Source organism: Rhineura floridana, chromosome 5 (assembly GCF_030035675.1).
Source record: "Rhineura floridana isolate rRhiFlo1 chromosome 5, rRhiFlo1.hap2, whole genome shotgun sequence".
Classification (NCBI taxonomy): Eukaryota; Metazoa; Chordata; class Lepidosauria; order Squamata; family Rhineuridae; genus Rhineura; species Rhineura floridana.
The window spans coordinates 81,399,032-81,543,210 of record NC_084484.1 but is presented as its reverse complement, the minus strand read 5'-3'; the positions used below and the strand labels follow the sequence as shown (position 1 = coordinate 81,543,210).

The following is a 144,179-nucleotide window of genomic DNA, read 5'->3' as shown; positions in this document are numbered from 1 at the left end:
CTATGGAATGTTCACTAAGTCACCGGTATTGTCTTTATTTTCCTTAAGCCAAGCAAATTCTACAAAAGCTAAATAAGCATTATTTCTTGTTCATTTTCTACAATAGCACTATGGCCACTATTCTCCATCAGTTAAACAATACTATGCCTCAGTACCTGATTCACATAGTATGCAACTACACAGAGATCAGATACCACATGTGATAGGTATCCAATTAATATATATAAAGCACCCTCCACGTGACAGCTGTAATGTGAAAATTGGATCTTGAAACAAGTATGCAAAGTATGTCCATCATTAGAAATAGCTTCTTTGGTTCTCTGGCATAATTTCTCCCTGCATCTCTAGTTGTGCCTCAATGTCCTAGAGGAGATGACTTATTTCTTCGGCAAGATCTCAAGGGGAAAGAAAGCTTCCCATTACTTCCAGGGCTTTAAACTAATGAGCTCCTGGGTTCCTAGGCCACTTTGATGCTCTTTGTTGGCACAGTATTTTAGGACTAGATTGCCCAGGAAGTCATAGGCTGCTTGTCTCTGTCTTGCCTCCTTTGTTCTAAGAAATTGTTCATGTATTGCATTTTTAGAAAGTGGGAATACAGGACTATCTCTACAACCCAGAACCACATATATGGCCAGCTCCATAAGCATCATAGGTTAAGTGCTTGAGAAGTATGCTTTATTTCTCTTAACTTGTTCTTCCTTTCTACCTTTTAACTATTATAATGCTATGTAAAATCTAAATGCTTTTTTTATTTATATCCCTCCCTTCCTCCCAGCAGGAGCCCAAATTTAAATTATTATAAATGTATTACTGTTGTTGCTTAGTCCTACTGAGAGGTTTGAACTGTCCCTAAACAAGGGATTCTTTTATATGGAGTACTGGGCTGCCCATAAGTATCAAGGCTCTTTTATAAGAGATTTTGATATAATTGTCATCAAAGACCTAGTTAATAGCTGATGTCATGGCAGCCAATGCAAATTTTACCATTTTTTAGGGTCACTGGACCTCTACTTTGTACCCAGTCCTCTACACCACAGCATCCTGGACTCAGCTGGTCCTCCCCATCCTGCCAGATGTTATTAGCCAGGAATAGTATTTATTTAGTTATTTCAGTTATTGATATCCTGCATTTCAGAATATAACCCTTCCAAGGTGGTTTATAAGAAACAATAAAATGTATTCCTAAAAGTCACAACAAACATTAAAAAGCCATCAAGGTCCTTCCTGCAGGACATTTGATAGTAGATCACCCTGTTGTGGCAGTGGGGGAAAGGGAAAGTCCAGCTGGAGCCCGCCCTGAGGTGGCCTGTGCCTGCCACCTTCTCATTCCTGGAATTGCAAGGGTTAAGTACACAGACAGTAGGCTGTACCGCTCCAGTCACCTAGTCAACATCCCCAGAATAAAACATCCAAATGAAAATAAAAACTAGATTGTTCCCTAGACACATCCTTTGACTAACCTATTATTTATTCATTATACAAATGTACATACTGCTTCTGTTGGGAAATACCAAAGCAGTGTACAACCTAAAAACACAATAAGCCATAAAACAATATAAAATTCAGTATAAAAGATTCAAGTCACACTGATCAATGGTATACCTAACTGAATCACACTTCTTCAAAAGGCCGATGTGAAGAAATAGATCTTAAGCTAGCATCTAAAGATTAGTACAGTTGATGCTTGCCTGATATTAACAGAAAAGGAATTCCACAAGGCAGGTGATGCAACAGTGAATGTCCTATTCTTGGTGGTGATCATGTAATGGGCATTGGGAACTCCAAGTACCACTAAGTGTGCCTTCCCTGATGACCGCAGTGACCAGGCTGGAACATGAAGGATACAGTGGACCTAAGGTACCCTGGTCCCAAACTGTTTAGGGCTTTGTATACTAACAACAAAACTTAAATTTTGCCCAGTAGGTAGTTAGCTAGGTTGCTGGCTTGCTTGCTTATTTATTTATTTGTTTGTTTATTATTTGATTTATATCCCGTCTTTCCTCCCAGAAGGAGCCCAAGGCGGCAAACAAAAGCACTAAAAACATTCTAAAACATAATAAAAACAGACTTTAAAATATATTACAACAAAAATCCTTAAAAACATATTAAAACAAAACATCTTTAAAAATGCCTTTTTTAAAAAAAAGCTTTAAACACATCTTTTTAAAAAAGCTTTAAAAACATTACAAAACAATTCTTACACAGACACATATTGGTACCATTATAATAGTGGTGTCTAAATGGCAGTTGATATGAAACGTTTTACCCTCAAATTGCTTTGGAAATCAGTCACAGCTAGTATTCAAGAGTCCCCTGAAACCACTACTTGAACCCTAGCTCTGCTGGAAGACACCAAGCAGATGCAAGGGTGGTGAGAAAGAAAGTATGGTTTCTCTGCCACCATTACCACTACAGAATATGCACTGAGATGGTTTGGCAGAAAGTTGGGTTTTGAAATGTAAAATAAATACAAATTGGTATCATTAGGAGGAGAAGAACTTACACGAAAATGAAAGATCCTGCCACCTGACAAGGTAATGTATTAGATTACCTTTGGGTCCTTTCTTGCCCCAGAGCTCTATGATTCTACATCTAATAACAATAAAAAGGATTGACATTTCTGTGTGTACAGAAAGCTTGACTGTTCCCGATGAGAAGACCCATTTGCAGAAATGCAAGATAAACCTGCAATTAAAATGATGTTTAAGCAGGTATGTAGGAGTAACAGCAAAAAGACTATAAATTGAAAAATGGAAGTAACTGAAAAATAAATATGAGACGTTAACACCTAATTGTTTTCCTCTCATCACAATAGCAAATCTTTCTAAGTGTATGTCACTGGTGCAGTTAGCTATATTCCTATTTGTCTATCATTTACCTGTCTTCCACCTGTCTGAAAGTGTCTACCTATTTGGAAAGCAAGTTAGGCTGTTGCTTATTTCTTCAAAGGGGAAAAAAACAGAAGAGGAAAATGATGGGGAAAACTTGGTGTATCATGAACAGCAATCAAGTGGAAGCTACTGCTTGATGTGTGTATGAATCCTGTAAATGAAGTGGCCCTTGAATTAAATTAATTTAAAATCTGGCAAATATTACTTGGCATGTTTGTCAATGTGATGTATAATTATTAATTTATTCACTGAAGCAACCATATAAATAAATAGAAAGCAAAATGCCACAATTAAACTAACATTAAAAATCCAGGGTCAAGGAGCTCCACTCTACACAGATCTAAATAGCATTCCTGGGTCCTATTTTTACATCGCCATATGGATCTGCAGGTCTGTAACTGTGAATTAATTGGCACACATTTAGATGCCAACAGGGCTTTTGTATTCTCAGTGCGCATTTTGTCTTCTCAGAGTGAGATGTTAGTAATGGAGGTTTTAATATTACCCCTAGGGGAGCACCAGAAAATCTTAACAATTTCCTTCACTAGAGTATTTTCATTAGAGCTAAATGCTCTGCAATTTACATTTGAAATCAGGTGTAGGGGTAAGTATAATGTGACAAGACATGTTGCAGTGTTAGGTCTTTTTTTGTACAAATGTTCTCTATTTGCTGCTACATACCTGCAGAAGATAAGCATGGGATGTTGATAATGATGATTGTCTTTTATATGCTTCTAATTGGGCCAATATGATGGTAATAGAAATCTGTGACAGTGTTTGTTTGAAGAATATGTGAACATGAACTCACTATTAATAAATCAAGCAGTAAGCCTCATTGTAAACAATAATTCAAGAACTTAGCTACCTCACATCTAGATTACTGTAATGTGCTCTGCATGGGGCTGCCTTTGAAGAGCAGCCTGAAACTTCAAGTGGTCCAGAATGTGATGGCCAGATTATTAGTTGGAGCTGTTTAGGAGCATATGACTTCTTGTTGAAATTGCTGCTCTGGTTGGTTGTTTCTTGGCTCAATTCAAAGAGCTGGGGTTGATCTTTAAAACTATTTCTGGTTTGATACCCAAAGTATCATTTTCATGTGTATGAGCCCAGCCACTCATTATGATCATCAACGGAGGTGCTCCTATCCATCAACCGCTACAATATTCCTGGTTGGGTTAGGACCGGGTAGGGGATCTTCTTGGCAGCTGTGCCTAGCCCTTAACGGTCCCACTCACCACCACCCCAAAGTAAAGCTCACCTGGCCTATTTTTAATGGCTTTTTGCCATATGGCCAAACCTTTCCTTTTGGGAGATCTTTGGGACTATATGTCAAGTTTGCTCAGAATGTTTTATTCTGCCATGGGGTTTTTAATTATTTTTTAATCCTGAGGTTGTTTTTACCGAAACACAAGATATTATTGTTAGAAATAAATCAATAACTTTAATGTGAAGTATAACGCAAATGCCTCCATCTTCCAGTTAAAAAAGCAAGGTCATATCTGCACACAGTTAAAGCCATTCTGATTTGTCCTCCATCATGTCATGAAACACTGAGTCATTTAAAAAATCCCAAGAACAAAAAAGGCCACTCATAGCAAACTTGGTGAATAACCAGCTAAGGAGCTAAACTAAAGCACAAAGGTATGAGGGTATGGTTTGAACACAGCTGCACACTTGGGAAATTCAAGGTTAGACAAATTGATTTTAGTTTTAGTTTCTATAACAAAATGTGTATACTGTAAGTAAAACTTGTAAATGGTTTACAAAGAATATAAATATGAATTGAAACTGTCAATAAAAATCAACATTAAAACAAGTTTATAAAAAAGCAGAATGAATAAATATGCATTCTAAACTAAAATTACAGATTAAGATATATATTGCCTTATATGTTTGGATAGGCTTGGCTAAACAGGTGCTGAAAATAATACAACAAATTAGCTCCATAATAATATTTATACCTAACTACAGCAGCCCAAAGAACAGCAAAGCTTTGTCAAAGATGTCCAATGTGTATATCTCACTTACATCAAGCTATGTTGTTCATTGTCAAAGGAATCTGCAGAGCTACTCCTTTCATGTACCTCATGTCAAGCATGCACATGTGGAATATTCCGTTTTAGACAAGCCAAAATTATAATCCATTGCTTTGAATAAAACTGAGAAACATTAAAGGTATGAAACTATAAGGGACAGGTGAGTTATGGCCCAGCCCAGAATAAAAAAGACTGCTATCCCCACCCATCCGAGGGGGAGAAAAAATACAGCTAGTTTCCTTTCCATGTTGGGTTTCTTTTCCTTCTGGACCCGCAATTGTGTCCTGCTGCATGCAGTAAATTGTTGAGTTAATGAGACATGCACACAAAGATACACATTAATTGGCTAAGCAGCATCGGAATCTGAGCTCCTTAATCCATCTAGGTCCAAAATCCTGAAGTATACTGGGTTGAAAACTATGGTTTATTTTGTGACCTCTGGCACAGACTGGCTTGTTGTCATTGTTACTTTGGTTGTTTCTCAGGAAGGACAGCAGCAAGTTTTAAAGGCAACATTGTGCACCGCTCGTGTTGCCTTACAGCAGCTGCTTCATCCCTTTGCACTCCTTTCATGTACATCCCTCATAATATCATGCAGAAGCTGTAGAAGAATGGACGCTGGCATATAGCTATTGTTAAGCTGTCACTCCAGACTTTGCTATGCCATTGATCTGACACGAGAAGGTTACAATACTATTGATCTCATGTCAAACCAGTGGTGAAGCAACACGTTTGATTGAGAGGGCATTGCTCAAACATGCCCTTTTGGGAGACAGAAAGTGTTTAATGGTGAAATTTACATAATTTGGGTATCATTTTCTTGCCTTCCATTTTTTGAAGAAAGCCTCCAAACTCTGGGTCCATATTGCTTGCTTCTCACAACAGCCATTCAAGCAGGATTGGTCTCATGGCCAGTTTCTAATAACCACTACACCCAACAAGCTGTTGTCAACCATGCTCTGACGACTATACAAAAACCTTTACATAAGAGGTTTGTTTGCCTGTTTTCTCCTGTGACGATAAGCAAACTACAAGGTTTGCTCATTTCTGCTAATCCCTCTTTTTTAAGAAGAGCCTTATCTTGTTTCTTCCTCTGCTTTCCACTCCTGCTCATGTTCTTGTCCCTCAGCTCTTGTATGCTGCGTTTTTTATGCCAATATACCTCCAGTCACCTGTATCCTGTATCTTTTCTTCAGTGGAGGCTGGTCCATTAGGGCAACTGAAACACTGCCCCACTAATCTCAGGCACCCAGCCCCCACCTGCCTGTCTTCTTACTTACAACCAGTTCAGCAGGTGGCCACGCCGTTCACCTTCCTCCTTCTCCTTAGTCTCAGTGTTGCCCTTGTAGATCTCAACAAGATGGAGGATGGTGACAAAACCAAAATTAGTTAGCTCTGTCTTCATTGGCTCACTTCCACCACAGTCTCCAGAACTGTATGTCATGTTTGGCCACTGAAGAGACAAAATGAGGTTCAAATTCTACAAATTGCCTCCCCCCCCAACGTTAATAACAATAGCAGCAGACATAATTTAAGTAATTGTCATACCTTGTATAACAACAACAATCTCTGTAATTGCAGACCAAACTACACATTACATGCAAATGCATTATTAAACCCACTCCTGACCTAACCCCTTCTGGAGTGAGATTTCCTTAAAAGAAACAGCTGTAACGGTGTAATATGTACTGTGTTTTTATGTTATCTGAAGTCTGGCCTTTGGCAAGGCTTGCTGATAAATGGATCCAGGTTGGGCCTCAGTATAACCAAGCATCTCTTGCTGCTTTTGTTCCTTCTTTATCAGCTCACAGTTACTTTAGATAAGTAAAAATTACAACAGCTAAACTTCACCTGAGTTTCTCCTTGGGTTCAAGATAAATGCAGAACTATTATCTGCAGAATCTCACTCTTCCTTCTCTTCTTCAATTCTTCTCTAGGCTTTGATCAGAGAGAGGATTTTCTTTACTGCCTCCCAAGTAGGGTTGCCATATTGCCCGGTTAGCCGGGTTTTATCCAGATTCTTTGCATGCCACCTGGTGCCCGTTTAGCCCATTAGGTGGCCTGGATTCTCAGCTTTAATTTTTTTAAAAATTAAGTTTCTAGGTGGTCCGGTTCTCGAGATATACATAAAAACATCAGCCGCCCCCCGACTGTTAAATCTTTCTTTAAACAGTACAGGCATACCCCGCTTAATATCGCTTCACTTAACGTCGCCTCGCTATAACGTACATGCTCCATGCTCCAAAATACCCCACTTTAACGTACGTGCTTCGCAATAACGGACACTGATGGAACTTGAGTTCCACGTGCCACGTGCGTTGCAAGGCATTGTCTTCTTAGCGATCTGAGCGATCTGAGCAGAGTGATTGAGCAATCTAGCAATCTGAGCGGCTGCTGCCTTGGAGACAGAACCTTTTACAGTACTGTAATCATTTAAAGATATTTTATTTTACATTTAAGTACAGTACTTTACTTTACAGTACTGTAAAGAGTGATCGGAGCTCTGCCTGCCCCGGCCTAGGTCGGTGGCGGAAGTGTATGTGTGTGTGGGGGCACCTTGTGCTCTTTAGATCCCCCTGATTTCATTTTACTGTCCCATTTTATACCTCTCCCTCTCCATTGTCCCATCTGCTTTACTGTAATTGTTTGTGATAAAAAATAAAGAAATTAAAAAAAATTCTTTAGATCCCCCTGATTTCATTTTAGATCCCCCTGATTTCATTTTACTGTCCAATTTTATACCTCTCCTTCTCCATTGTCCCATCTGCTTTACTGTAATTGTGATGAAAAAGTAAAAAATTAATAAAAAAAATTCTTTAGATCACCCTGATTTCATTTTATACCTATCCATTGTCCCATTTTATACCTCTCCATTGTCCCATCTTCCTTTCCTGCTTTTTCTCTCTGTCTCTGCCCATAACTAGTTCTGGCTTTTGCTTGTGACTCTCAATAGTGTGTGTGTGTGGGGGGGGGTGTATTGGTATTGTTTTCCCTTGCCTTCAGTACTGTACACAACAAAAATTAGAAAAAGGGATAGTGTTGTTGCAGATATGGAGAGACTCTTAATAGTTTGGATAGAAAATCAGACTGCACGCCAGGTTCCTGTAAGCCAGGCAATGATTCAAAGTAAGGCCTTAAGCCTATTCAATGACCTGAAGGCTAAGAAAGGTGAGGCAGTGAAGGATGCCGAATTTGTTGCAAGCCGTGGATGGTTTGACAGGTTCAAGAAGAGGTCTAACCTACATAACATCAGAGTGCAAGGAGAGGCAGCTGCTGCAGATACTGAGGCTGCAGAAAGCTATCCACGCAACCTTGCCAAAATTATTGAAGAGGGAGGCTACTCCAAGGAACAAATTTTTAATGTGGATGAGACTGGGCTGTTCTGGAAAAAGATGCCTGCAAGAACCTTCATCGCAAGAGAGGAGAAAACAATGCCAGGCTACAAGGCAGCTAAAGATAGAATAACCCTTCTGTTAGGTGGCAATGCCTCTGGTACCTTGAAACTGAAGCCTATGCTAATTTATCATTGGGAAAACCCTAGAGCTTTAAAGAACTACATTAAAACTAGACTTCCAGTGCATTGGAGGTCTAATAGAAAAGCATGGGTGACTGCAGCCGTTTTCAAAGATTGGTTTGACACCTGCTTTGTACCAGAGGTGAAAGCCTATTGCAGGGACAACAATATCCCTTTTAAAATTTTGCACCTTGTAGACAATGCTCCTGGCCACCCTCGAACGTTAGATGAACTGAACCCTAACATTCGAGTGGAATTCCTACCACCGAATACCACCTCACTCCTGCAGCCCATGGATCAATGCGTCATAGCCACCTTCAACTTGAACTACTTGAAAAGAACCTTCAGCAAGTGTATTGCAGCAATAGAAAATGAAGAGAGGACGGGGCAAGAAGTCCTAAAGAAATTCTGGAAAAACTACAACATCTTGGATTACATCAAAACTATAAGAGATGCTTGGAATGACATCAAGGAAACAACAATGAAAGGGGCCTGGAAAAAATTATGCCCACAGTTATTTGATGATGTCGAAGCCTTTGAAGATCCTGTAGCTGATGTTACTGAAAATACTGTAGAGATGGCAAGGCAGTTAGAGCTGGAAGTGGAGGCAGAAGATGTTGCTGAACTTATGGCATCCCATACTGAACCCCTCAGCAATGAAGATCTTCTTGAACTTGAAGAGGAGAGAGAGGAAGAAAATGTGCCGGATGAGGATGAGACCATGGAACAGCTTGAAGGCCTAACTTCAAAAGTTCTCTTGGAAGCTTTCCATCATCTTCATAGCGCCATGGCTCTTTTTGAAAAGCATGATAGGAACTTTGAAAGAAGTTCCAAAGACAGTGCAAACATTTTGGGGGCTTATGCCTGTTACAAAGAAATCTGGGGGGAAAAGAAAAGAGCTACAGTTCAAACTTCCGTAGACACCTACTTTCTCAAAAGGCCAGCAGCAGCACCCAGTCAATCTCCCAGACCATCAATATCCACTGATCCATCTCTAGCATCGACATCAGCCCCAAGCCCTACTCCTACTTCAGGTAGTCCATCCAAGTCGCCAGCAAGAAAGCGTCTAGCCCTTGATGAATCGACTTAAGAAGTAGAAGATATGCCCTCTCCTTCAACCTTCCTGCAATACATGTAAATTTTCATTCATCCATTTCGCATCTGCCAGCTGACATTAAAGGTAAGCTTACTTTATTTTATGTTTATTTTAGTTATAAATGTGTTATTTACATCAGTTATGCCCATATATGACGATTGCAGTGCAGTACACGCATTGATAAGTGAAAAAAAAGTAGTGCTTCACTTTTAAGTACATTTTCACTTTACATACACACTCCGGTCCCATTGCATATGTTAAAGCAGGGTATGCCTGTACTGTACAGTAGGGCCCCGCTTACTGGCACTTCACTTTCCGGCGTTCCACTAATGTGGCGGTGGGAAATTCCCCGTTTTAAAGCCAGTTTTTTGTTTTTGCGGCATTTTCATGGCATTTCGCGGCATTTTTGCGCAACATGCCCCATTATACTCAATGGGTTCCGCTTTACGGCAATTTCCACTTTACGGTGGCAGGCCGGAACAGAACCTGCCGTATAAGTGGGGCCCACCTGTATAGCACTTCGTAGCTTTAACCCTGCCCGTTCAGGATTGCAGCCAATCAGTGAAGCCAGGGTTGTGTTTCAGTTTGATTGACCTGACGCAGTGTCTAGAAAACTTCATTGCAATGCCAGAAAATGGTGGTCCCCCCCCCCGTTTATCTGAAAATCTCATAAATTGGGTAAGTATATACATTTCAGTTTCTTTTCCTCTTGTGTGCAGGAGTCAGATCCTGGGCAGTGTTTTGAAAACCTTCCCAATACTTGCATTTGTAAAAGCAATGCTAATCCCATATGCCCAGAGTAAATCCCATTGAATTCAATAGGACTTACTTTGGAGTAGACATGGTTATGAATGTGCTGAAAATCAATGGGACTTTGGAGTAAATGTAAAAAAGAATTGTGTTTGTGTTCTAACTCTTTCTGTTCCTCCTCCAGTCCTATTTTAAAGCAAGTAGGCAGGGCTTACTTAGGTATTACAGTTTTTATTCTGTAGGAAACTAATACTGATTTTTTAAAAACTAATACTGATTTTTCTGCAATGACCAACTGGTTTGACAATAAACTATTATATGGGCTGTATGTATTTATACATCTGCAGTGTGTGCGTGTGCATGTATGGAGTCTTTCCAACAACCCTGTGAGGTAGGGTAGGAAACCAAGGCAGTTTACAACAAGAAATAAAGCCATTTAAAATCCAATAACCATAAAAACAAGTATAAACAGTTGCAAAACAGTGTAAAGTGGCATGATTCAGAATTTTGGGTTGTGTGAATGAAGTTGCTTATCACTTGAGCTTGCATTTCTGTCCCTGTTTGAGTAAGCCCCACTGAATACACTGGGACTTGCTTCTGAATAAATAAACCTAGGATTGCACTATAAATATCTTTACAGTTTGTGTCATGGAACGCCCTCCCTGATGAGATACTCCTGGCGCCTTCTTTGTTATCTTTTCAGTGCCAGCTAAAGACCTACCTCTTTGCCCAGGCATTTTAACATTTTAAAAATTAAATTTTAATTTTAATCTATTTTTGTCTTAATCTTGTTTTATATATCTTTTATAGTCTATTGTACCCATGCTCATTTGTATGTTAAGTTGTTTTTATATTGTTGTACACCACCCTGAGAGCTTGATGCTATAGGGCGGTTTAAAAATGTAATAAAATAAATAAATAAATAAATAAATAAATAAATAAATAAATAAATAAATAATATACTTGATAGTCATGCTTATATAAATATTTCTTCATTTATCATATTTTTGGTTTTTGGTTAGGAATCCTGACTGGTTGTGAGATGCTTAGTTTTCTGCCTTACTCATAGGAATCTTGTTGTGGTTAGTATGGTATTGCATTTAAGAAATGATGGTACGAAATGGCCTGAATCAGTATAAGGCAGATTCCTTGGTTCCTAAAAGTGGGAAGAGACTCAAGGGCCACAGTGACTCCAACATTTATTTATGTATTTTTATTTACAACATTTATATACCGCTTTATTGTAAAAAAATCTCAAAACGGTTTACAGAAAGAATTAAAACAATAAAATTATTGGCAAAAGTGTTAAGGACAGATACTTAAAAACATTCAAAATAATAAAACCAACAATGAGTTAAAAACAGATTTAAAAACACTATAGCTTCCACATGCCTGGAGAGGCTTGCCTCAAAGAAAACTAATTTTAGCAGGTGCTGAAAAGAGGTGTCTGCCTAATGTCAATAGGCAAGGAGTTCCAAAGCGTAGGTACTCCCACTTTACAGGACTGATTTCTTACAAGAGTAGAACAAGTACTATGTGGCACCCATAACATGGAAAGCACACCTTGAACTTGGCCTGGTAGCAAATCAGCAACCAATGCAGATTTCAGAGCAGAGGTGTAATGTGCTGATAGGATCTCACTCATGTCAGCAATTGTGCTGCAGCATTCTGCATTAACTGCAGTCCCCAGGTCAGGTTGTGCTGCATGGGGATTTCTGTGACCTTGGCTGACTGGCTGCTAGGATTTTTTTAGTTGGGGTTTTTGGTTATGAATCCTGACTGGTTGTGGGATGCTGAGTTTTCTGCCTTACTCATAGGAATCTTGTTGTGGTTGGTATGGTATTGCATTTAGGAAAGTGTTACTGCCTTTTGTGTTGTTGTTTTCCTATTTGCATTTCACTTATCTTTAACCTCACTCTGTTACAGCCATAGAAGCAACAGCAGCATATGCAAGATAATTAACTCCCATTAGTGATAAGAGCAAGAACTTATAATTATTATTTTAATTAAAACAAGAGGCTTATCCGTACTTTGAAGAGGACCAGATGTTTATTTTCTTTCTGAGCCCAGGACTGGGTCTTTCATGGTGCCCGGTGGGGGGTGGGGGAGCAGGAGAGTAGTCGATAAGACAGACATCCTGGCATTGGTAATCTAATTAGCAAGGTATGTGTGGGATTGTTGCACACTTCCAGGCCCAGTTTCATTTTAAGTATGGAGGTGGAACCTGTGTAGATGTGGTTGATCAAAGGGAGAAGAAATTTTGAGTTAAGCAAAGCTCTGCTTTTATAAAACCTAAGAAACATACAGATACTTTGAATGTCTGAGTGCCTGCACCAGTGGAATACTGGAGGAACTTGTAAAACTTGCTGCAACAGTATTTAGAACTGAGCATGTGGTGTGAAAGACTCCTTTTCCTAACATTTTGGCTTCTTGTTTTTCTCCACCCACCACATCTCTGAAATATATCGTATATGTAATGGTTAACCGTACTGCTGCCCTGACTTACTTTATGTTTGTTGCTATTTTGTGTTTTTATTATGTTTTTATATTGATTGTGTATTTTTATTGTTTTTATTATATTTGTAAGCTGTGCTGAGCTGTTTTTAACAGCAGAAGGGCAAGATATAAATCCTCTTAATCAATCAATAAATATTCCATAGTGTTGGAAACTAGAGTCTAGGCATTTAAGGCTGAAAATGTTGCTTTTAAAAAAAAAGATTTCTCACATCTTTCCCCAGTTTTTGGTGGTAATTCCTAGGCACAAAAACTAAACAACTGGACAATCCAAATATTAATATGCAAATTAGCCTGCCCAGATTTGTGGGACTGGAATATGGCAACCCTACTCCCAAGTGCCACCTGAGAACTTTTTTTATTGGACAACTTATTTTGAACTCATCATTTGTATGTGGTTTTCTTTCGTAGGTTGATTTCCAGTTTCGGTGCAAGGGAAGTGACAGATTTTAGGTTGAGGATCTGTTTCAAGTTTCACTGAGGGTGGGGAATGTTTTATGTGCAGATTCCATTTCTATTCCTCACAGGAAAAGTATATTGGTAAAGCTGAAACTGGTATTGTTTTCCAGATGTTGAAATACAATGGATTTTTTAATTATTATTTTATTCAAACCTGAAGTTCCAGTGAGGTAACCTGCAATGGTACTTGATACATTTGCAATGACATTTGTTTATAAATGATTCTTATTTCATAGTTTTAAAAAGTCAAAGTCTTAGGCCCCTGGAATCTGGGACAGTTTTTCACTAACTGCATATAATAGTTTGAGCACAGAAAATTAAAATACTGATTCCAACAGTTCAGTGCCAATACCCAAAATGGTATTTAATTTCACAGAAGACATTCAAATATTTGACCTCAGTCTGACTCAGCATCCAAATTTTAAATGTTATATTCGTTTCAGCTGTCAGGATATACAAGCTGCTTACTGGATTATCAAGCTGCAATGAATTAAGAGCAAATGGTGTCTGTGAAGGTCAGATAAGAGCTAGGCCTTTTAACACACAATTAAGGACATTTTATTCATCTAAATGAGAAATTGCTAACAAAACTGAATGAGCTCTTATTCCCCACGTTTTCCCCATGCATGTAATTCTTCCATAACTATACAACATAGTTCTCTCTCCAAATTGTGTAAACACAGGGTACATTTAATAAACCTCTAATTAATTAATTAATTAACCAATAATAATAATAATAATAATGGCTAAATAAATAAATAACTTGTAGGATCATCATAGGAACTGGTCACTGGAAATACAGGTTAACTTTTTTATACTGGGAACACTTACAGGATTAGTCCACATCATCAGCCACATAGACTGCACAGTCTTCATTGGTACTTGCCAGAGCTACAAAAAGCAGGCTAACTAAATGATCTCACCCATCTGATGTGCTCATAATTTATCAAATTAATCCATTTATTTTGATTGCTTTTCTTCAGAATTATTAAGCAAGTTCATGATGGCTACTAATAATGACTGCTAAACAAAACCTCTGACTGTTTTTAAATTGTTTTTTTTAAGTGTTTTTAAATTTGTATATTTGTTTTTAATGTTTTTAATTGTTGTAAACCACCCAGAGAGCTTCAGCTATGGGGCAGTATACAAATGGAATGAATGAATGAATGAATGAATGAATGAATGAATAAATAAATAAATAAATAAATAAATAAATAATATGCCTAAGTCATACTCAGGCAGACCCACTGACATCAGTGAAGTTAACGTAGTCATGACTGAGTTCATAGACTTCAGTGGCCTATAACTTAGTCAGAGACCACCTTCTGTGATATACCTCTAGGTAACAGATGTTGTAGACAAACAAAAAGGTTGTCCATCCTTATGACTCTGCTTGTGATGTTCCAGAGGCATCTAGAAGGCTGCTGTCAGAAGTAGAATGTTGTACTAGGTGGGTTTTTATTTAATACAGTAACTTCTGATGATCTGGGCAGCATAGCTAGGAAGGGCAATGTAAGCCCTATTTGAGCATTATTCTCTCACACAATTAATGTGTGTAAACAGTTTGTGAAGGGAAGAGTGGGGTTGCACCCACTGGCTCCCTGCAGTTGCTGTCACATTACTGTGGGCTCTCTTCACATTGTCCACATGTTGGGAGACATGTGTCTAGAAAGCAGGCTGCCCTATGTGTGTGGGCTCCATTGCCACTGTGATTTAGGACCTTTTGTGGCCACAGTTCTACATCTCATGGGGAGCCTACATGCATAGAGGTGGCTGCCCTCTTCAGACCTCCCACCACCCCGACACATGGCTGGTACTGGGTGTCTTTGGCTAGGACATACCGCTAAGGGCAGCAGGGGAAAACCTCCTTTCCCCCTCATACAATCTTAATTGTGCATGGGGATAATATCTGAATAGAGCTAGTATCTTCAAGACATACTACCATCACACGATCACTGGGCTGCTTCAAAAGAACTGAAACTCTCTCACTCCATGGTCTATCCATACTGCCTTCTAATCTGCGATCTAACCCCCTTGTGTGTCCATTAATTTGCCGGCATCCATATGATGTTCCCCACCATTTCAGACTTTCTCGTAGTTAAATTCGCACTCCCCCTACCCTGCTATAAACCAATTATTTTTTCTGTCCCAAATATTGACCGCTGTAACCTCTGTAGTGAGGATATCTTTCCCCATTTTTTTGTATTTTGGGCAGATGACGTTAGACCCCACCCTCTGTCCATGCCTCCTCCTTTCTTACAGTTCATTCCTGTTTCTGGTACTGAACCAAGGTACTTCCTCTTCTGGCATCTGTAGCTGTATAGCATTGCTTTTTTTTTTTAACTACTCTTTTGCAATCAAATGTAAAATCAAATGTTTAATGAATCACGTTTCCACTTAAAAGCTATTTTGCGATATTATGCAAACAAAGGCCAATAGACTTCATGGAAAGCACGGCAAACCTGAGCATGCCTGTTAATTCAAAAAGTCAGATATACATTTTTGTGCTCCTCTGGGAAACATCTGGAAAAGCAAAGTACCATTCTGGACCAATCACCATAATGGGGTGGACTTAAGGGTGTGACTAATGCAGAAGCAAATTAGGCAAAAAAATATTAATGCCTGCGAGGATGGATGTGAAAATTCAGATTTTAAAAAATAAATCCAAGCACAAACAGAACATGTATGGATCTGCAAGGCCACCAACCAAATATGGAACATGTGAATTTTGAGGTTAGGTATGGACGAGCCCTAAGTGCCATTCAGGAACTGTCCAAACCTTGCATCTGAGTGCATATACAATTTCCTTCCTAAATGCAAAGCTCAACTTGTTCACAAGCAGATTTCTCTGCTTGCATTTAAAACTACCTCTGTTTAGTCTTGCCCCCTACAAAGGAAATATAATGAATGCAAGTCAAAGAGCAGCATCTTACATGCCACATGCTTAGTGCAGTCTGTGGTATAGGGGGAGGGACCATTGAAAATAGATCCAATGGCAGATAGAATGGCAATAATTCTCCTGCAAAGGTTGCCAGGTACCTCTTTGGAAAAGACGGCATCAGTATAAAGTATAAGCAGAACAAGAATGAGAAGTTTTTCAACTGACAAGAAAAAACAAGCAATCTAAAGTGTTTGTTATAATGCCCATACTTGTGCAATGTAGGTTCTAATGAAGCAGTCTGCATTAGCAATCAGAGAGAAATTCAATTCAGTTTGCATTTAAAGCCATATCTATCAAATTTGCGCTTTCCAAAGCAATATGAGAACCAAAGCATAGCCATCCTTCAAACATTTGCGCTGATCCAACTTTTGCAATTCAGTTCTCCAACCAATGTTTATAAAAATGCATATATAAGGAGAATGTGTGCATAAAAATAAATATATTCATGAAAATAACACACAAATATGCATTATATTAGAAGAAATTGCTTGAAACTGTGTACATTTCTCAAAACTGCATAGAAAAATGTGTTTATTAGGAGAAATTCACTCTAAAATGCTGAATTTTTTTTAAAAAAAATTGCAAATTCCTGCAGAAATGTGGAGAACTGAATTTAAGGTTGAAAAGTGACAAACCCTTCCATCCCTAGTCGGCATATATTCTTCTTTGCAGTATAGTAGTGCCTTCATTCTCCCGCTCTCCAAGAAGAGACCTGCTTTGAAAGTAGTAAATTGAGCAATTAGTCAAACGACATTCAAGCCACAGCCTGCCTCAGCAACAGCAACAGCCCCTGCCACCATTGCAAAACCTCAACAACAACAATGTGGAAAGCGCCAACTGACAGTCCTTCCACCCCACCCTGCGAGAGAGGAACGCGCTCACCGTCATGCTGGCGTGTGGGGTAGAGAAAGAGCTCTCCTCGCCGCTGCTTCCTGCCACGGGGTCTCCTGCTCAACAACAGCCGCCGTGTTATCCTCTTCCTCCTGCTCCAGGCAAGGCCCAGGTCCTCGCCGCCGCTTCTCAGCATGGAGCCTCCTGCCCAACAACAACCCGGTGCCTCCTGCCCAACAGCCTGGCATGGGGTCTCTTGCGCTGGGCCTCCTGGCGCTGGGCCTCCTCCTCAACAGCCACCACCACCGCGGCCTTCTCCTCCTCCTGCTCCAGGCAAGGCCCAGGTCCTCGAGCCCGAGCTCCTGCAGCCACCACCACCCCGATATAAACCATCACCAGCAGCAGAAGCCCAGGGAGCAGCACCTGAGTGAGCCTGAGGACATGGAGAGGAAGACAACACTGAAACAGCAAACAGCTTTGCTGTAACAAATGCCTGTCGCCCTTCTGCCTCTCGGGAGCTGCGGCCCCTGTTAACACCACCTTCTCTTTCCTGGTGATGCTGATAATGATCATGTTATTTGTTATTTAATTTAATTTTTATAAATTGTATTGCTTTTATTGTATTTTTATTGTATTTTTATATTGTATTTTTATACAGTAGGGCTCCGCTTACTGGCACTTCGCTTCCCGGCATTAAGAACATAAGAAGAGCCTGCTGGATCAGGCCAGTGGCCCATCTAGTCCAGCATCCTGTTCTCACAGTGGCCAACCAGGTGCCTGGGGGAAGCCCGCAAGCAGGACCCGAGTGCAAGAACACTCTCCCCTCCTGAGGCTTCCGGCAACTGGTTTTCAGAAGCATGCTGCCTCTGACTAGGGTGGCACAGCACAGCCATCATGGCTAGTAGCCATTGATAGCCCTGTCCTCCATGAATTTGTCTAATCTTCTTTTAAAGCCGTCCAAGCTGGTGGCCATTACTGCATCTTGTGGGAGCAAATTCCATAGTTTAACTATGCGCTGAGTAAAGAAGTACTTCCTTTTGTCTGTCCTGAATCTTCCGACATTCAGCTTCTTTGAATGTCCACGAGTTCTAGTATTATGAGAGAGGGAGAAAAACTTTTCTCTATCCACTTTCTCAATGCCATGCATAATTTTATACACTTCTATCATGTCTCCTCTGACCCGCCTTTTCTCTAAACTAAAAAGCCCCAAATGCTGCAACCTTTCCTCGTAAGGGAGTCGCTCCATCCCCTTGATCATTCTGGTTGCCCTCTTCTGAACCTTTTCCAATTCTATCATATCCTTTTTGAGATGAGGTGACCAGAACTGTACACAGTATTCCAAATGCAGCCGCACCATAGATTTATACAACGGCATTATGATATCGGCTGTTTTATTTTCAATACCTTTCCTAATTATCGCTAGCATGGAATTTGCCTTTTTCACAGCTGCCGCACACTGGGTCGACATTTTCATCGTGCAGTCCACTACAACCCCGAGGTCTCTCTCTTGGTCAGTCACCACCAGTTCAGACCCCATGAGCGTATATGTGAAATTAAGATTTTTTGCTCCAATATGCATAATTTTACACTTGTTTATATTGATTTGCATTTGCAATTTTTCTGCCCATTCACTCAGTTTGGAGAGGTCTTTTTGGAGCTCTTCGCAATCCCTTTTTGTTTTAACAACCCTGAACAATTTAGTGTCGTCAGCAAACATGGCCACTTCACTGCTCACTCCTAATTCTAGGTCAATCATGAACAAGTTGAAAAGTACAGGTCCCAATACCGATCCTTGAGGGACTCCACTTTCTACAGCTCTCCATTGGGAGAACTGTCCATTTATTCCTACTCTCTGCTTTCTGCTTCTTAACCAATTCCTTATCCACAAGAGGACCTCTCCTCTTATTCCATGACTGCTAAGCTTCCTCAGAAGTCTTTGGTGAGGTACCTTGTCAAACGCTTTTTGAAAGTCTAAGTACACTATGTCCACTGGATCACCTCTATCTATATGTTTGTTGACACTCTCAAAGAATTCTAATAGGTTACTGAGACAGGACTTTCCCTTGCAGAAGCCATGCTGGCTCTGCTTCAGCAAGGCTTGTTCTTCTATGTGCTTAGTTAATCTAGCTTTAATAATACTTTCTACCAGTTTCCCAGGGACAGAAGTTAAGCTAACTGGCCTGTAATTTCCAGGATCCCCTCTGGATCCCTTTTTGAAGATTGGCGTTACATTTGCCACTTTCCAGTCCTCAGGCACGGGGGAGGACCCGAGGGACAAGTTACATATTTTAGTTATCAGATCAGCAATTTCACATTTGAGTTCTTTGAGAACTCTCGGGTGGATGCCATCCGGGCCCGGTGATTTGTCAGTTTTTATATTGTCCATTAAGCCTAGAACTTCCTCTCTCGTTACCACTATTTGTCTCAGTTCCTCAGAATCCCTTCCTGCAAATGTTAGTTCAGGTTCAAGGATCTGCCCTATATCTTCCACTGTGAAGACAGATGCAAAGAATTCATTTAGCTTCTCTGCAATCTCCTTATCGTTCTTTAGTACACCTTTGACTCCCTTATCATCCAAGGGTCCAATCGCCTCCCTAGATGGTCTCCTGCTTTGAATGTATTTATAGAATTTTTTGTTGTTGGTTTTTATGTTCTTAGCAATGTGCTCCTCAAATTCTTTTTTAGCATCCCTTATTGTCTTCTTGCATTTCTTTTGCCAGAGTTTGTGTTCTTTTTTATTTTCTTCATTTGGACAAGACTTCCATTTTCTGAAGGAAGACTTTTTGCCTCTAAGAGCTTCCTTGATTTTGCTCGTTAACCATGCTGGCATCTTCTTGGCCCTGGCGGCACCTTTTCTGATTTGCGGTATGCACTCTAGTTGAGCTTCTAATATAGTGTTTTTAAACAACTTCCAAGCATTTTTGAGTGATGTGACCCTCTGGACTTTGTTTTCCAGCTTTCTTTTTACCAATCCCCTCATTGGGCATTCTGCTAATGCGGCGGCTTTCATTCGCCGTTTTAAAGCAGATTTTGCCGATTTTGCAGCATTTTGCGGCATTTTCGCGCGACACACCCCATTATACTCAATGGGGTTCCGCTTTATGGCAGGGGTCCTTTGGCTGAAAGGCAGGGTATAAATACAATTTAATAATAATAATAACAACAACAACGTTATTTGGTTAGGGAACAAATAGAATAAATAAATAAAGTTAAATTAAATTAATACTAAAAGAAAAAGTGAATGGAAAAGTATCTCGTGGAGCAGCCCAGAGGGTTGGCACTACTATAGCTGTTTTTGCACCCCAGTTGCTATGCCATCTGGATCACCAGACAATTACTGTGGATTGCAAGTGTCACTTACAGAAGGTTCCTGAGCTTTCCAAAGAGCTGCTGTTGGAGCTCTTGAAATTCTGGCAGTAAAGGCCATAAACATGCCATTTCACAGCCCACAGTATAAGACACTGTGGCATCCAAGTCTGGCTTCTGGATCTTGTCCAATACATCCAATCGTCCATTTTAATTATGGGTGTTATAAACTGAGTGCACTATAGCAATGGTACAGACAAGCAATAAAAAAAACTGAAGGCACAAAGAGCACGAGCAAATGCTAGGAGTTTTCACTTAATGAAAGAAATTGATAATTTACCACATTAGTAACCACAGTGTCTGATATTTAACCATCCAGGTTGTTTAGAAACAACAGATTATGTTGCAGTCACAGTATGTCATAATTAGTGTTTGTGTATGTTTTTTTCTGTTTTGAAATGTGAAGACAGGTTCTATAGTCATGGTTTTGACCAAAAAATATCAAGTGCCAGCTAATGAAAACATACTGTACTGTCAAAGGCAAAGCAAGCATCTTGCTACAGCCATGCTTCCATTCCCAAAGTCTCAGTCCTTTAAAGCAGGGCTGGGAAAATGGATCTGGCCAGAGCGATGGACCCAGAACTAGCCCAGCCACCATGGGCCACTTTGAGAAGTGAGCAGGGCTGCCCTCCTGTCAATCAGCTGATTTCACATGACATCAGGCGATTCTAATTAAGAACTGTGGCTGCAAAGAAAGAGTCAGGAGCACACTCGGAAGGGCACTCTCAGTTCTTCCTTTCTGCCTCTGCAGCCATGGCTGGAATGCAACACACACACACCATGGGCAAAGGAAGGATATATTCCAAGTGCATTCCTGATTCTAGTGCCTTTTTGAATTTGGTGCCTTTTTTTTTCTGTCGCCATGCAAGGAAACAGAAAAAGCCACTAAATATTTTTTTTTAAGCACCAAATTTCAGCAGCATCTGGAAAATCTGTTTCCAATTCTTTCTTTTGAATTTGGTGCTGTGGCTCTACCTGTCCCATCCCTGACATCATATGACGGGTGATGTGAGGGTGGGCCAAATGAGAAGGGCTGGCAAGCCTCATTAGGCCATGGGCTGGAGGTTCCCCACCACTGCTTTAAAGTGCAGGGGGCATTTTGTGAAGACCAACATGGCCCACTTGTGTAAATCTGTATCTTGTGCTGCATAGAATTGTCCTATGCTGTCCATGGAAATTCCTGGATCTTCAGTGTACTTAACACCAGGGATGAACAGAGAAGTCTATTTCTGGTGCCCATCAGTGTTACACATACTCATTCACCAGTCTATTCCATCCTATTTCCAGCTGTGATTTTGTTTTTAAAAAACCTGCACAAACAGTAGCAAAATACACATTTTAATGTTTTTTATCCTAAAACACACATTTTTGTATACATTTTATCCTAAACGCATATTCTGGTACATTTTTTGAGCTGAAAACTCTTATCGCAAAATTTTGAGAAACATTGGATAACTGTATTCCAGTTCATGATGCCATGAATCCTTGGAGTCCTTGGAGCTCCTCAAGGCGAACATAACAGAGGAGCAGGCCATTGTCAAAGAGGCAGAACAGGGAGATCTGGGGCCTTCAGGCATCCTGGCATCCCAACCTCCTCCTCAGGACACTGAGGGTCCTTACACAGAATCAGCACTGGGGCAGTGCAGGTGCCTAAAGGTGCAGGCTCAGGTGGCTGCCAGGTGCTGGAGTGCTCACTTGAGGAACAAAGAGTAAGGGGCTACTCGTGATGATTCAGATACTCCTCAGAAGTAGTCCAACTCCTCAGGCAGTCCAGATGGCCTGCAGCTGTGCTCTTGGTGGAACTCTGAAGACTTAGGGTGAAAAGCTTTCAGTTCCTGCCACCAAGTGCGGGAACATCTTTATACCAGCTTCCTGATTTTCTTGTGATCTAGCTATTCACTAGACTTTGTGTTTTGACTTTGGACTGCTACCAGCCCTTGCTTTTTGTATTGGACCTGTCAGTAGATTTGGGACTGCTGGATTTGGTTTAACCTGAAGCAGGACACATGAATTAGTCCAGGAAGTGTGAACTGGCTCAGTGCGCTTAAAAATGCATGTTCTAATGTTTTTAACAGAAAAGTGACTGATCCAGGAGAAAGCAAGTTTCCAAAAATAAATATTGTCTGCAGGAACTTCTAATCCAACTTTCTAGTTGCAGTAATTGTGAGCTGGCCACTTGCTAAGACAAATGTCACCTATGCCACCTTCATATTCTGACTTAATATATGGTCATTTCCTCTGTAAGATTATTTTAGACAATAGCAAAGTGCCTATAATGTCAACTGTAAGTGCTCGTCCCTCTTCAATTCTGAATTATCTTTCATGGAGCCTGCTGTGTTGCTATCATGTTATTAACATTCCACGGAAGTCACTGGAATGTTAGGAGGTACCTGACACATTCTGCAGCACAGCAGGTGCCTTCCACTTGGACGTTCCATCCTTGCAATGTCAGGCTGCAGTCACAAGGTTAACACCATACTAAACTATGTAATTTTTAGATACAGCCTTTTATGCAGACAGAAATTGCTGTGTCGCACATGCACAAATTAGCCAGATATCCGCATACAATTACGGACTAAAACCAACTGCATGAAAATAATTAGTACATTTGACTAATGACTTACTTTATTTCTCCATATGTCACACAGCATGATTATAAAACACTGCTGGATTCCTTCACCACTTTATATATGTACATGTGATTCATCCTGTCTTACAAATTGCAAAGGGACTCAAAAGTAGTGCAGAAATGTTTTAGGCTGCTGATAAAATGTTTCATTTTTATGCCTGAGTTAGTTGAATCTTCAAGAGCTAAATGCAATTAGGCATCAGAACTGATGAGGTGCAGCTAGAATATATAGGAAATAGGGTTCTTAAAACCCACTCAGATTTCTCTGGGCTAGTTATAGCCAAACAGCTGGTATGGCACAGTGGGGAGGAGAGCCTGGCTGGGAGTCCAGAGTCTGTGAGTTCAAATCCCCACTCGTGTCTCCTGGGTGTCAAGGGCTAGCTAAAGATCACCCCCAAAGTGAGTGGCTCAGGGGTTATGTGCCCTGCCACCTGTGCAGCCGTGGGCAAGCTGCATAATCCCAAGGAGCCCAGTTGCCCCCCAGCTGGCAGTTGCGGACAAAGAAGGGGCTGGCTTGTGCATCTGTGGCAAGCTGAGCAGGCCCTAGCTAGCTGGGGAGGACTAGCCTCAGAGGGAGGCAATGGTAAACCCCCTCTGAATACCGCTTACCATGAAAACCCTATTCATAGGGTAGCCATAAGTCAGGATCGACTTGAAGGCAGTCCATTTCCATTTCAGTCACAGCCAACAACATAAACCAGCACCCAGTGCCCAACGCTGTTCTCCAGTGCACTTTCACTTTGGATTCCTTAATACTGTACACATCGGCATGTGGTTCGATAGCTTTTGGCATCCAACCACTAACCCACGGTGTTGATAAATTATGAAGTCATGACCTTCCCTGGGTAAGTAGCTTACATGCCCCCAAGGCAGTAATGGGTTCTAACCACAAGCATTACCACAAGGTATTACAAATATATCATTCATATGCTACAGAGCAATAATACAGATACCATCTTTGAATGCTTCCAGACATCACATTTACCTTGCTTGCACTAGAGCAAAGTGGCAGCAAAGAATTTTGTAATATTCCAATGGACGCATTCACTTAATTACAGTAGCAATTGAGACTAGTGGCAGTCTCATTAACATAGGATACTTGGTCTTACACCATTTTTCCATCAAGCTCAGTATTGTCTACATTGACTGAAAATACATTTCCAGGGATTCAGAAAGGGGTATTTCCAAGTTGTACCTGGAAATGCCAGGTACTTGATGGTCTATGGCCCTTCCCCAGAGGTTTATCCCAGAAGCTTTTGTACTTGCCATAGGGGATTGTAGTCTTTGAACTGAACATGGAGCCATTGTTGCACATGTGGAAATCACCAGTCAATGTTCAAATATACAGTAATTTCACATTTAAAAGAGTTATATGAAAACATTGCAAAAATATAGAATACTAGAGATCAGTGGACGCTGGTTCATTAGGGCAAGTGGAGCACTGCCCAGCCAACCTCAGTCTGCCCTCACATACCCCCCAGCTGTCTGCCTTCTTACTGGTGGCACGACCTGTCAGCTTCCTCTTCCTTAGTCTGTGTTAGCCTTGTAGAACTCAGCAGAGAGGAGACTAGAATTAGGTGGCTTTGCCCACCATTGGCTTAGGCTCTGCCTGCTGTATAGGCTTCATGCATTCCGCCACACCCATCTCAGTGTGCACCAGCCACCACTGTTAGGGAAAAATGAACACAGCCAAATGCATGGAGTCAAGTAACTTTTATGAACCCAGTTCTACTAATCTTTCTGTGACCTCAGATACCCCAGATCCCATCAAGGCAGGGGTGGGAAACCTGTGGTCCTCCAGTTGTCATTGTACCATAGCTGTCATAATCCCTGACCATTGGCCATGCTGGACTGATGGGAGTTGGGAGTCCGACAACATCTGGAGAGCCACAGGTTCCCCACTTATGCTTCAAGGGAAAGGAACCAAAACAGTCCCAGATAAAGGGATATAAAGATATTTACAGTGTTACACACACACCAATCTTTGAGCATTGGGAGACTTCAGGAGTGCCAGCACGTACCTTGGGCTTGGTTTCCTTGGAATGAAACTCATTGGAGATGGTGGTGTCTTTGTGATATATGGTTTTATTTACACACATATATAAGATGAACATAAGATGGAAGGGCTCTCAGCATCTTGGGGGGGGGTGTCCCAAAGTCCAGAGCTTGGAAAAGTTACTTTTTTGAACTACAACTCCCATCAGCCCAATCCAGTGGCCATGCTGGCTGGGGCTGATGGGAGTTGTAGTTCAAAAAAGTAACTTTCCCAAGCTCTGCCAAAGTCATAGCTTGGGTTTCATCAAAGAGAGCAAGTTAAGCCTCTGTGTTTTCCCAGCTCCAGAGATACTAGACCACATTCTTCCCTGTCCTATTGTTTTCCTACCCCTAGGATGATGTGACTTCCAGCCAGGTTAGGGGAGAAGATTTGTCCCCTCCTTTTGGAAGCATCACTTTCTAGTCATTGCTATGGCAACAGATCTGTAGTTTGCCAACTCTTTAATCAAGTAAAAAGATTTTTAAGAGAGTTGGCTAGGGCCTTTAACTTAACAAAGAGACTGGTTTGGCCACTTCAGCAGCTCCTTGCACTACAGAAACCCAATTTACAGATATGTAATCACAGGATTGGATTGGTCCCACAAATTACATCCAGACTACCCCGACCACATCCTATAACAATAATTATGAAAACCTGCTTCAGACGTTGTGCCTATAATATAAAATATAATTACCTGCTTTGCTGCTTCATGTATTACCTTAATTTTACCCTTAAGAACATACTACTGGAACAGTAATCCAAGTATTACTTCAATAGTATTTCAATAGTCTATTTACTATCGTAATAATTATGTATTTTGTATATATAACAATGGAAATAAGAAAGCAAAGGGAAGAGAAAGGATAGTGGTAACACAAAACATTGATGAATGAGTGTGTGAATTTTGACTGTTTAGCAGATTTCATTCCAATGCTTCTATCAGCTGCTTCAGCAAGGTTCATACCAGGAGCTCTGTCGATCATCAGACACTAGTTCCCTTTGACAGCAGAGTGGTGACCAGAAGAAGGAGCTACATGCAGCTCCAGTTGGGACATTCATCCCACAGCCCATAATTTGCCTGGTCCAAGAAATCTGGAGACATCATAGGGTCAATCTGGTACCTCTGGCTAGTATATAGTGGGGATATGCATGGGCTTACTCCATGCTTCTTTAAAAAAAAAAAAACCTTGTGGTTTGTATGCAAGTTGCTCTGCGCTCAGTCCCCTTCAATATATAATTTGGATTCCAAAGCTTTTGTTGTTGTTATGCGCCTTCAAGTCAATTTTAACTTACGAAGATCCTATGAATCAGTGACCTCCAATAGCATCTGTTATAAACCACCCTGTTCAGATCTTGTAAGTTCAGGTCTGTGGCTTCCTTTATGGAATCAATCCATCTCTTATTTGGCCTTCCTCTTTTTCTACTCCCATCTGTTTTTCCCAGCATTATTGTCTTTTCTAGTGAATCATGTCTTCTCATTTTCAAAGTATGATAACCTCAGTTTCATCATTTTAGCTTCTAATGGTTTAATTTGTTCTAACACCCAATTTATTTATTTATTTAATCCATTTATATCTCTTATATTTAAATAAAACTCTAAGCGGTGTACAACAAATCCAATATCTTAAAGCAACAACTACAAAAAACAATAAAATACAGTTAACTAAACAAAACATCCTCTTTAGTATCAACATAATATAAACATTGCATATAAAAGTAAGTACAAGAAATACAAGAAAAAAATCATAATATAGATAATAAACAGAATATTCCCTACATTTCAAGGAGAAACAAACATGTTAAAACAAGCTTATTTTAAAACATAATAGATTAAACAAATCAGATTTCTTAATCACAGTATAATAAAAAAACAAACCAATTAAAACAGCCGCCCCCCATTATATCAGAATTTTGTCTTTTTACCGCTGGTAAAAGAAAAAAAATTAGTTTACTCAAACACACCCTTACAAGATCAGCACATTCATATTTAGACATATCAACATTCTAAGCCAACACACTCAGACTTATCTCAAATCACACTCTACAAGCACTCACATAATTCAACCACACATCCTAAAAACAGCATACTCACATGTACACCCATGATAACCACTCAAATCTACATACAGCCAAGTAATGCACACACATATTCTAAGTACAACATTCATAACAAACTCTCACACCAAACATTCCCCCTTGTCTCTCACTCAAGGGGGCAGAAACTATGCCCACCAGGCTCTCACCCTGGGGGTATAGAAACCACTTTTTCCAACATAGCAGACAATAACACTTCCCTCATCTCTCAACTGAGGAACAAAAACCATTCAAATCTCAAATGTTCACCATAAAGGAGGGCAGGCTTTCAATCACAACAGGCCATTGGTTTCCCTTCTCTCTCCAATTATTTGTCTTTTTCGCAGTCCATGGTATCTGCAAAGCTCTCCTCCAACACCACACTTCAAATGAGTTGATTTTTCTCTTATCCACTTTTTCACTGTCCAACTTTCACATCCATACATAGATATCAGGAATACCATGGTCTGAATCATCCTGACTTTGGTGTTCAGTGATACTTCTTTGCATTCTAGTTCTCCCACAGCTGCCCTCCCCAGTCCTAGCCTTCTTCTGATTTCTTGACTGTTGCCTCCATTTTGGTTAATGACTGTGCCAAGGTATTGATAATCCTTGACAAGTTCAATGTCCTCATTGTCAACTTTAAAGTTACATAAATCTTCTGTTGTCAGCACTTTAGTCTTTTTGACATTCAGCTGTAGTCCTGCTTTTATGCTTTCCTCTTTAAATTTCATCAGTATTCATTTCAAATCATTTCTGCTAGTAGTATGGTATCATCTGCATAGCTTAAATTATTGATATTTCTCCCTCCAATTTTCACACCTCCTTCATCTTGGTCCAATCCTGCTTTCCATATGATATGTTCTGCATATAGATTAATCAAATAGGGCAATAAAATACACCCCTGTCTCACACCCTTTCCGATGGGGAACTTACTTACAGTAACCTCTTGTCCAGAGCATAGGTTGTGCATCAGGACAATCAGATGCTGTGGCACCCCCATTTCTTTTAAAGCATTCCATAATTTTTCATGATCTACACAATCAAAGGTTTTGCTGTAATCTATAAAGCACAGGGTGATTTTCTTCTGAAATTCCTTGGTCTGTTCCATTATCCAACGTTATGGTTTGCGATATGATCTCTGGGATTCCAAGGCACTCTGCATAAAATAAAGCTCTGTGTTCTCCACAAAGAGCTCTTTGGGGAATCTAAAAATGGCTATAACTTTTTCCCCTTTTGGCTAGGGTTGCCAGGTGAGAATCATCCCAAACCTGAGATTTCAAGGGGTGGGCCCTAGTGATGTCACAGGGGTGGACCCTAGTGATGTCACAGGTCAGGCCCCAGTAATGGCATTAAGCATGATACATTAAGCACCAACCACAGTTGCTTGGAGCATACCACTCAAACAAAACAAAAAAAATCTCTTATTGGAAATTGAGCTAAATGAGGGTGTTCCAAGGTCCAACTGAAGTGACGGGATCATTCCTTCTCACCTGCCTAGGAAGCCTGGGTAGGAAACATTTAATCTAGTCTATTTGCTTCTGGTAAGAAGGGCTTAAGTGCCCTCGGGTCAGGCCAGTCACCAGAAGGCCATCGTAGGAAAAAAGAAGCCTAGTGTTGTGGGGATGTTAGATGGGAGCACTCAGGAGTAAAGATGGATACCCTGAAGACTGCAATTCTAAGCACACTTCTGAAGGGAATAAGCACCATAGAACTCAACAGGACTTACTTCTGAGTAGATATGGTTAGGATTGTGCTGTTGGTAAGGCTTAACTAGGAATCCTCTGCAAATATATCAATATCAATTCAGGGTTAGCAACCCCCTGCCTGGAATGCCCTGCCTGTCTTTTAACGTGACTGCTCCAAACTTCTTTACAGACTTGACACTGAAACGTTTGAGAAATGAGTAAGAGTTAAGATTCTGTATCCTTTCCTGCCTACCCTGTGGGCTGCTATAAACTATCTTTGACAGGCAACCTAATTCCAGTGAGTAATAATTGACAGAGAGAAAACACACATAATTTGGTCTACTTTCACAGGCAGTAGCTTGGGAACAACAGCAACTGAAGCCACACTTCCCAGTATGTGAGTTCTCTTTTACCACTATTGGGCAAGAAACAAGCCATCATGCAACCAACATGGTGCATCATCAGTGGGTTCAAGGGGGCTGAGATGAGCACATGGAACCACTGTTGTTGCTTTTATGAATGTAAGGGAGTGAGGTCAGACATAAATGAAATACAAATAGAAAAAGAAAAACAAAAGACAGTGATGATTTCCTAAATGCAATACCATACCAACCACAACAAGATTCCTACAGGTAAGGCAGAAAACTCAGCATCCCACAACCAGTCAGCGTTCCTAACCAAAACTGAAAAACTCCTAGCAGCCAGTCATCCAAGGTCATAGAAATTCCCATGCAGCACAACCTGACCTGGGAGCTGCAGTTAGTGCAGAATGGTGTGGCACGATTGCTGAAATGAGTGAGACCCTATCAGCACATAATACCTCTGCTCTGAAATCTTTACTGGTTGTCGATTTGCTACCAGGCCTAGTTCAAGGTGTGCTTTAATGTTACGGGTGCCACATGGTACTTGTTCTGCTCTTGTAAGAAATCAAACTTTAAGGGTAGCAGCCCCTATGCTTTGGAACTCCCTGCTTATTGACATTAGGCAGGCACCTTCATTGTACTCTTTCGGCACCTGCTAAAAACATTTTTGTTTAGGCAAGCCTACCCAGGCATGTAGAAGCTATTAAGTTTTTTATCTGTTTTGAATTCATTATTGGTTTTGCTATTTTGAATGTTTGTAAATACCTGTCCTTAACTGTTTTTGCCAATAATTTTATTGTTTTAATTCCTTCTGTAAACTGCTTTGAGGTTTTTTACAATAAAGCGGTATATAAATGTTGTAAATAAAATACATAAATAAATTTCAGAGTCACTGTGGCCCTTGGGTCTCTTTCCACTTTTAGGAACAAAGGAATCTGCCTGATATCAATTCAGGCCATTTGGTACCATCTAGCTCAGTACTGATAACATAGATGATAGACTACCATTGCATCTCCAAGATTCCAGGCAACAGTATTTTCCAGAGATTGGATTTTGGACCTTTCCATGTAAAGCATGTGTCCTACCACTGAGCTACAGCCCTTCCCCTGCTTAAAAAACCATGTTTTAAAACTATTCTTTTCAGTTCACTAATGAATGCACAGCATACTTAGGGCAGATTCACACCATTCATTTAAAGCACATTCAACACATATTTGAAGCACATGAATCCCACCACAGAATAATGGGAACTGTAGTTTGTTTAAGGCAGTGGGAACTATAACTGTGAGGGGAAAACTATACTTCCCAGGATTCTTTGAGGGAAGTCATGCATTTTAAATGTGAGTTGTGCTTTAAATGTATTGTGTGGATCTACTTTATAAACTTTGCCTGCATGTAAACCATTTTAATTTTTTAAAATGGAAATCAGCTATAAATTTTACTGAGAGACCATGGGCTACTCACCATCTCTCAGCCTAATCTTCCCCTCACAGTGAAAACAACAGAGGGGATCATGAACACCCCCAAGGAAGAAGGGCACACTTAAAATGTAGAGGAAATAATAATGTACAACCATAGTGTGAAATCAGATACTTATCAGGACATAGTATGAAGAAATATTTATATAAACATGACTGTCAAAGATGTTTATTATTTACACAACCTGTAAAGATATTTATAGGGCAATCCTATGTTTGTTTACTCAGAAGCAAGTCCCAATGTATTCAATGGGACTTACTCAAACAGCGAAGCGTGCACAGGACTGCAACCTCAAGTGATAAGGAATTTCACTCAGCAACACAAATTCAGAATCATGCTACTTTTACTGTTGTTGTTGTTTATTTCTACCCCGCTTTTTGGGCAAAACGCCCTCAAGGTGGCTTACAAAAAACACAAATATAAAAATACATTAATAGAAACAATACAATTTACAATTTACAGTAAGCAACACATAAACAAATAAATGTGGGTGAGAAGAAGGATGGGCTGTTTTGCCCAGTTGCTGTTTTGCAACTGTTTATACTTATTTTATGGTCACTGGATTTTAAATGGATTTATTTCTTGTGAGCTGCCTTCATTTCCAATCAGCAACCCTACCTCACAGGGTTGTTGGAAAGGCTCCATACACACACACACACACACTGGAGATGTAAAAATACATACACCCCATAAAATAGTTTATTGTCAAAACCAGTTTGTCATTTTAGAACATTTTTTTAAATAAATAAAATTAGTATTAGTTTCCTACCAAGTAAAAGCAGTGACACCTAAGTAAGCCCTGCCTAATTGCTTTAAAAAAGGGATTGGAGGGGAAGAGAAAGATTTACAACACAAACATAATCCTTTGCTATGTTCACTCAAATGTCCCATGGATTTAAAGCTCAATCCTAACCATGTCTACCCAAAAGTAAGTCTTATTGAATTCAATGGGGTTTATTCCTGGTATGTGGGATTAGCATTGCAGTTTTACTCCCAGAAGAGTGATTATAGGATTAAAGCTTCATACTAGAAAGGTTTTCAAAACAGGCTATGAATTAGACAAATGACTGCCCTCTTTAACAGCCCAGGAAAGTTTAAACTTGTTTGACTCCTCATAATTAGAAATGTATAATATATTGTAATGGCATCATAAGCTGCATGTACACGTCTTTTACACTTCTGTTCAAAAATTATTTGAAAGATGAAGTGTATAATATGCTATTTGTGCAAGTAATTTAAAAAACCCTGCAGGTACGTTTTTATTTTAATCATAACTGAAATTATTTACAGTAAATAATTACCTAACAAGATCCTGTTGTGATTTTTTGTTCAATATCTCCTGCACACAGAGATAAAGGAACTTTTACTACTGCTGAAAGCTCTAAACTTACTCAATTTATGACATTTTCAGACAAGCAGGAAAAGACAACAGTTTTCTGAACTTGCAATGGGTTCTAGCTATTACCTGGAGGTCAACAAATCCCTTGTCAATCACAACCCTGGCTTCACTTTTTGCCTACAAACCTGAAAGGGTGGGGTTAGAGCAGCCAGCTATAAACTCATTGAACAGAATGGGGGGGGCTGATGTTCTGGTGTATATCTCTTGAACCAGACCAACTAGAAACTTAATTTTTTTGTAATGAAAGCTGAGAGTCTGAAGATTGGAGTGACTCATCCAGAGACCTTGAGAGGACCCCAAAAAATCCAGAGTCTCCGGGTGAAAACCAGAGACCTGGCAATCCTACTTTTGGCAAATGTGGATGAAATTTTCAGGCACATGGGCTGCTCCAGAGTGGATTAAGCCAGCCAGATTTCAGGTCCAGGGGTTTTTGTGGAAATAGCAAAAGGAATTCACTGTCCTCCTTAATCCATATTTGGGTAATAACTTTATTAGGCCAACTAAAACTTCAAAATCTATATTAGTTTCAATTTTTCAAGGGGGGGTTGGCTCTTGCTCTTTCTTACCTTAAAATAATTAAAAGGTGGCTGAGTAATATGTATTCTTATTTGTACATTTTTTTACAATTTCACACTGCCGTCATAGAAATCCCAATACTTATGTTGGGTGGGAACATCCTCCAATAGGCATTACAAGATGAGGCTGTCCTCCCGTGGAGCACTGAAGGATATTTTAGAAACTCAAATGAAGCTTTTAACTTAAAAAAAAATCTGGTGGTCTGCTTTAATTTAAAAAAAAACCCAAGCAGAGCTCTTCAATGTTCCACAGGCAGCATTTAGACAGCCTCATTTCTTGCAAAGTCCCAGAATCTAGAGAAACAAAGAGACAGAAAATATAGAGATATGGTGTGCAAAAAAAGTAGAAAGTACCGAGAGAGAGAGAGAGAGAGAGAGAGAGAGAGAGAGCACAGCAGAGCAACATGAGGTTTTGTGGGGGTTCCTGAAATCCAGGCTGCTTTCTTAATGTCACAGTTTGACTCAAGGAAGAGTAAAATTATGCCTCATTATTTGGCCTCAACACAGAGTAGATGCATCCCTGTTGAATATAGCTCCCAGAGATTCTATCTTCCCTCAGTCTGGGCAACATATCAGCACGGAAGGCCACGAGGTTCTCCTTCTTCTGTGTTACCAGCTTGATTTCTGTCTGTTTGTCTGTAGAGGTACTTGTTTGCCCTCAAACCTGAACATCCAAGAACTTCAAAGAAGTTGACAGATGTGTCAGAAAATTTATCCTGTGTATCCCTGTAAAGTTTCACCACTAAAACATTTTGGGGGTTTTGTGATTGCTAAATTGCTCCCAAGACAACATTTTCCATGCCTGCTGTTATTGCATTTGATGTCATAACACAATAATGTTCAGAGCATATGCTTCTGTAAAAAAAACAACACCCTGTTGGATTTAGGATGCCTTAGAAATGTGAGAAATCCCAAGAAGCTGATTTTTTCCCTTAACCCCCTCAATGGAAGGCTTAATCTTATAATATACCTTAGTCTAACTCACCTGACAGAATTGTTGGGCAGTACAAGACCTGGGGGGCATGAGAGGACTTCCAAATCATTTCATACAGTAGTTTATTGTAGAAACAATAAACAGGCCTAAAATGTGTTATAATAATAATAATAATAAAATTTTATTTGTTAGTCGCCTATCTGTCCGAGTTAACAGACACTCTAGGCGACGTACAACAATGCAAAATACATAAATCAATATACAAATCAACAAGTCATAACATCAATTCATCTAAAACCATCCTTCAATGAATACACCATAAAACTAGTCCACCCCAGAAGCCCCATAGGCCTGCCTGAATAGCCAGGTCTTTAAGGCTTGGCGAAAACCCATCAGGGAGGAGGCATGTCGAAGGTCAAAAGGAAGCAAGTTCCAGAGGGTGGGGGCCACGATCGAAAATGCCATCTCTCTGGTCCTCACCAGCCTAGCTGTTTTAACCGGTGGGACCGAGAGAAGGTCTTGTGAGGCTGATCTTGTTTGGCGGCATAATTGGTGATACTGGAGGCATTCCTTCAGATAAACTGGGCCGAAACCGTATAGGGTTTTAAAGGTCAATACCAACACCTTGAATTGGGCCCGGTAAACAACTGGTAACCAGTGTAGGTCTACCAACACTGGGGTGATATGATCCCGGCGACGGCTCTGCTTTATCAAGCGTGCCGCCGCATTCTGTACCAGCTGTAATTTCCAGACCGTTTTCAAGGGTAACCCCACGTAGAGCGCATTACAGTAGTCTAAGCGAGAGGAGACCAGGGCATGTATCACTCGTGGGAGCAGATGTACAGGAAGGTAGGGTCACAGCCTCTGTATCAGATGTAATTGATACCAAGCTGCCCGGCTCACTGCCGAAACCTGAGCCTCCATGGACAGCTGGGAGTCAAGAATGACCCCTAGGCTGCGGACTTGGTCCTTCGGCAGTAATCTCACCCCATTAAGCACCAAGTCTAAATCTCCCAACCTTCTCCTATCACCCACAAGCAACACCTCGGTCTTGTCGGGGTTTAGCTTCAGCCTGTTCTCTCCCATCCATCCACTTACGGACTCCAGGCATTTGGACAAGGTATTCACAGCCAACTCTGGTGAGGACTTAAAGGAGAGATAGAGCTGAGTGTCATCCGCATATTGGTGACACTGCAGCCCAAAACTCCTGATGATGGCTCCCAGCGGTTTCACATAGATGTTGAATAGCATGGGGGAGAGGATAGAACCCTGTGGCACTCCACAGTTGAGAGGCCAAGGGTCTGAAACCTCATCCCCCAATGCTACCTGTTGATGCCTACCGGAGAGATAGGAATGGAACCACCGTAAAACAGTGCCCCCTAGAATAAACAAACTTGCATGTTCACTTTAAGGGATATTTGGGGAAATATCCCATGTACCTGTTTACCATGATGTAACTTCCTAATGGGTGGGGTTAGTTACCTGGCTTCCTCCTCCTTTGTCCTGGAGATTTCTGAATAATCTCCATTGCTGATCTTTTTACCTCTGGGAGAGGCCGCATGGCAGATGCTCTCCTCTGAGAGCATCACTACCAAAGGCTAAAATGGACTAAGACTTCTACTTTTTCTTTCATCTAAGCTAAAGCCTATGTTTCTGAACATATGAAAGGTCGTGAGTAAATATTCTTTATCTTTTACCTAAGAAGATTGTGTCTTGTTATTTGTGCCTAGGGAAGGTGTGGACTGGTTTTATCTCACTCTGCTGCTTGCAATTTTATATCTCTGCTAAGAAATAGGACCACAAAACTTGGTCCCTATTTCATTTTATATTTTTAAAATACCAAACAAAATGTACAACTGGGTATAAGATATATATAAAAAGTAGTACCCAACATTAATCACAGAACAAGAAACAGAACTCAGGATAAAGCAGTGCTGATAGGAGCAGATTTGATATTCAGCGGGTGGTGTCCCCAGGCTGCAAGTCTGTCCCCATAAGCAGTCTAGCCATTGCATTGTGCACCATGTGGAGCTTCCAGATCAGGCTCAAGGACAGTCTCACATAGAACATATTGCAGTAGTTCTGTCTTAACCCCTTCCTGGATCGCCACCTTGTAATGGTGAGTGGGCTTGTGTGTTCCAATAAACCCTATGAGCAATGCCGTCGGGAGTCATGTACTCCCAGCAGGGTCATCCATGGCGGTAAGGTCAAGAGTGAGGAACCAGACAAAGAATGATCCAAGAATGTCCTCAATGGCAGAACAGGCAGAGGATAACAATGTGTATGTTACAACAGCTGTGAAGGCGGATGAAGGCTGCAGCAGATAAAAGACTTCCAATCATCATGGTATCCCATGCCATTGGATCAAAGCCTTCTAAAGGATAAAGAGTCTATTGCACTGCGTTGGAAACAGCATTACTACAACCTCCTTAATCGTAACTCTTATGTGGCTGGTGAGGTCTTCTCGCAAATCCCACAACAACAAATTAGAGATGAGCTTGCAGTATCCACTAATTTGGATGAAGTCAGTAAAGCCATTAATCAAATGAAGAATAACAAAGCAAGTGGACCTGATGGGATTCCTGCTGAAGTCTTTAAAGAAAGTGGGCCTGAACGTACACAACAACTTCATAAGCTCATCGAAAAAATCTGGATGAGGGAGGAGATCCCGGAAGACTTTAGGGATGCCATAATTATCACTCTTTTCAAGAAGGGTGATAGAATAGATTGTGGGAACTACTGAGGCATCTCTCTTCTAGCTACTGCAGGTAAAATCCTTGCAAGGATCCTCGCAAATCGCCTCTTACCTATCTCAGAAGACATCCTCCCTGAATTCCAAAATGGTTTCCGCCCTTCCAGGGGGACAGTGGACATGAGATTCACTGCACGACAGCTTCAAGAAAAATGCAGGGAGCAAAGCCGACTTCTGTATATGGCGTTTATTGATCTGACTAAGGCCTTTCATACTGTAAATTGAACTGCTCTCTGGACCATCCTTCTGAAAATTGGATGCCCTGATAAATTTGTGAATATTTTGCAACTCCTCCATGACAACATGACAGCGACAATTTTGGATAACAATGGCTCTCAAAGTGATCCATTCAAAGTGGGATCAGGCTTCAAACAGGGATGTGTCATTGCTCCGACCTTATTTGCTATTTTCATTGCCATGATTCTACACCTTGTTGAGGGAAAATTTCCCACTGGTGTGGAAATCACATACCGATCAGATGGAAAGCTTTTAAACCTCAGTAGGCTGAAAGCAAAAAGTAAGGTAGTTACAACCTCTGTCATAGAACTTCAATATGCCAATGATAATGTAGTCTCCACACATTCAGAGGAAGATCTTCAAACTATCCTAAATGTCTTTGGAGAAGCATATGAAAAGCTTGGCCTCTCGCTTAACACCAAAAAAACCAAAGTGCTTCATCAGCAAGTGCGAACCAATCCCTCTGTAGCACCATCAATCCAGCTTAATGGTGTGACGCTGGAGAATGTCAATCACTTTTCTTATCTTGGCAGCCATCTCTCTGTAAAAGCTGACATCAACGCTGAAATTCAGCATCGTCTGAGCTCTGCAAGTGCCGCATTCTCCCAAATGAAGTGTAGAGTGTTAGAGGATCAGGATATTCGCAGGGAGACCGAAATGCTTTTTTACAAAGCCATTGTACTACCGACCTTACTGTACGCCTGTGAAACATGGACCATCTATAAATGCCACTCCCAACTTCTTGAAAGATTCCACCAACGCTACCTCCAGAAAATTCTGCAAATTACTTGGGAAGATAGGAGGACTAACGTTAGCATATTGGAAGAAGCAAAGACCACCAGTGTTGAAACAATGATCCTCCAACATCAACTTTGCTGGACCAGTCATGTTGTTTGAATGCCTGATCACCGTCTTCCAAAATAGCTACTTTACTCCCAACTTAAGGATGGAAAACGGAATATCGGTGGACAGCAAAAGAGGTTTAAAGATGTTCTCAAAGCTAATCTTAAAAAATGTAACATGAGAATCAAGAACTGGGAAGCCTTGGTCCATGCGTGTCCCAATTGGAGGTCGGCCATTATCAAAGGTGCTATGGACTTTGAAGAAGCACGAGTACAGGGTGAAAGGGACAAATGAGCTAAGCACATCAAGCAAATCCTCATCGTGACCATCTTCCATCTGGAAATCTACGTCCTCACTGTGGGAGGCTGTGTGGATCCAGAATTGGCCTCCACAGTCACTTACGGACCCACTGTTAAAGACCTTACCCTGGAAGACAATCTTACTCAGCCACGAGTGATCGCCAATGAATGAATGAATGAGTCCTGTCTTGAGGGTACCAACTATATGTGGCAAAATTGTTCACCGGTTATTTTTACATTTACTGTGATGTTAACGCTACAGCCCAATAATCAATAACAACAAAAGCTTTCTTTTACAAAGATTTAGCCAGATTTGTATCTAGGAAACAAATTGATGGAATAAGTTCTGAAAGCATACAGTATATTTCTACTGTGAAGGCACAAGTCTGCAGAGAATTTAACTCTCAAATATGTTTTATTTTGTATGTTTGTGTGGTGACACCTGTCCTGTGTAACTCCCTTCCATGACACATCAGACAGTTGGCATCTCTATTATCTTTTCAACACTATCAAAGACCCTTTCCAACAAATGTTTTTAAGTGGGATATTTATTCCAGTCTGTATCTGTAATGGACTTGACATTGTTTAATTTTTTTTATTGTGGCTGTAGTACTGGTAAATTGTTTTGAGATTTTTTTTTACGGTAAGCAGCTCATAAATTAATCAAATAAATAAATACATAAAGTTGCATTTCACTGCAAAATTAAATCTGAAACAATATTTGACTTGACTTAAATAACGGCATTCTTAGCCTGAAGGAATAAGGTGATGTAACGAATATATTTGCCAGCAGAGGGCAGAACATACACGTGGAAATGCTGCAAAGACCACTTAAATGAACAATCAAACGCTCCAGAATAGATGTGATACTACTAACAGTTTGATGTACCACGGCCAAAAAAACTACTGTCATGAAAAAGAATATCCTCTGGATGAAACAAGATCTCTGTTAATTAGTAACTGTCTTTTTCCCCCACCTAAAAAGAAGCCTCTTCTATTATCCTTTAAACTGTCATCGTATATTACACAGTGAGGAAAAATACCATGACTGACTTTCTTCTTTACCTCTGAGCAGTGATCAAACTGGATGCAGAATAAATGTCCTCACAAACTGATTCTTTTAAGCCCTTGACACTGGGAATTGGAATTTCCCAGTGCTATTAACACTTAGCAGTTGGAGCTCCAGACCAGCCAAGAACAAGGGATTAAGGGGTATTTGTCTAAACTAATTTCATGCTGTACACTGGGTCTATGGAGACTGGTGTTACTCTGCTGGAATTGTGCAACACTGCTAATTGGCTACAAATTTAACAGTGGCAGGGTTCCCACAGGAGCATGCTACATATTCATTAACTGTACTTGCTCTACAAATCTATTTGTGGATTAAGTGTTTGTGGCATGAGGTTCCCTGGGCTGCTTCTGAACAGTTGGTTAGCGATATGCCATTGTATTAACTTTATCCATTCTGTAAGTTATTACCAATGCATAAATAATAATTGAATGGAGTCTCGTGAGATCATTTCAGAAACCACGTTATAATTCCATGCCCTCAGTTGGGTCATCTACGTACATCACCAAGATTGCAAATAAATAATAAAGGGGCTTACATTCAGCCTTTCATGTCCATTTTCAAGTTTTTGATCACGGCCCATTATAGGTGCTCCTATAAAGTTCTTCCATCATAGGAACCTAGGAAACTGCTTTATACCAAGTCAGACCATTGGTTCATCTAGTTCAGCACTGTCAATATTGATTAGCACAGCTCCTCAGGATTTCCTAGCAGTATCTGCAAAGAATTGAACCTGGACCTTTTGCATGCAAAGCAGGTGTTCTACCACTGACTTATGGCCCTTCACCTATCCTGCGGTAAAAATAAGAGATTTATTTTATTTTATGTGCTTGATTACTTGGTGAGATGAAGACCACATAAGAGCAGATGGGGTTGCTTATTAAGACATGCACTCATACATATCACATAAGCAGAGCTAATGCATCTATTGGGCACATGGAACATTTGTCCCAGGGAATAATGTTGAAGGGCCAACCACCAATCTCCCTGTTTCCCCTCTAGAGCTTGCTGCAGCACCGGCACAGAGTGCAAATGGAAGTGCAGCAAAGGTCAAGGGTCAGACACAAGGTACTCTGCAATCTTTGTATTTATGAGCACCTCACTCTTGACAACAGGCAAGTATTTGTAATGCAAATAGTTGAAAGCCAAAGCTCACCATGAAGTAGGGTGGAATGTGGCAGACTCGTGTGTGTGTGTGTGTGTGTGTGTGTGTGTGTGTGTGTGTGTGTGTGTGTGTGTGTGTGTAATCTTGCAATCTAAATTAAGTCAGTGAGTGGGGAGAAAAAGGCAATGATAACATAAGATTCATCTAAGAAAATATAATTACCCATATGTGTAGGTTTCGTTTTCAGTATGGGATTAGGATATCTTGGAGGCACTTCCTTACTCTCTCTAAAATAGGGGACTATAGAAAGTTCATTTTATGTAACCTGGAAGATTATAATGCAAGCCTGCACCTGGCAGGTGCTGCATTTGCACCTGACAATAAGCTTATCATCATTTTTTTCTGTGCAAAACATTATAGGCAAGCTAATTAAACAAGTAGCAACAACAAGCCCTTTGCTAAAGTTGTGTGCACCCAACCCTTACACATTTTTATTTGCAGGTGTGTATTGACTGATCTTGTTCTATTCAGATCCATGCTCCACCTTATTCTATGTGTTCCAAAGGGGTTACATAAAGAATTGCCATTTCACATTTTGAAATAAAAATGAGAAACTATTTCCACAGAAGGCATGCAATTGGTTCAGTTACATAGTTCTTTAATCAAATAAACCAATCACTGCCTCACTACATAATATATATTTCACCTGTGAACCATATGCATGCCTTCTTAGGTTACATGGTGGGGAAAAAGCAGAATATCATTGTAAGAAAACAAAATGAATGAAATGAAATGAAATTCAAAATGAGCAATATTATGAACTTATTTTTGCTTGATTTTTCAGTGTATGTATTTTTATGTGATTATTTGGTTTAATGTGTTACTCTTGAAAAAATTTAGCATTCGCCATCATTAATGTCATTATGCATCATTAATCAGCATGTTATTAATTGATGTGTCAGTAATGTTGCATTGAATAAGAAGGAAGGAAATTATTTTTAAAAAATAATGGTGGGAAACTGATAGAAAACCTCACACTCTTCAGGAATTTGGTATGAATGTCTATGAGATTAAAGGAGGAGGGACAAGGGCACACAAACAGTCCCACCCTCAACATCTCCGTGCCTGCCGGTTCCACTTCAGAGCTTCCCTCATTGTGAGGGAAGGTCTGAAGGGAGATTCCAGGCATGTTCTCATGCATTTAGAATCCTCCTTGTGATCAGGAACTCATAAGTCAGGATCCCCAGTCACAAGAAGGATGTTAAGCATCTTCGGCTGAACTAGGGATGGGAGAGAAAATTGATTTTGTTTGCAGTATAGTGGGAAACTACCTAATCTGCACTTTTCAAACAAATGCACTAACTGAAACACAGCTGTCCTTAGAAATTCGCACTTCTTCAAATTTTGCAATGCAGTTCTCCAACTAATATGTACAAAATGCATATATTAGGGGAAAGTGTGCATAAAGATGCATCCATTAGTGAAAATAACATACAAAAATGCATTATAATAGGGGGAATTGTTTGCAAAAATGTATATTAGTCAGAACTGCTTATAAAAATGTGTATATTAGGAAACATTTGCACTAAAATGCTGGTGTATTTTCATGAGGATTTCTGTTTTTAAACAAATTTGCAAATTGCTGTGGAAATGTGGAAAGCTGAAGTGAAGAATGGCAAAATGAGAAACTGAGAGGAACTGAAATTGACAGATTCATCAGTCCTTAACAAAGTGCTTAGAAACTCTTTTCAGACATTGCCTCTCAATATAGGAAGCTCTGAAGTGGAGCAGGGGTGTACAGGGATGTTGGGGTGGGGGAGGTGTGTGTACATCCTTGCATCCTTCCCACTTGTAGCTTACATGCATTCAGGTGAACACCGTAGGGCTTCTAACCCGCAGTGAACTACATGCTTCCTCCAAGATGAGGAACTCAGTCGCCTCCAACCATAATAACAATCACAAAATTCCATTGCACCCCAATAAATAATATCCAACATTCCAGTCTCTGTCACATCCCTATTAGCAAGCAAATACTTATTCGCAGGAAATCCCACCAGGATCCCACCAGGTATACTTTTGGCCTCAAGCATCGGCTGCTGAGTTAGCCAACCTTCTCACCCCTAGTGATGCCATGAATGCATGAATGTGAAAGTCCAGGGCCCCATGCAACACAATAGCAGGAGGCCCCCAAAAGGCAGCAGGGATGGATTGCCACATTTTGAAGTAAGTGAATTAATACACATTACCATCTAAAGAGGGGAGGCCCATAAGACCATTAAGTCCAGAATCTAAAATTACTTAACTAAACTACCTCCCATCCCACACCTATGAGTCACATTGTCTTGGTGGCAGTAGTGTAGTAACAAATTCAGATGTGCAGGGTACATGCCATGCCACGCCCCCTTCACAACCACACACCCTCACTCGCTTGCTCTCCATCATTGTCTCCACACTCTTCAGTCCTTCCCATATGCAACTTCTCCCACAACATCAGACGTCCCTAGGAGCCAATCAGCATGAAATAGAAGAGTGTTAGCTACTCAAAAGAGTATTTTCAGTGGCTGACTGACCTCCTTTCACTCTGATTGGCTCCAATCAGCAGGAAAGGACAAGGAACCATGTTAGAAGATTCTTCTCAGTGGCTAACACACTCCCCTTTCATGCTCATAGGACTCTGGAGACATAGGGACCTGGCTGGGACCTTGCTCCCAAAGAAGTAAAGGGTCTAAGACCCTCCGAAATCCTGGACCACTACACCCCTACTTGGTGGTCAAATCTTGTCCATAAGGGGAGCTCTATATTGGGAACAGGTTACTATGAGGATATAGACCAGACATATTTCCTGATTTTTTTTCTTCAGCTTTAATTTTTTTAAAAAATATCCAGCATTTTTACTGTAGAGCTACAAGGGAAATAATGCAGACAGACCCAATTGCCTACTAAAAAGAAACCTACTCCCAGAAAGAAATCTGCTCCTGGCTTCTGTTGTTTTGACCAGTAATGCTATGGTACTGAGATGATTGACAAGCTCCTGTGCACCAGGCACTTACTTTTTAATTGTGTTTTAATGATATTTTATCAAATGTGATTTATGCGTTGTTTTATTAATTATACAGCCACGAGAGTGGCTGTATACTATAGCCAGCGTGGATTTTTCACATTCCGCAATGTTAAATTGAAAATACCCCCATGCCATTCTGATGCTCCCCACAAACTCATTTCAAAACAAAACCTTACGAAACTTATAGTCCTGAATTCAGGAACGCTTGCTTAACAACCCTCTTAACAACCATCATTTTCATGGTGATACACAAAACAGTCAGAGACAATAGAGAGTTCAAAGTCTAAAAAGAGAGGAAAAAACCTGAGAGCCCTTTTGGATTTTTTTCTCTCAGAGTTCTCATAATCTGTTGAAATTCATTAAAAATAAGCCATGTTCACAAAGTACCTGTAATCCTATTACTGACCTTGGCCCATACTCTGAACTTCATCTTCTGCCATTTAAAAGTTTTAAAAATGCCTGGCTGATTTTTAATTAATTTAAGAAATCTTGGCTTGAACCCAATGATAGTGTCGGGCATGCTCAGTAAGAACCAACTGTCAGTGTTTCAAAAGCCAGACTCACAGCTGCTTGACTTGCCTAATCAGAGGGCCAAACCAACACCAGACTTTGATTTCACTTGAGGCAGTCATGGCTTCCCCCAAAGAATCCTGTGAAGTGTAGTTTGTGAAGGGTGCTGAGAGGAGACTCCTATTCCCCTTACAGAACCCCAGTGGCCAGAGTGGTTTAACAGTCAGCCACTCTGACTGAAGGTCTGTGACGGGAACTCTCAGAACCCTTCACTAACTACACTTCCCAGGATTCTTTGAGAGAAGCCATGACTGTCCAAAGTGAAATAAAGGTCTGGTGTGGATGTGGCCAGGGACAGCTTTGGTTTAAATTTCTCATCCCTCCTATCCCCTCCTTCTTGCCCCTTCCCTCCTCCTTCCTTTCCCCCTCTGTCTCCATCTCCATCCCCTTCCAATCCCCTCGTTCCCCCTCCCCTTCCTCCTCCCCATGGTAAAATGATCAAACCTGCCCTCCCTTCCCCCTCCCTTTGCCCCCTCCAATCTGCTCCTTTCCCTTCCCCTCCCCCTCCTCCTCCCCCATGGTCAGTTTTACCTATCCTAACCATGATTACATAGGAGCAAATCCCATTGAACTCAATAAGCATGCAAATGATCAAACCTGCCTTTCCCCTCCTTCCTCTCTCCTCTCCCTTCCTCCTCCCCTCCCCTCTTCCTTCTTCCTCCTTCCCTGCCCAATCCAGCCCTCCCTCCCTTCCGGTCAGTTTTACTTATCCTAAGCATGATTGCACAGGAGTGAATCCCACTGAACTCAATAAACATACAAATGATCAAACCTGTTTTTCTCCTCCCCTCCCCCTTCCCCTCTCCCTTCCCCTCTGCCCTTCCTCCCCTCCCTCCTCCTCCTCCTCACCCCCTCCCCATCGCCTGTGGTCAGTTTCACCTATCCTAAGCATGATTGCAGGGGAGTAAATCCCACTGAACTCAATAAGTATGCAAATGATCAATCCATTCTCAGCAAACTTGGACAGGATCCCATTTCTTACCTCCCGGATTAGAAAGCAGAGAAATTCACTAATATGCAAAAAAAACCTTGCAGTTTTAGAACGTGCGTATAGTCCACAGAGCTTTCTATCAAACTTTTAAAAGTAGGGAAACTGGGCAGCTATAGTGAATGTACCAAGGGAGCAGGAGACCTGACCTCCTCTCTGAGATATTGTACTGCCCTACAAAGTTGTCAAAATGCAAACACCATTTGGGTTGGGCTTTCACAGTCCAATCCACTTCCTGTGTAGCTTGGAAGAATTTGGTAACATGTGCCTCTGAGCATATGATGAGTGGTGGCAACACCTGCAATCAGCCCAAATAATAGAAAGAAGACATGTGCTGTGCTGATCTTGTTTGAGCATGGAGGAAGCAACATTATTAAGACAGTTGATATAGTTCAGATGGTCACTTTAAATATGTCTGATTTACTTTGCAATTTTAGTGAAGTTTCCTATAGGAAATCATTTTCTTTAATGACACTGACTATTCTGCAGAATAGTCTCCAGTGGACCTCAGGAGTGTCTCAATTTGCACAAGATAAAACAGTGGGAGGTGAAATATATTCTAGCAAAATTCTAGGTGTGCTCTGTGTTTTTAATTGACTGTGCCCACCTTGCCTTAAATGAAGTGGTTTAAACATAGCTGGCTGAAAACATGTGTCCTCTTTTTTCCAACAGCTAGAGTCATTGCTGAAGTAGCAACATATTGTAATCAGTCTGATTTGACATCAAACTTCAGTTTCAGATTCAACTGTTAATACCCAAAATAGAAATAGAACATACCCTCCAATTTGAAATACAGAAGGCTGTCTTCATCATCATATGACATTGACCAATAAAAAGGCTTTGAAATTAATAAAAATAAATTTGACACAGATTTCTGGGATGAAAAATGAGAGAAATAAAATTTTCTCGTTTAGATTCTCTGTAGAAACATTAGTAACACAGCAAAGAAGCAAAGTAAGAAGAACACCAACAAACATACAAAAATATAATTCTCCATCTTTGGAGATGGCAGGTGTTGCCACCACTCACCATATGCTCAGAGGCACATGTTACCAAATTCTTCCAACCTACACAGGAAGTGGATTGGACTGTGAAAGACCAACCCAAATGGTGTTTGCATTTTGACAAATTTGTAGAGCAGTACAATTATCTCAGAGAGGAGGTCAGGTCTCCTGCTCCCCTGACGCATTCATTATAGCTGCCCAATTTCCCTGCTTTTTAAAGTTTGATTGAAATATCTGTGGGCTATAGGTACGTTCTTAAACCGCAAGTTTTTTTGCCTATTAGTGAATATTCAATAGTTTGAATACAGTTCATATACACATTTAAGCAACTTGTACTCAGATTTAGCTGTACAGCACTGACATATAATGGCCCTCCTGCATATACTTGGGTCCCACCACTGCTTTCTGGTTATATGCTTGTAGAAGGCTCTTCCTTTCTTGTACCTGATCCACCGCAGGTACCGTCTCCTTTGCCAACCTGTTCTTGTCAGGGAAGATGGAACCTGTGGCAGGGCTATGATGATTACTCTCCTAAACTGTCTAGACAACCTTACTGCCAGGCCTTATACTTCCTGGATGAAAGCTCATGTTTTCAGTCATGGAGTAAGTAACGAATATTGCATACCATGTCTGGGTATGGTTTTTGTCTTTGTTACAATGCAGAGCTCTGTTTTGTTCCCTTTCCTTTCATCATTTCTCATCTCCTACTCAGCAATGCTAGAGTCTCTACAGCTAACATCAACAAGAGGGCTGGCATTTTCAATGCACAAAGAACAAAAACGTATCCATGATGAGAACAAAAAGTTTTACCATTATGTCATGCGTGTCGGAAGGAATGTGGAGGAAGTCTGGCTGCCTCACGAATCCCCTTGGCATCTCTGCCTATCCCAGGGCGCTCAAGGGGTTAAGATAACAAGAAACGGAGTGTGTGCATTTGCAGCAAGATCCAGTGAGGTAAGTGGCTTCTGACCTTTCCACCTGTCACTGCGCATTCCAGACAAACCCCATATTCTGTTGCTGAGTTAGAAGGAGAGGCTGAAAGATCCCAACAAGGACTCTCCTGGGCCAGCTGTCCTAATATTCTTTTGACAGTTGGGAGGGAAAAAATAGTCATTGAACAAACATAGCACATCTTTCAAAACGACATCACTGACTTCATTTTAGATGTCACGCTTGGACTTTGATATTGGTTTACTATTGTATTCTTAACCTGTTCTACCTTATGACCTTGTCCTTTTTCCCTTTCTTGGCACTGTCTCCTAATATTCTCTAGTAGTGATTCTCTCTTAGAATGGTTCCAGACAACGGCTTAATATTGTGAGTTGTTGCAAATATGTCATTGGCAACATATTTATCTTGCATGCAGGAGGAGCACTGATCACACAATCAACCGTAAACCAGCCTGGAAGTACCCAGGAGCATGTCCCATGGAAGGAAAGTGCCTTCTCAATGGATGAGTTGTGTTATGTTGTTATTGTTTTTTTAAAGGATGCTTTTTATGCTGTATTTTATTGTTGTAAACTGATTTGGATGGGCATTGCCCAGAAAAGTAGCTTAGAAATATTTTAAAATAAATGTAAATAAAAGAACAATCCTCCACCACCACGTTTGACTGCTGAACTGAGCGATCCTTTGATTACCAAGCACATCTTTCCTGATACAGATAGTGGGTCTGTTGGATTCTATTTGCCTAAACAGCAGCCAGCCTCACTTCTTCCCCCACTTCTTGGAAAACAAAGCATTTGTCCGGTAAAAGAAAAAATGCATTAATAGGCATTGGGACAGGACAGGCACCATATCCTGCAATATTGGATCATTCTTTATCACATGTTTCCAAATCTAAATAATAAATATACTGTGACCATTGTTTGTGCTTCTTCCTGCACTGAGCAGGCACTGGAGCCACATACCCAAAAGTGTCACACTATGACATGTCCCAATTATTATTCTGCCTGCTAGAAGAGGGTAAAATTTAGTCCCAACATATACAGCATCTTTTGATTTTGCATAGTAATTCACTCTTTTTCTTTTTGTGTTCTTAAGGATCCCCAAAGAGCATGTCAGCATACAGAGATTGTCTCTGCTATACCATCTTCTTTAGGCTTTTTTGCCTGTCACATATTTCTTAAAACAAGCCAGCGGTAATTCTTTATTGGACCAGACTGAGGCCAAAGGACATGGTCCTGGGCATGAAGCCCCACTAGACCATTATCCCTCACACGATTGGCAGGGACAGAATGAGTCCATGCTCCCACTGTCATAGCCCTCCCATCCCCCATTGGGGGCCCATCTGAAAAGGAGAGCCTGCTCTGTGCATGCAGGCACCCACTGTTTAGCATCCTGATAGTTTAGGGTTCTACACTACAGGAAGAGCATTTGCAAACAGAACAGTCTCCCATCTACCGATAATCCCCTCAGTGACAGGGGATGGGGATTCAGCAGCAAGGTGGGGTGAGCAGGACTTCAAGCCCATCAGCCCCACCCAGCATGGCCAATGATTAAGGGTGATGAGAGTCATACTCCAATAACATCTGGAGGATGACCCTTCCTCCCTGCCTGTCCTGTTTTACAGAAGCCTAACTACAGCTACACCCTTAGTCTAGCTACCTTTATTACAAAATAATTCACCAAGAACAGGAATGAGGAACAGGATCCAGCCAAAAGGCCAGATCCTGAGCTCCCCCACCCCCAGTAGCCCACTTTGACAAGTGAGTGGGGCCACCCACATGCCAATCATTTGATATCACCATGATGTCAGGTGAACCATATTAGCTTTGCAGCGAAACTTGAACACAAGCTTGAGTTCAAAACAGCTTTTGTGGGCCAAATTAGGATCTTTGCTGGGCTTAATTAGGCCCATAGGCCAGAGGTTCCCCACCAGTGACCTAGAGGCAAATATCTTGTTAACAAGTATATGCTACTGTTAGATGCTGGTGTTGTTGGGGCAGGACTTTGGGCAAAAGTCCAGGACCTCACACAACAGAATGACCAGCAAGGCTGGCTCCCTATAGCTTACCACATTTTTAAGTGAAAAGATACACATTACCATCTAAAGAGGAGGGTCTCCACAATTACATTAAGTCCAGATCTAAAATTACCTAATTGCCCCACTGCAGTTAGAAAACTAAAAGCAAAGGATTTCCTATGTGGAATTTAAAAGGATAATCTGAGCATGTGGTATCTGCATGGATCACAAGGCCAGGCATCATCAGTTAACGGTGGTGTATTGCTAGCCTATATGCCACAAAAGTAAGACCTTTCACTCTGTTCCTCCTAATGGCACAGGCCTGAAAGAATTTAACATAATGAAATCCTTTGTGTGTGTGTGTGTGTTCAGAAATACATTGAATATTCCATGCCTTGTTACAAAAGTACGCATAAAGCAAGGAAGCTTCCAGTATGTGAAGTGAAAAAGGAAATACCCAAACACTTCTACTTTCATATGTCCCAGGAGCTAAGAAAGGCAATTACATTATCTGGCAGGATGCTTAAATGTTTATTACTCCATTAAGGCGTTATACCACTATCTGATCTAACCCCAATAGAAACAGCTTTTATAGTGGTAGTTATTTTTGCAGAAAATTCACATAACCGGCTGATTTGAGCCAAGGGAGGAAACCACTAAGTAGTGAATAACCTATGTTTTTAGCCAGAAAGAACCTTTATTCAAACCTTTTTATTTGTGCATTACTGAATGCCTACCCACAAAGCTGTCAGTGGAGGGGCTTAATTAATTTCTAGAACAACATACAAAAACAGCTTACAATATCTAATTGAAGCTTTGCACCAATTGATACTGAAAGCACTCCAGAGGGACAGCTACCCTCACATCCCCACTTAGAATCATGGGGCTGGAAACAGTGGAAGAGTTGGGAACTCCTCCCTAAACACGTGGGGGAGAGAAACACCATCAAAGGCAATTATATCACCTTTTAAAATTTGTTTTGGTTCTCCAAATGAATTTTCAGTTCAAATTCAAATTAGCAGATAGGCAAGGAAAGCTCAATTCTGTTGAGTGGGGATGGTCAACCTGCTGCGCCAGGGTCACATGTGGCCCTCAGCCAAATCATGGGGGGAGAGACAGAGTAGGAGGAGAAATACGCTATTGTTATCTAGGGCGCCACTGCCCAGAGGTGCCAAGGAAAAGCACCATGCTTACCATAAACTGGGGTGGCCAACCTGACGCCCTCCAGATGTTGTTGGACTCCAGCTCCCATCAGTCTCCGCCAGTATGGCCAATGGCCAGGGAAGATAGAAATTATAGTTCAGCAACATCTGGAGAGCACCACGTTGTCTGCACCACTGTTCTTCAACCTTAGGTCCCCAGATGTTGCTGGACTTGGCCATTGGCTAAGCTGGCTGGGATGGGAGTTGTAGTCCAACAACATCTGGGGACCCAAAGTTGAAGAACAGTGGTCTACACTTTCTGTAAATGAATACATCTACCAAAGCACACTCTAGCTAGCTAAAGCAAGCCAGTACTGCCACACATTAATTGAAAAAGTGGGGAGGGGGAACAAAAATGCAGTACCAAATCGGATGCTGAGATGAAGCCAATCAGATGCTTCTTGACTTCAAATATGGCAAGTTGTTAGACATTGACTATGAAACATGCATACACGCACACCCTCCTTCCCAAGAGCATCTCTTTATGTTTTGTATCCAATTATACTGTCATGGCTTTATTGAATGCATGGAGGGATTTTGTGGTTATGACCAGAGCTTGGAATAGTTACTTTTTTGAACTACAACTCCCATCAGCCCCAGCCAGCATGGCCACTGGATTGGGCTGATGGGAGTTGTAGTTCAAAAAAGTAACTTTTCCAAGCTCTGGTTATGACAACGAAATGAACTTCTGACAATGATTGGCTGAGCTTCCGTAATGTCACAGAAGGGTGTGAAAGGAATACAGATTTTAGGTTGGGAGTGGTTGATCCAGTCTAGGTAGGAAGGCCTAGGCTTAGGTGGAAAAGGGTAGTAGAAACAAGGGCCTGGAAAAGGGAGAGACAGGAATCTGAAGAGATAGACCAAAGGAAACAGAGGGGTCTTGAAGAAGCTTGGCAGAGAAAGTGGTCCAGAGGAATGAAAGGAAGAGTGGAAGGCAGAAGAGTCCCAGAAGAGAAGCCTGGGCTAAAAACAGGCAGAGAGGAGAAGCCACATGGTCAGGAGCTGCAGAAGTGAGGAGGTTTGCAGTCCACACACTCACACGATCAACTAAATCTTTGGACAGAGACCTCTAAAAGAAATGTGTCGCTATCTCTAACAGCTAGTAAATGGCAGGGAGAAATAGTGGGATAACATTTTTACAGTGGGTGTATCATTCACAGTTAAGGATGCTCGTACTGCGGTAGTTAGAAGTTTCAAGCTCATCCTATGGTACTCACCTCAAATACTGTCTCTTCCTTCTCCAAAGATGTGACACATACACCTGTACATTTACCAGCATTATAGCATGGCAGGAGTCTGATATTCCCAGGCAAGCTTGCATTTCCTCTTAATTATATATAGCCTGTTAATTCATTAAGTGGATGGAAGAGACTGTTCTTTTTCCAGCTCCACTAATGAGAACCTGTTGGACCTAGGGCAAATCACCTGACCTTTGTGGCTGTGTTTAGCCTTTAGAAAAGATATATTAAGAAATAGTGCTTCACAAGTGAGGTTTAATTAGACATTGTTAGTGAAGTACTTTGATCCGCCTATTCAGAATGATGTCTCATTTTACACATTAGCTCCCTAGACTTGGAGTTTCATTAAATGTGTCATATTTGTGTCATATCCACATTAGGGTTGCCAACTTTTTTACTGACCTCTGCTCCTGTGCCTCTAACAACAGCTTGGTGTACAGGCATTATCAGAATTCAGCTTCCTAAGAGCATCCATTTTATTTTATTTCTTAAGGAATATATTTGTAGCCATTGCAATTCAGAGACATACTTGAAAGTGCATTTACAATGCTTGCAATCTCAGAAGTTAGAGAGGTGGTGAAAAAAATGTCCATTGTTTGGAGACAGGTCTTTATCGGTTTGTGTTTTTTCTCCTCCCCATAATTAGCACCACAATACATTATATAAAATGGTAAAATTTTAAGAATACATTATGCAAAATAAAGAGAAGGGTTGCAGATTTGTTTAATTTGCACAATTTATACAGGGTACAGAATTCAGCTTTTGTCAGAGCAGAGTTTGATTTGATTAGGTGTAGAATTCAATTTTATTTAGCTGAGTATGTAGCCTTAACCAAAAAAGAAAAGGAACAGAACAAAAATTGTACAGCCATGAGAGTGGCTGTATACTATAGTCAGCAAGGATTTTTTGCATTCCGCAATGTTAAATTGAAAATACCCCCATGTCATTCTGACCCTTCTCATAAGCTCATTTCAAAACTTTACAAAACTTATAGTCCTGAACTCATAAATCCTTCCTTAATAACCCTCTAAATTTTCATGGTGATACACAAAACAGTCAGAGAGAATCGAGAATTCAAAGTGTAAAAAGAGAAAGAGAGAGAAACCAGACCCCTTTTGGACTTTTTTCTGTCAGAGTTCTCATAATCTGTTGAAATTAATTAAAAATCAGCCATGTTCACAGAGTACCTGTAATCCTATTACTGACCTTGCCCCATACTCTGACCTTCATCTTCTGAAGTTTAAAAGTTAAAAGATGCCTGGCTGAATTTTAATTAATTTAAGAAATTTAGCATTGAACTCAATAATAAGGCCAGGCATGCTCAGTAAGAACCAACTGTCAGTGTTCTAAAACCCAGACTCACAGCTGTTGCGCTTGCCTAATCAGGTAGCCACACCCAAGCCAGAACTTTACTTCACTTTAGACAGTCATGGCTTCACCCAAAGAATCCTGGGAAGTGTAGTTTGTGAAGGGTGCTGAGAGGAGACTCTTATTCCCCTGGCAAAGCTCCAGTGGTCAGAGTGGTTTAACAGTCAGCTGCTCTGATTGAAGCTCTGTGAGGGGAACAGAGCATCTCCTAGCAGCTCTCAGCACCCTTTACTAACTACACTTCCCAGGATTCTCTGAGAGAAGCCATGACTGTGTAAAGTGAAATAACAGTCTGGTATGGATGTGGCCAGGGACAGCTTTGGTTTAAATTTGGGTAGGAGGCTACAAGTGCCTGCTGTAGAATAAAAAGTTGGTGGAAACCCTGAAAAAGAATGATACTGTTCACAATGTTTTTCCTTTTGGAAAAGAAACGGGCTTCCCCTCTGTCCAGTGCCCATCCATCCAATCTCCTACCCTACCCTCCCCCTTCCTCCCCTCCTCCTCCCCTCCCTGCCTAGGTCAGTTTCACCTATCCTAAGCATAACTGCACAGCAGTAAATCCCACTGATCTCAAGAAGCATGCAAATGATCAAACCTGCCACCCTTTCCCCTCCCTCCTATCCCCTCCCCCTTGCCCCTTCCCTCCTACCTCCTTCACCACTCCCTTACCCTCCCCCATCCCCTTCCAATCCCCTCCTTCCCCCTCATCCTCTTTCCCCTCCCCTCTGCCCTCCCCATGGTTAGGTTTACCTATCCTAAGCATGATTGCATGGGAGTAAATCCCACTGAACTCAATAAGTATGCAAATGATCAAACCTGCCCTCCCTTCCTCATCCCTCCCATCAATTCCCTTTTGCCCCTCCCCTCCCCTTTGTTCACCCCTTCCCCCTTCCCTTCCAATCCCTTCCTTCCCTCTCTCACTCCTTCTGCTCCCCTCTCCTCCTTCCTCCTTCCCTCTATTCTCCCCTCCCCCTCCTCTTCCCCCTTGGTCAGTTTTACCTATCTAAAGCATGATTGCACAGGAGTAAATCCCACTGGAAAATAAACATGCAAATGATCAAACCTGCCCTCCGCCTCCCCTCCTGACTGCTCCCCTCCCCATCCTCCCCTCCCCATCCTCCATGGTCAGGGTCACCTATCCTAAGCATGATTGCAGGGGAGTAAATCCCACTGAACTCAATAAGCATGCAAATGATCAATCCATTCTCAGCAAACTTGGACAGGATCCCATTTCTTACCTCCCAGATTAAAAAGCAGGGAAATCCACTAATAGGCTCCCCAACTTTTATACGGTGCCCCCATTTGGATTCACTCTCTAGGTCCTTCCGTTGAAACCACACTTTCCAGTTTCCTCCGCAGCCTTTTAGCTGTGCCCCGATGTGTTCCCTCAGCAGCATTAAGACTTGAATGCGGGATGACCTCTTTGGACTGCCGAGCATGGATCATGACTTTCAACTTTTGGGCAAAAATTTCATTTAACTTTCCCCAAGGCCTTCTAGCCCCATTCTGGAATGGCACCTATCCCTCTTCCTGGATCACAAATATAGAAGCCAAACTGCTGAAAATTGGTCTCTCCAAAGACTATTTGGCCTCCCAATCTCAAAACGATGTACTCCCACAGATCTGCTCTCGGCTTATAGATATTGATTACCAAAACTCAATCTCTAATGCATCCAAAACATGCTCCCCATTGGCCCTAAATTTATCTTTTGCATTTGGTAAACTCGCCCCTTATTTATGTTTTCTTACTTTACCCAAATTACGTTTAGCCTTCACAAAAGCCAGATTCAACGCCTTAAACTCAGCGATAATGGAAGGGAGATTCCGACGAACCCCTTATGAGCAGCGTGTATGCCCTTGCGGTCATGAACAGATTGAAACCCTTTCCCATTCCATTTTGGATTGCCCGCTCTATTCACAAATCAGAACTAAATTCCTTAATCCTATCTTGTCGAACCAGAAATTTAAAAACTTTTCCCCCGAAGATATGATTGCTCTGCTCCTCACAGGCTCTGACAGAGATACTACCATACAAGTTTCAAAAATCGTATTTGGTGCCCAATCAATACGTGCCTCCTCCTAATGTTTGTATCATGAATCTTGTTTTCGTTCTGTATTATATGTTGATTTCTTTTATTCTGTTTTAATTTCTGGGTCCTTGACCGCAATAAACTACTACCACTAATAGGCAAAAAACCTTGCGGTTTAAGAACGTACCTATAGCCAACAAATATTTCTATCAAACTTTACAAAGTAGAGAAATTGGGCAGCTATAGTGAATGCACCAGGGGAGCAGGAGACCTGACCTCCTCTCTGAGATATTGTACTGCCCTACAAATTTGTCAAAATGCAAACACAATTTGGGTTGGTCTTTCACAGTCCAATCCACTTCCTGTGTAGCTTGGAAGAATTTGGTAACATGTGCCTCTGCAAAGAAATGTCCCTTTCAAGTCGTGATACTGAGAGACCTGTGGACAACTGGACACGAATAGCTTCTAGAATCTTCCAATATGCTCTTTCCTTAACCTGATTGACCTGTTTTCTTGTATGCTCTGGTAACCTCTCAGCTTGACTGTTGTCAAGTTCTGTACGTCAGGCTGCTCTTAAAATCAGTGGCTGGGCCTGGTCTGGAATTGAGTAGCTTGATTTCTCTCTGTAGCTGATCTTAAAGCTCCTCTAACAGTGATTGTTGCTGATACATGCACTGCTTACTGCTTTGTTTCCAGGTTAGAATAATGGTGTTAATTTGGGACTTCAAAGCAGGGGTGGGGCAACGGATGTTGTCATACTACAAATTCCATAATCCCTGATCATTGGCCATCCTAGCTGCGGCTGAAGGAGTCAAAGATAAGTAGAGCCACAGGTTTCCCAACCCTGTGTTTAAGCCCTAAACAGCCTCCCACATGTAAATTGGGATCAGTTGGAGAAGCCAGCACAATCTCTGATGATATTTTTTTAGGGTGGTTTCTTTCCAATGGATATCCACAAGACCAGTTCTGTTTTAACTTTCAGGCAGATGAAGGGAGGTGTTATATTTTTCCAGGCTTCCAAATTCGGATTTTACCATATCAGGCTGATACTTTAGTTTAATTTAGTTTAACTTTGAAGCTTATCCATTTTAATTGTACTTTTATAATTTCTTTTTAAAGTTTTAATCATTTGTTGTAAGCCACTTTGAGGAGCTTTTTGGTGAAAAAGTATCTGAGATTAAATAGGTGGAAGGTAGTAGGAAGGTAATAGGTGGAAGGTAGTAGGAAGGTAATAGGTGGAAGGTAGTAGGAAGGTAATAGGTGGAAGGTAGTAGGAAGGTAATAGGTGGAAGGTAGTAGGAAGGTAATAGGTGGAAGGTAGTAGGAAGGTAATAGGTGGAAGGTAGTAGGAAGGTAATAGGTGGAAGGTAGTAGGAAGGTAATAGGTGGAAGGTAGTAGGTGGAAGGTAATAGGTGGAAGGTAGTAGGTGGAAGGTAATAGGTGGAAGGTAGTAGGTGGAAGGTGGAAGATAGGTAGTAGGTAGTAGGTAGTAGGTAGTAGGTAGATAGTAGGTAGTAGATAGATAGTAGGTAGTAGATAGTAGATAGATAGTAGGTAGTAGATAGTAGATAGATAGTAGGTAGTAGATAGGTAGTAGATAGGTAGGTAGATAGTAGGTAGTAGATAGGTAGGTAGGTAGGTAGGTAGGTAGGTAGGTAGATAGGTAGATAGATAGATAGATAGATAGATAGATGTGTTTTGTAAGTTATACTGTATATTACATCTTCTGACTTCAAGCCTATAAAAAGAGCGGTGGTGTTACCCGTGTGATTTACACCCTTTCAGACAAACTTTCTTCCATCAAGCAAGAAAGAACGGAATTGATTCCACCCACATCAATGAAATCAGAATGCTTTGGAAGCACCTGTGAACACCGAGATTCCCACTGACAAATAGGAGCAAGACCACCTCTGAATACAAATGCTTAGGGCCACATCCACACCAGATGTTTATTCCACTTCAAACAGTCATGACTTCCCCCAAAGAATCCTGGGAAGTGTAGTTTATGATTGGTGCTTTGAGTTGTTGGGAGACGCCCTATTCCCCTGACAGAGCTCCAGTGGCCAGAGTGGTTTAACAGTCAGCTCCTCCTCCCAGAGAATTCTGGGGATTTGAGCTCTGTGAGGGGCATAACGATCTACTAACAGCTCTCAGCATCCTTCACAAACTACACTTCCCAGGATTCCTTTGGGGAAGCCATTACTGTTTAAAGTGGAATAAATGTCTGGTGTGGATGCGGGTGACAAAATGTGTCTTTTCTCCCCATTAACATTTTTGTAGAAGTTCTGGCTGTGTAACAAAAGGAAGTACACCAGTATATCTTCTGAAGGCCAAAGATGATATGAGGTTAAATGTGTATCACTTTTTAAGAAACACAAACCGCAGCTCCTATGAGAGGAAGGAGTCTAATAATTCAGAATTAAAGCAAGGGAAAATGTTAACCCCTTTCCTTGCCAATCCAGTGGGGGATTTCCAACATGAGAATGGGTCAGAAATAATGACTTCAGCAGTCTCTCCTGTGAATATGAGATCATTTCTGGAGTATGTTAGCTTCTGACCTTGTGCAGTCCTCCCTATACCCCACCTCCTTTTTCAGATTCCTCACCCCCCTTCTTGCTCTTGCTCATGTTGTATTTTCTGAAAATCAGTCTGCGTAATCCAGTTGGTGTCTTTGTGCTCACAGAAGAACTTTTAATCCAGAGAGCACCTCCATAGTAGAAGAGGAAGGGAAGCTATTTTTGCAACTCCCCCTTCCCCCTCTAGCTCCTGCACCCCCTTCCATGCCCTCTGGAGCTGATTTTCAGGGGGCTGCTGGGGGTGGGGAAATGGGCAAAAATTGCCACCTCTTCCATTAATGGAGGCATCTTCTGTGAGCACAAATGCACCAATTGGATTCCATGCAATAAAAACAATTCACAAAAATAAAAAATAGTAATATTTAAGGTTTATATTATGCACTACACTTTAGCAGTCTCCCAAAAATTACACTATAACTGAGGCCTAATTTTTTTAAAAAATACCATAATTTCAAGTATTCATTTAACAAATGTTCACCATGCAAATCTGTGAAAATAAGTAATTTTCAAGTAGTCATGCATATATTAATTATATCTGTATTGTGAGGCAAAATAGCAATGTAACTGAAGACTTTATTCTCACCATATTATTTCTCTACACACTCCCTCATTTCCCTTAAACTCTGAAAATTGTATCCATAATAAATTCTCGATATTTTAAATAACCAGAACTTGATTCAAAATTGAGATGCTTCTAGATAAAAAGGATCCAGTGTTTTGTGTAGAGTTGTAACGTGTACTACCAAGTATCAAGGGAGTTTTAAGTGCTATGGCAGTCTGTAGTCTTTGGGGACCATTCTCATCAATGTTCCCATCTATTCTACCTACATTGATCAGCTGACATCAACCTGTCCTAGCCAGGTATTCTCCTGAAATCCCCTTACATTTTGCTCTCTATTTCTCATTGATCAAGGTACACACAAAAAAAAGATTTAAACGTTTGCTCTTATAAGTTACAGTTTTCTTGGAAACCCACAGTAGAAATAGCAAATGAATGGGAGGCTAAATGTTGCAGAACTCATCGTGTTTTACACACCAAAGATTCAAAGTTAACTTCTTTGTGTGATGATGTAGCAGCTAGACTGTTCTATTTAGATGGAAAAATCAAGTGCACATCCCTCATCAACTATGAAGTTCAGTACTTGACACTGGAATTACTAGAGCTCTATTCAGGCATTAAAATTCTGTGAGGCGAAAACAACTAACTCACCCCATCCTCTTCATTATGTAAAGAGATGTGAAGGCCCGGGGGGGGGGAATCTGGAATAACTCAGGAAAAAAGGGGGGTCTCTTTTTAGCCTGCTGGATCAGGTCAGTGGCCTATCTAGTCCAGCATCCTTTTCTCAGAATGGCCAACCAAATGCCTATAGGAAGCCCACAAGCAAGTTCTGAGCACAGCAGCACTCTTCCCTCCTGCAGGTTCTAGCAATTGTCATTCAGAAACATACTGCCACTTACTGTGGAGATCAAACATAACCATAATGGCTAGTAGCCATGATTTTGTCTAACCCTCTTTTAAAGCCATCCAAGTTGGTGATCATCACTGCCTCTTTTGAGAGCAATTCCATCATTTAACTATGTGCTATGTGAAGAAGTACTTTCCTTTGTCTGTCCCGAATCTTCCAACATTCAGTTTCATTAGAAGTCCACGAGTTCTAGTGTTATGAGAGAAAAAAACTTTTCTCCATCCACTTTCTCTATGCCATTTCTAATTTTATACACTTCCATCATATCTTCTTTTACTCATCTTTTTTCCTAAATTGAAAAGCCCTGAATGCTGCAGTCTTTCCTCATTGAGGAGTTGCTCCACTTGAACATTATGGTTTCCCTTTTCTGAACCTTTTCCAACCCCACAGCAACCACAGCTGTACACAGTATTCCAAATGTGACCACACCATAGATTTGTATAATGGCATTATGATATCAGCAGTTTTATGTTCAATTCCTTTCCTAATGATCCCTAGCATGGAATTTGCCATTTTCACAGCTATCGCACACGGGATCAACATCTTCACTGAGTTATCCATTACAATTCCAAGGTCTTGTTTTAGGTCAGTCACTGCCAGTAGAGTAACTAGGGTGGTGCAACCAGTGTCCCAAAAACAGGTGCAAGATCAGGGGGCCACAAGATTGGCTGATGATGATGGAGCATAACTTAAGATCATTACATTAGAATCAACTTCACACATTTAAAGGTAATAATCATATGTATTTCATTATCAAAAAATCAAAATTATCCACATGTAATTAATAAAGTCATTATAAACAGTGAATAATAGTTGTATTAATCCCACATGGTAATTTTGATTTTTTGATAATGAAATAAATATTAATACTTGTATTAAATGTGTTTAACTGTAGTGATATAAAGCTCAAATTTACTGTTGATTAACAATTTTCATTAATGTGATTTTGTGAAATTGGGATCTTTACTGCAACCTCAATGTAATTAGACTGAACTTGCCTTTATAAAACAATCATCAGTTATTGTAACTAGTGGAGGCTCTTCAGCTAGGACTACTGGACCAAGAGCTTCTGAAGCAATTTTTTTAAATCCTCCACCCCAAAATCTCAAAGCCACATGCTCTTTCCTGTCCCACACACATTTTATACTTCCATGAATTCAAAGAGGCTTGTGAAGGCATTTCTCTCAATCTCTGTTCTCTGGCCAGTCAGCTCTCTGGACCACTCAGCCAAGCTTAATCCAAAGGTGTAGCTATGGCAAAGATGTTCCTTCTATGTGTCTCTGAGACCTGGGGAGAAAAACTATGACATTTGAATATTAGGAGAAATGCCAGCGCTTCAGCCTCTGCTTGGCAGGTTCCCTTTCCCTCTGTTGTTGAGGGAGTCCCAGCAGCCACTATATCAGATTAGGAAGAACTGTTTGACAGCCTTGAATAACCCACCAACATCACGTAGTAGCCGATTAGAATGATGCATCTGTTCTGAGCATGCTCAGAGCTTCTTCCTCGAAGGCCAGATCTCGTCATAGCTTTAAGCATGTTCTGGTAACCAGAAAAGCAACAGGGAATGTTTCCTACTTTGAGATGCTTTTTGTTGCTGTCTTTATTGTTGTTTGGTATTTGATTTGTCACCTGGGGAGAGAGACAGAGAGCAAGCAAGCAAGCCACAGTTGACACAGTGTACATTTCTTTCTATAATAAATATCTATTTTTTATTTTTTTACTTAATCATTTCACTTTTTTTTGTGAATTGGATTGGGAGGAGAATCAACTTGCCCTGCCGCACCTCCATTCATTTATTAAAAGCTGCAGCAGCAGCTGGGTGGGGAGCAGAGCAAGTTGATCTGAGCCACAGACAGTTCTGAGAGTATTTTCAAGATTTTAAAAATAACATCATCTTGGACTTTGCTCATTCCACTTGAATTCCAAATTGATCATACCGACAACAAGCTCTTTGATATGCTGGTACAATCACTGTACAAACAGAATGCAAATTGTTACTGGCTCAACAGAAACAAGTGGTAGGCCACACTTAAAGAGTTACGAATTTCAAGAAAATGCCCCAGCAAATGTCCTTTCTGCCCACACTGACATTTGTGTCTCCTGGTTCCAAGAACTACAAGAAGCCAAGGCAAGGCCTATCCTCTCTTAGGCACACTCCCCTGATACCCCCTCCCACATACACACATGGACCCACTGGCTATGGATACCCAACTGTCATTTCTCAATACATTTGGCTCAGGCTCACCTTCCCTTGCAGCTCAAAAGCCTTCATTTTAATATTTCCCATAACAGTTCGTTTAATCCCCCTAACTCTGGAGTTGTCTTGAAAACACTCTGCCTTGAACTGCTTTAGAGGATAGGGGCATAAAATGTTTTTAATAACAACATATGTCTGCCTCTCCCAGACAACAGAAAATAGCTCTACTTTGCTATTAGGTGGGATCTGTTGCTTTTGAAGAGATACGTGCAAGATCTTTTTTACTGTTATTTTGATCTATCAATGCTGCCCACTTTTCTTTTTGCCACTTCAAATAGTCATGCTAGGAAAACATGGAATGGTCGGATTCCTTCAAAATGGGAAGTAGGAACTACTGCAGCTTCTTCCCCAAGTTAAAGGGAAGGGTCAAACCTGTGCCTGGCTTGGAAAAGGCAATAGCTCAGGGGTAGAGCATCTACCTTACATGCTGAAGGTTCCCTGTTCAATCCCCAGCATCTCCTGGTAGGGCTTGGAGAGACTGCTGCCTGAAACCCTGGAAAATCACTGCGAGTCAGTGTAGAAAATACTGAGCTAAATGGACCAATGGTCCGAGTCTGACTCCGCATAAAGCAGGCTCCTCTGTGCATTTTTGGCAGATATCCCTGCCATCAAGAAAACTGGTAGGTATCTTGGGGGAGCAAAGAAAGGCCTGGGGCTCAGACCACCATTCCTGGGCTAGAGTGACCAATCATTCTGATTGCATTAGCAGCTTTCCTCTGCATGTATATAGAAATGGCAGTTTACTCCCTGAAGATGGCCTGTTGGGTTGCTGTTTTTTTCCTGAACATAATTTTTGTAATAAATAGGCAAAAGAGAAATAATATGCACCTCTTTGTTACTCAGAACATATATAGATTTCTGGAAAAGCAAATTATCACCATGTATTGTTATTGTTATTTATACATCACGGACACACACAAAAGCTGTTAGCTCCTCAAATAGCAAGTGTCAAGGTACTGCATATCCACCCAGTTGGTAAAATAAGTCAGTTAATTTGGCAGGTAAGTATTAAGTAATCATGTTGTCAGATTACAACATGAGGAAGTACGCCTGGCGCCGACTCTGCTCTCCTTCCGGCGCCAGGTCAAAACCTTCCTATTCTCTGAAGCATTTTAAGTTACACTGATTTAATTTTAAAAATGTTTATTGTGTTGGATTGTTGCTTGTATTTTAGTATTGTTTTGTTATTTATTGTATTTTTATGCTGTTTTATGTTCACCGCCCAGAGAGCTATTGCTAGTCGGGCGGTATATAAATTTAATAAATAAATAAAATAAATAAATAAATAAGGCAAGTGGCTAAGAGAGAAAGACAAAGAAGAATGAAAAATTATAAAGGGAGAAGGAAACAGGAAAGAACTGAAGAGTGTGCAGCAGAGATGAAGGTTTTTGTTCTCTGCCTCATTGATCTGCTGCTTATCTAATTACTTTGGCATTTACAAGGTCTTCTCTAGCAGTGTCATAAAGCCTGACAGCCTTCTGTACGAAAGGGCCACTATGCATCTTCCAAAATAAATAGCATCACCTTATCAAGCTCACCTAGACTTTATTCTCCTTCATCCAACAAGAGCCTTTGCCTTCTGGAGCCTTCATGCTCTCTCCCTCATTCTCGCTCTCGCTCTCAGCACAGATTATCTGACTACATTTGCCAATACCTGGTTTTGAAGGGCCTTTTCCTCTGTGTTTCCAATGGCTTAAGGTGAAGAGCAGCTTCTCCCATTGCTCCAACACTGAGACCAGAAAAGACACAGGTAACCCAGCTAGTATCGCTCCGTCATGTGGCTATCAAAGACTGTTTGGAGATCAGGAGGTGGCAACTACATTCTGCAACCATCCCATCCCAGAAAGGGAACCTGCATCTTCCAAAGGTAACACAGAAGCTTTTGAACATACCAAAAAAGTAGGTCCGAGCAACCAAAGTGCTCTGTCACCTTAGCACAACAGATCCGCTTTAAAAAAAAAAAAACACCACACATAGATTTTTTCGGGGGGGGATTAGAAAAATGATGGGAAAATGCACTAAAAAGAATGAGATGAACAAATGATGAACAGAAAGAAACATCCTGCAAGAAAATCAGGGTGGATGCTCATTGTTGTATAACCTCCTCACAAACAAATCAGAACAAATGTTCAGTAACTGAGCATAGGCTACTTGCAAGCAAATCAGGATGAATGCTCAATAAACAGGTCATCTGGAGGAGCCCTGGGGCTCAGAATCCATCCCTCTGAGATAAACAGTTGTGGTTTTAATACTGTATCTCTCATGTCGCTCATATGTGAATCCTTTCTCAAAGGCTGACCAAGCTTCCTTGTTCACTTGGAGAAATCTCTTTTGCTCACCCCTCTCAGTTTCATTAGTCTATCCACCAGGGGTGTTGTCGTCCAGGTTTGCAGGAAGTTGTAGATGTTACTGTTTTGGGAGCAGGGTCCCAGCCAGGTCCCTTTGTATGAGCCAATCAGCATGAACTGCATGTAGCCACTGAGAAGAGTTCTTGTCCTTTCATGCTGATTGAAGCCAGTGAAAGAAGGTGAGTCACCTCCTGAGAAGACTCTTCTCAGTAGCTAACACACAGCCTCCCCTTTCATGCTGATTGGCTCCTAGGAACATCTGTTGTAGTGGAGTGTTGTCTCAGAGATGACAGGGAGAGCAAGGGAGACGAGGGAAAGTGGGAAAGGGGGTGTAGCTGGGGGTGTGGCATGACTATCATGAAGCATCTCTGCACTTCTGAATTTGCCACTACACTTCTGCTATCACCATTTTATGATTCACCCTAATTCTCCAGTTGAGGAATGTGCCAAATAATGTGGGATGCCTGTGCTCCAGTTCAAGGAAATCCCAACAGATGTTAGTCACCATCTTGCCTTACCTTCAAAATGCCAATACTGGCTTTATTCACAGAAGGGAACATAGAAGCGGCTTTATACTGAACGAAAGCATTGGTCCATCTAGCTCAGTAGTGTAGTGGCTCTCCAAAGTTTCAGATGGAGGTCTTTCTTAGCCCTCCCTGGAGATGCTGGGTGTAATATTTGCAAGAGTTGAAATGAACTCCAAACACTGTTTAGAAGGAACAAACTTTATTGAACAGTGTGTTGCTGCAGAACCCAGAGCTCCACTTTCATTTACCTACTGATCCCACCCCCAACTGATTCCCCATACAACTATATCTAATTCACTTGAGTTCCTACTCACATTACATCTCCCTTTTTTTTAAAGAAAAAGATAGAAACTACTGTCTATATCGAATTGGTTTTCTGATCACTCTCCCTCTTGATGTAGTAACAGGTAACTCAGAGTCCAAAATCTTCTCTGGTATATCACTGGCACTTTGTGCTACAGCTGTTCCACTTTTGTTGTCTTGAGACTCTGATAGGTCTACCTCTGATGGAGGTGCAGTTGCAGTCTTAGTAGTCTCATCCATTTTTGGTTCACAGCTTGGAGGGCTTTGAAGATCTCTTCTGTTCCGTCTGTAGACAGCTAAATCATCAGTCTGAACCAAATATGATCTTGGAGTCATGTTTTGTCCAGTCACTCTCGCTGGTTTCCACACTCCATCTTGCCTAACATTAACAGAATCACCAACCTGCAAAGGTGGTAAAGGCTTTGAACCTTTGTCAAAGTAAAGCTTCTGTTTCTCTTGTCTTCTCTTCAGATGTGTCTGTATGTCACCTTTTACCTGCTGAGGTAGTAACAACAGTGCTGAGGTAGGCAACCTGGTTCTTAAACGTCTCCCTATTAAAAGTTGTGCAGGTGAGACTGTATCTACTGTAGGCGTATTTCTGTAATCCAATAAACTAAGATAAGGATCTGTGTTATTCAGACTAGATTTCTTAAGAATCCTCTTTACTGTTTGGATCGCTCTTTCTGCCATTCCATTTGATTGAGGAAATAGTGGACTGGATGTTGTGTGAACAAAGTCCCAATCTTTGGCAAACATTTTAAAGTCTCTAGAGCAAAACTGAGGGCCATTATCACTGACAACCTCTTCAGGTATGCCATGTCTTGCAAATATAGATTTGCACTGTACAATTACTGATCTACTTGTAGTGTCTTCAAGCAAACATATTTCCACATATTTTGAATAATAATCAACCAAGAGTAGATAGTCCTTTCTTTCAAATTCAAACAAGTCCATTCCTCGCTTCTGCCAAGGTCTTCTTGGAATTTCATGAGGTAACATTGGTTCTTTTTGGTTTTTATTTCTGAAGGTGAGACATGTGGTACATGACAGTACCAATTCTTCAATTTGGGCACACATACCTGGCCAATATACAGCTTCTCGTGCCCGCTTTTTACATAATTCAACACCCAGATGACTATGTATAATATTCAATATCTCTTTCCTCAAATCTTGTGGTACTACGATTCTGTCACTTTTAAAAATTAGTTCATCATGAACACTTAATTCTTCTCTGTAATTCCAATAACCATGTATACACTCTGGAACTTCTACTCTTCTATCTGGCCACCCTTGCAAAATGGCATTTTTCAGGATTTTCAAAATGCTATCATTTTCAGTAGCCACCTGAAATTCTTTCAGTTTTGATTCAGAGATTGGCAAATAAGATAACATGAGGTTAACAGCAACCTCAGCTTCTTCAGAACTTATTCCTTCAGATATGCCCTGGACAGGGTATCAGCAATGATTAATTCTTTGCCTGGTCTATAGTGCACTTGTAATTGATATTTCTGCAGTGTTAACTGCCATCTTTGGATTCTTGGAGGTGCATTATGCAAAGGTTTTCTGAAAATTGCCTCCAATGGTTTGTGGTCTGTTTCCACAGTCACTTTTTTGCCATAGAGAAATTGATGGAACCCTGTGCATCCAAACACTATTGCCAACATTTCCTTTTCTATTTGAGCATAGTTCTGTTGGGCCGCAGTCATTGCTTTAGAAGCATATGCAACAGGTGCACCTCTTTGCAACAGTACAGCACCTAAGCCTATAGAACTAGTGTCCACTGACAGAGTTACAGGCTCTTTCACATTATAATATTTCAAAACAGGAGTTTTTGTTAATAGTTCTTTCAACTGTGTGAATGCTGTTTCATGAACTGACATCCAGCAAAATTCAACATCTTGGGCCAACAGCTGTCCTAAAGGGGTTGTTACTGTTGACAAATTTGGGATAAACTTTGCTAGGTAAGTCACCATTCCTAGAAATCTTTTAAGATCAGCTTTGTTACTTGGACTGGGCATATCAGTGATGGCCTCTATTTTAGATGAATCAGGTTTTAGTCCTTCTTTGGTTGTGTCCTAGATATTTTATTTCAGTCATGGCAAATTTGCATTTCACTTTGTTCAGTCTCAGAATCCTCTCTCGGCACCTGTCCAGAACTCTCTTCAGTCTCTCATCATGTTCCTGTTTGGTCTCCCCCCAAACCAGGATATCATCTATGTAGCATGTGACCCCATCAATACCCTCAAATGTCTGTTGGATCATCCTCTGATAGACCTCAGGAGCTGAAGAGATACCAAATGGCATTCTTGTAAATTGGGACCTGCCAAAAGGTGTATTAAATGTGCATAGCCTGGAACTGTTGTCATCTAGCTGAATTTGCCAGAATCCACTACTGGCATCAAGAACCATAAACAATTCTGCTTCTGCTAGCTTACTGGTAATTTCTTCTACAGTAGGCAATTGAAAATGTTCTCTTAAAATTGCTCTGTTCATATCTCTTGGATCTAAATATATTCTTATCTGGTCCCGGCCAGGCTTGTCTACAACCACAATGGAATTCACCCACTCTGTAGGTTCTTCTACCTTAACTAAGACTTTTAATTGCTCCATACGAGTCAGTTCCATTTGGACTTTATCCCTTAGTGCCACTGGAACCTTCCAAGGTGCATGAATCACAGGTGAAACCTGTGGGTTGATTTTGATGGTGTATTTCTCTGGTAAGCAACCTAAGCCTTCAAATACATCTTTGTATTCAACTGCAACATCCCATTGATCTACTGGAGCTCTTTTCATTAAATTAACTCTTTGCACCAAATTTAAATGAGTCACAGCCCGGAGACCAAGTACAGCTTGTGCATCAAAGTCTACTATGTGAAATTCCAACTCAGCTCTTTGATCTTTATATTTGCAATCCAGGTTACATTTACCAGACACATGTAGTCTTTCTCCAGAGTAGGTTATTAATCTGGTATTTGATTGCTGAAGGGGTTCAGCTTGCAAGGCTTTGTATGTTTTTAAAGACATTGCATTAGCCTGTGCTCCTGTGTCAATCTTAAAGGTCACATACTTGTGATCATTTATGAGAAGATCCACACACCATTCATCTTCCAGAGCTGTAGAATTCAATGTGCCAATGAAGAAATCATGAGCATTTTGAGCTGTATCTGCTACTGAGAACATTTGTCTACGTTGAAGTTTTCTATCTCTAGTTTTACACATTTTAGCAAAATGATTAAGTTTGCCACATCTTCTGCATTCCTTCCCATATGCAGGACAAGCATTTATGTCATGATGACTGATACCACACTTGTAGAAGGCTTTGCTGCTTCTACAGACCTCTGTGGCATTTCCTTTTCTTGGGGGCTGGTAGTAGTGCCAAGGCTCCATTTGCTCTGAGGCTGGCTTACATTTGGCTTTTCAAAGGTACTTTTGCCCTGTAAGGCATCCATTTGTTTTTCTGTTGCCCCAAAATCTTTCATCTGTTTTGCAGCCACTTCTTCTGTCTTGCATATATTCACTGCACACTCAAGGGTTAAATCACTCTCAGTAACTTGCCTCTCAATCTGTCTTTCTGAATGCCACACACTATGCGATCCTTAATGAGAGAATCACACAGCTCCCCAAATTCACAGGTCTGAGCCAAAAGCTTCAACTCAGTCACATATTGGTCTATACTTTCTCCTTCACTCTGTATTCTAGTGAGGAACCTGTGCCTTTCATAAGTAACATTTCTTCTGGGCACACAATAAGCTTCAAATTTATTCATCAAAACTTGAATTTTATTTTTATCTGCATCATCATCAAACTGGAAAGTATTAAATACCTCTCTTGCTTCTTCACCTGCCACATGCAGAAATAATGCTGACTGGAGTCTCTCATCTTTCTTATCTGCTCTACTTGCAATGCAGTACAATTCAAACCCTTGCTTCCATCTTCTCCAGTTCTCTGCTGCATTTCCTTCAAACACTAACTTTCCTGGAGGCTTCAACTGGTCCATTTTTCACTGCCTTATGTTTTTAGGTAGTCTTCTGACACCATGTAATATTTGCAAAAGTTGAAATGAACTCCAAACACTGTTTAGAAGGAACAAACTTTATTGAGCAGTGTGTTGCTGCAGAACCCAGAGCTCTACTTTCATTTTCCTACTGGTCCCACCCCCAACTGATTCCCCCATACAACAATATCTAATTCACTTGAGTTCCTACTCACATTACACTGGGTATGGAACCTGTGACCTTCTGCATGCAAAGCATGTGCTGCTGGACCACTATGCTACAACCCTTCACTGCTGTCTGCTTCCTTGGCAAAAAAGTTCATATTTAATTCCCTGTCTTCCTTAAATTAAACTGGTGCCAATGGGAGGTACCCCCCCTTAAGCCTCATAGCCACACAGGGGTGTGGATTTTTTTATAGGATTGCAGCTGGAGATGAAAAGGCTACGTCTCATTTCCCTATTTACAGACCCAGGGCCTGCAGGAAGAGAACATCACCGCCCAGGGAAGGAGAGTCTGCTGCTGCTGCTGCGGGATCACCACCTCCACCACCCTTCCCAGTGGGACTTCTGCCTGGCAGACCTGCATCTTGCAGGACCAGGCCCCAGGTACCCAGCCAGCTGTGACTGATTGCTACCACCTGTCCCTCTTTGGAGGAATACATCAGCCAGCTGGCTGAGGTGGCCTGGGTGGGTTTTTTTGTTTTTGTTTTCCCTTTCTCTTTTTGGAGGGTTGTTTTAAGGTAGGGCGGTGAGAGGTAGGGGGGGTTCTTGGGGTGGAGGCCCAGGAGTGGTGGGAGGTGAGAGGTAGGGGCAAGGGCCTGCCTGACTGGCGAACAGGGAGGGAGATATGTGTAGACCGGGAGGGGATACTGTGAGAAGGGTGGGGAGCCATGATATTGAAAGGCTGGGCGGCAGATCCTGGAGAGGCGCAAGTGGCAGGCCACGCCAGCATAGGGGAACAAGGGATAGATGCATAATATCCATCCCTTGTTCCGGACCTGTCCACAACCAGAAGATAATTGGGGGATGCAGTACTCCATCCAATCTTCGACTGCTGTTGTGTAATGCCAGGTCTGTGGTACAAAAAACAGCACTCATCCATGACATGATCTTGGATGAGAACGCAGACCTGGTATGTATTACGGAGACCTGGCTGGATGAGGCCTCAGCTCCTATACTTGAGGCCATGTGTCCAGCCGGTTTCCGATACGCACAGCAGCCGAGAAGTGGTAGGTGGGGAGGGGGAGTGGCAGTCATCTATCGGGGATCTCTGGTTCTCGCCAGACCCCCTCTCCATGAGACCAAGTTTGTTGATTGCATGTACTGGAGATTGGGCCCAAAGGGCAGTTTAGGGATTCTACTTGTGTACCGCCCACACCGCTGCACAACAGACTCCCTGACCGAGCTGCTTGAGGTGATCTCGAGCGTGCGGTTGCTTTCCCCCAACCTATTGGTTGTAGGGGATTTCAACGTACACGCCAAGTCTGCCCTTACGGGAGCCCCTCGGGATTTCATTGAAACCATGACTTCTTGGGATCTGCACCTTAGTAATACGGGGCCCACCCATGTAGCCGGTCATGCTATTGACCTTGTGTTTGTCTCGGGAGGGGAGGGAAGAGTTCTGAAAATGGGGGCTGTTTCTTCTAACCCTGTGTCATGGTCAGATCACTGTCTGGTGAATATAGATCTCTCGATGCCGCACACCCTCCGCAGGGGACAAGAACCTATTAGGATGGTCCGCCCCAGACGCCTGATGGAACCGCAGGGATTCCTGAATGCGCTGGGTGATTTGGAGCTGACTGAAGGACGCCCGGCTGAAGCCCTGGTGATGGAGTGGAACAGGGAAATCACTGGGGCTTTGGATAGGGTGGCTCCGAAACGTCCTCTCCCCCTGAATAGAACTCAGACAGCACCCTGGTATACACCACGGTTGCGGGGTCTGAGACAGGAGGTGAGACGACTTGAGCGCCGGTGGCGGAAATCTCGCACTGAAGATGATCGGACACTGGTTAGAGCAGCAATAGCTGCCTACCAGGTGGCAACAAAGGCAACAAAGAGGGAATTCTTTGCTGCCTCTATTGCGTCAGCAGAGTGTTGTCCCAGGAGATTGTTCCAGGTGGTCCGAAGCCTGGTCGGTCCAGTTGCTCAGGAACCCATGGAGCAATCTAAAATCTCCTGTGACATTTTTGCTAAACACTTTGCTGGTAAAATCGAGCGCCTGAAGAGCATGATTCCATTCGCCGTGGATACAGGTAGTAGGCCAGGGTCGGCCAGTTGCATTCTGGTCCGGTGGGATCGGTTTCAGCCTCTTCCCTCTGAGGAAGTGGACAAGGTGCTCAGTACTGTGAAGTCAACCACCTGTCTGCTTGATCCTTGCCCTTCGTGGCTCGTCACGAGTTGCAAAGAGAGACTGAGCGAAGGGATCAAGGCAGTGGTAAATGCATCCTTGAAATAGGGTGCAATGCCATCAGCCCTCAAGGAGGCGGTGATAAAGCCCATCTTAAAAAAACCCTCCTTGGATCCCCAAGAGCTGAATAACTTCCGCCCAGTTTCTAATTTACCATTCTTAGGCAAGGTAATTGAGCGAGTGGTGGCCAGACAGTTACAGACACACTTGGAGAAAATGGACTATTTAGATCCATTCCAATCGGGCTTCAGGACTGGACATGGAACTGAAACAGCCTTGGTCGCTCTGGTGGATGATATGAGGAGGGCGTTGGATAGGGGAGAATATACCTTCCTCGTCCTCCTAGATCTCTCAGCGGCTTTCGATACCGTTGACCACGGTATCCTGTTGGATCGCCTAGGGGGATTAGGAATAGGGGGCACTGTTTTACAGTGGTTCCATTCCTATCTCTCAGATAGGCACCAACGGGTAGCTTTGGGAGATGAGGTATCAGACCCTTGGCCTCTTAATTGTGGGGTGCCACAGGGCGCTATACTCTCTCCCATGCTGTTTAACATCTATGTGAAACCGCTGGGGGCCATCATCAGGAGTTTTGGGCTGCAGTGTCACCAATATGCGGATGACACTCAGCTCTATCTCTCATTTAAGTCCTCACCAGAGTTGGCTGTGGATACCATGTCCAAGTGCCTGGAATCCGTAAGTGGATGGATGGGAGAGAACAGGCTGAAGCTGAATCCCGACAAGACCGAGGTGTTGCTTGTGGGAGACAGAGGAAGGCTGGGTATTACGGACCTGATGCTTAATGGGGTGAGATTACCCCTGAAGGACCAGGTCCACAGCCTCTGGGTCATTCTTGACTCCAGGCTGTCCATGGAGGCTCAGGTCTCGGCGGTGAGTCGGGCAGCTTGGTATCAGTTACATCTGATACGGAGGCTGCGACCCTACCTTCCTGTTCATCTGCTCCCACGGGTGATACATGCCCTGGTCTCCTCTCGCTTAGACTACTGTAATGCGCTCTACATGGGGTTACCCTTGAACACGGTCTGGAAGTTACAGCTGGTACAGAATGCGGCGGCACGCTTGACAAAGCACAGCCGTCGCCGTGACCATATCACGCCAGTGTTAATAGATCTTCACTGGTTACCAGTTGTTTACCGGGCCCAGTTCAAGGTGTTGGTGCTGACCTTTAAAACCCTATATGGTTTCGGCCCAGTCTATCTGAAGGAGCACCTACAGAATCACCAATTATGCCGCCTGACAAGATCAGCCTCACAAGACCTTCTCTCGGTCCCACCGGTTAAAACAGCTAGGCTGGTGCGGACCAGAGAGAGGGCATTTTCGATTGTGGCCCCCACCCTCTGGAATTCCCTTCCTTTTGATCTCCGACATGCTCCCTCCCTGATGGGTTTTCACCAAGCCTTAAAAACCTGGCTATTCAGGCGGGCCTATGGAATTGGGGAGGATTAATTTTTATGAGGTTTTAACTGGAATTGCTTTTAAATTGATTATGATTGTGTTTGCTTGTATTTTATTTTGTATTATGTACTGCTCTCTATTATTGTAAGTCGCCTAGAGTGTCCACTAACCTGGACAGATAGGCGACCAACAAATAAAATTTATTATTATTATTATTATAATCCAAATGAAAGTCACAGGGCCCGGTGCCTTATCAAAGGAAATACACAGTTGTAGTTGCATGCTATGCATTTAGCATAACATGTAGAAAGAAGAGCATTTCGCCTTGAACATATGAGAAGTGATTCACTTTCTCTATACTGAGGGAGCTGTCACCAGAAAGTGCAATGCATGGCCACTGAAAGTTTTGTGAGGTTTGTTATTTGGTGAGCTGTTTCAAGCTTGCAAACAATCTCTCAGAAATGAACATGAATGTGTTGATTTCCCCATAAAGTGAAAGAGCAGAGGACCACAACTTGTATTCTATTCTATTTTATATATGCAAGTATAAGAGAGATTGTAGTTGAGAAAGCAGGGATAGCCAAAATGGTGTTCTCCAGATGTTGTGGCCTGCAACTCCAATCAGCCCTAGCCAACATGGCTATTGGTGAGGGAGGATGAGAGTTTTAGTCCAAAATAACTGGAGGGCACCATGATGGCTACCCTTGAAATAGAAGGAGTGAGAAGAAAGGCTAGCAAGACAAGACTGAAAGGTAGTGCAGATGTTGTTTGGAAGAGAGGCTTACCTGCACAAATGACTCTTCACACAAATAGTCTACTTACAGGAACTAGGAGGCAGCCATGGTAAAGTAACACACAGCAGGGACTTCAGATCTTGGCACAAATTGGTCATCTGCAGAAGCTTAGAACCATGAGCAATGATGAGTTCCTATGTTGCCCAGTTTCCCTGGCTGCTGCTGTGCGTGCACAGAGACTACCAGTTCTGAGAAGCTTGTGGCCAGAGTCTTTCACCATCCTGAATGGAACCCTCTAGGTCACCACCACCCATTCAGTAAGCAATGTGAAGCTGATGAGAAGCAGGGAGGACCCATTCATGGCAAAGAAGACCACAACAGGATCTTCAGCCTCCAAACCTTGGTGCATGATGCCACTAACTGCATCGTGCAGATACTTGAACGCACTCTGCAGTCCAGATTAACATTTCAGCACTCACAGGATATCTAGAAGATAACACTTGCTTTGCCCAGAGTATTTCCAGACCAGATTTAGGCAGGTCCTTTTGTTTACCTCGCCAGTTTCTGTTCTATATCAATTTAACATTATTTTATTTTAAAGTGTATACCAACCATAAAAAGAAATCTCCCGTAGTCCCACTCCAGCTCTTGTATCTATGCTACTGAAGCTTGTATCCTTTACCCAAGTGATGCTACCAATAACCTGTCAGAGGCAAAGACACTCATTACCACTTTAGACCTGTTTTGATAATAGTAAAAGATTTTCTTCTTTCAGGCTATAAGAAGTGAAAATGCTGGTACTTTTATTTCATGATGCTTCATTGACAGAAACCCCTTATCTGAAGCAGCTTAGTATCCCATCCACTAAAGCTTATTGCTTCTTTTTTAACTTACCTCTTTCAGTCCAAGAGAGGTATTTATAACCACTGCAGTCAGTCTTGAAAGAAGTACACATTGCAAGGCTACTATATGTTACCAGTCAAGCAGAGGGAGACAAAGACAAATAAAGAGCAATAAAAGCTATGGTATACAGAAAATCTTGACAATACCAAAGAGATGGTAGCGTTATGATACTAAGAATGGAGTGTACAGGCACTGGCAGCAGTTTTGTTCAGATTCATCAGCAGTCCATTAAAATATTATCCTGTTATTTATTTTCCTTTCTCTTTCTTTTTTCCCTTGTCTGATATTTACAGCTTTTGATTCTTTTAGCTTTTACACAAAATTGTACAGTGATGAGCTGATTTCATCTTAGAAAAAAATCACATGGTACTTGATTATTGTTGTTCAACACTAAGTGTAAATGGAAACTATGAATCTGAACAGCAATTTTGTTTCCCTATTTTTATTTATAATTTTATAAGTATTCTTCAAAATACGTAAGAGAAAAAAAAACCTGTTTAATACAGACATCATTAAGCTAGAGACAATCAAAGAAGAAGAAAATACCTCTGCCATACATTCTCCAATGCATGAAATCTCAACCTGGTGCTCAAGTTAAATACTCAGAGATTCTTGGGAACCCATTATAGGCAACAAAAGGATGATTGTTTCACTTTCAGATGAGTTCCATTTGGAGAAAAAGCAAAGTGTTTAATGCAGAACAGAGGATGCCAACTTTTTAATTGAGAAGGGAAGCTCTGTCTTCAGTCAGGACTCACATCCTTAACCCAGCAACCAGCTCAGTCCTTTAATCCAGGGGGTATTTAATGTAACATCCTCTGGGTGTTGTGGACTGCAATTCCTATCAGCCCCAGTCAGCACATTCAGCTGATGATGGGTAGTCTAAACATCTGGAGGGCACCACATTTGCTACACCTGAATTAAGCCATTATGATGTATTCTTCCAGACATCCATTTCAGCTGATGTCTAGCAAAGTCCAGTGAGAAATTGCTAGTTCATAGTCTTTAACCTAGGAAACAGCTTTATTTCCTAGCTATATTATTCTTCTCATCATTCAAGATGATGGTTCCAGCTATAACTCAGTTAATTCATATATAGCTGTCAATGGCTATATAAAAGCTGCATGCAGAGCTCTGCACCATTATGTGCCCCCTATTTTTAAGAGTGGTGAGAAGTTCCGGGGAAGTGCTATCCAGCTTTTGGCTTTCTTTGGAGGAGGGGCAGATCTCCAGAGAGGGGGCCCCAAGATGCTTCTAGCCTTGAGCTTCTCTCCTTTCTATGCTTCTGTCACTGTTCCCAAACTACTTTTTTTGTTTCTTCACACACATACTTTACCTCAGGCCTCTTTCCCTTTGCAAGGAGGGGAAACCATCTCAAAGCTATGATGGCTAACACACAGAGATCTCCAGAGAACTCTCAACCACCTGCTCTCATTAGTCCCCTGGACCTTTAACAAGCAATATCCTTAACAAAAACTGGCCAGCCAGCAGCCCTAACATTCAGCTTCTGAGCCTCACCCAACCCCTACCTTTGTGCCACACACCAAGTCACTCCCCAAAATCAATAATGTTTTTGGTAAACTTTTGGCAATTTGGATCTTTGTCAGTCTGGACTACAACCTGGATAACACTTAAATAGAAATGGTGGTAGTTAATCTCGTCTAGTATTATTTTTGCATCAAATACCTTGACCTTGACATTTCAAACATTTGTTTCAAAATGCTCTGCAGATTAAAGGGTAGCTCTCAGACCTGATTAACCAGACAATATAATTCTTCATAATGCTACTTGGGTTCTGAGAGGACAACACCAAGAACATTTTAGAGAGCCCTTGTTCTCAGTTCTTAGCCATCATTCTAAGAAGAAACTGTAGTTTAAGGATTTAATGGATTGAGGAAATCTAGACCATGATACATCAAGCACATGAGCCATAATACCACTTCCAAGAAGCAAATTTTGCAAATTAATTTTGATTCAGTTCTACAAACACAAGCGACAGTATGGAATAATACAAATTAAACCAATATTTTCCTATTCACAGTCCAATTGAATTGTAGTTTAAATACACAGCACATGATAAGTGCATAGAATGGCTTAGCAGCATTAGCAAAGGCCACCTGAGCATCTGAATGAATGGCCGGAACACATTATAAGTGAGGTAACCAAATCTTAAATTGGGGTTTACATTTCACAAACGCTACCATCATATTCATGTTTATTTCGAGTCTGTCCTGTTAAATTCAATGAGGATTACTCCCAGGTCAATAGATATAGGACTGCCACCCTGAACTATTAGTAAGACAAATTCTTAATTAGAGACTAAGAGAACCAACTAGGACTGCTGATGGGTGGAATAAAGAGTAATGATGGACAACATAGTATGCCACATTTATTCATGTTGGTTTCTAGAACTAATTTCAGAAGACTCTAATAATGGAAAAAATTGGAGGAAACCATACTCCCCTAGATGATCCAAGTATGTTATTAAATGCAGTAATCTAGTATTTACATTGTGGTATAAAAGGGGTTTCGGTTCCTGATCTTTTGAAACTTTCACTTGATTATCATTTTTATTTCACAGAACAAGTTATTTATTTATTTATTAGATTTATATCCCGCCCTTCCTCCCAGTAGGAGCCCAGGGCGGCAACTTGCACCCAGACTCAGGAAAGAGAGGGTTGAATATGGCCACAGTTTTATTTAACCTCATTAAAAGATTTGTGGTGGGAACTTGGACCCTGGGCTGAGATGCAGATGCTACTTCTCCACTCAGTTTACATCTGGGTAAGCTCCATCCTGACTAGTTGACTAGTCTAGACAGGAATAGTTGTCGTCTGCTGATGTTTATTCTGGAGTGGAGATTGGTATACAGATCATGTGAAATGGAATAGAAGAACCACACTCCTGGACCTTGTGACCAGTTCACTCGGCCAATTTGATATCATATATAAGAAACTGCCTAATATGGACCATATAAATTCATCATAGAACACAGATTGGTAACACGGAAGGTCTGATCCCTGATCCCCAATATGAAAATGTATTAGACTGTTTGCCATAATTACTTACATAGGATAACACCCAACTAAGTCAAACACAGAATAGACCCACTGAAAATACTTGTCCATTGATTTCATTGGGTCTACTCTAAGTATAACTAACACTGGATATCACCCCTGTAGTTTTGCCATTGATACCTAGTAGCTTCTTATTATCCTATCAGAATGGTGCCTCAATCTGAGCATCTTAGAAAGTTGTATATTATAAAGCAGATATATCTGAAGTTCATATAACATTGTTGATTAAGAATTCCCCCTTTCCATTTCCCCTTCTTACATTTGGGTTGAATTTGTCTGTTTGTATGTGCGTGCGTGCACACATGCGGTGAGAAACTATAACTTCTATTTACAGGATTAGACAGGATAACTGTAGATGCAGCTATTAGGGATGGGAGAGAAATTTGTCCAATTCTCAGCTTTCATGCAAACCTATCTAATTTATACTTCCAGAACCAAGACATGAACCAAAATGTAGCCAGCCTTCAAACTTTGCCCTTCTCCAAATTTTGTGATGCAGTTCTCCTACCACAAAATGCATAGGAAAAGGTGTACATTAATATAAAGTATACACAAAAATGTGTTATTAACTAAATTAATTTCATTAAGAAAATTACTTACAAAAATGTATACATTAAGTTAAAAGTTCATGAAAATGCATATGAATTTTTATGCAGGCTTTTAAAAAAAATTGCAATGATGTGAAAATGGGTTAAACTAAACTTAAGATTGGAAAAATGAGAAACTGAGAGAAATCAAAACTTCTCCACCTCTTTTTTATATATTGATTTCTTCTTATTATTATTATAATTTTAAAACATTTTTATTTTATTTTTTCTTCTTTTTTAATTTATTTATGTATATATGTTTTGATTGTATAAGCTATATGTCAGTACATTGTAACAGGCATTTAAATTGTGATGACGTTTTTGATTTATACATTTAAGAAGTTGATTTTTAAAAAAGAAAAGAATTTAAGAAATGCAGTAGGAAAAAAAGCTGATAGATTTGTCCATCCCTAGCAACTATACAAACCATGAATTAATACATGATTGAATTGCTTTGCTCCTGTCCGAGACCACATCCCTCTAGGAGATCTGTCACTTTAGTAAGTCTACCTATTGTGTGGAGCTCCAGTTCACGGTTTTTTAAAAAAGAATTAATGTCAACAAATATTCATAGGTGTTCTATTATGTATTGCTATTCAGCAGATAAGGCTTTGGGGTATTTCCATTCAACCGTCTCTTTCAATGATCACGTAAAAAATTACACTTGTGGCAAATTTGCCAGTGCAGGGCTGGCTGGGTATCCCATGATTTCTCCTACCCAGACATGAAGACCCAACGCTCTCTAGCCGACAAATGCTTGCATAAATGATGGTGTTCTTTAAAGCTGAGATACTGTGCAGCATTGCTGAGCAATTATTACATTCCAGGATAATGGGGAAGGGAGGGGGCTTGATAAGACATAAGATCAAAGGTTGACAATCTAATCAGGAGAAAAAAATGGAAGCACTTGTCCTGAAATACAAACCATAAAGCTTCCCTCCTCTGTTGTGAAATGGAATCTCAAAAGTAGACAGAAAGAGATCAGCATATTATGATGATAGCTATCACCCTATTTTCACCCATTTACAAAATTTGTCCCAAGTTCTAAAGCTACTCCATAGTGTTATATATAAAAATGAATAAAGTACACGCACTTTACCTACTTTCATTTGCTTTTTGTGAAGGCAGTGTACAAGGCGTTGTCACATGCACTTATGGGCTGCATAGCAATCCCTTTGTATTTCATAGACATAAGCACACTAGGGCAATTGGTTTGTATTGGTCTTCACTCTTCCTATATAGTACATAACTTACCTGTCATCAGGAACTACCCTCTACAGACACCAGAGTGCAGCCCATTTTGTTTACTACTATTCATAGTTTGCAATTCATTAGCTTTTGATTATATGGGCCAATCAAGGGCAGCAAGGAAGACTGCAGTGTGTGGAGGATCTTGCTTTCATGAAAGGCGTTGAACTTCACTATCAATAGCCATTTCTTTGTACCACCTTCCCCTGCTAGTGGTCTGTTTATTGTGCTGGAGAACAACCCAACAGATGTGGCTGGTTATTGCAGCTCATTCTGTGAAACTGAGAGCACTGCCCTTGACCTCATTCTCCTTGGCTCAAAGTCCCCCAGCTGCTTCCAAATCCCATTTTCTTCCAATAGCACACAGCCTCTCCTGTTCCTAAGCCTGTGTGTGTGTGTGTCTTTTCCCCTCAGCTTCTCGCTTCCTTCCTCAGCCCTTCTTTTCTTAATGCAGTGCTTCTCCATTCCTAACCTCTTTCAGACCACTGCTTTCTTCATTCATCTCTTCTCCAGGTTCCTGGTTTTTAATTCCACTATCAACTTAAGCCCTATTCACGGGTTACCTGTTTGTGCAGGTGTGCCAACTGAATGGAGCCCCTACTTGCGAGCAGAAGTTTTTGGGGGGGTCTTTCTTTTCACAAAACTGTGTGCAATGTACTGTTGTTAAAAGAAAAAAAAAGCACAGTCTTGGAGGTGGGGCTAAAAGCATGGCCCCACTCCTCACTCTGCACATTTACGCCCTACAACACCAAGGGGTGTTCACACACTACGTTCAACTAATGTAAAATCTGTATATCCATGCACATAAATAGTTGAGCTGTATAGCTCAAGAAGTGTAATGTTATTTCACACAAACACTTGGACATGTGTAGAGACAGCTTGTCCTTGTCTTTAGTGTGACATGTGAACAAGCCTACAAGTAACGCCTGATTAGGGCTTCAGCCGGTCTAAAACTCAGGCTTCTTGCTTTTTGCTGCCCTGCCCTTTCTATCTGCATGGCAGCCATGCCTCTTACCTCTATTCCTGTCAAGAACATACATACAGCATTTCCAATTTAGAAAAAAACTGGGGAGGGGGCTTTTATTTTTCTGTTGAGGATAGCATTCCCTCCGAGGTCCCTGTTGGAGAGTGCAAGCTCCCAGTAGTGGGGCCACCTCTTTTCTCAATTTTAAGATAGTTTCTGCATTTAGGCTTACAATCTAAAAGGCACAGCACAAAAAGGAGAGGGATGGGGAGTGAGCAAAGCCAGGCACTAGTTCTAAGTGGGGACCATGCTGGCAGGGAGGAGAGAAGACCACTTCCAGCAGCTGATCCCTCTTTGGCCAATGGATGGGGCCAGGCTGGTCTCCCTCTTGTTATGATGTTCTTGCAGGAATGAAGGGGAAGCCCTGGCTGATGGCAGAGGCCTGCCTGTGCTTCCCTTTAGCTCTACAGTCCCTGGATAACTCAAAGATCAGTCACTTTGTGGTGTCATGCCCTCCCCAAAGGAGTCTTTTCTCTGCATCCCCCCTCTTCTTTCAGTCTCACCTTTTTTCTCTGCTTCCCTCTCCTCTCCAGCTCCTTGTCTTTCTGTCCATTAGTTGTCCCCCCAGCACACACAGACACATACCTTCTTCTCTCCAACTCAATGTTGCGCCCCAGGCACATGCAGAGCTAGATCAGGGAGAGGAGTCAGATGAGGAAGATGTTCCTGGGGGGCGTTGGATCCCCGCCTGGCACTTAAACGTTTCCCCGCCAACCTGCTTCCTGCCTCCTGAGATCACTCTGTCACCTAGTGAAGCCCCGCTGTTGGATGGGCAGGAGGAGGCTTGCCCCCCCCTCGCCACACGAGAGAAGGCGTGAGAAGAGGGACTTTCAGAGGGTGGAACTACAGAGGAGCCATTGTTTACGTGTGAAGACCTTCCCTACTTAAGAAGGTGCCCTCCCGGACTCTAGTGCTGAGTCAGCTCTCCCCACACGCTGTAGAGACTGTTTAGGTAGGCTAGTTAGGGGAAGTAGTGAGTCAGAGTAGACAGCTTTATGAAATGCACCGCTTTGGATGTAACCATCACACTAATAAAATGAGAATTAGAACAAACCTCACCTCCGTCGGGTTTCTCCAACTCTGGGCGGGATACTCAGTGGAATGGCCTCACATCGGAAGCATAAAGTAAGTCAGGGCTGGGAACTGTTGGGGTTGTTTACCCACAGGAAAAGTCATGTGCACCCACATGCCAAATATAGAAATACAAAACAGCAGAAGAGGCACAGATTCCCAGAGGAGTGGTCCAGAAAGCAAGAGTGGGCCCCCACCATGCAAAAGGCCGCATGAAGTGAGGCTACAGGAAACATTTGGTCTGCATGTCACAGATTCCTCACCATAAAAATAAAAAGATTGGGGGAAGGAGGGGCTAATGACAATATGATTCCCCAACCCCTTCTCTCATTAGCTCCTCTTTTATTTCATCCTTTCCTTTTATTTACTTCTTCCCCCACAGCCTGTAGTGTTTATCCTCTTTTTCTCAAAGTTCCCTGGTCTTCCCCTCTTTTAGCCACCCTATCTCTTGCTCCTGATCCAAACCTCCAGGGCCTCCTCTTTTGACTCCTGTACCTGCTTGCCACATATTCTGTCTAATTCTCCCCTCTTCTCCATACAGCCACATCTCATAGAAGCCACGCTGTTACTGGAAATTATGTCACTGAAATTTCACTCTAACCCTTTTAGAATGACATCATAGCAATTCAGTCAATAGTAGGAGAAGCTCACAACTGAGCGGCAACAAGTTATTTGGTGGCTTTTAGCTATTTCTAAACCGCCCAGAGAGCTCCGGCTATGGGGCAGTATACAAATGTAATAAATAATAAATAATAAATAATGTCTGTGTAATTACAATATTAGAGCAATTATATATCTAGGGAATGGCCTTACCAGAGAATTATCCTATAGCATCATGTTGGTGTTGCCTGGTGTTGCCTTATAATATGCTTTGTCAATCATCACAGACCTGCATAACAAAGCAAAAAGTCTGAATGCTGAAAAGACCAATACAAAAGCTAGACTAAAGCCATAAATAATAAACAATTACTCTTTAAAAGAATGATCTACAGGGTTTCAGGGATCATCTCACAAACCAAAGCTCTTCTCTGTAGTTACCTGTCACATTTACAGTTCCTTACAGCTTACACATGGAACCACATATATAGTACCAGCCTCAAATATCCAAATAGTGACCATCCAAACCATTAGCATAGACAAAGATTTAAGTGTTATTCAGATAACAGTTATATAGATACGAGGCAGGATGGTAGACACAGAATGGACCTCAGTTGGTGAGCAACCACAGCAACCAAACAGCAGAGTAATGCATAAGAGGAATTGTGACTGTTGATCTTGTAGTTTTCATCAGGTTTCCAAAAATGAAGCCTTGCCAATAGGAAATGAAAGGATTTTAAATGAGATGCAGCAATAAATTCAGATAGCAGTGTTTCCTGCTTTGCATTGCAAAACATTTTCATTCTCATTAGAAGTACTAAAAGGCTACCCACGCAAGGATTATGGGAGACCATTCTGATATCTGTATTACCTTCTTTCACGTTTTTCAATATTATCCCAAAGTTCTTCTTTCAATGCTACCAGGAGGTACAGTATTTGTTTTTTGCATCTGCTTATCTGTGGGTTGTTCTTCAAATCACTTCCTTCTCTTTACGCTTTCAAACAGCTGGGTTTACCCACCACAGAAGTCCTGATTTTGCTTATTGAAACTGATGGAGAAAAGCAACATTTAAAGTGTATTTCTGTTCTAAGAAATCTACTTTTAATACCGCAGCTGCCTAAATTCATTTGAGATGCCTTCTCAGGCAGTACAATCACTGCCGCGAACAAGGTCATAAAGAAAATGCAGGCATTTGGGAGACAAAATAATCTAACCCTCTACCTCCATTGTGAAGCCAGAAATTATACAAGTTAATATGCAAGTCTCTTATGGAAATGATGCAATAATCATGTGTCTCTACATTCATTATGAGATAATTAGTTTTAATTGCATATTAAATTCTGATTGAATTAAAAGAGTTCAGGAGTTTGGGGTGGGTTTTTTTAAAAGCCTTCCTTTGCAATACTTTTGCTGTCCACGCTGTTTTGAAATGCAAATGAGCAAATATTCTAAGGCAATTACAATGTCTTTCAGGTGCCTCTTCTTAAACTCTACTCCTCTGCTCAAATGTCATTATGCCCTTCTTGACACCATTCTCTCAAATGGAACATTTCTAACCCACCAAATCTATCTGCAGTTTTCATTGTCATTGTAGCCAGGTAAATGGGTATATGGAAAGGCTAGTGTCCTCTAAAAGTTGTTAGACTACACCTCCAATCATCCCTGACCATTGGTCATGCTGATGTGAGTTGGAGTCCAACAACATATGGAGGGTACCACATTGGCCATCCCTGATATATGGGAAATGGAGAACCCAAGATAATTTCTACACTGACTATCCTAGAGCACAACCATCTGACAGACTTTAAATTCCAACAGCTTTGTTCAACCTTTACATTACACTTTCGTGACTACATTAATTTAATCTATGCCTTGCTATATTACATTTTGTAAGCATCACACTACCGGTGAACACTTCTGTGCAGGTGCACACCTGTGCTGAAGTGTTCATAGGTGGCGTGGCACTTACAGGCGAGGCAGGCAAGGTGAGGCAAACTGCAGCAGCAAGAGGGGTGGCAGTGGTGAGACGAAGAGGAGCAATGATGGCAAGAGGAGCGGTGGTGGCTGCGGGAAGTGAGCAGGCAGTCGAGTGAGCAGGTAAGCAGCAGTAAGGTGGGGTGGAGGTGGGGCTGTGGCAAATACTTGGGGAAGCATTTAGGGAGCTGCCTGGGAATAATGGGAGGTTTGGCAACCAGTGAGTGAGGTGAGAGGAAGTTTGGTGACCCATGGGAGTGGGGGAGGTTTGGTGACCTGTAGGGGGATGGAGGCAGGCTTGGTGACTTGTGGGAGGATGGGGAAGGTTCAGTGACCAGTGGGAGGGACAGAGGTTTGGCAACTTGTGGGAGGGCTGGGGGAGCTTTGGCTGAAGGGAACGAGTGGGCAAGTGAGTGAGCAGGCAAGTGGCAGCAGCAGTAAGGTAAGCAGTGGAGGTGAGGCTGTAGCAAGTGCTTGGGGGAGTGATTTAGGGAGCTGCCTGGGAATGAGGGGAGGTTTAGCAACCCATGGGGGTGAGAGGACGTTTGGTGACCTGTGGGGGAGGTTTGGTGAACTGTGGGGGGACTGAGGCAGGTTTGATGATTTGTGGGAGGGTGGGGGAGGTTTAGTGACCTGTGGGGTGACAAGAGATTTGGCGATCCATGGAAGGGAAAGGGGGATGTTTGATTACCTGTGGGGGAGGGGAGAGCTTTGTCAACCTGTAGAGAGGGCTCTGGCCACCTGTGTGGGGGTTGGGGTTCTGACCACCAAGCGGGGTGGGGATGAGTTGGTGAGGGGTGGTCGAGGGCTAGGGCTAGGGGGAGTATGGCAGACGGAGTAGAGAGAGCTTGGAGATGTTGTAAGATGTAGGATGGGGTGTAGGTGGGATTGGCAAGCAAAGCAAGCAGGGCAACAGCCCCTAGTAAATTAATATTTTTGTAGATTGCTGAAGGAAAACCTTTTTTCAGCCGTTGGTTTTGGATATTAGATACAAGTGGCACTGCTAAAGAAGGTGCTATGTGAATAACCATTATTAGTATAATGATTCTGGACATTCACACACATCATCACTCTTTCCCAACTTTATATCTTTATCTTGGAGTATGTTTAGTATGCATGTGGGGCAGGGTCTGGGCTGGCTGAGCCAACTATTGTGATTATCTTTGGGTCTTGGTATTTAACTTTTTACCTGTGTGCTAGGTTAACAGAAAAGGAATATGTAGAAAACATGTTTTATATTTAATCAAAACAATGTTTATTTTACACTCACCATTAAACAGACCACAGCTTGCTCCAGATCACCCCAGATTTTTGCCATATATTTGTTTGCTTGCCTATTGGCCTGGGTGCCAAAATTTGACATAATGCATGGGTGCCTCATGTCATCTGTGGGTTCCTACCTTCTTCTTGAATTAGAATTCCACCCCGGGGCCATCCACTGGCAAGTTTTGCAAAATGGAAGGTGTTCCTTTCCTTCTTGTAGTTTTGTAATACAAAGAAATCTGTCAGAGTGACTTTCCCTGAGAGAGCATCATTATGAAAGGAGAAACTGCACCTTCTAAGCTTCTTCCTACCATATATACCATAAAGTCACAGTAGAAGCCCTCTTTGTATTAAAGAGGAGTAGGCTATTCAACTTACACACCTATTTCCTCTGCCTTCAAAAATTTCTGGCAAAAGAGAAATAGAGAGGGAAAGCAAGATTACCCAAAATTTCTTTGGGAATGGACTAACACAACTGCCACTTTCATTTCATTTTCTGTTTTTCTCCCCAGTAAAGACCTGACTCAGAAACATTCAGACACAAGGAAGGAGCAGAGGGAGTCGGAAGAGCAGGCACCATGTACTTCCTTTCTTGTATAGACTCACATGGAATAGAACTTTCACATGTCCCTGGGACCAGCACTTTTTTTAGGGGGGGGGAATGATGTGCCAGTACTCATATATTGATAAAAGTATCATGGGTTCCAGCACAAAATGGCTGCCAAGGAAAGCAAAAAAAAAAAAAGAGGTGCCTGTACTCCATGCAGATGAGTACTGTCACAAAAAGCCCCACCTAGGACAGTTATGAGACAGTCAAGTTCCCAATATGGGGACTTCATAGGCATTTCCTTCTCTCCCCTCACTCACCAAATGGAAAGGGATAACTTTAGTTCTGGATAAGATGGAGACAGGAAGTACAACATACTTCCTTACAAACACAAAGGCACATACAACGGCATCAAAACCCACTCTTAGTTGCATGAGGGCCCATGCCTTGCCTGAATTTGCTCACCTCTGCCGCTAAAGTGACTGCACTTCTGAAGCAGAATATCACAGTGACTGAATCATATTGCAGTTTGCATTTCATTTGATTTTTAATTTGTGTACCGCCTTTCTGCATCACTGCACTCAAGGTGGTTTACAACCATAAAAATGTTTTAAAAAATACAGAAATAATAATACTATCATCCTATAATGCTACAAAATAATACAAAAAAACCCATAAGAATAACAAATGTTACAAAAATACATAATGTTACATATACAAGTGTTGCACCAATACAAATTACTAATAAATAAAACCCATATCAGTTCCTTCTACTTCTAACATACACACCCTCTCAGGCTCCTGGCTCTCACGCAGGACTCCATCCATCCATCCTGGCTCTCACCCAGGACCCAAACACAGCTCACCCCCAGAATCTCGCAACAAAGAAGGGACCTGTGAACTGCTTACATCATCCTCAAAAACTACTTACATCATCATAAAAACAACTTGAAGCTTGTTTTTATGAATAGACGCTAAGGTACATGGCAATTCATATAAAATATCAAAGTAACATATAAAACATACAATAAAATATAAAACACCATACAAACAATACAAAATAATCATTAAAATAACTAACTAATCAAAACAAAGTTTAGAGAACTGCGTAAGTATGTTGGCATAAAAAGGGTCTTAAAAAGACATCTAACAGTTAACAGAGCAGATGCCTGCTGAAACTCCATGAGAGGGGTACACCATAAGACCACTGGAAACCAATTACACAAAAATGCCCAATTTTTAATTAAGATCTCAGTATTGGCGAGGCAGTTCATCAGAACAGGCAAACTTCCAGCCGTAGCCATCCCAGTTGCAATTGTAGGGCTTCTCATCTGCATGTAATGCTTAACCACAGTTTTGCTTTATGAGAACAAGTCTAGCTTCCCCACAGGATTGCAGACTCCGCCCTATATCTGGCTTTGCCACAAGAAAGGTTTTGAAAGCTTTCATTTCCATTTTAGATTAACCACAGCATGCAGTGTCACTCAAATCTGGACAAACTACAGTTAATCTTACTATGGTTGATGGAAACAAGCCAACTTCAAACCATAGTTTATGAAGCTAGATTGTGTTCCCTAAGCATAGCTCAGATTAACCACAGTTAGTCAAAAACAGAAGCTTAAACTATCTCCTTTTCACACCTGCATTGGATAATGGGGAGTGCATGAGCCTGGGAAGAGGTACACTGTTAAACTATCATTTAGTATTGCATCCAAATACAACAATTGATTAAGATTGATAGCTACACATAAGCAGAAAATGGGATATGGTCCATGCCTCTTCTCACTGAAGTCAGCAGACATCTCTGTTGTTTTTTTGCACTGAGATTGCAAGACAATGAAAATAATTAAGATATTGATTGCCCATCTCTGTCTGGCATACAGCCAAATATGCTAGCAATTGCATGCCCTTCATGCTGGGTTAACTGGCTAACATGCCAGTCAAATCATCACCTCTGTGTCATGTAGAAACATGCATTGTACTGTAGGTAAAATAATTTTATTCTACATATTGAGCCTGCCCCCCTCCAGTTCCAAGTATACTTTCTCATTTTGATCTTCCTAATAAACCTTGCTAAGGGTCATTTATTGTTACTGGAAGTGCTATGTTTTAAACATTAACCATCATTTGTTCTTAGTGAATGGCTTCAGCAAGATAGACATTAAACTATTACATTCTGCAATGCACCTTGCAAACTGGGTGAATGATCATTTATTGCTTAGTTATATCTGGAGATCAGTATCTGAAGCCTTATTCTGTTCAATAAATTGTGGAAGAAAGGGGTATTCTGTCATGAAAACTGTTTATGTTTCATAGTGGATTATAGATCAATTTCAACTGAAGGTCCTTGGAACTGTGATTGTCCCCCATCAGTACACAGTCTTGGAGAATTGTCCCCAAACCTCCAGGTAAATGCATCAGATTCTCATCAATCTGTACAAGCTGATGAAAAACAAGGTGCCTAGACAATGGCAAGGGGCTTTTTATGCCACGCACACAAAAAATATTAAAATACATAATATAACTTGTCTTAATATACTTTTCTGAGTCTAAAAATATGCCAGACCAAAAGAAACATATTTACATAAAAAGCAGACAAGGTCAAATAACAAAGAAAGCCCTTAATTAGTTGTAATCAACTTTAATTTGCATACCGTATATAATTCCTAAATGATTGTTAATAATAACTTTATATAATGGACTTCCAATTTTCATGAAAATGGCACATTTTGATAAGCAGACACAAAACCCTAGTACTAATAAGGTTTAATTTGCATACATTAGACTGATTATCCAAACAAAAGGATTACAGTATTACTTCCCCATACCTTTATGTCCTTATTATGCACATTTATTAACTTCACAAAAGCTAGCTGCTACTGACAAACAATAGCCATGGGTGAAAGAGAAATCTTCCAACATGAATAAAAACATTTTAATGCAAAAGAGCAAAGTTTATACGGTATAAATGCTTCACTTAACTCTTTCTTAGCAAAAGGCACACATTCAACAAACTCTATTCATTAGATAGATTCAGCATTTTCTCATGCATAATATTCCTGGCAGGCATAATATTAAAAGTCTAACATTCACTATAGCAACTTGGGCCACAGGCTAGTGCCAAATGATGCAGAAGGAATGGTCCCTATAGGATACCAATGTACAAACCTGTATTACAGCATTTTAAAGGAATTTATCTTAAATTATCTATAAAAATTATTGGGTATATAAAAGTACTCAGAGAACATGTTTGCAACAGGGACTGAGTTTTGAACTCATCCACTCTAAATATTGATTAAATGTTTCAAAAATATTAAATTTCAGAAGTATAACTAATAGCACAAGTAATGTTTAAAATAAAAGGGCACTTAGATGCCTTCATATTGGAAATGTAAAAAAGAAATAGGAACATCCTAGTATTTATGGCGACCTGTCCAATCATTAAGAAAAACTGCATTGACATCAGCAAAGCAATCAACAGAACACCTGGAACATACATTGAGATTTTTTATTTCTTATAATAGACATAATGAATTAATATCTTAACAGCAGCAAGAATCCTTTAAACTAAGTATCATAAAACATGAGAGACAAAAGCGGAACTCATTTATTGAAAAACTGGAACCATTTATCTCTTACTGCAACACGAAAGCTTCACCTCCTACAAACTGGGTATTCAGACTCTCATAGACCCCTGGACAAGACAAAGTTTATCACCCATTTATTCATTTATATATTTGATACATTGACATACCAACTGTCTGCCAAGTTACCCAAAGCTGTCAATAATTTTAAAATACAAAAAAGAAGAAGAAAAAGTTACAAAAAAATAGAACTATGGTGTCATCTCAGGCTGACAGCCCCTTTATGAACATGGCCTGGACATCTTAACTCCTGCTACTTCAGCAAGCCTATTCAAATGTTTGTAATTTTGTATCTCAGCTGGAGGAAAAATCTTGTTTTAAAAGAGTAGCCTTGGCAATAGGAACATTGGTATTTGCTCCTCACTGTATCATAGACACCCAGCAATTAACATTGATGGCAGAAGGGAGGGAGAGGGAAGTAAAGTGAGCAGATCTCATATCTGAACACAAATGAAATTCACAAGGACTTGGAAAAAAGCCAGTGAACTTGAAACTTTAACAGAATGCTACTTCAGTATCCCCTCCAACTTATGTTTTGTGGCACAGGGCTCTTCTGGCGTGCAGTGGTGTTAATGATGCAGGGGGAAAGGTGGGGGGAATTAGACAATGAAGTGTTTTTCACTGATGGCTCTTCTGACAAGGCAAGTTGCACACAAAACAGAATGAGAGCTCTGTGCCTACAAAGTCAGCTATTAATATGTTAATTCTTAAAGGCCTGATCTCCACACACTCCGTGACCTTTCCCCTCTCTGTGCTTTCATTTTACAGTGCATTTATCTGAACTGGTAACAGCCACAGTCAGCAGGGATGATCTACTGGAACATAGGCAGGTACCGACTTGTCACATTGCCAAGCAGGGAGACAGTAAGGCAAGCAGGTATCTAAAGGATAACCTGGGCAGAGGACCTGGGCAGTATGAGAATAGCTTGGTCTCTGCCTATGTGATGAATTGTTCAGTGTGAGGAATCAGGCCAGACACAGCAGGTTTATAGGACAGGTAGAACCTTCTGGAGTGCAACAGCACAGGTACAGCACACCAGAAGCCACAGGTTCAATCCCTGAGCTCAGATCCCTAGGAGAAAGGGTTGCCATGTACAGCTATGGCAATTCTGCAGAAAGATACATTGGCCCACTACTCACATACATTTCTGTTTGTGCCCTCCTGCGTTTAGTCTAGTCTAAGAGTACATGATGGAGCCACTGGGCTAAAGCTAAATAGATCTAGACTGGTCAGTTCCTGGATGTGACACCACTAACAACTCCATATATGCCACCCTGAGTTCCATGATGAAGAAACAGTGGGATACAAAGGTAATAAACAAACAAATAACTATTCCCCCCTTATGTCACTGGATTCCTGCAGAGCTGATAGTTACAAGAGTGCCCTGGCCATCTAGTGTAGCACTGAAATGTGGCAGAAAACAAGCCTACAATTACAAATCCACATTTTCCATATTCAGTTGGTGGCCTCAAGATCCATACATGTTCTGTTTGTGCTTGGGTTTATTTTTTAAAACCCAAATTTTCACATCCATACGCACGGCTGTTTTTTTTTGTCTAATTCACTCCTGTACTAGTCTTACCCCCTAAGTCCACCCTTTTATGGTGATTGGTCCAGAATGGTACTTTGCTTTTCCTGCACTTTTCCATATGAGTGCAAATACATATATCTGACTTTTTGAATTAATGTGCATGCACAGATTTGCCGTGTTTTCCATGAAGTCTATTGGCCTTCATTTGAATAATTGCAAAATAGCTTTTAAGTGGAAACATGATTCATTAAACATTTGATTTTACTTTTGATTGCAAAAGAATAGTTGTGTTTAAAAAAAAAAAAAGCAATGCCATACAGCTACAGAAAACAGAAAGAAGAAGTACCTTGGTTCAGTACCAGAAGCAGGAATGAACTGTAAAGAAGACGGAGGTGTGGACAGAGGGTGGGATCTAACATCATCCGCCCATAATGCAAAAAAGTGGGGAAAGATGTCCTCACTACAGTGCTAACTGCTCACTAGAGTGGTTAATAATCAGGACAGAAAAAAATAATTGGTTTATAGCAAGGTAGGGGAAGTGCAGATTTAACTAGGAGAAAGTCCAAAAAGGTGGGGAACATCATACGGATGCCGGCAAATTAATGGACACAAGGGGGTTAGATCGCAGATTAGAAGGTGTTGGAATAAGCAAACTTGCATGTTCCCTTTAAGGGATATTTGGGAAATATCCCATGTACCTGTTTACCAGTGATGTAACTTCCTAAAGGGTGGGGTTACCTGGATTTCTCTTCCTCCTCCTTTGTCTGTAGTTTTTGCATATTCTCCATTAAGCTTGAGGAGAGAGAAGCATCCACATGGCTTCTCTTCCAAGATGACCATTATTATGGACTGAGACTTCTATTTTTCTGTCTGCTAGAGCCTATGTTTTCTGAACATATGAGAGGTTGTGAGTAAACATTCTTTATCTTTTACTTGAGAAGATTGTGTCTGTAATTATTTGTGTCTGAGGGAAAGGGTGGACTGGTTGATTCTCATCCCGCTGCTTGCATTTATATCTCTGCTAAGAAATAGGACCACGAAACTATTCCTATTTCACAAATATTTTTAAAATACCAAACAGAAGGCAGTATGGATGAGCCCAGAGAGACTAACACCTATGTCCCCACTGCCAGGAATCAATTTGCACTTTACATTAGAATCTACACAGCATAGAGGACTCTCCTTAACTATATATGGACACTTTCTACAAGATCTATCCTCCCTGTATGAATATCTACAATGCACACACTACTTGAGACTCCATTTTTATGTTTAAGTAAGTCTAACTTCAGTTAACCTCTTGCCTTCATAACTATGTCTTTAGGGTAGCTTTACCACTGACCCGGGCAAGATAGGAACTATATCCTTATGATAACAATTGAACCTCAAAGGAAACCTTTGCATGCCATTGTTCTACCCAAGAAAGGAAAAGGATGTTAGTGTTGCTTTACTGGTGATTGTGTTGTCTACTCAGTTCATCAGTAGGATCTTTACACCCAGTCCTACATTACTTAGAATCTCAGGGCAGCAACACATGAAACTGGAATGAAAAAGGTGGGTAAAACATATTGTTTTGGCATCCAGAAGGAAATATTTACAAATGTAACGACAACCGTCTTGAAATATGGAATACCCTGCCAAAACTAAACCTGAAAGTAAATGGTGGCACTTGTACAAGTCATAAATCAATTACTGATATATGTGGTCTGCATTAATGCTATGTTTTCTTGTGTTTTAAAACTGTGTTGTTAACCACCTTGTAAATGGAAAGGCAGGATGTTAATACTTTTATAAATAAAAATAAGAGCTGGAAAAGAGCCTTTCCGCCCTGGGCTCCTATTGGAAGAGTAGAATATAAATCTAATAAATAAATAAATATTAAGGGAGGAACTCCTTGCAATGGCTTCAATATTTTTAACTAAAGAGCTTTATAGGTCAATCAATAAGGAGAGCAAAAATGAAATTGTAGCTGTTCCTGTCCTGTAGCCAGCGTTTCTTGTTAGGTGGGGCAGCCACATTTCTGGGTGGGGCATTTGGGGGGAAGGCCCTTAGTGCCAGCCAATTCCACTCTCTGTCTCTCTCTCTGTCTCTCTCTGTCTGTCTCTGTCTGTCTCTGTCTGTCTCTCTGGTGGAGTGAATGTGAGGCCCAGGCCAAAGGAAGAGAAAGGCAGTGACCTTTCCCCTCCTCCTCCTCCATGCAGACAGTATTTAAATGTTAACAGAAAATTTAGTGTGAACACAAGGAATTAAATGACTAACATATTTTTGTTTCATAAGAAAGAAGGATGTTAAGGATACAGTGAACAAGGGGATGTTCCTCCTTGAGGGTCCCTCCTTCTAGTCTTGTTCCTGACCTTTAGATTTTCCATCCTGTGAGCAATCAAGGCAACATTTTTAATTGGTTGCTATATAAAGGACTAACTAAATTATTGGAAACTAACTGGACTTTTTTTTTACTGGTTGCTGAGTTGGTTTTTCTGCTCAGAAACCCCAAAAAGGCCTCATACTGAGTTACACACATTGGGAAAACCAGAACTTAAGTCTGAGTTATAGCCTAGGTGGCTTAGCTAGCCAGATAGCTAACTATAGTGTCCACAGCAGTTTTGCTATTCCTCTAGGGCTATTTTCATCCTTTGCCATTAAATACTCAAAAAGAAGAATAAATAGCCACTGTGCTTGTGAGTATAGTGAGATTTTTTTAAAGAGTAAAGGGTAACTTAAGGTAGAATTCTTTTCCGATCACTTTAAGTTCTCTTTATTTCACCCTTTAGCAATAAGCACTCAATTCTGCTCTACTCATCATAATAACTGCAGAACAGGGCCGGCTTCAGGCATGCAGGGGCCCTTGGGACCATCCTACCCTGGGCCCCTCCGCTCCCCTTCTCTGATCTGCAGCAGGAGCTGCGGAACACAGGACAGGAGTTCCAAGCCGCCCGCCATCCCCCCACTATCCTCCCGCTTCACCTACCTTTCTCTGTTCTTTGCGGCTGCTCGCACTGCGCGCACAGGGTTGCCATCAATCAAGATGGCGGCAGCGGCTTCAGCCCCTTATGGAAACCTCGGCCGCCATCTTGATTGATGGCAACCCTGCACACACAGCAAAAAACAGCAGAGAAAAAGGTAGGTGAAGCGGGGGGATGGTGGGCAGCTCAGAAGCTCCTCCTGTCCTGCGATCCACGACTCCTGCTGCGGATTGTGGAAGGGGAGCAGAGGGGGCCCTCAGGCCAGTGCCCCACCTGGCCGCCCTTTAGAACCGGCCCTGCTGCAAAATAAACAAACTCTTACTTCTTACTGCAGGGAAACAAACATGCTTCTTTATTGCTGGCTAGGTAGAGCAACTGAAACAGAAATGGAAAAGCAGAGCAAAGGAAAGTCCAAGGGGTGGAGTCGAACTCTAGCCCATAATACAGTTCTAATATTTAACTGTTCAATACAGCCTTTTTTTTTCAGGATCACTTGAAACAGCAAGTTGAAGGAAAACAACAGGAGCTGGGGCAAAGCATCGTGGTGTCTGTAAAAATCATCATGCCAAAAATTGGCATAATTCTGAGCCCCCTCCCCTAAAAGAATGGTCAATTAAATTATGGAATGTAGCAGAGTTGATGCAATTGATGGAAATTGCTCATATGAGATGGAAACTACAACTGAGACCTTTTTGTATAAAGTGATTTCCTTTTATTGAATTTATGAGGAATAGATATAAATTAGGATGCTGAATATTTTGGGGGAATATTGTTAAATTTGTGTGCAAGTTTCTTGTAATTTTTTTGTTCAAAATAAATAAATGTAGCTGCAATCCTATACTCACTTACTGGAAGTATTCCCCCCTGAAAGGGACTTACTTCTCAGTAGACATGCCCAGAATTGTACTACAAATAGAGTGGCTTTTGTTTCCTTTATTTCCAACATGTGTTGTTTAAATATGTGAAAATGTACAGAATTTCATCTCAAACTTCCCTTTGCTCTCCCATTAGCAACATTCACACACTATATATTCTTAGGATCATTTGTTAAAGGCACATATAAACCACCATAGGGGCTTCATAACTATAGGTAAATATCATCAAGCAGGATGGGGAAATACCATTAAGCATCCTTAATCAGAGCTGGAATTAACCCTAATTCCAAGTTACTGTTTTCTTCCCAAGTACAAAGTATTGGATCAAAAGCTTCATCCTTCTATAGATCTTTTGTTTAGCTTGATTGTGGAGGTGGGGGTGCTTTGTGCTGTGTGAGAGGGAGTGACAGTCAGTATGGAGGTGGGCTGTTCACTACCAGTTCCAAGATTATGCACAAGTTTCCTGTGCCCATTGGCACTCTTCCATGGATAAGCTGAGTCCTAGGGACGAGAGTGGTAGCTCTCAGGCCAGAGCATATTTGTTCAACCGAACATTTAGCACTTAACTGAGCACCTGTACTCATAATCCTTACAAAGGGCCTGTAAAGAAGGTCAGGTAGTTCAAGTAAGATAGATGGGCCTATGCGGCAATACTCGTCCTAAACAAAAGTTGTCCAAATTACAATTACTGTTTGCCCCAGACTTAAATTAAAACCAGCAAAATCTGACATCAGAATTGGATCTAGGTGAGTGCATGTCAAGAGTGCTTCATGTTTGTTATTTTTTTTCCCCATGAAACCTGGATGACCATAGTTTTACTTTTATAATTCTATAGTTTACCATAAGGTTGCATTTTCTGGGGCTTCCATTAACTAGAGTTGGATTGACATTAGCACACCACAAAATTAGAGAAAAATATATTATGGAATGTTATATTTTACTGGGCAACACATTTTGCCTCTGGTTCTGGCAAATAAAGTATTTACTGATACACACACACATACAAACACACATACACAAGCTTTCAAATAGCAGTTTCTAATGGCCGCCTGTGGTGCCACTGTGAGAACAATGATGGCCAAGCGAGAGGCATTAGATCCAATAAATGGCATGTGTATCTATTTTTAGGTTTCTAATTCTGTGGCAGAAATTTAGTTACAGACATCCTGATAATTTTATCAGTTAAATGTAACTCATCGAAGGCAAGCTTTGATTTTCCCAAAGTTTTTTCAGTCTTGTCAATAAAAGCCAAGGAGGCCTTCTGTGGAGCGCAAGAGATTCAGAAGTTGCTTATAGTCATAGACAGGAACTATAGAGGCAGAAACTGGTAGACACAATTGGTAATGTTCATGCGTCCATGTGTATAATATCTCTGTGCGAGTTTTCCAACGTAGTGGTAAGCCTGCCAGGTACTGGGATTTGTTTTGTGTTCCATTTTGTATATCAATCTGACCCTGTTCAGTTCTCTATTCTTTAAAAGTACAGGCCTATTTATATTGGGACAGAGTATCGGCTGGTCTGAAATGGAACAGCTACACTCCATACCCTTAATTCCAAGCTGCAATTATGTACTCATGAATCAGAGACTTTTACTACAACTGCACAAAAGCAATACAAGGGCTCAATTCAATATGCAGGCTCTAACTCGCTCTTTAGGGTGGGTTTCTCTTTGTGCATGGCCCTTTCCTTTGCACACACACATACACACAAAACAAAACCTGGAGCACTCACACTGAAGGAAATATATTCATTTGACTTCAGTTCCCTTCGTCTCTTCCCACTGTTTTTCTATATTCCTACAGAAAAGAAGTAAATAATTTTTCACACTGCAGGGATATTCCCTTTCACATACTGTACTCTAGATCAAAAAACTACTTCAAATTCTATGGAGAACAACAACCATTTTGCCTATTTGCTTGATTACAGGAAACATTTGGCTTCATCAAAGCCCATTTTGCTAAGTTTGTGACACAATCATTTTCTTCCCTTGAAGATATGAAACCTACCACACATTTGAAGATGAAGAAAACTTTTTTAAAAATGTAAAATAACATGTAAATTATTGTCCTATTAATCCCCAAACGTACAAAGTCCCATAGATAGGATTAGGAGCACCACAATGGTTCATAAGAACATAAGAACATAAGAAGAGCCTGCTGGATCAGGCCAGTGGCCCATCTAGTCCAGCATCCTGTTCTCACAGTGGCCAACCAGGTGCCTGGGGAAAGCCCACAAGCAGGACCCGAGTGCAAGAACACTCTCCCCTCTTGAGGCTTCCGGCAACTGGTTTTCAGAAGCATGCTGCCTCTGACTAGGGTGGCAGAGCACAGCCATCACGGCTAGTAGCCATTGATAGCCCTGTCCTCCATGAATTTGTCTAATCTTCTTTTAAAGCCATCCAAGCTGGTGGCCATTACTGCATCTTGTGGGAGCAAATTCCATAGTTTAACTATGCGCTGAGTAAAGAAGTACTTCCTTTTGTCTGTCCTGAATCTTCCAACATTCAGCTTCTTTGAATGTCCATGAGTTCTAGTATTATGAGAGAGGGAGAAAAACTTTTCTCTATCCACTTTTTCAATGCCATGCATAATTTTATACACTTCTATCATGTCTCCTTTGACCCGCCTTTTCTCTAAACTAAAAAGCCCCAAATGCTGCAACCTTTCCTCGTAAGGGAGTCGCTCCATCCCCTTGATCATTCTGGTTGCCCTCTTCTGAACCTTTTCCAACTCTATCATATCCTTTTTGAGATGAGGCGACCAGAACTGTACACAGTATTCCAAATGCGGCCGCACCATAGATTTATACAACGGCATTATGATATCGGCTGTTTTATTTTCAATACCTTTCCTAATTATCCCTAGCATGGAATTTGCCTTTTTCACAGCTGCCACACACTGGGTCGACATTTTCATCATACTGTCCACTACAACCCCGATGTCTCCCTCCTGGTCGGTCACCGCCAGTTCAGACCCCATGAGCGTATACGTGAAATTAAGATTTTTTGCTCCAATATGCATAATTTTACACTTGTTTATATTGAATTGCATTTGCCATTTTTCCACCCACTCACTCGGTTTGGAGAGGTCTTTTTGAAGCTCTTCGCAATCCCTTTTTGTTTTAACAACCCTGAACAATTTAGTGTCGTCAGCAAACATGGCCACTTCACTGCTCACTCCTAATTCTAGGTCATTCATGAACAAGTTGAAAAGTACAGGTCCCAATACCGATCCTTGAGGGACTCCACTTTCTACAGCCCTCCATTGGGAGAACTGTCCGTTTATTCCTACTCTCTGCTTTCTGCTTCTTAACCAATTCCTTATCCACAAGAGGACCTCTCCTCTTATTCCATGACTGCTAAGCTTCCTCAGAAGTCTTTGGTGAGGTACCTGTCAAAAGCTTTTTGAAAGTCTAAGTACACTATGTCCACTGGATCACCTCTATCTATATGCTTGTTGACACTCTCAAAGAATTCTAGTAGGTTACTGAGACAGGACTTTCCCTTGCAGAAGCCATGCTGGCTCTGCTTCAGCAAGGCTTGTTCTTCTATGTGCTTAGTTAATCTAGCTTTAATAATACTTTCTACCAGTTTCCCAGGGACAGAAGTTAAGCTAACTGGCCTGTAATTTCCGGGATCCCCTCTGGATCCCTTTTTGAAGATTGGCGTTACATTTGCCACTTTACAGTCCTCAGGCACAGAGGAGGACCCGAGGGACAAGTTACATATTTTAGTTAGCAGATCAGCAATTTCACATTTGAGTTCTTTGAGAACTCTCGGGTGGATGCCATTCGGGCCCGGTGATTTGTCAGTTTTTATATTGTCCATTAAGCCTAGAACTTCCTCTCTCGTTACCACTATTTGTCTCAGTTCCTCAGAATCCCTTCCTGCAAATGTTAGTTCAGGTTCAGGGATCTGCCCTATATCTTCCACTGTGAAGACAGATGCAAAGAATTCATTTAGCTTCTCTGCAATCTCCTTATCGTTCTTTAGTACACCTTTGACTCCCTTATCATCCAAGGGTCCAATCGCCTCCCTAGATGGTCTCCTGCTTTGAATGTATTTATAGAATTTTTTGTTGTTGGTTTTTATGTTCTTAGCAATGTGCTCCTCAAATTCTTTTTTAGCATCCCTTATTGTCTAATGAGCAACTCACGCTTATATGGGAGTAAGCCCCATTCATCTCAGTGGGGTTAGTAGACTCAAATGAGCATATTACCCCTGTGCTTTATCAACTCCACTGGCTCCCAATTTGTTTCCGGGCCCATTTCAAAGTGCTGGTTCTGACCTTTAAAGCACTAAACGGCCTTGGACCAATGTACCTGAGGGACCGCTTACACCCATATGTACCTGCCCAGGATTTAAGATCATCTGCCTCTGGTCTCCTCTGCGTGCCTGGAGTGAAATATGTTAGATTGACAGGCATGTGGGAGAGAGCTTTTTCAGCTGCGGCCCCCAAGCTTTGGAATACTCTACCCCAAGAAGTTCGCTCTGCTCCCTCCCTGTTGGTTTTCTGGAGACTTCTGAAAACGATCTTGTTCCGGGGAGCCTTTGGAAGGGATTGAAAAGCTGCCCTGAGTGCCCTATTATAGGGTAGAAGGGCGGGATAGAAATATTTTAAATAAATAAATAAATCCTCAGTCATTTACTTGAACATAAGTCCCAATTATTTCAATGGAAATTTATCCTATTTCAGGATCAGTCTACGTTTTATGTAGTTAAATAAATTATTTTTCCAGTATATACCACCAGCTACACTAAAAAGAATTCATAGCCTTGAGATTATTTTATTCACCTATATTAATATATTTATTTATAAAAATATTATATACCATTGTTCATTAAAAATGATAAAACCATAAAAAATTAAAATCAGAAATCATTAACTATTGCAGAAAGATATCTTCTAAGTTGCCTGTGTAAGCCTGGTGACATAGATAAGTTTTCAGCAGGCCTTTAAAATTCAGAACAGAAGATGTCTGCTGGATCTCTATTGGCAGAACATTCCACAGGACTGGGCCGATGATACTGAGGGCCTACCCACATAGAAGCATTACTTCGTACTAAAGAGGATGTTTTTACCTTTGTTTTCTGTTTGCACTATCCACAGTAAAGGCTCAATGCCAGTTGCAAACTTGGTGTTTTCTATTCATACTGAGGGGAACGATCAATCACAGAGTTTCCCAATGACCACACCCTCTAATTTAACATTTCCACTCTCTCTGGTTACCTGGCAACTGAGCATGGTCAGTTTGTTCTACCAGTTAGCTTCATTTTAAAAAACAACAACCTGGAAGTGCGATTTGAACACTGTTTGAGCAGTGTTATGCTTTTGCACATAATTTGGGGGGGAGGGGGATAAAGGCACTGTTTGTGGCAACATAAAAAATGCCAGCAGAATGGGAGAGAGCAGCTGGAAGTTGCTCTTCAGCTCTCAGGAAACAAAATCAACGAAGGGATGAGGAGGGAGTGGGTGTGGAGAGGGGAACAACTGACACGCCCACCTCAGAGCAAAGCATCTGCACGCACTAGAGATACGGAGTGAAGACTTTTTTCTTTCCCTTTTTGTATTATCAGACATTTGGGTTAGTACAGATTTATAGGGGGGAAACTGCACGATAGCTTCTGTTTGCCAGTAACGTCATGTGAACCATGAAAATTAAAAGATGTGAGTAGCACCAAACACATAGTAAACCACTGTGTAGATGAGCCCTAAAAGCTCAATTTCTTATTGTTATCAGATGAGCCTCTATGACTCAGAAGATGACCAGCGATGCTCCGGCAAATGATCTCAGTGATTGAGCTGGTATATAAGGGTTTAGGCAGTCCTTAAAATACCAGCAAATCAGGCTTCCCCAAGAGTTCAACCAAACTAAAGAGGAAAGAGGGAAATGTTATTTAAAAGATCCACAGTATATATATACCCATATGCACTTATGTTTCAGCATGCAGCCATTTCAGTGCTTTGGCTATGGGGCAGTATATAAATACAATAAATAAATAAATAAATTGCTGCCACTGTGTCACGAACATTGTAAAGAGAATAAAATGGAAAACCATGGTATACTGATACCAGGAAGAAGAACTTGGACCTAATTTAACTCAAGTTCACAATAGTTTGAAAGAATTGTGATATCTGCATACATAATCATTAACAGACACCTCTGGTCATGAGTCTTATCAAACCAATTAAAACTACTATGGCACCAGTCAAACAGGCAGGACAGTTTGCAGTTAATGGATGCATTCAGACAGCTGGTTCGTACACTCCTTTCCAGGCTGGTGTAAGAGTGCATGCAAGTGACCTACTCTCATATTTATTTATTTATTTATATACTGCTTAATTGCTAAGGTGGCTTCCAAGCAGTTTACAAGTATAAGACAAATTACAAAAATAATTACGAATAACTTAGGAAACTGTGCAGCCAAGCCTCGGTAAGCAAGGATTTCTGGCTTCAATACCTGTCCTGCTCCAGTCCCAGAGCCTGAACTGCAGAGTTCCATAAGGCTGCTGTTCAAACAAACCACAAGCCTACAGCCCTTAAATAGAGAAGAGAGATGGGGAAAGTAACAGATACATGCCTCTCTGATGCAAAGCAACTGAGGAATACAGCAAATTAGAAACAATAAATACTTGAGAGAAAATACTGCTTTGCCCATAGACATCTCATGAGCAAGTGGAAGTTGAAACATTTGACAAATAAATTATTTGTTATGAGTTGTTCACCCTGTTCTGGTTGGCATATGTGACAGCAAAGACCACTTGAAGTTTAGCATTAAATGAGCTAACCTCCGCAGTTATCATTATGATGGTTGGACTTGTGACTCCTAGTGGTCTTGATGGAACTGCTTGTGATAAAATCTAAAGCAGAAAAAGCAACATGACAACAAAGAAAGGTTTTTAGATTGTTCGGGGGTGTGGAGGAATGCCCACATCAGAAAGATATAGAAGAGAGAGTCACAGCAAAGAGTGAGGAGATGGTAATAAAGACAAGAGGACCTACATGAATCAGCCAAGGAGTGGGTGGCTAAGCAGGTCACAGATGACAGATGGAATGAATCTGTGAAGAGGGGGGGGAACAGCATACAGCAGCAAGTAGTTAAGAAGTGAAGGCAACATAAAATAACATAGTTTTCTTAGCACACAGTAGTGAAAATGAGACACTCCCCAGTCATGAATAAAAATTAGAGATGTACTGAAATTTCAGATGTTTCCATTTTCATATCATATTTTCAGCAAATTAGTAGCATTCTCTGAAAAAGTGTTTGCAGTAATTTCTTTCAAACCAAACTTTTTTCACAGCAATTCATTATGTTTTCATCCCTTTTTCTTCACATGATGTCAGTTTATCATTTGAAAAAAGGAGATCACGTGGCTCTACTAACCAATTCAGGTTGAACAAAGCAAACAAAGTTGGCAGATAATGACACATGGTATCGCAACATTCCTGAATGTGTGTTAAATAAAATCACACTACTCTATATAGCCAACCTCTACATGACAAATACAACTTTTCATAAAAAAGGGTTTCACTTCATGAACGTGATGAATTTCTCACAAACGGGAGAGAAATTTGAGATAATAATTCAAATATATAATGAACAAAATTCCAATAGGGTTCCCAAAAATGAAATGTTATTTTGAGAAATGTGAAAACAAATTCAAACAGATGAGTAGTTCAGTTCATCCCTAATAAAGATGTTGGCATCAGTAACATCATGAAAGGCAAAATTTCAAGAAACATAATAGCTGAACTGCTTGAGATATTTTAGAACACAAGCTTGCTAAATATAATCTTTTTCTTTTAAATCTTTAATGCATAAAAACATTAAGCCACACTAGCCATAGTAACTGGACAGCATATTATAAAGTAATAATATTTGGAGATGACAGTCCACCATTCACTAATCTTTTTCAGAAGATTGTCATCTTCACACAATTTCTTTTCCCAAATGCATTGAGGAGTGATTGCTTGGCAATTTTTCAGAAGCGACTTGGAACGGATAAACTTAATGAATTTAAAAATACAGTATTGCACTCTTAGGGTACAGTATGATACCTACTATTGGAAGCTTGTAATTGCTGGGGTTTTTTCTTTTAATCTTTTAACAATGTTATTCATTATTTAATTTTGAGAATTGTATTATTTTATTGATGTATTATGTTCTATTGATGTATTGCTATATTCGTGTTTTTTGTAAACCGCCTTGAGGGCCTTTTGGCCATAAGGTGGGGTATAAATTTAATAAATAATAAATAAATAAAATGAAATTTAGATAGAACTCTCATTTTCTAGCAGAAAAATATACTCAACCACAACAGCTTTATCACGTCATTTCAGATCACTTTCCCATCTTCTTTGGTAGTTCTTGGAGTGCAAGCAAGATTTGTACTGCAACATCTAATCAGCTCAATCCTACTCACACATGTGAGCAAATCTCCTTGCTACATCTACTAAGCCAAGGCAAAATGGTGCCAGAATTAGGACCACTGAACTAACTAGAAAGTTCCAGAACAATGGGTAACCCTGATTCTACTTCTGTTATGACAGAATTAGGCTTCCATTTTTTCTCTTTAATAGTGCAGACAGGTTTACCCACATTAAGGGCTTGGCAAAGCTGGCCTGTGCCTACAAGTCTCAATAGGTGGCATGTCAATGGATGAGAGGAGGTTGGGGATATCCAGCCAATAGACATCACTGTAAGTGGGTAATGTGTCTGACACACATAGATGTAGGTCCAGAATCACTGAGGTTACAATTCTATGTACGTGGGAGTAAGCCCCTTTGAATACAATGGGACTTATATCTGAGTAATCATGTATAGTATTGCATTACAGTTCACACATACATAGAATGTCCATACTTGTGGCTATTTATATGCACATCTGACTTTGGCATACCTACACAAATCAGGCAAACATGTTTTTCCCTCTGCCTTGATGTGGAGAGGAATATGCCTTCACGTTCAGTAGCAATTCCTTGTGGAACATAGCTGTCTGTCTCTACATTAGGGTTCCAGTGACAATTGTGAGATTATTCTTCAACAAATATTTTGTAAGTAAATATTCCTAGATATTTAGTGTTTCCTTTCCTCCTCCCCTTCCCCCCTCATACATTACGTTCCAAACAAATCTGCTTCCCTCCTTGTTTTTCATACACTGAGATCTTACTATATTTAGTTATACCAATATCTAAAAGATCATTGGGATACAGCATTGTTTTAATTCTTCATCTCCTGGAGAATTGTTCTTGATTTCTGGATTACTTCTATTTGAAATCACCAAAGACTCTATGCAGCGTGTAAATAAGTGGGGTGACAGCAAACATCCTTGTCATAACCTGTAATAGTAAAAATTCCCCTATCACAAGTGTATGAGAGAGAAATATGACAGCTACAAAGGAAGCAGACAAAGAGCCTGGAATTGTCAAGAGAGTGCAGGGAACAATATCAAGAGTAAATGGGTATCAGAAGTACTGTTATAAAGAAGTTTAAAGCAAGAGGATTTTGAACATGATGCAATAGGTCACAGGAGATCAGTGTAAAGAACATAGTTTGGAAAGGAGAAAGCTACGCTTGTGGGTAATTCAATGTCTGTATGTCTAGCTTAGCTGATGGTCTAGGGTAAACTACCCTAAGAGTGCAATCCTATACATGTCAGCTCAGAAGCCAGCCCCATTTAATTCAGTAGGACCTATCCATAGGGAAGTATGTATAAGACTGCAGCCTAAAGTATCTACATTCAAGTTATATAATTTGTTTTAACTGTTTCTAATATTGTATTTTTGAATTGCAACCTATCCTGGGATTTCATAGTAAAGAATGGGTAAGAAATCTAAATGATAATGATGATAAAACAACAACAACCATAATAATAATATAGGAATACATAATCTGTGCCATAGCCTTTCTGTATTGTCTTGGGAGTATCACTTAAAATCTCTTTAGCACTTTTCTGTATCAATATTAACCTTACTTTTAACATTAATGTTTTTTATAGTGTCTCCAGCACAACAAATCTGCCTTTTGAGTTGGTTATCTTAGGGAATATTAAAACAATGGGGAAATCAAGAGGACAAACCCAATACTTGAAGCAAATGGCCACATAAACCATTAGCTCCATTAAGGATCTCAGAGAAACACCCTGAATCACTGAAGGTAATGTCCACAGGTGCTGCCAAACCACCATGAGTGACACATCTTTTCTACAGCTGCTGGAGAAGGGAGGAGATGAGGCAAAGCACTAGAGACAAAATGGTGCTCACCCCTTCCACAGTGACTGAGCAATCATCTGACATCTCAGCTAATTTGAAAGCGGAATTTGTGTCTCAGCTCTCCTCCCTAAAAACTGTACTTATGGATACTTGGAAAGAGTTAATGACCCCATTAGAGAGTAAGATTGTTATACTGATCAGGATGAGACCAGGGATAAAATAGAGCTTCTTTATTTAATAATTCTTGAACAGTAAAACATCTGAGCTTGTTCTTTGCTAGGCCTCTCCCAGCACACACAACTCTAACTCCAGTAACTAAATCAGTCTAGCTCCCCTTTTCTTTGCTGTGCATCTAACCTAAAGGCACATTTCACTACATTTCTCTTTCTTTGAGTTCTAACTTATTTTGTATTTTTTCTATCAGCAAACATTGTGTAGTATAACATTTAGTCTCTATAACGTTCTGGTTTTCGAATTACTCTTCCTCTGGATGTCACTCTCTTTGAACTCTCAAGAGACAGGCTGTCTTTGGCAGGTGATACTTGCTCACAAGAATTTGTTAGTTCTTTGTTCTCACTCTTTTGAGATTGTTCTGGCAATACATTCTGCTCTTCTGGTATTTCTGCCTCTGTGGTTTGAAAACCAACTGTAGATGTCTCCTGTTCCTTCGGAATGTTCCATTGTTGGTAGTGACAACATAAGATATTGGAGTTTGACTTTGGCTCTGGACTGTTGCTGGTTCAGACCATCCTTTCTGGTTGTCCAGTTTCAGTCTTACTTGTGAACCAGGTTGTAATTTTGGAAGTGTCTTCACTCCATAACATCTGTCATAGTAATATTTGTAGTTTCTTTTAGCCATGTTGTCTGTGGCACAGACGTTTCCCAAATCGGGCCACTTAGGATACAAATTTGCTTCTAAGGTTGAAACTGGTGTTCTTAATTGTCTTCCCATTATCAGTTGTGCAGGACTGCACTTCATTACGTTGATAGGTGTTGCTCTGTAGCTTAGCAGTGCTAGGAAGGGATCTTCCTGACATAAGATTTGCTTTGCTGTTTGTACTGCTCTCTCTGCTTCCCCATTGGCTTGTGGGTCATATTTCTTTGTGAACAAAGTAAACTCTTTCCCTGCAAATTGCTGTCCATTATCTCTTACTATTTCTTTTGGGCATCCCCATCTGGAAAAGAAATTCTTCAGACAACTGATAGCAGTAGAGCTTGTTGAATCAGGCATGTATGCAATCTCTATGTATCTGGACTATCTATTGTGACTAAGTACATTTGTCCTTGTAACTCACAGATGTCTGCTCTCACTCTCTTCCATGGTCCATCTAGCAATGGAGTGGTAATAAGTGGTTCCTTCCATTGTGAAGGTTTATTTGTCTGGCAAAACTCAGAGTTTGCTGTTATTGCCTTGAGGTCTTGCCCTACTCGTGACCACCAAACAGTCATTCTTGCATGTTCTCTGCACTTAGTGATTCCTTGATGATCTTCATGGAGTTTTCCCAACATTTCCTGTCGCATTGTAGCAGAAATGATAATTCTATCACCAAATAGGACTGTTCCTTCCAACTCTGTAAGCCTTCCCTTTTCTGCAAAGAAAGGTTTAAGGTTAGTTGTCACTTCAGACATATACAAGGCCAACAAGTTCTGACAAATTTCAGCACTGTTGAAAGGTCTGGGTTAGTGCTGTTAGCTGCTTGAATGCTTTGAAAGACTGTGGCAGATATTGGTTTAGAAGCTTGTAGAAGATTTACATAGACTTTCCTCAGCTAACTGGGTTGTTTCAAGGTCTGGAGTTTCCAATGGATTTCTTGACAGTGTGTCTGCTACAACAAGAGCTTTGCCTTATCTGTATTCTGCTGGAGGATTGTACTTCATCATGTTTAAAAGGAGTCGATGACATCATACTGGTACTTGATCCAGGTCTTTGCAATTTATTAATGGTACCAAGGGTTTATGGTCTCTACAAAGGGTAAATTATTCTAGCCCATAGAGATATTTTGAGAATTTTTCACAAGCCTAAACAGCAGCTAGACATTCTTTTTCTATCTGAGCGTATAGGGTCTCAGCTTCTGTTACTGCTCTTGAGCAATAGGCCACTGGTTTCAACTCTCCATCATGATTTTGGAGTAGTACTCCTCCCAAGCCATAACTGCTGGCATCAGCACTCACTACGGTCTGCTGGTTAACTTCATAGTAAGCAAGTACTGGAACTTCTGTTAAGAGTTTTTTCACTAAGAAAGCCTTTTCTTGGTTTGGACCCCAGCACCATCTGCTGTTTGCTTTCAAACATGTATTTAATCAGTGTAGGTTATCTGCCAAATTTGGCAAGAAGCTTCCTAAATAATGTACCATGCCCAAAAATCTTTTCAGTCCTGTGATGGAGTCTTGAGGTTTGATTGCAGAAATGGCTTCTACTTTCTTAGGATCTGGACTCATACCATGCTCATTTATGCAGTGTCCAAGATATGTAAGTTCTTTCTGGCATAAGATGCATTCACTGTTGTGGAGTCTTAACCCTGCTGCCCTTACTGTTGCTAAGACTTTGGCCAATCTTTCATCATGTTCTGCCTTTGTGGCACCATAAACCAATACATCATCCATGAACACTGAAATGCCTTCCAGGTGTTGTAACGGTCTGACATTTCTCTCTGAAGCAGCTCAGGTGCACTTGAAATTCCAAATGGCAATCTTCCAAATGGAAGAAGTATCTCCCAAACAGAGTGATGAATGTAGTCAATTTAGCAGTGTCAGCAGCTAGGCAGATCTGCCAGAATCCACTTGCAGCATCAAGCAATGAAAATACGCGGGCACCAGCTAACTGTAGCAGGATATCATCCATAGTAGGAAGAATATACTTTTCATGCTTGACAGCTTTATTTAGTTGTTTTAGATCCACACATATGTGTACAGTTCTGTCCTGTTTTGGTACTGGATCCATTGGTATGCACCAATCAGCAGATTCTGTGATAGGTTCTATGACTCCACAGCGAACCATTCTATCTCGTTCTGCCTTTATTTTGGGTAGCAGTGGAAATGATATTGTTCTGGCAATGTGAATAGCATAAGGTACAGCCCCTTCTTTGAGCCTTATCTGTACTGGTAACATCTTCAAAGTTCCAACTGTATCAGGAATTTCTGTGGAAAGCTCATCCAAACGATGCACCAACCCCATCATAGTTGCAACATCTTGGCTTAGGAGGTTATTGGTCTTTGCACAGATCGCATAGACCTTAAAGTCATAGTCATTGTCTCTATAGCAGGTTCTTGCTATGAAGTATCCCATGCAATTTAGATTCTGTCCTCCAGGACCAGTTAAAACTGCTGTTGTTTGCTGGAAACTAGGCAGGTTAGAAAAAGACTTATAAACAGACTCAGAAATTATGCTGACACCTGCACCAGTGTCTATTTTAAACTTTATTGAGAGCCCACTGATTTGCAGTGATACTTCCCAAGGATCTGTGGAATTTTCCACCATGTGTCTGGACCCAAACAAAATTGTTCTTGACTTTTCTGTTACTCCACAATTTCACTCACCGTTCTAGAGCGGCACACAGCAGCAAAATGACCTATCTTACATTTGTGGCATTCTGCAGACTTTGCAGGACAGATTGCTCTTTGTGTATGCCCTTTCCCATATCTTGTGTATTGCTCTTAATGGATGAATATAATTACGCAACACTAGCGGTTGCCAATTTCGCCATGGCAGCTCAAAAAATGAGAGATTCCTTTGTCAAGAGAATCTCTCCCAGGCATGAGTCTTCCTACACGGGCAAAGAAATGTAAATTTGTGGTGGTTTGTATGTATGTATGTATGTATATGTTTCGTCTTGTACTCTTGCACATGGCCCATGGCTAAGCATGCAATAAAGTTTTACTACATATCTTGTGTATCTAGGGGCTTTTATTTGAGCATTAGATGTTTGACTATATATTTGTTTCTGGTATTTTGGAGTTTGGGGTTTCCATTTCCGCAGGGGTTTCTTGGCTATTTCTTGCAGCCCTTTTAAAGCACCCTGGTCTTGGACCTGGCCTTTTATAAGGTCTGAGTTTCTTATCATCTCCACAGCTCTCTCCAAAGTGAGATTGGATTCCATTTGCAGCTTCTGGGACAGGTCTTTATCCAAAATTCCCATTATCAATCGGTCTCTGAGCATTTCACTCCTGGTGTCCCCAAAAGCACATTCATCAGCTTTCTCATGCAGCCATTTTATGTAGGCCTCTGCAGATTCCCCTGGTGTCTGATGTCTCTGGTGAAAGCATGCCCTCTCATGAATGAGATTCTTCTTTGGCACAAAATATTCATCAAATTTCCCCAAGAGTAGGAGACAGTCATCCTGGTCCTCTGCAGCAGCCAACTCAAATGATTTAAATATCTGCTCTACTTGCTGGCCCATGCCATAAATCAAGGAACATACCTGGATTATTTCCTTCTCTTCATTCAGTTTTTAGCAATGCAGTATCTGGAAAATTTCTGCTTCCAGTCTGGCCATGCTGCAGGCCTGGTGAAATCAAAGGCCTCTGGTGGGGAAAACTTTGCCATTGCTTTCCTTTTTTTCTTCTTCGGTTGTCCCAGGAGACAGTATGAGGATTATTTCTTAACTTCTGACACCATGTTATCTTGAACAGGATGAGACCAGGGATAAAATAGAGCTTCTTTATTTAATAATTCTTAAACAGTAAAACATCTGAGCTTGTTCTGTGCTAGGCCTCACCCAGCACACACAACACTGACTAACTCCAGTAACTAAATCAGTCTAGCTCCCCCTAGGGTGTGTAATACCCTCTAGAGAAATTTAACTCTTTCTTTGCTGTGCATCTAACCTAAAGGCACATTTTACTACAAAGATCACAGATACTGGCAAACGTATTGACAGTATACCTGAGACTGTGTCAGTTGCTTTTGATACTGGGCTGGCCAATTCTAATGCAATTCAAAGGCTGCAAAAAGACAATCTTCTTATGAAAACTTGCTTGGAGGAGATCAAGAACCACTCTTGTTATTTAAATTTATGCCTGAGGAATTTTAATGATGGGGTGGAGAATGATGATTTAGAAGACTTTTAGTAGGTTGGTTTAAAGCCCTCCTCCCCTCTTCAAAATTGTCAGTGCATGCATTTGAGCACGCACACCACACTGTGGCCCCGAGGCTCAAGGAAAATACCCCTGCTATGGATGTGATGATTTGCTTTGCCAGATTCACTATAAAGGAAGAGATATGGAAGCAACTGAGATCATTCACTAATATCTTACCTGACAATCAGCCCATTACGGTCCTACAAGATTTGTCTGCTAAAACCCTCTGATGTCATTGCAAACTCCATCCTTACACTAGCTGACTACAACAGGCAGTCATAAAATATTACTGGAGTTTCCCATTCAAGCTGATTGTCATGCAAGGTACCATGATGCTCTCTGCCTCAAATGTGAAGGAAGCAAAGGATTTGTTGCTGTCATTAGAATTGGAGCTGCCCCGGGAGGCTAGTGATAATGATCAAAATGCAGGTGAAGATAGAGATGGTTGAGGGATTTTAGACAGTGGATGGGAACAAGTACTACAGAACTGTTACTCCAGGAATCCTGGACCAGATTTGCCAGAACAACCACCACCAGATTTCTTGTCTAGGTTCCTGCTCTCTTCATCTCTGTGAAACAAATGACCTGCCCAGTCGACCAATGAATGCTTCCACTGAAACCCTATCTGGAGTTTTGCCGCACTGATTCTACATTCATGCTCTACCTTGCATCACATCTTTGGTATTGTTTTTAACAGTGCTATTTATCATCATATTGTTGCCCTACAACATGTTCTGGCTGTATTTTCACTGGTTCTTACTTTGTTACTTTACCCAGACTCACACAAGGAACTTGCATGTTTCTTTTTGTTTTATTCTTCCCCTACAGAGGTTGCAAACGGTATTGCACCTCTACACACACTCACTGTATCTGTCTAGGCCAATTCGGTCCTTGAAGTGCTTCCACTGTTGTGGATGCACTTATTCAGCCAGGTTGAACTGCAACTGGAGGGGAGGGGTTGTTATTCATGGTGGGAAGTTGGGGAAGAGCTTTGCGGTGGGGCACAACTCAAGAACAGGGCTACTACCCACCTCGCTGTCATTGCTTGTGGTACATTTCTGATATCTGGGATCTTTTTGTTTGATTGTTTTGATAGGTTATGATGGAGTTTAAGATGGTTACTCTAAATGTTAATGGTTTGGGGAACATGGGTAAATGAGACAGAATTACAAGGTACCTGAAAGAGGAAAAAACATCAGTGACTTTCTTGCAGGAAATCCACAAGTCTCAGTCCATGATAATGGTCATCTTGGAGAGGAGGATGTGCACGCTTCACTCTCCTCAGGCTTAATGGAGAATATGCAAAAACCACCAGACAAAGGAGGAGGAAGAGAAATCCAGGTAACCCCACCCTTTAGGAAGTTACATCACTGGTAAACAGGTACATGGAATATTTCCCAAATATCCCTTAAAGAGAACATGCAAGTTTGCTTATTCTAACACCAACTACTCTGGGATCTGGAAACAAGTCAGGATGTTGCTAGGTAGTGGAAACTCAATTTGAGGATTATGGATCCATTAGCCTCAGTTAAAATACAAATTCTCTCTAAGCTGATGTATTTATTTCAAATCTTACCAACGCATATACCCTTAAAGCAATTACAGTCTTGGCAAAATAAAGTTAACCAGTTCATCTTCAGCTCTAGGATGCTCAGCATTCAGAAATCTTTACTATACAGACCAGTCTGGGAAGGAGGCTGGAGAGTTCCTAATTTTGGATTATACTTTGATGCTAACCAAATTAGAAACATGGTTCCTTTTATTCTAAGTTATGGTTTAAAACAATGGATACAGCTGGACCACCAGATGGTTCAAGGTGTCCCAATAACAGCCTTTCTTTTATGGAAACATAAGTTCCATTCCTTGTCCTGGATTGCCAACAGATTCACCCTTCTGATGTTTAGTACATGGAAAAAGTGGGCTAGTGTGCTTACCCCAGGGATGTCCCTTTGATCCCATTAGCTTACTACCCTTCCTTCCTGAACAAGTTTAGGCAAACAGAAATTAAGGCTTAGAGGTTGAAGGGGCTTACTGTTTGGGCAATTTTTACAAGAACAAAGTTATAACAACAAAGGATGCCTTTAAGAGTAAGTTAGATGAAACGCCATTCCCATGGCCTCTCTGTGCCCAAATTCATTCATTTATTTCATCCTCTGTGGTCAGGGACAGTGCTTCTCATCCCTCAACAGGAACTGTGAGGTCTCATATTAATGTGGAGCTTAACTTCCAACATTTATTGGTGGTTATTACCTTCCTATACGGGCAGAGCAACTTCATGAGATCCCCCTGGGAACAAGATCTTAGTGTGACTATTGAACCTGAAATATTGTCTGCACTTTGGGGCAAATCATCCTTTCAATCTGTTTCAACTAATACAAATGAGGTGTCTTTAAAACTACCGTACAGGTGATATTTAACACTGAGGAAACTGTCCTATATCTGTCTGCATTCTTCTCCCACATGCTGGAGAGGATGCCAGGCACATACCTCCACATGTGGTGTGATTGCAGCAACTTACAGAGCTTTTGGACTAAGATTTTCCATAAATAAGCTCAGTTATGAATCAGTGGATCTACCCCTCCCCACAACTTGCTTTATTGAACATTTTTCTTGGCCAGGACCTGGATCTACAATGTAAGAATTTAACTGGACATCTCTTAGTGGCTGTGAGGGGTGTAATTGTGAAATACTGGAAGGACTGTTCTTACATTAATTTTTGAGACTGTGGCAGCTAGCCCTTCTAGAGAAACTTGCTCAGAAACTGAGGGTAGCATGCTGACCAAAAAAAACAAAAAACCACATTTTCATCTGTGTGGTCAGACTTTATTAGTTGTGTTAACAGGCTGGAATATGGCCACTCTCAACCATCAGATAAAAGAGAATAAACAGAGGGTGGCTAGCATCCAAACTGGCAATCAAAAAGAGAAGGTCAAAGACCAAGATGCTGGAGAGTGGGAACTTTTATTTTTGATAAAACCCAATGCGTTTCAGCCTGTTATCTACAGGCCTTCATCAGGGGCTATGGTAAACCAAACACAGAGGACAAATTAGTTCTACACACATATAAAATAATATACATATACATAGTACATATAAACCTTTTGAACAGTCTTATACTCACATAATAGCTTGTAAGATTAAAAGACGAGCAAATCGCTTTCTGTACTGTACCAATATCAAACGTCTCAACAAGTAATACAATGGATTGTCTGTATATATATATGCAAGCAACCCAAAGCAAGGTGCAGGTGAATGCAATTATGTTCCCTTTTGCATTAGGAACAGCTAACACCTGGATGCAAGAAACAGATAAGGGACTAAGGGAAATTTTTAAAATTTACAATAGGGGAAGAAGCTCAAAATCTTCATTTAAACCACTAGGGGTCATTGTTTTAAAAGTTAATATCCAATATAACTCTTTCCTCAATAGAATATCTTCATTCTCTCCATGCACTTTCTCCAAAACCCCAAACCCAAGACTGTTCAAAAGGTTTATATGTACTATGCATATGTATATTATTTTATATGTGTGTAGAACTAATTTGTCTTCTGTGTTTGGTTTACCATAGCCCCTGATGAAGGCCTGTAGATAACAGGCTGAAACGCGTTAGGTTTTAGCAAAAATAAAAGTTCCCACTCTCCAGCATCTTGGTCTTTGACCTTCTCTTTTTGATCACTCTCAACCATCAGCATACACCTCCCTTTGCATGTCATAGTTGTTGGAAGTGGGGCAGGAGCAACTCCTGTTTTGTTCTTTTGTTTGTGCTCCAGAAGGAAGATAGAGCTAGGGTCCTCCAGATGGATAGGCTTGTTTACCTTTTACCTGTGATGCTCTGACTGACTTCCTTCTGTCGCTAGACTGTGACACCTTTAGGGAAGCTTACCTGCCCCTCCTCCTTCTGCCCTTTCCATTCCTTTCTTCTCTGGCTGTCCATGAGAGAGGAGACTCCCTTTGTCTCTCTCTCTCTCCGAGCATGGGGCTGACTCCTACACCTGGGAGTTATGCCTCCAACTTAGCTAGTTAGTTAGAACTAGGGATGCCTTTTCTATCTGCTATGTATTTCTCTAAATAAAGTAGCTTTTCTTATTTTACTAAGTCTCCAGTCTCAGTGATGCTGTTGCAGGGTAAAAGCCTGCTTTCTTAGGCAAACGCACGCACACGCTGGCACACTTGCATTTCAACATCTGCTGTTGTGGTGCTGCTTTTAAACGAAATTAAGAAACACAACTACACACAGCGCAACAAGAGTTAGGCTGTGAACTCACAAGTCGCCTACAGCAAAGTGTTTCCATTAGTCACACCTGGAGGAGGAAAGGGTTGATCTGCTGATCAGCTGCGAAATCTCTAAAGCATTTTTTTTTAAAGAAAAAACACTCAAGCCGATCCCACCAAGTTTTACAGTGGGGTTTGACTAGCATTGTGAGCCCGTTTTCAGAAAAGAGAGATGGAGACTGGAACAGGCAGAACAGTCAGTGTGCTTCTACCCTTCTATCCTGGATACTCCAGAGCCTTTTCTAATCTTGCTTCATTCCCAGATGCAATGTGTCTTTTGTGTGTCTTGATGTCTATACTCTCACAGGTGTCCCACCTGGGTTTTTGTTTAGGGGGGATTTTGGTTTGTCTTGGGCTTGATTTGTTGCTCTGTTTCTTTGTATTGCCTGTTAAAATACAATATCTATATTTTTTAAAAAATGAGAGAGGGGAAATCATTTGTCAGTGACAGATAATCACAGCTGTATTTTCTATTGGCCAGAGTGTCAAGTAGTCAAATGGGGAAAGACTGCAATAATGTGAGGAGGCTATCTACAAGCAGGGGTGGCTAATCTGTGGTTTTCCAGATATTGTTGGATTCCAACATCCCCAGCCAGCATGGTCAATGGTCAGAGATGATGGTAGTCTAATAATATCTGGAGGCCCACAGATTTACCACTCCTGATCTACAGGAATACCAATGGACCCTAAAATGATTGGGGATTCATATAAAAGTTCAGAGAGAGTGCAGCCCCCTTGTTTGTTTGTTTAGCATTTCTGCACTGCTTACCTAAGCAGCACTCAACAAAGCAACACAAGCTTCAGAACTTTGCTGGGTCAAGAGAGAATTTAACCAGACTCATGGGGAACACTAGCCTGTTCCATGAGGCAAACTAATTTGCCGGAATACTGGACAGAATTATTTTGCTTTTTTTTTCTGTAAGGAGGGTTTAAGGAACTCTGAAATGGTTGGGAGGGGCACTGCTTCCTTCCCTCCTAATGCACATTGTTGCTGTCAAGGTACAGTGCGCTGTTCATTTGTTGAACATACATGTGTCAACATGACTTCATTGTGGAAGGCTTCCCACAACTAGCATCCTGACAAATGTTTCTTCTGCAAGTAGTCGGTATGTATGGCATAAAATTACCCTATCATCACCGGAGCTTGGAAAAGTTATTTTTTGAACTACAACTCCCATCAGCCCAATCCAGTGGCCATGCTGACTGGGGCTGATGGGAGTTGTAGTTTAAAAAAGTAACTTTTCCAAGCTCTGGTCATTGCTTTCTGTTAGCTCATTCCAGCATATGTGGAACCATTAGAAAAATAAACTGAATTACTGGAATGGGCTGGTCACCCCACAGATGAAAATAGGACTTTTCCATTCCCATAAATTGCTAACTTTCTTCATAGAAGAAAACGATCTGCCACTTCATAGACAGACACATAGACCAAGGCCCAATTCAAATACATAAAGGAGAAGCAGAAGCTTCTTACAACCCAAAACTCCAACCCTTGCTGGCTTCTCTTAAGAGATAATCACCTGTCTGTGTCTTGTCCATCTCCATCAGGGGGACAGACTGACTCCCCTATGAGGAAGTACTGTAGCATTGGGAGCTTTTTAGTTTAAAGAAAAGGCAAGTAAGAAGTGACATGATAGAAGTATATGAAATTATGCATGGCATGGAGAGAGTAGCTAGAGAAAAGCATTTCTCCCTGTCTCATAACACTAGAACTTGTGGACAACCAATGAAGCTGAATATTAGAAGATTCAGCACAGGCAAAAGAAAGGACTTCTTCACAGAGTGCATAGTTAAACAATGGAATTTGCTCCCACAAGAGGCAGTGATGGCCACCAACTTGGATGGCTTTGAAAGAGGATTAGCAAATCATGGAGGATAAGGCTGTCAACGGCTATAGATATCAATGGCCATGGTCAAAGACAGTATACTTCTGAATATCAGGCGCTGGAAACCTCAGAAGGGGAGAGTGCTGTTGCACTCAGGTCCTACTTGTGGGCTTCCCATAAGCATCTTGTTGGCTACTGTGAGAACATGATGCTGGACTAGACAGACCATTAGCCTGATCCAGCAGGCTCTTCTCATATTCTTCTCAGTGCTGTTTTGATGAGTGTTCAGGGGTAACTTTCATAGTGGCCTTTGCTAATCATCCCTCCAGATCTGAGGCTGCTTGAATCAGACTGTCCTTGAAACCTAGCTTGGACTACTATTATGTAGCAATAGCTTAAAAATATAAGGAGTATATTTTATTTCCTTCATTGGAATAGAGATATATAGAAATCAAAGTGTCATATACTCTGGGTGTAACCATTTCAGCTTTGCAGCTCATAGTCAAGAACCTTAACACTTTTGATATCCTTGTGAATCAAAATGTCTCTGTCTCTGAGGTACACAAACAGACCTACATTCTGTTCCATTCAAGATATTTAAAATTGTTAGAATAGGGACAGCCTTTTATGACCTCATAACAGATTATTTGATAAAGACTACAGTTTTAAAATGAGGCCTTAATCCTGAGAGCCATTCAGCATATGCCTTCATCAACATCATGCCTGTAATGGATTTTCCAGGGAGGGACATTGTGTAGAGACACACTTACTGTTGTGCCAATTCCAGTACGTCTCCAGCTCTGTTTTCTGAAAATGGGGGTACAGAACACTAGTCAAATTTTGCCCCCTTTTCTCTAAAACGTGGTCAGATCAGCTCCAGTGTGGGTGTTTTTTTAAAAAAAAATTAGCTTCAGATATATTTCACAGCTGATTGGTAGATCAACCTGTTGGTGTGGCCAATGGAAATGCTTTGGTGCAGGCTCAGGCAGAGACAGTGACTGGTCCAACGCTTTGCTATGGGTGGTCCTAAAAGGTCTGAAGTCAGCAGTGGGGAAGGGAGGTGTGTCCAGCCAAGGGCACAGTTGCTTCAAAACACAGCCAAAAGAAACATTCTCACTGCTTTGGAAGCTACTAGTGTACCCACTGCCATTATTTCTGTTTTCAGTGCCAAACCTTTGTCTAGAAAGTACACCAGAGACAACATAAGAATAAATCTACTCACTTTTTTCAGACTTACTTGTATTATTGCCGACCATGTTTAATACTGGAACGACACACAGATGCACACACAGACACACACACACAGTTTCATTACAGCTAACTCATTAGCTATAACCTTTATGCCTTACTCTTTGCACTCTCCCCAAAGGCAGCATCCCAATTCCTTGAGATATTTAAAACAGGAATAGGAAATAAATTATATAATTACTTGGTCTATTATACAATTAGCTCACCATAGAGATGGAAATAAACCTGTCTTCAAAAACATGGAGATGGGAAAGCATATCAAATACTTCTTTTTCAATGTCTATTTCCAGTGTGTTTTCTCCATGTCCTTTTCCACTTCATTTCTTGATTCATCTCTACAGCCACCTTTAGCTCTTTAGGAAATGAAAATTTCCCCTCTCCTTTTCCTATGCCTTTTCCTTTGTGTCTCCCTAGTTTTTTTCTCTTTCTTTAAAGAGCTGAAGATAATACATACTCTGACCTTTTTTTTTAACGAAGTTTGAGATGAGATCTCTAGTACTGATATTCAAATGCTCAGCTTCTGCCCTCCTTCAAAGTGAATTGGCCTATTCTAGCCAAGCCTTTCCTGTCAAAATAGTTTTATTACATGTTGCAGCTCAAACCCACCCAACATGAATTACAAGAAGGGACAAACAGAAATTGATGCCAGCCTTGCAATTTCAAATCTTGGTTTAGAGAATGGGGGCAAAATTCACAGCAAGGTTAAAAAAAAACCTCTTGAATAGTTTCAATATAAAAATTGCACCCCCTCCAAAAAAACACAGTGCACTTTAAAAGCATTTGTTGTCATTACTTTTTATATCTTGCAAGAACAAGAGCAATGTCATTTCCAGCACAGGCCAATCACCTGTAAAACAAACAAGCAAGCAAGCAAAATACCTGCTTAATTGTTTGAAACAATCAGTGAGGTAGACAGATATAGGAGTGTTCACATGTTACATTCAGTGTTACAATCTGTGTAAGCTGTTCTCGTGTTGCATTCAAGGAGTGTACAATAAGTAGCTGTGTACACAAATAGTTAAGTTGTACACTCGCGCAGTAATTCACATGCTACATTCAACAAGGGTACAGTCCGTGTACCTGTGTACACAATAACTGACTTGTACAAATCAACAAGGATACACTGTTTCACGCAACCAGTTGTACATGTGTAGAGACTGCTTATACCTGTGTTCAGTGTAATGTGTGAACAAGCCTATTAAGATGCTCCTAAGGAATCCTGAGTTCTGAAACACAGGTGGGGGAGGGGGCTCCTGACCTACCCCCTCTTCCATCCTTCCCTCCCTTGCTACATAGGAATTCTTTTTTTTTTTTTTTTCAATAATTTTTATTCAGATTTTCATAAAACATACAAGACAAAATCATAAAACATTCAAAGACAAAAAACAAAATCAAAAATAGTTAAACAAAAAGAAAAAAAGAAAAGAAGAAAAAAAAACAAAAAAAACAAAAAAAAAAATAAAGAGTAAAATATTGACTTCCCATTTGTCAAAGATCAAATCAGTTATAAGTCTATAATATATAGCAATCCTGTCTCTTAAGTCATATTATAAAATCACTTTCCTCCAGTAGTTATCTTACTTAATCATCAAATCTCATAAACATTACTTTATTCTTTCCACAAAAAGTCAAAGAGAGGTTTCAATTCTTTAAGAAATATATCTATCATTTTTTTTTCCAGATAAGCATATCGATTAATCCATCTCATTACTAATTATGATAATCTTATTGTCATAACCATAGTCAAAATAAACATTTCAATTAATCCATCACATCAGAATCTGTTAGGTTCAGTAATTTCAGTAGCCATTGTTCTATTATCTCTATTAGTTCCATTTTCCATCTTCTATCTTCAGTAGTCTTGTTAAGTCCAGTAATTTCAATATCCAATCTTCCATTATCAGTATTCCATAATAATCTTGCTGTCAAAGCCATAGTCATATAATAAGAGTCTGATGGGAATTACCTCTATCCCAAATATTTTCTTGCCATCCATTCTGAATAAGTTGCTGAAATACTGCTGTAAAATCATATCTCTGTTCTTTTTTTCAAAATACACTGGGTCATCTCTTAAAAGTTTTTCCATTGTCACATGGCTGCAGTTAATTCCATAGATTTTCTCTATATTGGGCTCCATCACATCATTCCAGTCCAGAAGATAATCCATGCCATTGATAACTTTATCTCTAGAATCTTCATTAATTTCTTCAGAGATAACATTGAGTTCCAAACAATAGATTTTATTTCTAAAATCCATAGACTCCAAATCTTGTTCCTGTTCCACGTTTGTTCCAATCTCCGGGATCTCCTCTCTCACAGGGACCCCTATTCCAGTCTCCAGGGTCTCCTCTCTCACAGGGACCCCTATTCCAATCTCCGGGGTCTCCTCTCTCACAGGGACCCCTTCCAGGGTCACCTCTCTCACAGGGACCCTTATATCTTTAATCTCCTGCTTCATTTTACTCAATTCAATTTTCGTTATCTCAATCTCATTCATTATTCTCTGAAACATAGTTATTTCCAGATTCTCAGCCACTTTCTTAATTGCCATTTTAAAAGAAAAATATAGGAAAACCACTTCTTATTTCAGCAACAATTGGGTTAATACTCCAAACTTGGTGACATCACAGTATAAACAGAGCAGACAGCCTTATCTCTCCAATAGTTAAGTAAACAAAATGCAGTTCCCAGGATCGAAGCAATTAATGGCAATCGTCAAGAAACAGATTCGTCAAAATAAAATAGACCAAAAAGAGAGTAGTCTCAAAACAGTATAATATTTTTCAAAATAAAAATCTGGAATAGAAATCCCTCTTCTGTGTGTATCTTTAGAATGCAAATCCAGGACAGCTTTTTGCAACAAAAACAGAGATAAGCTATTAATTAGTGCGTAGCAGAGAGAAGTTACGGCTCCCCAGTGAGATGTCAAAAACCGATCAATCTGGCAAATCTCTTTTAAACAGCAACAATTTAAGTCAAGTAAAAGAAAAATATAGAAAGAAGGGTGCTTGCCTGTTAGTGCGTTCTCTCTTAGAAGATAAGATGAACGTTCGCTTTAACAGATAGAGCTTGCTGTTGAAAATCCGTCCCACCTTCGTCGGCTGGACCTCGTCCCATAAATTAATGAGATCTGGTCGTCCCAACAAAAATAGGCTTTGAGGTTAATCTCTTCGTTTCTCCCTACCCGGGAGAAGTTTAATCAGTCAAAAAAAAAAGAAAAAACTGACTGATATATCTGAATAAGCTTCTTTTGAGGCAGGAGCCCGTCTCAAAAGCAGGCACAGGCTAAGTCACCCTTCCCGGAAGTCCCCTTGCTACATAGGAATTCTAGGGATTGCCTGTCTTGATAGGGAGGATAATGCTGAAAATTAACTTGGGGGCGTGGGGAGTTAGCACCACGGAGCAGAAAAAAAGATGGCTTCAGTGGGTGCTAGAAAATAGTTTATTGAAATGAGTCTGACGCTTTGGGGTGTGAAACCCTTCTTCAAAAGTAATTCTTCCTTGCCTAATTCTTTCATGAAAAGACCTCCTGTGTCTAGGTCAGGGGTTCCCAAGCTGAAGTCTGTAAGCTTCATTCAAGTGGCTAATGGTATGTCTGTAAAAATACAATAAAAATCATACATCATGTGGCACAACACATTACAATTGCTACAACAGGGAGAAAAACCATTAAGTAGTCCGCCATGACCCTCAGCAGTTTCCAAGTAGTCCATGGAAAAAAGTTGGAGAACTACTGGTCTAGGTGATAGCCTTATGTAGAGAGGGTCCATTCTTCGAGAGAATTGGACAAGGTCATTTACCTCTAAAGAAAGGTATTCCACCTGTTAGGTCCAAACCCAACACGCAAGTCGCCCTGTCAACCCCAACTCACTTATTACACCCGGGAAGAGTGCAGAGTTGAGTGCAAATGAACCCACTATCAGAGATCAAGTAACACGAGACAAAAACCTTTGCAAAGGGGACCCAATACTTACAAGCCGAAGCAGGCCAGCATGGGAACCTCGTTTATTGGTGTTCAAGGGTTTATATAGGCTTACCCCGAAGTTTACAATATCGGGTTCACGTCATAAGATACAAAAGAAGCAATTGCCAACTGTCATAGCTTGGGGGCATATGTAAGGAGGTAAAGGGGTACAGGGGGAAGGACAAAGTAGAAACATCAAGACTATCTCTTAGACTTTATGTCTGCATATTTCGCATGTCCTTGAGATAAGCACTATGCAGGAACAGACAAGGCAACTATTGAGGGGAGGCCCAGCTGCAACCCTAAACTGCGCCCCCTAAACTGGAGACAAACATGATATTACTCTGCTTACATATCAAAGGAGTATTACAAGTCAAGGATATGAGGGGCATTGGAATAGCGTTTGACATTTCTATGCAAGGCGCGTTTGTAACAATAAGCAAGGCCATAAGCATAAATGTGATACAGAAATGCATAGTAGGGAAGTTTCCAGCTTACACTGGCTTTTATTATGCGAGCCACTGGAATGTAGGTAAGGGTCAGGTCACCAGGAAATAAACCGACATTTTATATCAAGAGTCATATAAAGGCCACTTTGGTTCTATTTCCCATGAAGCCCAAGCTGGTTTAGGTAAGACAAGTGAATTATAGTTTTACAGGCACTGGGGGTTTCAATTTATCCCTAACAGTCCCCCCTTTCAGCCCTGAGAGACTGACTAGTCTTTCAGGTAGCTGTATTTCCCTGCTTGGGTTGCCAAATCGGTCTCAAAGCCATTTCCACGTACGTTGGTTGTGGTTTTCGGGAAAAGGACAGTGTGAGCTTGCCCAAACAAACCGAGACTAATTGCATCAAATTAGGAATACATTGCAAACAACAGCAAGCAGAAATCAACAAAGCAAGTACCATAACAATGTAAAATAAAATTTTGTGCCAGTCAGGCCATGCAGAAAACCAGTCAGAAAACCCAGAGAACAAAGAGAAATTCCCAATGCGCTCTACCTCATGATAAATGTTTCCGATATCGTTAATGTGTTTAATGACGTCAGCCTTGCTGTCCGTAATATGGGTACAACATTCGCTCCCTATTAACGAACAGACCCCCCCCCGTGAGATCTTAATAAAAAATCCAAGGCGAGCCGGTTTTGCAAAACTACAGTTCTAATTTGTCCTTGTTCATTTGTAAGATCTGAAAAGGAAATGGCCGAATCATTCATAAAACGTTCAAAAGCTTGGGAAAGTTCTATGAGTTCCTGGTATGTTTTGGCTGCGCCATACATTGGAAAAAATCCTCTCAACACTGCCTCCCCTGTGCCTCTCTTATTACGGCGGCGCAAAGTGGGCACAGTGGGGGAAACCCGGAGCCCTGGCACCACCCTTCCCAGAGTGCAGGTCCAGGAGCCTGATACTGGTAGTTTCCTTACCGCTGAGTGTCCACAAAGCCACCAGAGTCCAGCTGGGGTTTGGTGGTCCACTAAGTCCGTGAGGAAAGCCACCAGATGATGGTCTGCAAAAGTCAGCCGCAACAGATGCTGCCAGATGGATAACCAAGTCAAGCCCTCTGCTCTGTGTGTTCCATTCAAAAATGTCCAATTACCCGGGTTTGTAGAGTAAATCAAGCCATCACACATCATCCCACCCGTTGGCTGGCTTCCGCTGCTTACGCAGACTGATCTGGCGATGGGCCCGCTTAGAACCAGCCCCCCTTCTAGTTCCTGTGAGCTGGAATGTAAGGCAAAGGAAATATATTCTTTTAACGGCAGAGGGGCCCCAGTCAAGGGGACTCCAGCCTGTCCATGTGGTGGTGTGTGTGCACAGACATAACAAGTGCCCTTTTTAGGAGCTGTTTCTTCCATTAAGGCAACACACGTATTACCATCCCACCCATCGCCTATTTTAGTATTTCTTTGTTTAAACCCACCTAATGTTTTTATTTTTTGTGTAGCCTGTGTTACCTGTTTCTGTAAAGGTTTCTGAGCACTCAGTTTATCATTCAGCCACGCATAGCAAGATGGTATACCGATACCCACACAAAACTTCTGTTTTTCTGTTGTTCTGAATTGAAAAGTAATTCTATTATCTTGTGTCTGAAAAGTAAGCATGTTATACTCCGCTCTTATGGACTTTACATCCACATTAGGGGGGCAACCATAGTTAGGCATAGGGCGATATTGTCTGCACCGAAGTGCAAGTCTGATGGGCCATTCAATTTCCACTTGGATACAATGTACTATCCAGCTGCCTGTGTAGTTATGTTGCAATATAACAGCTGCTTTATGACACAAACGTCCCGCAATGTCAGCCTTCACCATTCCTTCCTTTATCTGGTCCACATCATACAGGAAGGGATCTGGACAGTCCTGTGTTTTTGGAATTGTTCGTCCAAAATCTTTCAGATAGTAATAGTCATTGTCACTGCATATTTTCACATTGGGGGGGCAACATAGGGGCCAGGCATGATGAATCAAAACACCCACAACCCACAAGTAGGCAGACATCCTCCATCCTTGCCGGGGCATTTCTGCGTTGATGTTTACTCGATGTCTGCGTCCTGGAAAGGGAGTTGGGCCGCCTGCCACTGGCCTGTTTCTTCGTTCCTCTGCAAACGTATTTTGGGGACCTGGGGGGGGGGTGCCGCTACCACAGCAGGCTTTACGTGGGAATGGTGTATCCACGACTTCCGTCCTTCCAGGAAGATGGCTGCTTGTGTGGTTAAAAGGACTTGATGTGGTCCTGTGTATCTTGGCTGCAAAGAATCGCCCCTCACGAATTTCTTTGGCCAGACAAAGTCCCCAGGACAGTATGGATGCACCTGGTCCTCAAGGGGCACCGTCTTGGTGGATCCCGCAGCTTTCCACAGTTCACGGAGTCTATTCTGCAGAGAAAGATACTGGGATACAGTTATGTGATCCCCCCCCAATAGTGAAACATCCACCTTTGGCAAGCTCCCCCCTTTTGCGGGAGGCCTGCCATACATTAATTCAAATGGCGAGAGCCCTAAGGCTCGGGTAGGGCGGGTGCGCAAATGGAAAAGAACAAGGGGGAGTACCTGAGGCCACCTTAAACCTGTTTCCTGAGTATACTTAGCCAATGCCGTCTTAATTTCCCGGTTCTGTCTCTCCGTCGCCCCGGATGATTGTGGATGATAAACAGTGTGAAATAGATGTTTGATTCCCAGACCTTCTTCGACTTTTGCCAAAACCTGTCCTGTAAAATGTGTTCCTCGGTCTGAGTCTATTACCTCTGGAACCCCAAACCGCGGTATTATTTCTTTCAATAGCAATTTGGCCACCATTGTAGCGGTGGCATTTGTGGTTGGGAATGCCTCTACCCATGCTGTTAAGGGACATACCATGACCAAAAGATGTTTCTTTCCTTCTGCTTTAGGGAGATCAACAAAGTCTATTTGCAGATGTAAAAATGGTGCAGCCGGCGCAGGTCTGCCCCCTTGCGGGGCCCTATTTGGTAAAGCTGGGCCGTTTGCTTGGCAAATGTGGCATGCTTTCACTATTGCCTCACATACTGGTTGAATTCCAGGAGCATACCAGAAGCGCATTATCGAATCCACTAGCAAATGTTTACCATAATGGCCCCCATGTTCGTGGAACCATTTTGCTGCTGTGTGGTACATAGCTCTGGGAAGGCATGCTCGACCGTCAGGCATAGTCCATAACTGCTGTTTCAGGATCGCTCCGAGCTCGGTCCATCGTTTCAGTTCCTGCGGGCGGGACAAAAGCAGTGGTTGGCAAAGTTGGCATACTTATAGGAAGCAGTGCCGCTTGGCGCGCAGTTTGGTCTGCCAGGGCATTTCCTAGTGTCACAGGATCCTGCTCCTTGGTGTGTGCTTTGCAATGCACCACTGCTAGCTGTAAAGGTTCAAGAATAGTTTGCAATAACTTTTGCACAAGTTCCAGATGTTGGATTGGTTTACCACCTGCGGTTGTAAACCCCCTGTATTTCCACAAATGAATGTGACAATGTATAACCCCGAAAGCATACCTGCTATCTGTGAAAATGGTCACCTTTTTACCTGTCGACAATTGACATGCTCTGGCCAGCGCGTAGATTTCTGCTGCTTGCGCTCCCCACCATCCTGGGAGTGCTGCCACCTCTACCACATCCCATTGAGTTGTTATTGCATAACCTGTGTATCTTACCCCATTCTGGTAGTAGGAACTGCCGTCCGTAAAGAGAATGACATCTGATTCCGGTAGCGGTTCATCAGACAGATCAGGTCTGATCTGCAAGGTGGATTGCAAAACTTCTACGCAGTCATAGTCTGGGAAGGGCGGAGGCAACTCGGGTAGGAGGGTAGCTGGGTTTAACGGTCCGCAACGTTCAAACCGCACATTAGGATCCTCTAACAGCTCCGCTTCCAGCTGTTGCTGCCTCTGCGCTGAAAATACTTGTGTGGTACCTTTGCGCAATAAGGCCGAAAGTGCATGCGAAGTCCAAACAGTAGTGGAATGACCAAGGGTCAATCCTTTCACCTTGGTCAAAAGTAAAGCCGCCGCTGTCAGCGTGTGTGTGCATGTAGGGGTCCCACGAGCCACATTGTCAATTTGCTGCGAATAAAACGCCACTGGGAAGTGACTGGGACCGTACAGTTGCGTCAGAACTCCGCTAGCTACCCCCGATCTTTCATGAACAAACAGATGAAAGGGTTTACCGTAATTCGGCGGTTTCAAAGACATAGACGTGGCTACACTCTGTTTTAGTAATTCAAACGCCTTTTCATTGTCCCGGCTCCATTGTATCAAATCAGGAGCTTTACTTGCAGTTAGCGCGTGTAGCGGTTTGCTTAATTCTCCACAGGATGGCAGCCACGGTCTGCAAAACCCAATTAGTCCCAGGAACCCTCTTAACTGTCTCTTTGTCTTTGGGAGCAGACAATTTTGTATGGTGGAGACGCGCCCGGGATCCATTTGTCGCCCCTCTGGCGTTAAAATGAACCCCAAATATTTAACTTTCTCTGATAGCCACTGAATTTTCTTCGGATCGATTTTATGACCCCTTGAATGCAAGTATAGTAGGAAAGCCTTACCGTCTTCTCGCAGCGCCCCCTGGTGTCCATTCGCAATCAAGATGTCATCAACGTACAAAACAAGAACTGAACCCCCTTTTGGGGTGAACCCCTCGAGGTCGTCCCGTAGACACTGGCTAAACACCCTGGGACTATCGCAGTATCCCTGAGGAATTCGGGTCCAAACGAAAGAGCGCTGGTCCCATTCGAACCCGAACAAATGCTGCGAATCTGGGTGGAGAGGGATGCTGAAAAAGGCATTTTTTAGATCAATGACGGTAAACCACTTCGCGTCCCATGGAATCTGACTGATGATTGTCACCGGGTCTGGAACAACAGTGTGTAAAGGGACCACATACCTGTTTACCGCCCTCAAGTCTTGGCAAAATCTCCACTGGACTGGATCTCCGGGTTTCTTTGGGGGTTTCTTTATGGGTAAAATAGGCGTGTTGCAGGGGGTTCGCTGCGGCCGGATGACTCCTTTTGCGATAAACCCTTCAATTATGGGGCGTATGCCTTCTCTTGCTTCTAATGACAGAGGATACTGGGCAACATTTGGTGGCAGGAGGAATGGCTTTACCTGAATTCTGACAGGGCTTACCGATCGCAACAATCCCACATCCGTATCCTCCGTGCCCCACAAGTCGGGTGGTAAATCAACGAGATCTTCTGCTAAGCTGTGACCTATATGTTTGTGTTTAACTGTGTTCCCCGCAGGCACCCCCAATACACTCATCAGCAAACCCACCCCATCAGGGGTGCAGGTTAAGGTAGCCTCCAGTTTACATAACATATCACGGCCCATTAAAGAAATAGGGCATGAAGCAGAAAAAAGAAAAACATGGTTAAACATTTTATCATTGTATTTTACTTGCAATGGTAACGTTATGCACATAGGTGTGGGGTTTCCGTCTACCCCCATTGTCATTTTCACTTCTTTGCTTAACCAACTATCGGATGCAACATTTATCAGGGAATATGTAGCTCCAGTATCCACCAAAAAGGTCACCGTCTGTCCCTGCACATTTAAGGACAGTCTGGGTTCTTGGATTGGGAGAGAGAGAGAGAGAAAGAAACCTGCCAGAGACATAAGATTCATTAGCCCCGCTCCCAGCCCCTCCCTATCCACATTTAGTCATTGCTGATTCACTGGGTGTCCGCCGTACTGGTCCCATGATGCCGGTGTCTGTTGAGCGGCAGGTGGAGGTGGGGGTGGAAAATCTGCATTCGTACCTGTAAAATCTGGGTAAGAAGGGTTGTTAGGGGTGTACTGCACATCCCCTGTCCTCCACGGACAGTCTTTCTTGAAATGAGTGTACTCTCCACATTGGAAACAAGCCCTATCTCCCTGCCATGAATGCCTCATCTGTCCCCTTCCTCTCTGGTTTCCGGCTCTCAGCCCCCTTGGAAAACCTCTTCCCCTGCCTCGAAATCCTCTATTTGGTGGCTGGCCTCTTATTGCAAGAGCCAGCATTTCAAAATCCTCCTTCTTCTCCTTCTTTCTACTTTTCTCCTTATCTTTGTCCCATACAAAATCCGCTACTTCTAAAATCACAGTCACAGCCTCCCCCCCCCCATCCAGGTCTGAAATTCAGAAAATAATCCCTCACCGCTGGCTGCGCTTGGTGAACAAAATTGGCAATGAGGGTCGGATGGTCCAGCACGTTTTCTGGGTTCAAATTAGTATAACTTCGTGCTCCCTCTAGCAGGCGCGACCAGAATTTTCTGGGAGGTTCGCTGGCTTCTTGTTTGATCGCCATAAATTTAGCTTGGTTGGGGGGTTTCTGTGACATTCGCTCCAAATGAGCCAAAATCCTATCCCTATCGGTCTGCAGCTGAGCGCGGCGAAGCTGCGTCCAGTCTCCCGCTGCCCAAGCTGCAGCCATTTGCGCTCGGTCCGACCAAGCTCTATTTGTTGCCGCTTCCGCAGCCCAAGCAGTCTCCATCGTCCACAACCTGCTGCGTTCTTCACCTGTCAGCACTCTTCTCAACAAATGCTCCACATCCGAGTACGTCGGATTGTGGCTTTCAAACAACCTGCCTAATAGTTCTCTGATTCTCCTTGGCTGTTCCCCGAAGGTTCCAGCCATTCTACTCCATTCTTTTAAGTCCCATTCCAACCAACTCTTTAGTTCAACCACCTCAGTACGCTGGATACCCCCGTGGCCATCCACGTACGGCTGATCATGTACAAGCAAAGGCATCTCCAACGCTTCTGCCTCTTTTCTTTTCTTTTCCTTTTTTCGCTTGCGCGTATCCATGCCCCCTGAGGCACCCTTCTCTTTCCCCTTTTCGTCTGTCTCATCATCTGATACAAATGAAAAGGCCCCTTCCTCTGGATTGGGATCCCCGCCCCCGGGAGCTGGTAGCGGATCCAGAGCAGAGGGTATTATAGAACGATTCAAGACCGTTCTTTTACTTGACTTATCGTCACTAAAATAATGAGGAGGGGGTTCCTCAATGGACAAAGTTCTCACTGCCATCAAAGTAAGACTATCCCATTTTTGCGACCCTATTTTCCATAGGAGCCAAAATTCCAATTGATCCGGGTGGGTATCCCCAATCGGTCTCCGCACTCCCAGTAGCGGAGCGGTTTCAAAGGACCCACCCCTCGGCCACCGTTCACCTGGCACCGACACTGCAGTCATCCGCGGCCACTCCTCCTCACAGAGCTCTATCATCTTTTTCTTTTTCAGGCCTCTCCTTCACACTGGCAATTCCTCCTCTTGCCACAGCATACACATGATTCCCAAAGGGCTGTCCTTTACCGGCACACTCCCTTTATTTCCCATGACATCTGATAACGGGTTTTTCCTCAACTGTGCTTTATCCCCAAAGTGTCAAAGCCGCCCGCTTTTATTGATAACCGAGAAAATTCTCTCGTGGCGCCTGTTATCAAATTAAGGGATGCGATGGCAAAAAGGGGGTCCGCACAAGGGATCCCGGACGAGCCCCCAATTGTTAGGTCCAAACCCAACACGCAAGTCGCCCTGTCAACCCCAACTCGCTTATTACACCCGGGAAGAGTGCGGAGTTGAGTGCAAATGAACCCACTATCAGAGATCAAGTAACACGAGACAAAAACCTTTGCAAAGGGGACCCAATACTTACAAGCCGAAGCAGGCCAGCATGGGAACCTCGTTTATTGGTGTTCAAGGGTTTATATAGGCTTACCCCGAAGTTTACAATATCGGGTTCACGTCATAAGATACAAAAGAAGCAATTGCCAACTGTCATAGCTTGGGGGCATATGTAAGGAGGTAAAGGGGTACAGGGGGAAGGACAAAGTATCAAGACTATCTCTTAGACTCTATGTCTGCATATTTTGCATGTCCTTGAGATAAGCATTATGCAGGAACAGACAAAGGCAACTATTGAGGGGAGGCCCAGCTGCAACCCTAAACTGCGCCCCCTAAACTGGAGACAAACATGATATTACTCTGCTTACATATCAAAGGAGTATTACAAGTCAAGGATATGAGGGGCATTGGAATAGCGTTTGACATTTCTATGCAAGGCGCGTTTGTAACAATAAGCAAGGCCATAAGCATAAATGTGATACAGAAATGCATAGTAGGGAAGTTTCCAGCTTAAACCGGCTTTTATTATGCGAGCCACTGGAATGTAGGTAAGGGTCAGGTCACCAGGAAATAAACCGACATTTTATATCAAGAGTCATATAAAGGCCACTTTGGTTCTATTTCCCATGAAGCCCAAGCTGGTTTAGGTAAGACAAGTGAATTATAGTTTTACAGGCACTGGGGGTTTCAATTTATCCCTAACACACCCAACACACATTGGGAAGATTTATTTTAACCACAACTGGTGATGATGGGATCTTTGAGAAAGTGCACTGTATAGAGTTTCTTGGGAAGACTGGTGCAGTGTTATACGACTACATCACAATGGTTGATATGAAACAAACAAATCAGCAAATATGCAATTTCTTGATTTCAGCAAAAGATAAACAAATGTACTTGCGACCTAATTTGATTATTACATTTCCTATAACAAACTACACCTCACTTTCAGTACCAGCATTTGGGGAAGTTCAATTGAAATAATGACTTAGCCAACCAGCTTCGTGTCTCAGCTGGGATTTAAACCTGTGTTTCCTTCATCCACACCAACAGTCTAGCCTCCCAGTCCCTACACAGAAGTGCAGCCTATAGAAGTGCTAGAACTGACGATGGCTGTAAGAAGTGTTTCCTTCCGGTTTCCTGCCACTGATTTTTTCTGAAGACAAACACACCAGAGTTTACCTCTGTCCTGTAAGGACGAGAATAGACAGAAAGGTTGGACTAATGCTCAACCACTAGAGGGCGAACAGATCTTCTCCCAGTTGAAAGCAATGCGAACAGGCATAGGGAAGCCCGCACTACACCCTGGTCCTGCAAGCAGGCAATTCACGCATGATTTACAACAGATCATGCATAGAGTTTCAGCTAGAAACACAATATGGAATAATGTTTCTGAGTTTGTAAAAAGGACACGTGGGGCTGGGGGAGGAAGAAATATTACACTATATAAAGATGCCAGGAAAAATTAATGAAATTGGGGGGGAAATGGGAACCTCTGGAGGGCCAGTTAAACAGCGGAGTTGCGAGCAAATCGCAGTAGATGTGCATGGGCCTTTCAACACGACCATCGAAGAAAATCCCAGACCTCAAATAATTAGACTACAGAAAATATCCAAAAGGTATTTTACACTAAAAGCGAAGATGGATAATAAAAGCTGACCCAGGCAAGCATAAAACGGCACGGAAAGGGAGAGTGAATGAAACGGCACTCGTGTTAAACTGCGGGCCAGACATTAAAAACTCAGAGAGGAATGAAAGCACACAGAATGGAATGACGCGGAAGAGTGGAATGACACTGGGATAAAAACGTCTAGAATGGAGTGACAATTGACTGAGATTGTTCAGATTGGAATGAGCGAGAAATGAAGGTGTCTTGAGCGGAAGACTATGCATAGATGGGATGGATGGTAGCTCTGGTGTGTAAAGTGGAATGGCAAGGGACTGGCTGTATTGAGAATGGGCTTGGAATTACAGTGGAGCAACAGTCTGATTCCATTCTGAAGTCATAATACCACTCTGACCGGATACACTCTAGATACCGCAGGGTCATCGATGGTTGCCTCTGTGTGTGTGTGTGTGTGTGTATCTGTCACACACACTCTTTTTTCCGTTTAACTCCGCTGCCATCCTCCATGCCCCGATTGCAGACGAGCTGCCCGGAAGCACTCACAGCTATTTCGCTTCCTTGGCATCCACTCGGTACTCCAGAGGAGCCCATCAGGTTTCTGACTTTCCTTGTGGAGCCTGCAGCGTAAGGGAGGAGGGGCGTTCAGAAGTGCCTCAAGGCCTTACTTTCCCACCACCACCACCACCAGCAGCCCTACCGACTTGGCCTCAAAAGCCAAGCGATTATTAGTACTTTGAGACACAACTCTTGGGAAAGCAGGCTTCTGCGTCTTTAACAGAAAACCACATTGCTGAGGAAAGTTAGACAGGCATAATAGAGGCCAGCAAGCTGTAGCCCACACGCAGATGCATTTCCAGAAGGAGGTTAACCCCACCGGCGCCGGAGGTGGCAAACTGAGATCTGCTGAACACGTGGGTCCCTACCCGGAAGGAGTTTTAAGTCGCATTTAAATCCTATTGAAGTGAATGGACTTCAGTTAGTTCCGACTTACTCCAGGTTTCACAGTTTTTGATCAGAATGAAGCAACACCAGCTTCCTCTGGAAGTCCCATCGGTTTCGACAGAACCTATTCCAGAGACAAGCTTACGCGAGAAGTCACAGCTCCTGTCCCACTTCTCACCGTCTGACAAGAGGCCTGTCCAAAATCCCAGCAGACATTTTTGCCCCCAGCCCAGAAGTGTTTGGTCGAAAGTTACGCCTGGCGAAGACCATTGTGATATATGAGGGAGAGAGAGGGATGTACACTGGGGTGTGTGTATTTGGGATTGCAATTTACCTCACACAGAGACACAGATGTGTATGTGTGTGTTTGTATATGGGATTGCAATTTGCCTAGTAAATCCAGATTATTTCAGTGGTACACTGAGTGACGAAGCTGTCTGGATTGGGCCCGGCCGAGGCCTGGCTTTCCATACACCACCGTTTTTTCATGGCCCACTCGGGCACACGCACACCCTGGCCCAGTGTGAGAGCCATGCCGCCGCTCGTTTGCCGGCCTCTCTCCAGCCGCAGCGGGACCGTGCGGGGGGGGGGCGAGAGAGAAGAAACCAGCCTGGGGTGGAAGGGAGGAGAGAAGGGATTCGATTTCCCGGCCGCCTGTTCGTGGGAGATCAACACAAACACGCGTGGAGTTGAAGTGGGAAGCCCCATTCAAGGAGGTTAATCTTGGCAGATTTGAAGGAAGGGGGTGTTAAAGGAAATCTGTCGGCGGGTGCCCTCCTGCCTTTCACAGCACTGGCTGTCACTCCCCAAGGCTTGTTATCCTTACAAGGCATCAGCTTGTTTGGCTGATCTCAGCAAGGTTTTCTTCTCCAAGTAGAACTCTAATTGCTATAATTCGACTGTATCATTTTGGATCATTGCACTATTGTTGTTTTCTCTCGCTCCCTCGCTTCCCCCGAGCCCTGCAATAAGGGCGCTCCGGTGTTAAATTAGCAGGTTGCAGGAGGGAAGAGGGAAAAGGAGACCATCAATAAAGGGAAGTTTGTTTTTATTTAAAAGTGGAGTGGGGGGAGAGAGAGACAAAAGGGAACCAAGCAAGCGCTCAGGCGCGCGGAGGCGAACTCTGTGATCCAGGCAGCAGGCAAGGCCCCCTCGGCCTGGATTCCTCTGTGTCCAGTGGCGGGGAAAACTGAGCTGCGCTTGCTTCAAGGGAGCGTTGAACATGGGGGGACAGAGAAGGCTCAGGGAATTCGGACGGAAAAGAGCGGCTCTCCCTTCTGATGGGAGCGAAGCCCCATCAGATGCCAAACGACAAGGACTTTGAGAGGAGCCCCACGCCTGGCAGCAATGAGGCTTCACTGCTTTTCCGAAGCGGAAATGTTTAGGGCCCGGGCGACAAAGTTTAGTATGGGGGGGGATGAGAAAAACTATTTTAAAAAAATCAATACAAAATAAAGTGTCACTCCTTCTTCTGTTTACGCAGAAAGGGTGCCCATTTGTACCTGCTATGCAAACGGTTTCTTCGGCTCTCCTAGGGGCACCGAATGCAAACGAAGTCAGTTTCGTACCAACAACAAAAATGCAAGGATTACGTTTCCTTTGGCTGATTTGATTTGACAATCGTAATCGCTTTAAGAAGAGAACCCCTTTTATTTGCGCTCTCTCGCTACAACCGTTATCCCCTAAAAGCGATCGAATAGAGCTAGGTGTGTTTGGGGTTTGGTTTGGTTCGGTTCTTTGGCTAGGAGACCCATTGTAAAAGGAGGAACAGCGTTGCTAAAGGCTACCCATCCCTACATTTCAACAGCAATTTATTTCTTTAACGTTTGGTGGGGTCAGAGGGAAGGTAGATCGACCTCGTGGAGCTCAAAGGCTGAGCCAGTTGTATAGAGCCGATCACAGCGATTTTCAGGTCCGGCCATACAAGCAGGTTTCGTGCCAACGTTCTTGCATCCGAATAACAGGGGCTCGTGACCGCCACGGAGCGCCTCTCCCTCCAGTGCGATGTCAGGGTTGCTTCCTTGGCTGCTTGAAGTTCAGAGGGGAGAAAAGGGTGCCGTTGGGCTTTTGTTTTGAGCAAAGCAAACGTGTTCTCCTCTTGGCCCCTGGCTGAACGAGACGTTGCCCAAAGCGGCAGAGCATATCGGGGCAAAAGGGCGGTCGAGGGCAGGCCTGGGGTCTCTCCTTCTGGGGACGCAGATCGTCCTTCGCCAAACGCCTTCTCCTTTTAAGCCTCAGTACCACACTCGCTACCAAGACGTTTGTGCCAAGAAAAACAAAGGCAAACCCAACGTAGAATAAAAAAGAGAAAGTGACTTGGATCGGAGCCAAAGTATCAACATCACCATCATCAACTACAAGTCCTTCTCTGTTCCGTTTGGCTGTAGCGTATTGCGTTGGGGAGGCGCAGGTGGAAACTGTTTGGTCGGTCCTTGACATGCCCTTCCAATAGGTGGCAAGGCACCTCGATTGATTTCTGGAGTTTGCCACAAAAATAAAATTCCCACTTCAGACGGCGATTAGTTTCCCAAAGGTGGTTGCCTTTCAGGTGGCTTTGATGCTTCCAGCCCGATCCTCTTTACTTAATTTTCTCCCCTCCCCCTCGCCATTTCCCCTCACCCTTTTTTCTGGACTTAGAAAAATGGGTGGGATGTAGTATGATTGTACCTGATGATATTATTATTACAATTATTATTACTATCATCATCACTCCTACTACTATTGCTACTGTTATTTTTTACTATATTCCCGTTTACTATTCTGAACAGAAATAGTAAAGAATGTCCTCTCTCCAACCCAGAACTTGAAGCAGTAAAGTCATCTATATGTATTCATGTATTAATTTTTGTACGGGTGATTTTGGTGGGCAGACTAAGATCTCCAGACGTTAATTCGAAGGGCGCTCTATAATACAGTAGTTGCTTAGCCGCCACCCCCCAAAACCAACATTTTTAAAGGGGGGGGACTCCGACTGGCCAGGGCAACAGAAGACACCAGCGGCGGGGGCATCCCAAAAAGAGAAAAGGCCAATTATTTCCAGGGAAAGTGTCACGGGGATAGGCGAGGGCAAAAGTAGCTAGGCAAGGAGGCTGCGAGTGGAGAAGGTGAGCTGGAAGAACCGAGGAATCGTTCTAGTACGAACCTCCTCGAGAGGCTTTCCCTCGGGGGAACCGGCGCTGAGCTTCCCAGCCCCTTTTCTCCATCTCCAGTTGCGTATGAAATAGTTCTGCCAAGGCAGCTCCGGAACGTCGATCGCACATTAGCATTTGAAAGAGTAATCCAGATGTTTATTACAGTTTTTTAAAAGAGGGAGAGGGGGAGAAAGAGAGAGAGATCCCAATTATAAATCCTTGTATTTTTAAATACCAAGTGTAAGTGATTCAAGTAGATGCCTTTGTAAATTTCTTTGACACTTTCAACGATGGAAGTTGAGCGGAAAGAAAACCAGGGCTGGAGTATTCCCCTTATCCCAAACCTGGATTTATTCACACACACACACACACACAATTATTTGCTCCATCACTCTGCCTCTGTTTTTCGCGCTCCCTTAGCAGAGCAGTGGAGAATCTCATCTTGTAAAGGCAAAATAATAGCAAATTTGCAATATTTGGCACTGATCCCGGCCCTCCGACCGTATACACATTAATCTACCTACCATTACTATCAACTGAGTTTATTTCCCAGTTTTGAATGATTTCAAACTAAGGTTTAACTCCGAGGGAAATTTTCACTGACAGAAGTAGAGATTGCTTCTTTAAAATAACAACATTAAAACAGGTATCGGATCAAGGTGGTTTTCAGTAGGATTTTCAGGCTGCCATCAATAAGAACGATCGGACCCCTCGCATTTTTCTTCTCTTGATCAAGGAAACCGGAGTCAGTGTCACTACGGTTTTTGGTTCAGACTGTGAGGGAGCGATCTTTGGACCTTTGGTTGAGAAGCAGTCCGCTCGGTTTCAATGGGACTACTGAGAGAAAGACTGCTTGAGCATAGTCCCGGGTTTGAGCGGGTGAGCAGTGACGCTCAGTTGGCCAACCTTCAAGGTTTAGAAGGGAGACTTTTAGACCTGGACCGTCAGTCCCAGTGATGTGGGGAACATAAACCTCGACTAAGAGCCTTGGGATCTCACTCAGTCTCCCATTTCATCCCAGCTAAATCACTGATGTGTCTCAGCCTCTTCTGTAAACAGGAGGCAAAGAATCTGAGATTTTTGTAGGTTTGCATTTGACGGCACACTGGACGACACACCGCAGCACATACATACTCTAGGATGAATAAATAACAAGGAATCACCTACGGAAAGGCTAATGAGTCCCTTCTAATCACTCCCATTCATTTTGGTGACTTTCCTATACCAATTCATTTTAATCGTCAATAATTATATGCTTAATATTTTTCAGACTGGCCGCCATTGCAGATTTTTCTTATCAATGAACGAACTTTTCTAATGAACAATCTAATGTGTTTTCAATTTCTCTCTCTCTACCTATAGATATCTACATTTTATATAGGTATATATATATAGGTATGAACACACACATTCTGAATCAAGGCTGCAATCCTAAACACACCTTCTCAGCAATCCTATCCATACTTACCTGGGAGTAAGTTTGACAGAACTCAGTGGGCCTTACTTCTGAGTAGTCACATGAGAGATTGCACTGTTAGTAAGATTTATTGAACACAGTGGGATTTATTTTCAAGTAGATACGAACAGGGTGCACAGTAATTTAATTAGATAGAACTTGTTTCAGATAATGCTAGAGTTGCCTGATGAAGATCAGAACCAACGGAATGTAATAATAATTAATCCAGTAACTCACTCACTAATTTAATAAAGTCCAACCGGCCACGTTTTAAAAAATGGGGGTGGGGATATCTTGAATGTCGCAATGGGTTATTTGGGAAGATCGGGAGGAACTGTTATTGTTCCATCAACGATTTAGTTGAGTTTCCATATAATTTGGATTATTTGGGCTAATCGTCCCCAGGGGCTTCGCCCGGATGTGTTAAGTAGGAAAGATCCCTTTCAGGCTAAGAGGCTGAACTAGGTGACCTTCATCGGATCCCTTCCTGTCCTTCAGTCGCAGAAAGGGCGAGGTCTGGGAAGGGAAAGTTAGTCAGCCAACTTTTGTCAAGCCGATGTCGTTCCCCCTCCCCCTTTAAATTCCGGGCCAGGTTTTTCTCTTGGCTGGAAGCCGGAGGCTGCCCAACCTCTGGCGAAAGCCAATCAAAGAGCGGCTCTCAGCACGTGGAGGAGAGGGAATCTAGAGCCAAGCTATTGCGGCTCAGTCACTACACTTGTTCCTAGTGTCCTGGGCAGGAAGAGGGGCGAGTTGCAGCCGCTGCCTGGTGGGGGAGGGGGTGCCAGCCCAGTCCAAGCCAAAGCCCACACGCGGCCACCCTGAGCCCTGCCAGGCCAGGCGTGGGGGGAGAAAGCCAAAGTCATGAGCAACCAATACCAAGAGGAGAGCTGCTCCGAGAGGCCCGAATGCAAAAGTAAATCGCCAACTTTGCTCTCCTCCTATTGCATCGACAGCATCCTGGGCAGGAGGAGCCCTTGTAAAATGAGACTGCTGGGAGCTGCTCCCAGCCTACCGTCTCTGGCTAGCAGGACGGAGCAGGACAAGGCCGGGCAAGGTAAGCTGGGTAAGGGGAGGAGGGGAGTGGAAGGAGAAAATGTAGGAGAGGCGAAGGAGAAGAAGGAGCCAGCGAGCGGGCCTGGCTGGCAACTTTGCTTCTGACACGGCTTCAGCGAGGCAGAGAGCTGCGGCTCCGTGGCTCTCGTTGCCTTTGGAGCGGGCCTAGAACGCAGCTCGCGGCGGAGATCAGCGCGCGGGCCGGGCGCCTCGGCTGCCGTTAATCTCCTTTTCACCTTCTTGTAAGGGGGCGGAGGGGGGGATCTTTCTGAGCTGCAAAGGATCCTCAACACGGGCGATCGGGAAGGTTGATGGGCGCTTGGCGAGGAGAAACAGACTAGTAACAACTCCGCTTTGTCTCCCCCCCACCAGCTTTTGTGTGTGTGTGTGTTTTTGCACTACTCCCGCTCAGCTTCCCCAGCACCGACAGCTGTATTCTTCTTGTCGTATTTGCACTACTTGGGAAGAAGGGAGCGGCGGTGCAAAAATGCGGGTTTCCTTTCCCTTTTGGGAGTGGGTGAGTGGGTGGGTGGGATGAGTGGCATTAGATGACAAATGAGGGCGGTAGTCAGGAGGTCCTCGCACGTATTTTCCATCTAGTTTGGCGACGCCTTTCTGTGCCGGGCCTGGTTGGAAGGACGAATAGATCTGGCGTCGGTTGGTGTGTCTGCAGGTTGTAAGAAATTGGGGCTCAATTTAGACTAGGAAAAGAAAAGGCACTCCTCACACACTCACACACACTTTTTTAAAAGGCTCTCTCTGGCCTTCACCTCACAGTTCGGCTTCACACTCATGGCAGTCTTGGAGCCGGCAGAGAAACTGGGTTTGTTTTTTAACAAAGTTAATCTACAGGTGTCGGATACAATCGGGAGGAGGGGAGGGGAGTCTTAAACAGGTACACCTTTTAAATGTATTTTTTTTAAATCATAAAATAAAATAAGTGGCTTCAACCAAAATAATGTAGAAAACCTTTTCTTCGCTAGGAATTTTTGCTACTTCTGGTTTCCTTCAAATACAGCTTCAGTTTTACATCTACGTATATTCTAGGCAACATTCACTTTGATTGATTTTGATGGAGTTTCCTTTCAATATTTTGGGCTTCGGTGGCAGAGGAAGGCTTAGGGAGATTCGACCTGGTTTGGCAAAATAGAGGATGGATCTGCCTGAGTAGTTGAAGGCAGCTGGGCTAGGCTGCGGAGCTGTTTACACCTGGCGGGGGGGCGGGGAGACGTCTGCCCTTTCCTCAGAGCCAAGGGCCCGTTTCTGCGGGCGGACAAGTGCTAGTTCGTGGTCCAGCCAGCTGAGCATGGCGCAGGTTGCTGTGAGGAAGTTTCCCTCCCTGCCCAGCCGGTGGGGTGATCCGTGCGTGTTCTCTCTGTCTGTCTCCCCGGCAGGACCCGCCAAAGGGAGCCCGCCAGGGTTCGAGGCGGCCGAGCTACATCTGCCACCCAAGCTGCGCCGCCTCTACGGGCCCGGCGGGGGCCAGCTGCTGGCGAGGGCCGAGCGGGCCGAAGTGGGCGCCTCTTCTTGGGACTCGCTCAAGATCAGCCAAGCACCGCAGGTCAGCATCAGCCGCAGTAAATCGTACCGGGAAAACGCGCCCTTCGCGCGGGCCGCAGCCACCCTCGAAGAGCTGGCCGGCGGAGGAGGCGGAGGCCCCGACGGCAGGCCGGGCCGGGAGGACGAGTTGCTGGACGACGAGGACGACGACGACGAAGACGATGACGAAGAGGAGGAGGAGGCAGAGGAGCTGGACGAGGAGCTGGAAGACGACGACGAGCTCCTAGCCGAGGCCAAAGAGGCCCGACGGGGCGCAGGGGGTCCAGTCGGGGCCGGCGTGGGGCCGGGGACCGAGGGTGCCGACGGCTCGCCCAAGGAGGAGCTGCTGCTGCCCGCCGACGAGCTGGCCGAGGGCAAGGACGGCGAGGACAGCGTGTGCCTGTCGGCGGGCAGCGACTCGGAGGAGGGGCTGCTCAAGAGGAAGCAGCGCCGCTACCGCACCACCTTCACCAGCTACCAGCTGGAGGAGCTCGAGAGGGCCTTCCAGAAGACGCACTACCCGGACGTCTTCACCAGGTAGGCGAGGTGGCGGGTGGAGGGCTGCCGGCTTGGGCATCCAGCGTATTCCACTACACTCAAAAGCGAGTCAAACTTGCGTCGCTCCCCTGTGCCCAGAAGGACTTGCCTTTGCCTCTTCGCTCACGTTGCAGCATTAGACGAGGGGGGTTGAATATAAACTCTTCAGATCAAAACGGGGGGGGCGGTGAGGCGAGGGTGTTACTCAGGACGTATTTGCAGTGGAAATCGGAGGACTCGAGACTTCTTGATAAATGTACGCGATCAGGTGAGAAGTGTGTATGTGAGTGGGATAACTTGGAAAGCAGGACAGAAGGAATCAACCCGACGGGATGAGGAAAGGAGAGCTGGTAGAAAATCTTTCTAGCCACCTCTTTAAAAACAAAAACTCAGGCGCTCCTCCCCTCTTTTTTTGAGGTTCCATCCCTCCAGAAGCCAGAGGTCTTTCCGAGTCCACATTGATCGGACTGGGGGAGAGAGACTTGTGGCTCAGTCCGAGCTGGCCGGCCAAGGGCAGGTTCGGCTGAGTTTTCGGCCACGTCTTTGCCAAACCCTTCTCTGGGGTCTATTTTTGCCTTGATCCTCTGGCTAGTCTGTCCAGTATCAGTTTCGCGGCTCTCTGTGGAAGCTGGAGAGCTGCCCTGTCGCAGGGAAGTCCTATGCATGTATAAATAGATGTCATTTAGAAAAGATCAAAGTATTCCGCGCTGGGAGGCTAAAAATATGGAACGAGATGGCAGATTGTTTGGAACGCTTTGGCAGAGGCCCCAAGCGCTTGCGCGCTCGCCCGCCTGCCTGCCCGCTCAGGACGTTTTTGGACACTGTCCAGGAGAAGAAAAGAAATTGGGGCGGGGGGAGAGAGAACGTGTCATTTCGATCCCCTGTCTTGCCCTGGGATCACTCTTTGCGTGGGGGAATTAAGCTGCAGTCTAACCATGCTTACATGAAAGGAAGCTCCGTTTCGAACTGGGGCTGCCCGTCTTCCCCTGAAGGCTCTATCAGAGCTGTCACTGACTTGATCCGAATTAAAGCGGCTGCGGATTGCCTTTGCATTTTCAGGAGAGATTCCTGCCTGCCGTTAACTTAAGACCTGCTTTGGACAACTAACTTAATTCCATTGAAAATGCCAGTAATATAGATACCCATTTTGTTTGCAGCCTATGCAGAGAGAGTTTGAGTTCTTCTGTTATCACTCGGTTTCAGATCTTTTCCTCTTTGCGGAGTCCCCGGCACTCCCCAAATGCTCCCATTTTGTACCCGGAAAAAAAGAAGAGGAGAGCAAAACGCTCTTATTAAGAGCCTGACCCCTTAAGTACACAAAATTCGTTTTGAGCTGCAAAGCCTCTTCTGCAAGGATTTTCTTTTGTGGCAGCCGGGCTCGAGGAGTCATTTCCTACAGTATTCCTAGCAAATGTTCTGGTTCTTGCCAAGAGGAAGGGAATTCTTGATCCAGGCATATAGAGATCTGTTTGGTTTTGTCGTCTTCTCGTTATTAATTCCCTTCCCTCCTTGACTCCCCTTTGGGCTGCAACCCTATCCTCACTTCATGAGGAGTACACCCCACTCAGTGGGACTTACTTCCGAGTAGACGCAGGTATAGTTATTGCACTGTTACGCTCCTTCGCACGCGCGCCAAGGATTGCCTCACCCCTGACATCCCCGGGGGCATCTCCGTGGAAATGGGGGCTGTGTTTCTTTTTTTAGTACACATTCTGGAATTTGCTTCGGAGCCAGCAGGCTCTACACGCAGCCTCGGCTGGATAGCAGAGGAAATCCACCGGATTCCCTTGCCTAGAAATGGAATTGCCCGCTTGAGCAAAGCCGTTGCCTGCTTTGCCTTGCAGCGAGTCAAGGAAACAGCCTGCCTGATCGGCGTCTTTTCGCTGGAAGTCGGTCAGGCACAAGCGCCGATTTCACTTCCAAATGTCTTTTAAGTGGAACGATGAGGGCTTAACCAGGCTGCTTCTCCCCTGGCGCACGTTGGGACAGAAACGCTTTGGTGTGACCCGCTCCTTGCTCTTGGCAGCCCGGAGGAACTGGGCAAGGGCGGACTGGCTCTTCCCCTTCAGCCCGGCCAGGCTCCCTCTCTGGCCAGCGCGGCGCTTTTCTTCCTAGCGGAGGGAGAGCCAATTATCTCGGGAGCTCTCATATTCGAGGTAAACAGATTATGAGCAGTTTTCTAACATCGTAATGGTTTCCGATTTGCCTTAATTGTTGCAATAATAACTGCAATGAAGGGCTCGCGTTGCAGCTCAATGGATCTCCCCTGTGCCGCGGCGCGGCGTTTGGGGGTGGGAGCCGTTCTCAAACGCGCAGGACTGGAGGCCTTGGCTGGAGGACGCAGGGTCAGTGTGCACGGACCTTCCTAAGAGAATGTCAAATTCCTCCCTCCGAAAAATAGTTTTTCTCTCCTTCCCCAACATTCCCCCCTTCCTAAAAAAATGTTTCAGAAGAAAAGGCCGGCCCACGCAGATAAAAACAATGAAACTTGGGGAGTTCCTACTAGTCTGCTTTGTCCGCCGACTACAAGCCGGTGTATTCAGGATATGGGAAGGGAAGCGCTGCCTGATTTGGGTTTTTGGGGGGGGGCACTGCGAAATGTGGGGCAATCCAATGTCAGTGACAGTAGAGACTGGAGCGAAGGGCAGGAACTTGGCCTTGTTTGGGGCTTTGCGTGTAGATGGCATTCCCCTATATAGGCAAAGAGAGAAGGAGAAGGAGAATCTGGGTCCCAAGGAGTGGCAGTCTGCACCAGGGCGGGGTGTGCCTGGACCTTTTCTCTTCCCCCGCCCCACCCCACCCCACCCCCGCCTTACAGGGCCTCACCTGAGCGCCTGTTTTGTTGTGCTTGTTTCCCTCCTAGGGAGGAGTTGGCGATGCGCCTGGATCTGACCGAGGCCAGAGTGCAGGTGAGTCCCGGGAGAACCGGAATTGGGGTGGTAACACGGTCTTGGCGGAATAGGGGTCCCCGTAGGTGGTGGGACAAAAGGAAATGTTGTTTTAGACCTTTGAACCCAAACAAATGCGCTCGCTCTCTGTCTCCCCATTCCTAAATTAAGACCAAACGCTGCGGTGATGGGCGCCGTACTGCCACGTCATTCCTTGAAATCAGTCAGATCTGGTTTCCAGTGTGTGCCTCAGAAAAGCACCCCCTCAGCAGAGCTTTCCTCCTTTCCGTCTCCCCCCCCATTACAATCCTAGCTGTGGTTGTCAGCCCAACGCCGCGCCAAACAGGTGTTTGCCTGCGCTCTCAAATGGCCAATCGGGCCTCCATCAAAGGGCACTTTGGCGCTAGGGCAAACAGGGCCCTTGGAAGGGGACGTGCTGTTTGGTTTCCTCTCCGCTTGGCCCGAAGAGAGTCAGCTAATGCTATTTGATTTCCCAGATTTTGTTTTTGGCTCTAATGTGCAATGCTATTAAAAGGTGTTTGTTTCCCCCTCCGCCCCCAGCAGCGTTGGCTCTCTGACTGAGGCTGGAGGCTCCAGAGCGCAGAGAGCGAGACGCCAAACGTGTCCCGCTTTTGCCAACCCCCCAACAGATGGCCCCGGCCCTTTGCCTCTGAGCAAATCACTTTACACTGAAAGTCAGGCGCGGCTAAAGCATCATAAATTCCATATGGCTCATTTAATACACAACAGCTTCTCGCATTAGAGGGGCTAATGAAGAGCCCGGTCCCCTCCTTTCTGTTGACACATTTCTCCATTGTCAAACAGAGATGTGACAGCAAATCAGGATTTTCAGCTCAGGGGAATGAGTCGTGGGAAAGTTAAATAACTGAGAGAGAGAGAGAGAGAGAGAGAGAGACCCCTCTTCTTTCTCGCCCTCCCCTCCCTTCCTATTCACCGGAGAAGATGTAATTAAGGGGAATATGAATTATTAGAGCCCCTCGGTTTACCTTTGGGTGTACTCAAACTTATTAATTCAATAAGAGTGGGAATTTGCAGTGGGGCTAAGTTGCTAATTGAGTTGGAAACGGGAGAGAGACGCACGGAGACACTACGATTTTCGCTGCCTTGAGCCCCAACTCCAAGGCTGGCTGTGATGGGACTGCACGGAGGGCCTCCCTAGAGGCCAGGGGAGAAAAACCAAGCACCAGAGGGAGGTCCCTCCCCCACCGCCTCTCCACAAGCCCGATCTGCGGCTCTTGTTCTCATTTTCTCAACCTTTTCCAAATAATTGTCTCCTCTGGAAGTCGAGGCTGCAATCCTGTTGCAAACTCACTTGAGGAGTAAGTCCCATTGAACTTGGTGTGGCTTACTTCTTAGTAGACATGTATAGGATTGCACTGTTAATCTGTTTTGATGTAGGAAGCCGCCTTCCCCTCTTTTTCACCGTTTTCAAACGGTGTATGTATATCTCTCTCTGTGTGTATATATATATATATGCGCGCGCATGCCGTTATATTCCAGTTCTTTGGCTCTAAAACAGAAAAAAGATGCTGATGTCTGATATGAATATGTGTGTGTGTATAAAAATCCTCCACACTTTCATTAAGAGGGAGTGAATAACCAGGAAAGGGAGGGAGACTTGTTTATTGCTGCCCTTTTTGCTTTTCATCTTCCCGCACAGAAAGGACAAGCGCTATTTGCAAATGTGAGCGCTCTGCAAGATCTAGTGGCGGTACTGAGTGTGGGTGGCTGCGGAGATGGCGTAATAACCACAATAATAATAATAATAATAAATTTCCATGGACTAGGAAATTAGCTTTAGAATCTTTTAAGTGCCGCTAAGAAGGCATGGCTTGAAAATTGTCATAAAAGAAAACATGATGTTTAGCGTGTGTGTTGGCGAAAACATTCGACTGTCTGTCAAACAGTAGAGGGGGGGAAAGGGGGGGAGAATTCGCTGAAAGGACTGAATACGCGGTTGCCTTTGAAGAAAACGGGAAAACATTAGGCGAGGTTCCTTGAATGTAGTCGCATTCGTTGTGTTACTGAGGTGCATCCTACAGACAGGCGCCCACTGAAGGAGCGCTTGGGGATATTTCTACCTTGCAGCACCGGAAGCCCACCCTATTTAGAGCCTGCTCAAGGCGGTCGCTTACATTAAGAATAGATGTTAAAGCTGCCTTGTTCATGCCAGGGGCTGGCTCCACTTTCAGATAACCAGATAGTCCCTGGGGAATAAGCGGACCATAAATGAGCTTTATTTATTTCGTTTTAATATGACACACAAGTTTCCATGGCACTGTACAGATTAGCGGGGGCGGGAAAGGCGAGCCTTTACCGGCGAGGAGCTTACCATTTAAATTTCGACAGTAAGGGAGTTGATGAAGATGGGAGCACACTGATTTATGATGGCACTCTCACGCAGGTTTTGGACTGTTTGTGCCCCAGTAGAACTACAGAATAAGTTGCATCCCTCTGGTAAACCCTTTGTTCGGACGTACACAAGCCCACTGATTTGACAGGACACAAAGTACCTCTACTTCAACCCGCCTGGACTCCGGACGTTAAGTGGTCTCCTGTCCCCGTGAGAAGGCGTGTTCCTGCTTTCGACCGAGCAGGCAACGCGTGTCAGGGTCACTCGGTGGCTTTTCGTGGATGCTCGTCTTGG

The 144,179-nt window shown here is 42.4% G+C and overlaps 1 protein-coding gene and 1 long non-coding RNA gene across 3 annotated transcripts in view; one reads left to right on the top strand and one right to left on the bottom strand.

Moving 5' to 3' along the window:
• Positions 1–57,490: 57,490 nt before the first annotated feature.
• On the bottom strand, positions 57,491–112,120 carry LOC133385856 (uncharacterized). 2 transcript variants are annotated; one of them, XR_009762981.1, is made up of 6 exons: positions 112,048–112,120; positions 81,711–81,888; positions 81,056–81,131; positions 72,945–73,035; positions 62,258–62,332; positions 57,491–59,975 (listed from the first exon to the last, which is right to left on the bottom strand). It is a non-coding gene; the product is annotated as an uncharacterized LOC133385856 (long non-coding RNA). The 2 variants fall into 2 exon arrangements; XR_009762980.1 differs by lacking the exon at positions 62,258–62,332.
• A 24,015-nt stretch (positions 112,121–136,135) lies between these two features.
• ARX (aristaless related homeobox) overlaps positions 136,136–144,179 on the top strand; it is a 14,439-nt gene continuing 6,395 nt past the window's right edge. Inside the window, exons 1-3 of the mRNA XM_061627355.1 lie at positions 136,136–136,548; positions 137,942–138,623; positions 141,487–141,532. Of these exons, the coding sequence (XP_061483339.1) occupies positions 136,356–136,548; positions 137,942–138,623; positions 141,487–141,532 (921 nt within the window). The 5' untranslated portion in view covers positions 136,136–136,355. The remainder of the gene's footprint in view (positions 136,549–137,941; positions 138,624–141,486; positions 141,533–144,179) is intronic.